General features: G+C 36.8%; 8 protein-coding genes and 1 non-coding gene across 12 annotated transcripts; 3 read left to right on the top strand and 6 right to left on the bottom strand.

Moving 5' to 3' along the window:
- Nucleotides 1-1,214: 1,214 nt before the first annotated feature.
- Nucleotides 1,215-15,053, bottom strand: LOC131436720 (plasma membrane ascorbate-dependent reductase CYBRD1). 2 transcript variants are annotated; one of them, XM_058605594.1, is made up of 5 exons: nt 14,847-15,053; nt 2,281-2,507; nt 2,007-2,215; nt 1,785-1,939; nt 1,215-1,718 (listed from the first exon to the last, which is right to left on the bottom strand). In XM_058605594.1, the coding sequence occupies exons 2-5, from the start codon at nt 2,489-2,491 to the stop codon at nt 1,550-1,552; spliced, it is 744 nt and encodes a 247-aa protein (XP_058461577.1). In that variant the 5' UTR covers nt 2,492-2,507; nt 14,847-15,053; the 3' UTR covers nt 1,215-1,549. The 2 variants fall into 2 exon arrangements, with proteins under 2 accessions (XP_058461577.1, XP_058461578.1); XM_058605595.1 differs by lacking the exon at nt 14,847-15,053 and adding an exon at nt 14,592-14,827.
- Nucleotides 15,054-20,335: 5,282 nt separating this feature from the next.
- LOC131436349 (uncharacterized) lies at nt 20,336-22,416 on the bottom strand. The gene is made up of 4 exons (XM_058605021.1): nt 22,329-22,416; nt 21,938-22,261; nt 21,745-21,880; nt 20,336-21,678 (listed from the first exon to the last, which is right to left on the bottom strand). The coding sequence occupies exons 2-4, from the start codon at nt 22,035-22,037 to the stop codon at nt 20,349-20,351; spliced, it is 1,566 nt and encodes a 521-aa protein (XP_058461004.1). The 5' UTR covers nt 22,038-22,261; nt 22,329-22,416; the 3' UTR covers nt 20,336-20,348.
- A 4,356-nt stretch (nt 22,417-26,772) lies between these two features.
- On the top strand, nt 26,773-33,389 carry LOC131436638 (histone chaperone asf1). Of its 2 annotated transcripts, XM_058605471.1 has the most exons (4): nt 26,773-27,041; nt 29,130-29,200; nt 32,788-32,953; nt 33,010-33,389. In XM_058605471.1, the coding sequence occupies exons 2-4, from the start codon at nt 29,170-29,172 to the stop codon at nt 33,377-33,379; spliced, it is 567 nt and encodes a 188-aa protein (XP_058461454.1). In that variant the 5' UTR covers nt 26,773-27,041; nt 29,130-29,169; the 3' UTR covers nt 33,380-33,389. The 2 variants fall into 2 exon arrangements, with proteins under 2 accessions (XP_058461454.1, XP_058461453.1); XM_058605470.1 differs by lacking the exons at nt 29,130-29,200; nt 32,788-32,953; nt 33,010-33,389 and adding an exon at nt 27,292-28,112.
- Nucleotides 33,376-35,253, bottom strand: LOC131436637 (DNA-directed RNA polymerase III subunit RPC5). The gene is made up of 4 exons (XM_058605469.1): nt 35,070-35,253; nt 34,879-35,007; nt 34,126-34,816; nt 33,376-34,001 (listed from the first exon to the last, which is right to left on the bottom strand). The coding sequence occupies exons 1-4, from the start codon at nt 35,100-35,102 to the stop codon at nt 33,487-33,489; spliced, it is 1,368 nt and encodes a 455-aa protein (XP_058461452.1). The 5' UTR covers nt 35,103-35,253; the 3' UTR covers nt 33,376-33,486.
- A 4,062-nt stretch (nt 35,254-39,315) lies between these two features.
- LOC131439458 (phosphatidylinositol N-acetylglucosaminyltransferase subunit C) lies at nt 39,316-40,350 on the top strand. Its single transcript, XM_058610482.1, has one exon. The coding sequence runs from the start codon at nt 39,453-39,455 to the stop codon at nt 40,284-40,286; it is 834 nt and encodes a 277-aa protein (XP_058466465.1). The 5' UTR covers nt 39,316-39,452; the 3' UTR covers nt 40,287-40,350.
- A 3,944-nt stretch (nt 40,351-44,294) lies between these two features.
- LOC131439457 (proton-coupled zinc antiporter SLC30A1) lies at nt 44,295-88,842 on the bottom strand. Of its 2 annotated transcripts, XM_058610481.1 has the most exons (11): nt 88,644-88,842; nt 87,808-88,557; nt 66,171-66,480; nt 65,963-66,087; nt 65,608-65,705; nt 65,414-65,541; nt 58,230-58,361; nt 57,779-58,166; nt 57,587-57,714; nt 45,299-45,377; nt 44,295-45,234 (listed from the first exon to the last, which is right to left on the bottom strand). In XM_058610481.1, exons 3-11 carry the CDS (start codon nt 66,345-66,347, stop codon nt 45,155-45,157), a joined length of 1,335 nt encoding a protein of 444 aa, XP_058466464.1. In that variant the 5' UTR covers nt 66,348-66,480; nt 87,808-88,557; nt 88,644-88,842; the 3' UTR covers nt 44,295-45,154. The 2 variants fall into 2 exon arrangements, with proteins under 2 accessions (XP_058466464.1, XP_058466463.1); XM_058610480.1 differs by having other exon boundaries at nt 87,808-88,842.
- On the bottom strand, nt 82,724-82,836 carry LOC131439720 (U5 spliceosomal RNA). Its single transcript, XR_009231180.1, has one exon. It is a non-coding gene; the product is annotated as a U5 spliceosomal RNA (small nuclear RNA).
- An 8,759-nt stretch (nt 88,843-97,601) lies between the features above and the next one.
- LOC131437242 (ATP-dependent DNA helicase Q4) lies at nt 97,602-111,516 on the bottom strand. Its single transcript, XM_058606457.1, has 9 exons — nt 111,259-111,516; nt 110,020-111,198; nt 100,166-101,706; nt 99,896-100,106; nt 99,764-99,831; nt 98,978-99,637; nt 98,377-98,858; nt 97,988-98,307; nt 97,602-97,924 (listed from the first exon to the last, which is right to left on the bottom strand). Exons 1-9 carry the CDS (start codon nt 111,358-111,360, stop codon nt 97,691-97,693), a joined length of 4,797 nt encoding a protein of 1,598 aa, XP_058462440.1. The 5' UTR covers nt 111,361-111,516; the 3' UTR covers nt 97,602-97,690.
- Nucleotides 111,517-116,439: 4,923 nt separating this feature from the next.
- On the top strand, nt 116,440-120,026 carry LOC131436641 (NEDD8-conjugating enzyme Ubc12). The gene is made up of 5 exons (XM_058605476.1): nt 116,440-116,737; nt 116,800-116,938; nt 117,000-117,133; nt 118,942-119,109; nt 119,175-120,026. Exons 2-5 carry the CDS (start codon nt 116,830-116,832, stop codon nt 119,313-119,315), a joined length of 552 nt encoding a protein of 183 aa, XP_058461459.1. The 5' UTR covers nt 116,440-116,737; nt 116,800-116,829; the 3' UTR covers nt 119,316-120,026.
- The last annotated feature ends 925 nt before the right edge of the window (nt 120,027-120,951 follow it).

Raw genomic sequence — 120,951 nt, forward strand, 5'->3', positions numbered from 1 at the left:
AATCAATTTGGAAAAAATCGTTCCACGAAATTTATGATCCTCAAAAAACTCTTCACTTCGGCTATTCTAACATTCTTAATGGTTTTGATTTTATCCTTTTCTATTTTACAATCGTCAGATGATACCGCAAATCCTAATCCTTGTTGTTTGCCAAACATTCCCGGACTTTTGTCAAATTTGTATCATGCTCATTCTCCGTTTTTCCTGGTACCAGAATATCATCTAGGTGAAAAACAGTTCCCTCCCAATCAGCCAGAATCACGCTTTGTATAATTTCCTGGCATCTATCCGGCGCATTACTGAGCCCAAAATGGTAGTAGACAATACCGGAAAATCCTCCTGAGAAAACAACATGGTAAACCTATTCTTAATTTACCTAGTGGTGTGATAATGCCTTTCTCTTTCATCGAGACAGTATCATTAAAAAAATTTTTGTTAAGATAATTTCTGATACTAATTTAGGCTCATTTTTGTCACAAAGCTTGTTAAAATCAGTTCAGCAATCTCCGAGAAAATTGCGCGGTAAAAAACAACACGTTTTGTCGGTTACGTCACTTATTCCATCATATCTCTGGAACCAGAAGTCACAACCATCTTCGAAATTGATCAATGTCCCAATAGTAGCTTTCAAAAGAGCTTTTGTTAAAATCGGTTCAGCCACCTCTGAGAAAATTGCGCGGTGAAAAAACTCGTTGAAAGGTGCACGCACACACAGACATTTTCCGATCTCGCCGAGCTGAGTCGTTTAGTATATAACATTATGGGTCTCTCAGGCTTCGTTTGAAAAACAATTTTCCAGCAATTCTAACCTTTCTAAATACAGAAAGGCACAATGTACTGGAAAGGTCAATTGTGGAAAATCACTGTCAACCATGAAGCACCACAAAACTTTGCCAATAGAAAGAACATGTTGAGGCATTGAGACGCGAAACCTTGGGAAGTGGAAAGGACAGAAAGAATTTGTTAAATAATGGGAAAAATCTTTTGGACAGGTGACTGAGGGAATCTCATGGGGATAAATCAAACATAAATTACGCATACGGATATAACGAGCTCGAATTATAATATTTTGATGTAAATGAGTAGTTTATTAATTCTTGACTACGAGCCTTTTTTTATTTCGAAAGAAATAGAAGTCATGTTATACTGCGAGTTTTTTCGATTTTGCTGTGTAAAGATCTTAGATAATTGCGAAAAAAATAACATTACAGCTATTGTCATATTTCCCGAACATATTCGGAGAAGTTTTATTGTTTTGATTTCGGTTCCTTAGCATCATATATTTTTTTGGTAGTAGTTTACATCACATCATTTATAAATATTTATACGTATGTTAAATTTCACTAGATACTTACTTAGATAGTTACTGAAGTGTTCGAGTTATCAGCAATCAGTGGACAAATGTTTGAGCTATTCATAATAAGGAATATCTAGATAACTATCCGGAATATTTGAAAGGCTAATAAGTACATTTTGCAAGCAAAAAATAGACACCATGTTTAGTAAGTATTTATACGGTAAGACGTGGATATTCTTCAGACAACAGGATTCACTGCGATGACGCACTATGTGTCAATAGCATCACATCTTCAGGTAATGGTTTCCGCTTGTACATTGGTTCAGTAACGAGAAACACGACCAGGCCACCATAGACAATCATCAAGAGTCCGATTGTGTTAACCAGCACCGCTTGTGCCGGCAGCTCGCGATAATTGCTTCTGTAGAAGATAATGACATAAGATTCAAATAAGAGACAAACATCGATGATAAAACAATAAACTTACATCGAAAAGATAGCTTTTTCCAAGAGCCCGAGCAGTGACGCAGCGATAGCGAGCACAAATCCGAGCACACCGAAAAACACATGCACAGGCATGTAACTCGCGCGAAGTGTGTCACGAACGCCAGGAAATAGATACGAAACAAATCCAAAAACATACTGGGAAATAAATTTCATTAAATTGTAAATATAGTTCATTACAAATATTGGCGTTTGGTAAACTTACCTGAAGACTGAATAGAACTACAGCCGCCATCCCAACCCAAGAATGCAGTGTGTACATGTTCGGAATGGGAGTACTGGCCAAGTTGTGCGAGTCGAAGGCTGCTATCAGTGCAATCACGGTGAAAAGGAATGCCAATCCGTGAACTATAGCATGCGTAATTTTCAACGGTTTCTTGCGCGCATAACGGAATCCACGGTAGACTAGAATTGCTAAGGGAAACCAAGTGTAATTGATTAATTGATGTAATTGCTTGAAATTAACCGTAACAACATACAATTTCCGTAAAGGAAAATCATCCCCAACGTCATCATTAGAGGGTGCCAGTTGAATTGAACTGATGGCCGCGATGTCCATGCGAGGCCATTCAGATGTACACCGATCCAGCATCCGACTAGAATAACGATGGTTGCTCCCACCATCTGCGTAATAAGGTACAGTATACGGAAGTTGTTATATGATCCTGCGGAAGGTCCGTTGTTGTCCATTTTGAAGAAATGATATCTGAAATTGACGGTGAAAATGTGAAAAGCTTTTGCTTCATAACAATTTAGGAGCATGTAAAACATTCGAACGTAGTGAGCATTTGCTAAAATTAAGTATAAAGTATCTCCCTACGGTACACTGTCAAAAATCAACATTCTCATATGTCGTTCTCTAAATATATCTCCAGGTACAATGAATATCTTGCTTACCACCAGGAAATTATTAAGAGTTATAAAGAAATGAGTGTTTTTCGTACAATTTACTTTAGGTCAAGTTCAGTTTTTCCATTTTTACTTCCAAAAAAATCAATTTGACAGATATGATTCTTACCGAAGTAGTCAGTAATGTTCACTGAAGTTCTTTATCATTATTAAATGATTCACCAAAATTTGGTTAAATTTTTACTGAATTAGGAAAATGGAATGACATTTCGAAGTTAACAGATCATGTCAGTAAGATAAAACCGAATATTCCGCAATGTTTTTTGAATTTACCGAAATCCAGTAATTCATTGACAGATGACTGTAAATTGGATCAGTTTTACAGACCCTCCAGTGAAAATTATGTTTTACAATTCATAATCGTAAAAATAATTACTGAACATCGAAAAAGGAATTTGGTGTGTACGCTCGATTACTGATGACTCGGAAATTCATGATTTAATTCTGAACGCTTTTGTTAATTGAACAGTAAAAATGCTGCTAAATAAAAAAAAGAATTGTAACAACCTCGATGTGAATCTCAATGAATGTGAAAAAATTTAGACGTACTGAACATCAAATGCAATAATTTTCTGTTTTCGAGAAGTATTGGAAAAAAATCACACGTTATTACATCGAAACAACGTATTGAGTAAATTACATCGCCTTAACTGAATACTTCATATGATTATGATATGAAATTATGCATTTCTCGTGAAACATTACAAACTTTAGAGCTACACCGAGATTGTTGTGATATTATATCGAAATAGCTGTACATCAGTGGTGAGTAGCGATGTGCAGCAATTTTGATGTAATATCTCGGTTAGTTTTTCAAAAGGGCGTATAAGCAAGTGACAGTTTCTCTTTGTTTACTTTCTCTTCTATTAATTACCAAGCGGTTTCCACGTTTATCACTCAACTCTTTGCATGGAATGATACCCGAAACTTTCGACTTTCAAACAGAATAGTGATATCAAAGAAAATTTTTTTAATCACATCACAATAATCGAAAGAGAAAGTAAACAAAGAGAAACTGTCACTTGCTTATACGCCCTTTTGAAAAATTAACCGAGATATGACAAAACAGTTGGTGTCGTGCTAAAGGTTGTAATATTACACGATTATTATTTTCCTATATAAAACTTCCAGCTGCTGAATTTGCTCTAATATCTACATGAAAACAATTTAATGACAAATTCTCATATATTTACTATGAAAATGTATTCTGCATGAGAATTAAATGTAAAATCAGTTAAAATCAATGTTTTTTCATCAGTTTGCATTTTCTGGCAATTCGACTATAAGTGGGATACTAATTGAATACTAAGTTCCAAATATTTGAATTTAATCTGCTGTTTACTAAAAATGTAATAGCGCGATTGTGATTTGGATTTTATTTTTACTCTACACGCAGAAAAATGAAGCCTGTTTAAAATTACAAAACAGTGATAGATTTTTAAATTTTAATTATGTTCATCTCAAGCTAGAATATGATTGTTTCAAATCAATTTTCTCTTTCAACATCAACATTGATCTTTATATGATGTGAATAAAAATTTTGGTCTAACCAAACGAAAAAAAAATGTTACAGCTGATTTTGTTGTTAAAATAAATTGCCTATCTATTGCATATCAACAAAAGTTGAGTTGATTTTTTCGACAATATCTATATGGATTCAATTCTGCTTTACCTTTATGTTAAGAAAAAGTTTGATTCATATCATCTATGATCTTATTTGTATAACGATACAACAAAGATTGTTGTTGAAATGAACCGTATAAGTTTTATAAGAAATGAACCCGGCAAATTTTTTCTACCGTGAATGAACAGAAAAGTTTATACACGTTCCAGGGAGCGAAATTACATCTGCTTATTTATTCTTCTTGAGGCATTTCAACAATCCAAGCGTAAGTATTAATAATTAAAATTAAAAAAATGCATAACATAACAAGTTTTCTTTACAAAAAAAAATTATGATGATTTCTCTATCTTGACCGGAATACAAGAGCACCGAATGATAGGACACTATAAAAAGTCATATACCAGGACTTAATTGTGATATGTAATTAATTGGAATTTTATAAATGTGAGTAATAGGAATTATTAAAAAATATATAAATCGAAGAAAATTAATTATTAAATATTATTAATAGAAATCGAAAAAAATAATTATTTTGAAAGAAATCATTTTACTCTTACAAGCAACAGCAAGATTTTAACAAACAAAAGCGTAAATAGAAATCCTCATCATTTAAGGTTTTTTTATCTTACCATTTATTTCAACTGCCAAGTTTGTAAACTCAAAGCCCTACAAATATTATCTTTATTTAAAGTTAGCTCTTTTTAAACTGCTTTCGCATGTTAAATTTACTATGATATTGTTTATCAAGAAATTTACAGCAATGTAAAAGTAAAATATTTGTTAGTTTTATCAAAATATTATTATGTTAGTTTTATCAAAATATTATCAAACAAACTGATCCACTGAGATAAATCGAATATCTAGTTTTGTTATTTCAAGCAACAATATTTGCTAAGTTTTCTTTTGTCACTATTTCAATAAAATGAATCGTTGCGTAAAAACCAAACTTAGTTACATTTACAATATTTTTCTCTGCGTGTACACAGTTTTTGGGAGCATTTTTTCTAGCCTGGATGTCTGTGCTCTGTGGTATCAGGCAACAGGTTGCTTGGAATAAGAAAGATCACGCCTTGCCCATAAATGTGTCTGGTCGAGTCTAGTTCAAATTTCATGTCCATTCATTTTTATCGTAATGTGTACACAAATCAGGGAAATACCTAATCGAATCAATCACTTAGCATTATATGCGTAAGAAGCATGATGATAAGATTTTCGTCATTCTTCAATTGTATCCTATCGCCTATCTATCGGATTGTCATGCATCAAACTTCATAATGTAAGGTGCGATTATTTGGAAAATGAAAACTCGTGCTGTCGCCAATGAGCTGAGCAAATACACAATACTAGGAAATACATTTTGACAAGCTACTTTATTAATTTAAATATGTCTTTTTGGTCAAATGTTTCTCCACACAATGTTTACTCTCCGTTACAGCACGACGTTTGGAAGGAATATCATTTCATCGAATTTCTCGCACGAAAGTACGGAACGAAGCGCGACTAGTAAGAATATTTCGGACTAATACATTGTGTACGACAAAAAAAAAATCTACAATTTATCCATAACATTTTGATACAAAGTATCGAGTTATCACTATACACAGCTGACCAAGACGAAGTGCTATCTTAAACCAACGACATCACATTAACAAGATATTCAGCTCTAATATTTCTAAAACAAATCATTGGCAACATCCTTTTTGCGAACATTGCGCCCTCAGGCAAGTCCGCATCTCATCTCCTACATAGAAGTTGGGAAGAGAAATGTCAAATTCGTGCGCACTAAAATAGTAGCACAGCGCACCCATACAATCAACATGATATGTTAAATGTGATGCCGTGCGATGGCGTTGCTGAACTGAAGATGGATTTCGCTCCCAGCTGACTGACTGGGTCTGGTCAAGCTTAACTACTTCACATAGTTAAAGTCTATCCGAATTAGGCCGATCCGACCGGCCCGATTTCTGAGATTCGTTGAGCAGTTTCACTGATTTTTCGGCAAATTGCATCTTTTTGCCGAGATTTGGCATAATCTTGTTCTGAACTCATCGGTAATTAACAAATGCCTTTGCCGAAATTTCGAAATATGTGTTAGTGTTTACCGAAATTAGGCAAGACGACTGTCATTTACGTTTTATATACTCGCTTGGCACTACGCAATTTTTTTTCTGATGAAATTTTCCAGTTTCTCTAGCACATTTTACATATTTTCCCATCCCACGGAAAATGGCGACATGGTTCGATACCTAATCGACAATTGACATTAATTGGCAAATGTTTCGCCGAATTTCGGAAATATGTAGTTCACTGTTCGAAATTTCAAGACACTTTCGGTGAATCTCTCAACGAGCAAGCACTTTATGTCGTGTTGGTGCGGTGAAAATTCGAGTATTTCGCGAAAAAGAAAGAATTTTTATCCGTACTTTGACGACTCGACGTATCCATACAGTGAGATTTTCGCTTGTTGTCCAGTCAAAAGAAAGTCCATTGGACTATAAACGAAAATTAACTGACAATATAACCTAACTTGCAGTGCCATCAATCGGCGTCATGTCAAGTGAAGTGACGCCAACCAGACGAAAAAAGAAAAAATCTCGGTAAAAATTGTGTTGCCGATTTAATACGTCATTCATTATGCCGAGCTCGAAAATCGGTTTTGAGTGTGCAGTGTAACGGTACCTCCCATTCATCTCATATACAAAAACCTGTTTTAATCGACCTAGTGGTGTAATGATACCTTTCTCATATTACTTATAACATCATAAATATTACTGTGGAATTCGCTAAAACAACTGTTCATAGAATAAAAATAGTTTGTTCGGACTTCTACAAAATCTATTTAACCTGTAGTTCCGGAACCGGAAGTAGTATCCACAACAAATTTAGGAATTCCGTATGAAACTGTAAGACTTTTCCTTTGAACCTACAAGTTTGTGAAAATCGATGATCTTGAAGAAAAGCGAGATCTCGCTCGCTGTCTCGCATCACTTTTTGCAGTTTTAAATCACCATATCCAATTCTTCCGAAACCAGAATTGGAACGGTATTACTGCACTACTGGCTGTGAAAATTGCATATTTTTTCAAATAAATTTGAATTCAATGACATTCTCTTATCATAGAATATCTAAAAATTTTATCAACAGCAGCATCGTCTTTAACCAATATCACACACCAGTAGCAGACATCCGTAACCGTTTCTTCATAGCGTGTACGAAATAGAACAAAGCACGCATCCTTCGTTTTGTGTTTTCTTCTTCTTCTTCTTTCGGTGTTGTACATATTTTCACTCTGTATGGCGATTTGAAAACTTTGACACTCATCACCCTGTAACTGCGCAACCGGATGTCGGATCCGAATGAAATTTCACAGTAGCTTTGAAGATAACATGAGCATCAATTCAAATCAAGATTTGTAAAAATCGGTTCTAGCATGGCAGAGAAATCGAAGTGAGTAAAATTTTTGGAATTCCCCACCACTTTCGCCCCCCCCCTTTTTACGCCCGCAAACTAACAAGCTTTGCAAACTAGAATAATTTATCAGTCAGTTTTATGGGTTTGTACCTGTTATTGACCATCGTTCGTGAAAAATACACATGAAATTGGTAATTTTGCACTTATCACGCTTTAGTTCCGAACTATAAGAAACTATAAGACCTTTCATTTTTTCCTATGAGGATCGCTGTCGACTTATCCATCTTCCAACATTATAGAGCAGAAGGAAAACCTTGCAACGTCTTCTAATCTTCGACATTGTTGGTAATAATATCGACTGTGCTGAATAACTAAGAAAACTACAATTTCGTGCCCCGTTGAGACGGACCCGAAGTATGGAACTATTTCAGCTGCCTAATCATCGCACACAATATGGACAAAACAACCCTCTTAATGTATGTTGCCGATTGTTTAATGAAGTTTATGACAAATTTGATTTTAATGTGTCTAAAAATGTGTTTAAATTAAGAATTAGCATTTAAGTGTCTGTGCGATGTAAATTTTCGAAGTCCAAATAAATAAATAAATAAATAAATAAATTTAAATCTTAGTTTGTAAAAATCGGTTGGGTCATTTTAGAGACAATTGAGTGCTCACTTTTTTCTCTAGTTTTTACATATTACCATGTAACTCCGGAACCGGAAGTCGGATCTAAATGAAATTCAATAGCAGGTTATGGCATCATTAGGCCTTTTATGTGAATATAAGTTTGTGAAAATCGGCTCAGCCATTTCTGAAGTGAGTGCATATTTTTCCATTTTTTTGTGCATATCATCCTATGTCTGTTCCATGTCACTATTGATTTACATGTCGTGTAAATTTCATTACTTCTTTCTGTGTAGTTATCCGTTGCTATCAGGTGCGTACCCAGAAAAAAATCGGGGAGTGTTTTAATAATATAGAGGAGACCGGGGCTAGATCGGACACTTTTTAGAAATTGAAAAAAAACGACCATTAAAACTGGGTTTTTACCCAAGTCATCTCTAACACGTCGTCTTCAAGCGCGTTTACAAAGTCGGTTTAACCACGTGTCCGGTCTAGCCCCTGTCTCCCCTAGCAATTTATATATGCGCCTGGTTGCTATATTTAATTAGTACCTTATCAGTCCACGAATTTTGTTATTTCATGAAACTTTTTGCATCATTAATAGCCTTCTCGGTATATGCATTATCAATCTGAATTTTTTTTGAATCTCTTAAATTTGCACAGATGGTCAGTAAAAGACAAATTGAAAACGTTGTTATCTCTGTTTACATGTTTGTATTTGTACGAAACTCACCACCAGTGTGAACCATTGCTGATGATGACATAATGCACAATTGTCCTCAATTATAAATTCTTTACTAGAAACTGGCACAGTGTTAAATTTATGTAAAAATATCGACATCAGTCATTCCTTGCTGAAAACAGGACAAGCTATTTTGCAATTTTATTATACCTTCCGTTGACTTTTGAAGAAAAACGAAAAGAAGGGGAATCATACGTACTCTACACATCGCAACATTTTCCAATCTTCGCTTCGCTTTAAATGAAGGTTTGTAATCTCACACCTGCAGACTTAGCCTTCAATTTCCGGAACTGGAAGTTGGATCGGAACATAATTTGAGTTTATGTTTGAGCCTATATTGAGTTCCGTTTTGGAGTTTAGCTATTAATTCCGATACTTCCCGAACCAGAATCCGAGGGTCGAAGCAGCCGAAGTCGGATAATGTAGCTAGGCTATTGACATAACCAACATATTAGAATAGTTTTGATTCCAGTTTTAGAAATTTTTGAATGGTTTTCACATAGTCGTCTCGATTTAGAAGTCGGGTTTCACAGTGATTGCATATCATATTTCTATATGAAAAAAAAAAACAAAACGTAGAAAGGTGAACACACAGGAATACACACACTCGTACTCGCAAATACGGACATTTTCCAAACTCGTCGAGTAAAAAATTAGAAGTTATTTCGAAAAATAAGCATGACTTTCTAATCGAAACCTTATTCAAAAACCTTGTAAAGTGAGCACTTCGAAATCAAATGTTCTTCGTGCTAAAGAACTTTTGAATCTTCGAACTTTTAAGAAGCAGAAACAACCAAAACGTAGTCCGAAACAAAAAGCATCGATCAGGCCGAGGGTTCGAAAGCTGTACAATACGATTCTTGCTGGAAATTTGATCTGCATAATCATGGACGACGAAACCTACGTGAAACTCGATTACAAATCCTTGCCGGGACCACAATATTATACGGTGCGAGAAGGGCAAGTGTTAAACTAGTCCGAGACATTCGAGTCGATTGAAGTCGAAAAATTTGGTAAGAAAGCTATGGTCTGGCAAGCAATTTGTAGCTGCGGTAAGAAATCGAAACCCTTCATCATTTCTGCTTCAATGAACAGCGAACTATACATCAAGGAATGTTTAAAAAAACGACTTCTACCCATGATTCGAAGCCACAAGGATCCTGTTGTCTTCTGGCCAGATCTTGTTTCTTGACACTACTCCAAATCAACGGTATAATGGTATACTACCAAAAATGTCACTTTCGTCCCAAAAGCCATGAATCCACCAAATTGCCCACAACTTCGACCAATTGAGGAATTTTGGGCACTAACGAAGGCACATCTTAGGAAACATGTCTCGGCAGCCGAAACCATTCAACAGTTCGGAAAAGATTGGGAAAAAGTATCAAAACTTGTCGCCAAGAAGTCTGTATGGAATTTAATGAGGAACGTTCGCAAGAAGGTGCGCCAGTTAGACTACAATGGCTAAGTAGCAAAGTAGCAAATGTTACAGATTTACCGATGTTTCGATAAAGCGCTTCTTTTTATCAAAGCTCAGCATAATATGCATAAATTTGCGCAAATGTCAATGGTCACCAATAACATCACTGTTAGACCGACAAAACACCCAGAAATGAATAGTCAATTGCCGAGCCATCGGTAACTTAGCGTGAAAAAGATTTTGCTTCATTGTTGCATGAAATAAAGAATACAAAAGAAGATGTAAGTATTAATAATCTTCATTTTAATTCAAAATTTGAAAAACAGAAAAACAAACACTAATTACACTGCTATAAGCATTCGTGATGCGATGAAAAATCAACAAATGGCATTATATGACACATCTCTCATCAAAATTCGGTAAAATTCAACAATGATCGAAATCTCGGCAACAAACAAATTATTATACAAGGCTTCGGAAACGTGATACGCTTTTTATATCAGAGTATTGTTTCAATAAATCTCGGAAAAGAGCGTTATGCCGAGCTCAAGAATCGAATTTAAAAGAAAAGACAATTAAAATCGTTGAGAAGATCGTCAAGAGGTGAGATTACTAAAACTCACAAGTTCTTATCTCATGCCTGCTCGTGTGTCTATGATGACATTCGGTCGATAGAACGGCGTCAACTGGGTGCTATCGCGATCTGTGTAAGTAGCAGAATGAGAGGATGCGAATTGGTTTTCAACTCATTTGGAATGCGAAATGAATAATATCTTTCAAATAGATCAACTTTTTCTGCTTGACGTTCTGTTGCTGAAGTGTATTTAGGTTGTGAACCATTTCGCGGTCAATTTTAACTTTTGGTTAAATTCTGACACTTGAGTGGTTATTTTGTGTCGAGTAGTTAAATTTAACTAAAACTGTGGCCCATTTCAGAATTTGACGGACGGAAAGTTATTCGGGTTTATTTTCCACTGGAAATAATTTCAACTAAAGAATTAATATTAGAATTTTCATTGCAAGATTTTTTTCAGTGTCGGAAAATAACTATCGATCTGTCAACCATGCTCTCGAGCAGGGTTATTTTTGACAACATCGAATTAACCGCTCGAGTGTCAGATTTAAACCAAAAGTTAAAATTAACCGCGAGATTGTTCACAGCCTTAAAACTCTTCCATTTAAAGAGTTCAACGTATGACACTACAAAATACTTATGAGTGGTTGTTTAGGTATACATATTTTTTCTATTCTGATTATTAGTATTTTATGTAGGATCATCTGTATTCTGTATAACTATTTTGAATCCATTTGATGCAAGCATTGCACTATGGTCCGAAACGGGATTTTTTTCACTATTAAATATAAGTTTTTTTTAGTTGATGTTTTCACAAAAGTTGTTTGTAATCAAATGGCGCTCCTTTTGATGAAAAATGTTACTAGGGTGGTCCTCATTTAGATTGAAATCTGAAATCTAATTTTCTTAATTGAACTCAAAAATGATTTTGTTGTACAATAAAGTTGTAGGAAATGTTATTTTGAGCAATTTTGCTGAAAAAAGCACCTCTCCAGCTTTTCATTTGATCGAGTTACATCAATTTTCCCGAATAAAAGTAGGGTGGCTCCTGAAAATTCACTTTTTTTGTTCTAACTTTTTTGTGAAACATTCTATGGAAAAGTTGTCTTCAGAATAGTTGTTGTACTAATCATTGCGAACAATTTTGCTCAACTAAGCTTTTTCATGTGAGCTACCAGTAAAAAGTTATGATTATGTTTTCATCAAAAACTAGTCAAGCTTCAAATAACAATATTCATTAGATGCCAGATCGATGAAAATGTGTCCTATACGGTTCCTGAAAGGTCATAATATAAGTAAAAATTTAAGAGAAAATTGGAAGGGTGTTATTTTTTTAACCTATTTAAATTAGTTTTAAAAATACCCTCAAAAAACTCAAAAACATTGCATAACTTTTAAACGCCTTAACGTATCAACATACTTCCTTCGGCAAAATGATAGTATCAAATTAGTGCTACAAGTGTTCTATGCATTGCCTATTCGAGAAATGAGACACAAAAACTACAGCCGAAAATAGATTTGTTGTAAGTCAAAGCACTTCCTGAAACCCAAAAAAATCATTGAATCAAAGTGGATGAAAAAGAAGGGCCAGTGTCATAGGCGTCTCGGAACGATGTGGATAAAAATATTTGCATTTTACTAACTTGCACCAACTTGTTGGAATGGTTGTCGAGATTATGAAAATTTCTGTTCATAGATTTATCATGGCTAACTAGTTCTAAATGTTCATATTACACAGTATCTCTAATCCTCAGTTGCTCAAACTCAATTGAAGAGTTATTTTGGTAATAAATAATTAAAATTGTTCTGCAATCTACTTTCGGCTGTAGTTTTTGTGTGTCTCATTTCTCGAAAGGACAATGTATGGAACACTTGGTGAACTAATTTTAAACTATCATTTGGCCGAAATAAGTATGTTCATACGTTATGGCGTTTAAGAGTTATGAAATGCTTTTGAGTTTTTTGAAGAAATTTTTAAAACTAGTTTAAATAAGTTAAAAAAATAACACCCTTCCAATTTTCTCTTAAACTTTTACTTATATTATGACCTTTCATGAACCGCATAGGATACATTTTCATCGATCTGGCATCTAATGAATATTGATATTTGAAGCTTGACTAGTTTTTGATGAAAAAATAATCATAACTTTTTACTGGTAGCTATTATGAAAAAGCTTAGTTGAGCAAAATTGTGCGCAATGATTAGTACAACTTTCCTGAAGACAACTTTTCCGTAGAACGCTTCACAAAAAAAGTTTTCAGGAACCACAGTACTTTTATTCGGGAAAATTTATGTAACTCGATTAATGAAAAGCTGGAGAGGTGCTTTTTCCAGCAAAGTTGCTCAAAATAAAATTTCCTACAACTTTATTGTACAAAAAATCATTTTTGAATTCAATTAATAAAGTTAGATTTCAGATTTCAATCTAAATGAGGACCACCCTAGTAACATTTTTCATCAAAAGGAGCGCCATTTGATTACAAAAATCTTTTGTGAAGACACCAACTACAAAAAACTAATATTTATTAGTGGAAATATTTTTGTCACGCTAATTTCTTGTTTCGAACCGCTGTTCATTGGATTGAGGGTCGGGGCTGGTCGATGGTACGGTAACCTCGGGACATGATTTGCTCTGCATAAGAAATGCTTTATCGGAATTCGATTGAGTTAACACTTTTCTGAGTCCTGAACTAACGTTATAAGCATGTTTAAGCGGAACACATGGAAACATCTTCTCCTGTAAACCGCTGCCAGACAATTGAAACCTTAGGAAAAGTTCGTAACAGCGCATATTATAATAAATATTATAGTCAAAGAGTTATTGGCATTTCCACTCCGATACTAATTAGAACTATCATGACAAAGTTCCGATTGAAAGAATTATTTTAATACCACTAGATTTTCAGAACACTGGTTATTGTATTATTCATCATTTTATATTACGATCAATTTCACTAATAGATCTTCAATCAATTAACGCTTTTAGCAATCACAGTCACACAATTCACCGACAATATGCATCCTACATGTGCTTAATACATAATAATTGAAGAAAACATAACACTCGAAATATTATAAATCAATTACAGAATACAATAGTATATCACTTTCCATTGTCAGATGATTCATTTATTTACATTTATTCATTCAAATGTTTTATAATCGATTTGTATACATTTTTTATGAGTACAAACACAAATTGCAGCGGTGATATCATTATTCGCGCCGCTTTCATTTAAGCGTTGAAATGCCATTGCTCGGCATAGCAATAAATGAATTCGCTGCACTGCCACCCCCATCCAACCAATGCTACCCCGCAGACGCATCAGCATTTTCCATATGGTACGTGTGGATATTGTCTGATTTAAGGTCGTACCAAAGTTTGTTCTTCGCATAGCATTTAATGAAAATAAAACTCAGCAACTTGTTGCTCAAGTGATTGTTTCCGAGTTCTAACCACTGCTTTATAGCACTGTCATTACCTGCCACCATTCACTGTTGATATTTTGCAGGGAAATTCCCAGCCTTGATTTTGTTCCAACTACTAGAGTCCCACCTTCCGTCACTGATTTCTCTCAATTTTCGATGGTATCTTACGTTGCTTTACCAAGCAGCTGAGACACTTTCTCATGTTACTTCAATTAAATTCATGTATATTGAAAATCACAATTCTGAAAACAAAACCACCCACGCGTTGCGGTGACCGTGAAAGCTGTTGGAGGAAGCACTTTCCTTACCAAATTCGATGTGTCGCTGAGAAAAATGGCTGCTGGAGCGCAATGGAAAACGTGATAGTGGATAAGAAAAATATCCGGAGCACCTTGTTTTCGTTTTTTTCCACAAACAGCTAACTGTTGCTGCCACAATCGCGATTACCGCTAAACTGAGGGACCGAATTTTGCCATCACACCACGGTAAGGCTTATCTTACGAATGAAATAATGACGGTACCCAACACAGTCTCAGTTAGATGAACTGCATGAATGGTGAGCGAATCGAGTACTTTTTGAGCGAAAACAGCACTTGTTGCAAATAGTTGTTCCGGAAAAGCTCTCACGGAGCAATATGATTCTGATATTAACAGCACATGGTGTGTGATAATCGCCCTCTCAACATTGACGTCATCAAGCGGCTCCGTACAGCTTCCAGCAACATTGGGTATCATGTTAGGTGGTTTGACATGGGCAAGGGTTGTGGATTACTAAATGAGTATGTTTACGATAATCGTTCACTCATTCATCGCCTAGCGTAGACACTAGTGCTCTTGTACCGTTTCTCTATTCATTTAAAGTAAACCACGTATCACGTTCTCCTGGGTAGGAGATATTGGAGAGTTGTGAAACATTGAGAGCTGTGAGATAACTCCGTCAGTTTGACGCTCGGTATGTTCATAGTCCCCGGTCTATCGTTCCAAGATGGGACCTCCAGCTTTCGAATGATGCCTAACACCCTTGCCTGGGAAGAAGAAGAATTTATATATTTTGATTACCATATGTCAAACTCGAATTGAAGCAGCTGCCTGGACAAAAGTTTTAAATCGCTACTGGACCTGAGTAGGTACCGGAAAGTTTCAAGTTCATGTTTACCAACAAGTTTGTGAAGAAAGCCACGATTTGGCAAACGATTTGCAATTGTGGTCTGAAAATTATGACGAATCCATTCGTCACAATCTTGCCGAGCACAACTCAAATTTACATCGAAAAAATGCCTGTTAAGAGCGAGTATTGCCGTTCATCTGCAAGCTTAGAACAAAGCCACATAGTTGGCTCTATTTGGCCAGCTGCCACTACTCCAAGGTTGTTGCTGTCAACAAAATCGATTTTGAACCTTCCGAATTGTCCGTAATTTCGATCAATCGAAAAATACTGGGCAATTCGAAAGAAGTGACTTCGGTAAAGTGGTGAGCAGTCAAGGACAGACCTAATAAAAGTCATTTTCATTGACTTGAAATAGACGAAAATGACGAGAAATTACTGTCACTCTCAGCTTCGCTTGCAAACTATGAGAACGAAAACCATGCCCCGTCAATGACATAAGCGGGAGAGTAGTTTCAAAATTGTGTATTTTCTTTCATTTGTCCTTTCAGTCATTTGCAGTTTCCAGTGAAAATGCAGTGTCGATATTCAACCGAAGCTGTGAGAATCGAAAATGACAGAAAAACGGTTTCACAATAACTTTTACCTGTTGGTGCTCGAATTTGTAGTAGTTTTGGTTTAAAAAGAGGTTCTGAGATGTAATTACTTCGATTTGTCATATTTTAGTCACTATTTATAACCAAGCGTCACAGATTTTCAATACATCGATGAAAGAATGAGAATTGAAATTCTGCTGATGCTCCCTGAAGACGTTAGTTTGTTTTCGTCTTGTCATAGAGGAAAGAGTGGCGTTGGCAATTATTCTCTCTCATTTTTTCAATGAGAAACGAAAATGCTTCGTCGTTTGTTCTGGTGTTGGTCATTTACGAATGAGACAGTAAAATATTGAGAATAAGACTGTTGGATTGGATTCTTTCATTGAGAATGCGTGGCAATTTTAAGCTCTGGACAAAGACAGGACCAAATGCGCTGATTCTGTGTCCCTTTTTACTGTGTGGGGGCTAATGGGCTCCATCAAGAAATAGCTTTAATATTGCCTTCGGACGGGAGAAATGTATGTTTCTGATATTGTAACATTAAAGTTTTAGTTGGAAAACTGTAGGGTAACTATTAAAAGAGTTTTTAAACATATTTAATCGCGAATTACAGGTCTTTTCGTGCGTAACAATTTATTTTTAATTAACTTTCAATAGAAGTTATTATTCTTAGAAGACACATGGTAAAATTATAATTACGAGGCACCCTTTTCTAAATTCGGTAGGATAGGTAGAACTAAATCGTGATTTCTCTTGTTGTACTCAACTTAAATCAATTCGTGGTCATGTCATTGGAAATATGTCAAGCATTTTATGTTGAAATCATCGCTCGACCAACAGCTGGAAGTTATTCGATTTCCCTTACATGGGACGAGAAACCAACGCTGGCAGCGTTAGTTAAGGTCTATTCGCACTTGGCCGATCAGAACGATAAGATCGAATTTTTGCACCGTATCGACAGTCGCTCAATGAGAGCATATCCATACGGTACAAAAAGTCGGAGAGGATTTCATTTGTTGATCGTTTCCGACTTACCAGTCCATGCACGGGTCGGCAGATCATGTACTGGTACGCGTCGGCAGCTCGGGCAAAGCCGAAAAGAAAAAAAGGGATGTTTATTTTCTTTATCTTGCTCCGCTTGCGTTTTAAGCACTAAGAAAAAAACGTTCAGCGGAAGTCCTCCGTTGGTCGAATACGTTAAACCGTTGGTCCGATGAACGTCGAATAAATCCTCCAGCGGGAAGCCTTCGTTTGCGATTGTGCAACAGACCCCTCTTAAAGAAAGACGTTCAACGGTGGTCCTTCGTTGGTCCAATACGTTGGATCATTGGTCCAATGAAAGTCCAATCAATCGTTCAACGGGAAGCCAACACGGGACCTTCGTTTGCCGATTTTGAAACAGACCGTTGAACCGAATGCCATTTTTTTCGTTCAACAAACCCGGCAGACAGAGGTCCATTGTTGAGCCATTTTTAACATGAGGAGTTGGAGCCCCGTTGGACTAGTTTTACTGGAGAATTTTTGAAATTTGTTCCACTTATTTTTTTTAACTTACACTACATACCTGCACAGTACTTCTACTTAACGTAGAATAACAACAAATCTTTTTTCTATATGAAGGTAATACCTAATTTTAACAATTTTTTTTTGCAAGAGAAAAAACAACAACAAACCGTTCCAGCAAGTTGAACGAATATTTCGTGCAGTATGTCGTTCAACAAGCGCTCAAGGGCCAACAAAATAGAACGGCCTGCTGAGAGGGGCCATTGAACCGGGCGTTAAGGAGCAAGACTCTTTGCAAGCGTATGAGTAATGTCGACAATGTGTGCGTAAAAACAAATTCCGGCGCTTCTTTTCCTGATCAATAAATCTTCCACGTGGTTGAAAAATAAACCAATCGAATCATTCTGCTTAAAATTGCAATTCAAGAAAAGCGAAAATCTTAGTCTAAAACTCTTTCGCTCTCCTCAAAACTGCTCGAGAAAAAATATTTCAGTTTCTGCTTACATCCACTAACACATTTGATTAGCAACAAACACATTCATATATGGATTTCCTCTTGCAGAAATTATTGCGATATAAAGATTTACGTACATTCTATTAGTAATCCGGCAAAAAAGGAACCTTGAATTTAACACGCGAAAGGCAATGGATATGGAATGTTGTCGTAAAACTATTTATTTTTCCGGCAAACTGCTATTGTAACAGAAAATATTTAGTTTTGTTTATTTTGTGTAGCGCAATGTAATACAATGGCATTGAAGCAGAATTGCTAACTTTTTTATTAGGGTATTAAAATCTACATTCATAAAGTGTAAGCAATTTTCCATCAAACGTTGGAGAAAAAATGATCAGATTGTTTGAAACTCAATCGTTCAAGCCACTTTGATAAACTGGTTGCACTGCAAATATGAATACATAGATTGAAAATGTTGTATACAATCTAGAGAAATATCGAGCAGCTTCTGTCAAATGATCAGCAATCACCAGCACTGATTGATTTTTCCTTTCACTATAGAAGGGTAATAGAATTGCTGGAAAACCTGACTCTTGATCGGAACTCCGGAGACCCATAGTGTTATATACCATTTTATTCAGCTTGATGAGATGGAAAAATGTCTGTATGTGCATGTACGTATGTGCGTACACCTTGTGTACGCACATACGTACATGCACATGTACGTATGTGTACGTACACCTTTCAACGATTTTTTAACACTCGATTATATCGGAGATGGCTTCACCTATTTCAACAAGCTTAGGTTAGTTTAAAAGCTGCTATTTGATCATTGATCATATTCAAAGATTAAATGGCTGTCACATCTGGTTCCGGAGATAGAAAGGTATAAGTGACGTAACCGAAAAAACGAGTGCCACTTCCGATTCTAAAGAAATGCACCCCTATTCTGTAGTTCGATCGAATCGAAATATTTCGACCGGATGTACAAATTTGCATTCTGTAATTCGATCGAGTGATGCTTTTGTATGGAAAACTCGAACTCGATCGAAATACAAAATGCAAAATTTCACATTCGATTGAAATAATCCGATTCGAACGAAATACATAATCGGAGTAATAAAGTATAAGTGACGTAACCGACTAACCGCACATTTTTTATCGACTTAAATTTCTCTAAGATGACTCAACGAATTTCGATAAGCTTAAGCTTATTTGAAAGCTAATAATGTCTATGAATTTTGGAAGGGTTATGGAGCACATATCTGGCTCGAGAGATGTAATCTTATATGTGACATAACCGCCAAATCCCAGTGTTTTTCAACGGCCGAGGATATAATCTTACACATGTTTTAATGGGACTATTTAAATGGTTAGATAAAGGCTTTATCACACGGATTAAATTTTTTTTTAAATTTCAACCACTTTAGGTGCACAGAACATTTTCAGAAAGATTCAGTTTTTGTTCATCTGCGAATTTATTCATCATGTATTCTGTAAAGAGTTGAGATATAACGGATATGAAAGTTCATTTCCCAAAAATCTTCTTTTCGAGAATCATATCAGATATATTCAATATGCAAACTTTTTCTCAATTACCGGTGTCACTACACAGTGAAAACCAAGTGAAGTGAATGTGACCCTTATTATGGGTATCACTTCACGGTGGAAATCAAGTGAAGTGAATGTAGGTCCTTATTACGAAAGTCGCTTCAGAGACAAAAGTAATTACTTGAATTTCTTTTTTTTCTTCTACCACAGTGATCACTTCACTATGCGTGATACCGGTAATAGGGAAAATCAAGTGAAGTGACATGTAAGTGAAGTGAATGTGAAAATGGAAGTGAGAACGGTAATAAGGGCCGTCATCGAGGAGAATGTTCGCTAGTGAACTGTTCACAACTGATTGTTTGCCATATGAGATCAGTTTCAGGGAAAATCGCTATTTCAAAAAGATCAGTAGTGAACTTTTCTTTAATGAGTTTTCGGGTCGATAATTTTTTTTTGTCTGAATATCATTAGCGAAGAATAACATTCACGATTTTTTCCCAAAACTCTTATTGCAATATAGTCAAGCTCATCAACCAGGTGGAAGAGATTTGTTATATACATATTTATTTCACAAAATTGCAAAGCGTATCATATGTCATGCTTAGTTACAGTCTTTTTCCGCTTCTTGCAAGATTTCCCGCATCATAATCCGGCAAAGTTTTGCTTCCGAAATAGTCATTGCAGGTAAGTTTTCATCCGAAATAAACATTTTTTTCCGTTCACACTCGGTTATGCGAATTTCTAGCTCGCTCCTATTTAACGAGTCAGTGCTATCGATTAACGGTATTCGAGGATGCTTTCCAAATGGTTCAGTATCTACGGTAAACAAACGGATCGAGTGACGCGGTAGAAGTCCTAATTCAGTAAAGTAGTCGAACAAAACGCGAGATAAGCGAGCCAAAGAGCTGAATGCGTACAAAAAACATGCTTTGTCTTCAAGATCGGCAGGATCTAGCTTCAACGCATCGTAACGAAATGGGCAAAACCAGTAAAGTATATTCTGACTACTCCAAATGGCTACGTAGGCTTCTTCGATTTTTAATATCAATGCAACACGAATCGCCAAAAGACGGTTTAGCAACAGTTCGAACTCTCCTCGCTCCGCATATGAGAAGCTCACTTCCAATCGAATTAATCTTGATTTCTCCAGAAGGAATGTTTCTTCAGAACCTTCTTCACAAAGAAATACCCCAAGCTTATTTATTGACTTATCCGTCAGTTCACCTTCAAATAATTTGCTCAAATCAGATGCATCCCATGATCTAGCTTCTAGATGCTGAGCAAAATCGATAGCATTAAGCGATATTCTCAACGATTCTAATTTGTGAGAAATTTCCTTTAGATATTTATTGCCCATTAGCAAAGCTTCCTGATTATTCAAGATTTCAAATTTCTTTGCCATGCGCGACTTACGTTTGACAGTTACAACGTGTCCATCATCAACAGTACTCAGAGATACCTTGGACATGAAGAATTTTGATCGATCTGTCAGTTGCTTTGTTTCGATTAAAAATTGTATCATCAGTTTGAGACTGTTGAAAAACATCAATTGCGAAGTGTCTCCTAAACAGGGATCGTACAAATAATATCCCTCTGCAATCTTCCACGTAATTAAATATTGTTCCTCACATTTCAACACCAAGCCCGTGTATGCGGAAATTTGTTCTATCAAAGCATTCTTGAAAGTGGGTGGTGGCGCCTGAGGCGAATTTATACGTCCTTTGACCACCGTGCTCGTCAACTTCATATGATACGTTTTTGATTTGTAGTTTATGCCGAACTTAGTCATAACCAAATTAGATTGAATATTGTCACCCAAAGAGTGAATTTCTTCGAAAGTAGTAGCATTCCATTTCATCGGATTTTTGAGACGGGAAAACAGAAATACCAGAGAGAGATGCTTAACCATGTCCAAGTGTTGATTGGCATCACTGTTGAATGACATGCGAAGAAAAAGGAATGGAATCAATCAAACCTAATTTTTTGAATGCAATTACCTTAAAACACTAGAATTCTTTCGGCGACTTGGGATTCCTATTAGTATACCGATTTTTTGAGGTGCCGGATCATGTAATTTCTTTTTTGGAGTATTTTTGGAAAAGGGTTCGATGCTTGAAATACCAGTGGTAATATCTAGCCCAACAAAATATATTTTTTTTACAAAAAGTCAAAACTAAATTCTAGTCTAACCTTTAGAGGGGACTTGCACTCGTCGATTTTTCTTAGGCGGTTCTTCAGAATTAATGATGGTTAGATTTTCTTGTCTCTCGTTGCCATCAGGGCTGCCCATGTTTTGATCTGATGACCTAGTACCGATTTCAGCAAACGAAGGTCGAACTTCAAACAAATGACCTTCCACTACGATCACTTGCTGTGATTTTGATTGCTCTGGTAACAGCGGTTCTCTTCCAGTCACGGAGACATTCGATTCTGCCACAGTTGATGTTTTATTTCGAACAGATAATTTTGGCGAAAATTGTTTTACTTCGCTCTCCAATTTTTGCTCATTAATTGCTGGGAGATTTTTTAAAGACATGCCAAGTTTATTTTTTATTTTTAGATAAGCAAATAAATTTATTACAACTTGATTTGATTCTTCTCAACAAATTTTTGTTATTCTGACAATGAATACCGCCTCCTTCGATAAATTGATTCCATGCTAGGAAGTTTCGTATTCTCGATAGTCTCAACACAAAATAGAAGACAAGCAACTTCCGGTGAGCCACTCATTCTACTTCGAGTTCAACAAAAGCACATAAGTTCAAATTCTAGATAAATTTTATTTTCATTAATACGTTTATTTCATAAACCTAATATATTTCGAAGTCACAGTTACTATGGTTAGTATTCAATGAAACATATGACTACTATTTTTCTTAAATCTCGTATTAGTATTTCGATATTCATTAATTAATCTAAACACTGTTTTTATCAAACAATTTGCTATTATAAATTACATTAAAGAATAAAAACATTTATTCAGTATATACTGTACATGATCTCATAACTATCTCAGCTTTGTTTGTATCAGTAAATCATTTTTATTCAAAGTAAGATAGCTGACTATTGGTTGAACTCCAAAAGATAACCTTCACCACAAGCACAATGATTAGTCTCGGAAAGTCCAATTCGAAGGAGATGTGCATCTAACGTGTAGTGATTGGACATGAGTCTGGACATCACACGAATGAAATCTCTACTCACATCCAGCCCCCTGAAGTATGCCTTTGTAGTTTGAATAAAAATTGAGTGCTTCCACCAACCCAGATCATCGTTATCGCAAGAAGCTTGCCAGTTGGCAAGTGTCGTTTGGCGAGACGCGCTATAGTATTCGTTGAAAGCAATCGGTCGCTCATAAATTTAACCCTCAAGAACACCACATTTGGTTAAATTATCGGCTCTTTCATTGCCTGGAATGGAGCAATGAGCTGAATCCCAGACTATAGTGATTTAATAATTATTATTCAATATCTCGTTCAAATACTGCCTAATTTTGCCCAAGAGAAACGGTTCATTCTTGGCAGCCATGTTTGAGTGAACAGCTTTAACTGCGCTCAGACTATCTGTGAAGAGGAAATTATGATTTGGAGATAATGTGGAACACTCAAGCTATAATTAATTGCTGCTAGCTCTGCTATATAAACAGATTCAGGTTCTTGAAGCATAAATGAGGCCGGAATATTATTGTTGAATATACCAAACCCAGTAAAACATTTACTCAGAGTTAATATTTACTTAAAAATATTTTTGAAATTTCCATCGAGCGTAGGTCACCGGGGCTCGCGCTGCATGGATGTGTCGAAAAATAAAGATAAGTCAGTGACACTTGGGGTGCTAACACGGATAGGAATATATCTTGAAGGGTTGATTTACTGTGACATATGGTTAAGATATAATCTTGTTTGAATCATGAATCTTGTTTCAGATTGAAGCTTGACTAGCCGTTTGAAGTTCACTATTTTTTACGCTTCGTCTTTGTTCTTCAGGTATGGAAAGTGTGCTTTTATTCAAGAAAGTCTCAGCCGGATACAAAAACAAAAATTATATTGTTGGTAGCACTCGCGTTTGCAGTGGTGTCGTTCTCTCGTCGTCGAGGGGGCACACTTCGGTAGTACCCAACAGTCTTCGACTCATCAGATCAGAGCAGTTCAAATTGAACTGCTTACTGCAAAACAGTTCAATTTGAATCGCTAAGTAGACGTAAAGTTAACGAAACATTTTTGCCTTTCTCAATCACTGTGAAAACCGACTTTTGAACCGAGGCTCGGAGGACCGAGTGTCATATACCATTCGACTCAGTTCGTCGAGTACGCCAAATGTGTGTGTGTGTGTGTGTGTGTGTGTGTGTGTGTGTGTGTATGTGCGTATGTGTTTCTCGGAGATGACTGAACCGATTTTCACAAACTTAGATTCAAACGAAAGGTCTTGTGGTCCCATACAAAATTCCTGAAATGTGCAAAAAATTGATAAGATTTGTGCTAACTTTTCTCATAGATGACGCGACCGATTTTCACAAACTTACGCTCAAATGAAAGGTCCTATGGTCCCATACGTAATTCCTGAATTTCATCCAGATCCGGAAATATAGGGTAAAGTGTGTTAAACATTTTATACCATCACTGAAAAGGGCGAAAACCCGTAAAAAGTTTTCTAAATCGACTTCTTCTCAAATTGATAGTTTTTATCAGCACAAACCGATTTCGGTTATTCTTTTAAGAATCGAAAAAAATATTTTGAAGAATACCACAGTATTATATATGATAGTATGATTGATATGAGAAAAGCATCATTACACAACTAAGTGGATTAAAGCAGGTTTTTTATATCGCGCCGAACTGCTCTGCACTGACGAGTCGAAGACTAAACATAATGAATAGTGAAATCGGTTATGTGCCCAAAGTACAAAAACGGCTTTCAACCAAACCCTTAAATAACGTTCGAAGTTATTAATAACAAGAGGATTCAGTAACTCATGTCTTATTAGCAGTCGTGATGAAAGCCTCCAAAAGTGATCTTTCAGTGGAAGAACTCCCGCCAGAACTTCAATAAACAAGGTAAACCATAAAACGATTGCATTACTGATTGTTTATTTACGTTGCAATCAGCTGATTTTGAAGTTCCGATTTAGATCTCATCAAAATGACGTCGTGACAGGGAGCCACACAAAACACTATCTGCTGTATTTTAGGTAAACCTAGAGTGCCTATAACCAGAGTGACGACAGCGGTTCGTTTGAAATAACAGCTTTGTTCCAAACAAGCAAACGATCTGTCAAACACAATGTAAAGCTAACGAAACTCTCAACCATACGAATTAAGATTATGTTTTGAATTGTAGCCAACATTACGGATGAGATGTCGTCACTCTAGGTAAACCGACAAGTTACCCTCTCAGCAGGCCGTTCAATTTTGTTGGTTTTTGAGCGCTTGTTGAACGACATATTGCACGAAATATTCGTTCAATTTGCTCAATTTGCTGGAACGGTTTGTTGTTTTTTCTCTTGCAAAAATAGTGTGAAAATTAGGTGTTGCCTTTACATAGAAAGAAAATTTGTTGTTATTCTACGTGTAGTAGAAGTATTGTGCAGGTATGTATTGTTAGTTTAAACAAATAAGTGGAAAAAACTTCAGAAATTCTGCAGTAAAACTAGTCCAACGGGGCTCCAACTCCTCATGTTAAAAATGGCTCAATAATGGACCTCTGTCTGCCGGGTTTGTTGAACGAAAAAATGGCATTCGGTTCAACGGTCTGTTTCAAAATCGGCAAACGAAGGCCCCGTATTGGCCATCCGTTGAACGATTGATTGGACTTTCATTGGACCAATGATCCAACGTATTGGACCAATGAAGGACAACCGTTGAACGTTTTTTTCTAAGTGGGTATTGTTAAATAACCCTCTCAGCAGGCCGTTCAATTTTGTTGATTTTTGAGCGCTTGTTGAACGATATATTGCACGAAATATTCGTTCAATTTTCTGGAACGGTTTGTTGTTGTTTTTTCTCTTGCAAAAATAGTGTGAAAATTAAGTGTTACCTTTCCATAGAAAGAAAATTTGTTGTTATTCTACGTGAAGTAGAAATATTGTGCAGGTATGTATTGTTAGTTTGAACAAATAAGTGGAAAAATCTTCAGAAATTCTACAGTAAAACTAGTCCAACGGGGCTCCAACTCCTCATGTTAGAAATGGCTCAAAAATAGACCTCTGTCTGCTGGGTTTGTTGAACGAAAAAAATGGCATTCGGTTCAACGGTCTGTTTCAAAATCGGCAAACGAAGGTCCCGTGTTGGCCTCCCGTTGAACGATTGATTGGACTTTCATTGGACCAATGATCCAACGTATTGGACCAATGAAGGACCACCGTTGAACGTTGATTTCTAAGTGGGAATCGATCCAAACACCTCTAATTTTCGTGCAATAAACAAGGTAAACCATTAGCGGCCCTTACACGAGCATTAAAAATGTCATTTTAAATGATGACTAAGTAATGATGTATTTCAAATTTGTTAGAAATCTCGTCATTAGTGTACCATTACACGTTCATTAAAATAATATTATTTTTTAGTAATGACATTTTTAATGACTCGTGTAAGGGCCGCTATTGAACGATTGTTTTACTGATTGTTCATTTACGTTGCAATCAGCTGATTTTGAAGTGCCGATTTAGATCTCAACAAGATGGCGTCGTGACAGGAAGCCGGTACATTGCAATAGAAGTATGGAAAAATCTGGAAACCTCAATGCCATTTGTTTCATTACGTATTGTCTTCGATACAACATGACATTAACAGCTTGTGCTTAGCCAAACTTGAAGCCCTTCTCAGGAGTAAACTTTAAATCTTTTTGAGCAAAACAAAAGCAAAAGATCAGTGAAATCTGCAAAAGATCTGATTTGTTAAAGTTTCTTTTGCAATGAGAAAAAATGCCAAATTATTCTGGATCATTGGCAACTCTGGATGGAACGTGCATGTTTAGATTTCATTCTGTTCCTTTCTGAAATTGCTCTAAATCTTCAGCTGCCATTCAGACAGGGCCGAAGCGGGAAAAGGGAGCATTTTGCAGTTTTGTTTTCATGAAAGTTGTGTGAATTTGATGCTGACGACGTTTGTTGTCTAGAAATTTCAATAGTGACTTGGCTTGTGGAGGAATTTGGACTGATTTGGTGGCGATCCTTTACTCTATTCTGAACGAATTCAGAACATTTTACAAATATTTAGTGTTTCATAGGTTTTGACATAAAAAGTAGAATTGAATCGGAAAGGGATTGGTGAAAATCTGAAGAAATTATCCTGACTAGGTAAGTTTCATATGTAGTTTTTCCACGGTTCAATTATTCCGGAAGAATGAATTGTATTAACATTTTTGTTAACTACTCACATAGTAAATAAATTGTATAATTTATAACGGAATATGTACAGTTTTGAAGGAATGGCATGTCATTAGCACAGTCTGACGTATTTATTTAGATACTCTATTAGAATACATTCTGAATGAAATACAAAAAGCATTGAACGCTCTACGTTCTATTGTCTCGATTCATCATTTAGACGAGCAGAGGTCAATATGGCTAAGGTGCACATCACGAACGTCGTAGTATTGGATAATCCTAGCAGCTTCCTGAACCCGTTTCAATTTGAGTTGACGTTCGAATGCATCGAAGAACTGAAGGAAGATCTGGAGTGGAAAATGATCTACGTCGGTTCAGCAGAATCAGAGGAATTTGATCAGGTACTAGACACAATCTACGTTGGACCGGTTCCTGAAGGACGACACATTTTCGTCTTCCAAGCTGATCCCCCAAATGTTGCTAGAATTCCTGAACAAGATGCCGTTGGAGTAACAGTAGTACTATTGACCTGTTCCTACCGGGGACAGGAATTTGTACGAGTAGGATATTTTATCAATAACGAATATTCGACGCCTGAACTACGGGAAAACCCTCCAGCCAAACCACTATTCCAGCAAATGACCAGAAATATCCTAGCTTCAAAACCACGAGTAACGCGATTCAAGATAAACTGGGACGATACACCAGCAAACGGAGCAGGCGGATCGAGTGGAATCGAGGAAGAAGGTGGTATGGCCATCGAAAACAATGGTACCGAAGATGCGCAGATGGACGCTGGTCCAAGCAACATCGGTATGATATCCGAAGTTACTCAAGATGACAACAGTATGGCCTTACCGAGGGAGTTCAACGAAAACTCCAACTCGCTAGCAATGGAATGCTGAAAAGTGGCCTGTGGAACAGTCTTTAGTTTTTTTTAGATAAGGGTTCATCGTACGTGTTCTGTTGAGTTTTCTTTTCGGTGTGTCCTTTCATCGGTTGTTCAATGATAAATAAAAAGCTGATGATTATTCATATGAATCTTATCCACTTTATTTGCGCATTTCCAATGAACCGGGGTCACTAAGAAGATAGTTTTATAAGAAGTAGTATTAGAATCTTTGTAATTGCTTTTCGAATGTCTTATTTGTTGTAATAGTCAGATTTTGTAAATAAACTTAAAAAGTACTGTAACAATGCAATAACGAGAATGAAGTATGTCGAAATTGTGTTGTGATTATCACCGTCGACCATAGAGCTTAGTCATCTCGAAATAAGGACTGTACTCGAAAAAAATGCAACAAACAAAAATGATCACCGAAATTTTTTTTTAAGTTGGATATTTCTGAAACTCGGTAAATATATGAACACCACACATGTTTTTAAGAAGTTCGTTTGTTTCCTGATATCTTTCTTACACACTTTCGTCCACTCTTCAAGTCCTTTCAATTTTTGAAGACCTTCCCTGTTTTCTGAAGCTTTCTTTTACAATCGCCAAGAATTGTCTTATTGAACCAAGTTCAACAACAACGTTAACTTCATACCACTTGATCACCGGTTTCGTGTAACGAGACGATGCAAGATCCCACCAAAACAGAGCGTCGCCTTCGCGGGCCAGAGGAAGGGCAACAGGCGCTTCTGGAGGAAATCTTTACATATTTGGCCGTGGATGTTATCGGTCGTTATGCACGGCTTTTGGGTATGTCGCACACACAGATCGCCTGTCAGTTCGCCGAGGAGTCGTCTGGGTCTCTTTGTGCGATTTTACCACACGGAACACGGTCGAGTGCTCGAGTCTCAACTGTTTCACGATCCACCTATGAGACTGGCATGGATTTTCCACAACTGTGCATACATTTTGTTATTCTTGCTTGAACGCCATCTCGATAACCACTTGACAGATTGCATATGTAAACATTACACTGTAAATTAGTTTTTTTTTTCAAACTTTCTTCAGTTTTATACATTCATTTTTTCCGAGTGCTGTCCTTATATCCATTAAATATGTGATTAGTTGCATGTACTGTGGAATAGTGAAATTTTTTTCGTAACTTTCAGGCATAAAAATCTGCCCAAACTCGCATACAGAGTAAACGAAATGCATCTGATACTCATCACCGGAATGCCAAGTAAGTAATGATGAAGTTTGATTGAATAGAAACGTTTTTGTTTATTCGATCGTTATAGTATTTTTATTCATGAAAAATTTATCATATAATCCCATTTTTTTCATACGAAAGATATGTGCCATGCCGATAAAAACCAGTCAAAAAGTTTTTGTTTAAAAAAACACGTAAAGAAAAAAATGCTCTTTCGAACAAACTTTCGAGATACTTTTTTTTTGAAAGATTTCTTAAAATTGCCAGGATTTACTTAGCTATATATGCGCTGTAAACCATTCTGTGTTTCAATCGAATCGGATTATTTCGATCGATTGTGAAAATTTGCATTCTGTAATTCGATCGAGTGATGTTTTTGTACAGAAAACTCGAACTCGATCTAGATTTAGAATGCAACATTTGCAATCGATCGAAATAATCCGATTCGATCAAAATACAGAATAGAGGTGATTGTCTCTTTTTTAAAGATAGCTAGTTGCTGTAGTAAACTATAAGTTTTGGTTTTCATAAGGTCACTCTCAATATGCAGTCGTCATTTAATAACACTTTCCACCAGATGAAATTTCAATATTGGAATCTGCATGATTGCCATATTTTCAAACACCTTGAGACCACAGTGTTGAGACGTAACTGCAACAGCAGTAAAGTGAAACCACAGAGAACAGACATCCAAGCACAGAGTACAGACATCCTAGCTAGTACAAACTTTTTCAAAAAAGCTATGTAAAGCCACAGATAACAGATATACAGGCTCACATATGAACTGTGTGTAAAATTTGCTCAATCAGCGTGGCGAACACTTACAGATGTCACCACGATCGACACAAGTTGCCACCATGATTTGGGTACCGCATTCACATGAGCCACAATTTTGGGCGCAACATTCACTTCACGCTAGATTTTTGTTTTGCTGGTGGTTAAAATGGCAAGTTTATTTTCATTTTATTCCGGTCAAATTCTCATTTATGCGACATAAATAAATAAAGTTCATTATTTTTACGTTTCGTCTTTGACTCATCAGTGCAGAGCAGTTCAAATTGAACTGCTTAGTGCTAAGCTCGGCAGTTCAATTTGAACCGCTAAGCAGACGTAAAGTTTCTGCTACTTACAGAACACTTTTTGTTTTGCAACGAAGTACAATGTCTTTTCTGACGTGTCGAACGAAAACGTGTTTTCGACTATTTCTGGCCGATGCAGGTATGGTCATTTAGGGGTTAGCCAAATTTTGTGCTAGGGCACATAACCGTTTTCATTATTTTTACGTTTCGTCTTTGACTCATCAGTGCAGAGCAGTTCAAATTGAACTGCTTAGTGCTAAACTCGGCAGTTCAATTTGAACTGCTAAGCAGAAGCTAATGAAAACGGTTATGTGCCCTACACACTTAAAACCATTTCTTGAGCTCGGCATAATAAAATGCCGAAACTGATCAGCAACACGTAAATTTGCTGATTGCTCAGTAATCAATACGCATGTTTCTGAGCTTCGTTAAATGCATTCACTGATATTTCGGTAAAATGCTTCACTTTGCCGAAATTTGGCATAATTGCTTGCTGAATTTATCAGTAAACAACAGATATGCCGACATCAGCAGAGACGTTTGCCGAGATTTCGGAATATGCGCTAGCTGTTGCCGAGATTCAGCACGACAGCTGTCATTTATTGCCGCGTTACATTTTCGCTTCGCATTTTGCGATTATTTTCTAATGAAATTCTCGAGTGAAAAAATGGATAATCTTCGAAGAAGAGTGGAACCACTTGCAAGTAAAAATATTGAATAAATATAGTGACATGTTTCGCTTGTTAAAAAGCGACTTTATCAGAGCACTCGCGATTATAAGGGAAAAACACCCAACACGGGGCTCAAAGCGTCCTCGAGACAAAACTTTGGGGGATATGCGAAAAAATAACCCAATGCATGGAATAATTCAATAGATCAAAGTAAGTTTATTTTTTGAACAATACCGTATATGCATCATTAAATATTGAACATTTTTGTAAGCCAAAAATCAATATATATTTTTATTTTCATATTTCCAGCTCGACTCAAGGTGGCCGCATCTGGAAACGCCGCTTTTTATTTATGCTACATGTTTACAGGTAGGCTTTAAGCACTACTGGCAACAAATTTGTAAGCCTCCTTTAAGTGATAATAAAATGAATTTTTTATCCTGAATGGCGTGTTTATAATGTTGGGAAAATACAAACAAAATTAATTGACTGAATTTTTAATTACTGATGATTCGGTAATTTATTTTTTTCATTTTTTCGTTTTATTGGATTGCCGAATATTCAGTGAACGTTTCACTGAGCAAACAGTAAATCATATGCTGACGATTTCGGCAATATTTGACGTTTGTCAAATTTTAGGATGCCGAGACGCTCAGTAATTTTATTTTTGCCGAGATGATAGCTGATTACTCGGCTGTGCGAATCTCGGCATTTTTTTGCCGAGACTCAGCTAAAAAATTTAAGTGTGTAGCACAAAATTTGGCTAACCCCTAAATGACCATACCTGCATCGGCCAGAAATAGTCGAAAACACGTTTTCGTTCGGCACGTCAGAAAAGACATTGTACTTCGTTGCAAAACAAAAAGTGTTCTGTAAGTAGCAGAAACTTTACGTCTGCTTAGCGGTTCAAATTGAACTGCCGAGTTTAGCACTAAGCAGTTCAATTTGAACTGCTCTGCGTTGATGAGTCAAAGACGAAACGTAAAAATAATGAAAACGGTTATGTGCCCTAGCACAAAATTTGGCTAACCCCTTAAATAAAGTTGTCTTCAACACTTACGGAAATCATGTGATAAGTGTTAAAATTGTTGTAGTTGGAATATTTCTATAATAGGCAGGAGGATTTTGTTATCGTTCCGGAACGTACTGGAACCTTTTGAACTATCGCGGCGAATAGCCGAGTAGGTGGCAGAAGAGTTTTCAAGGTATAGCAAATTCGAAATTTAAACAGGATTTTGAAAAATTTTGTTCGAGCCTGTATACCTGTTATCTGTGGTAAATCATACAAGTGAAAATCCGTTAAAAACCGTTGCGTATACGCTAGTATAAGGCTAGTTTTATGTAGTAGAATTAACAGAAATATTCTAGTTCTTTTAATTAGACAATGGATTTAGATTAAATGTAGACAATATAAAAACGACTATGCATATCTAAAGGTATTCATAGTATTTTCAAATATTGTTTTGTTTATTCGATGAAAAATTTTGTAAAACTTACTATTCATCAGAATAGTAACTTGGAGAACAGCTTTGTTAACGTATCTACCAGAAAATTATTTTCAGTGTACGACTTTGCACGCATTAATTACCGTTGTATAGAAGCTCGAACGTAAGAGCCCATAATCGAGTGCTGTACTGCTCGAAGCGCCTCTACAGGAGAATTTCTACTTGGTGATTGCTTTTTAAAACAATCGTTTTCTTACACACATTGAAATTTCCACTTGGATTTCTGTTCTCTGTGACCCAAGCTAGTACAAACTATTTCAAAAAGCTTTGTAAAGTGGTTCCGATTACATTTCTAGAAAGGAAGGCAAATAACGCATGTATTGACTAAGAGATAACATTCAGAAATTCATTCTCTCTCGCAGGTGTTGGAAAAACAACTATAGTGCGCAACCTGAGCTTAGAACTTCAGAAACGTTCCATCAAATACAATGGATTCTACACGGAAGAACTACGAGACTCTAAAGGTAAACGATCTGGTTTCGACATCGTAACATTTGATGGAAAACGAGCTACACTTTCGCGATTAAGGTATCATTCAAAAACTTTTACTGAAAGATTTTCGTCCTAAGTTTGGAGATTTCTAGTGAGACGATGAAAAATACTACCACCCGCAACCAGGTCGGTAAGTATGCGGTAAATGTACCAGAATTTGAAGCAGTGGCCCTGCCAGCCATCGAAACTCATGCTTGCAATCTTCTGCTGTTAGATGAAATCGGTAAAATGGAGTTAAAATCGAAAGCTTTTGAAGAAAGGTTGACTCAAATTACCAGCAGCGTTTCTCGCGGTGAACTATTCCTTGTGGCAACAATACCACTCAAAGTTACTTTCACTGTCATAGAACGCTTGAAGAAAGCAAAACATGCGCTTTTTCATGTGACGGTGTCCAATCGAGACCAGATCTTCCGAAACATACACGAAACCACCCTTCGGATTATAGACAAAAAATATGATTAATTTGTTTGACTTGATTTACTTAAATATATTTTGCCGGCAATAATATAAATAGTTATGCTTTCTGGTATAGAAACATAATGTCTATTAGAAAGCAAGTATTAGCATCGCTATCCGTTACTCATTTTCATGTCATATTTGCTGTCAGACCGCGACGACCGTTTCCGTACTCGCTTCGTACTTTTCTCCATCTCGTTGAATTTATCTGCACGAGCGGTCCAAAAAGCGGTCTGTCTATCACTGATCTCTTGCTCGTTTACTGAAAACTCCTCATTCGGTGGCAACAGCAAGCTCCAACTCCGGTCACTGTTAATCTTTGCAACCGAATCGAGTATCTCACGAATTTCCTCTGATGGCAGTTGTGTTATCATCGCCAACTGATGCCTTTCCAGTTTGTCACATTGAGTGAAACGGTACAGAATATAATCACGTGCTTTGCACATCTGTTCCGCTGGAACGCCGTTAGTACTGGAAACACTTCCGTCGGGGTAGATACTCTCAGATTGAACAACCCAGTTGCCACGGATCAATACACCAGCCATCGGGAGTGTACGAAGAACTTTGTCAACCGCAAGTGTCCGATCCGGAAGGAGATCCATTATTTGTTGGAACGTTAGTACCTTGGCTATAATAATAAAAAAAGCATTTTTAGTAATACAGCAATGCAAAGAAATCAAGTTTTACTTATTAAAGACAGTGTCAATAGTTTCAAATTATATAGGCAGTAAATAGTCAAAATGATTACCTACCATCTCTAAGAATAACCTTAATCTGATCAACGAGTGTCATTTGCTGCAGTTTGTGCATGCAAACAACTCGACTTGGCAGCATAGAATCAATATTCCTATCAGTTTTCTCTTTACTTATCAACATATCCAGATACTCCTTGGAATCGACGTTTAGAGCACTATCTGCTCCGTCCCGCAAAGAGTCACTACAGTATAATCTTTGCCTTTCCAGTTCTGCGGCAGTGGAATTCTTTCCATGCCACAAAGTTTCACACCACGGTTCATCCGATTCCATCTTAGATAGATAATTGAAAGATTTTTCCCTAGCTTTTCGCACCTTTTCGTTTTCTTGTCGAGCAAATTTCACCGTAACCTGCTTGGCTTCTTCTTCGTCGGCATCTGCATCGACTTCGGCTTTTTGCTCAGCCTTTGTACGCTTATCCTGCTTGTCAAAGTAAGAAAATGTTTGACGCATTGAAACGATACCCTTAAGTGGAGTAGCATGGATTTCCCGATCCTGCAGTACACAGATCATATATCGATTCACATCATCGATTGGTTTCGAACTGAGAAAGGACTGTTTGTCCATTGTGCCACTGCGAAACGTTGGCTTCTGGAGCTTGTCTTTACCGTCAGCGGCAATAGCAAACTGTTCCCCTTTGAACGAGTCATAGTTTTTTGAAGCTGTGTTCAAAGCATAATCCACCTTTATCTGCAATACACGTACTAATGATGTAAACATATTCCATGTGGCAGAGTTCAACCAAATCATACCTGCTGATTTATTGGCTTAACGCAACTGTTAACAACCTGGCCATCGTCGAACGTAGAATTCGAAGCTTTTACCGGATACTGCAACAGGTATAGGTTTTCCGAAAGCGTTTTCGATAGGTAGACTGGAACCTGGTCAAAGAACACGTTCAGTTACTGGTATGCAGTTCCTTAAAAAGCATTTAAAAACAAACCTCTTCTACGATGGGGTCATCCTCGTCATCCATATCTACTGAGGACTGACTGGAAGTTGAGTTTACTTCTAGAAAATGATTGTAAAATTTACTTCACATTCACAAAGAATAAACTAAAACGTGAGCAACAGCTAAAACGACTGCAAACCAATGCAAATCGGTATGATACATCCGAGTGGTAATGTTGACTTCAAACCTGTCATTCATGCATGTGACTAGGGATGTCGCAATATCGATCGATTAATCGAGTAATCGATTAATAACCCAGATAATCGAGTAATATTGAATCGATTAACTTAAAACTAATATTCGATTATTGAGCTAATCGAATAATAAAAAAAATCCCATAGTGATAATCGAATGAATAATCGAGTAATCGATTAATAACCCAGATAATCGAATAAATTTTAATCGAATAGTTTCAAAATTATACTCGATTATTAAATAATCGAGTAATTCGAAATTTCCGACATCCCTACATGTGACAATGACAATATCTGAAAAAGATCTAAACAGCCTGCTTTAAAATACGGAGTACGTTCTTCGATGTTTAGCTAAGTACGTACCCTGCTAAACTCTAATCGAAAAGTAACCAGAAAAAAGATTATTCCTACACGGGAAAAAAAATTTTATATTTTCAAATGATGAATATAATGTACGATTCAGACGGTCACCCTTAAAAAAATAAACCATTGATTTTACAACATAAACAATTGATTCACAATTAGATATATGGGTTACAGTAAATTTTATTGTATCTTGACAAGATTTTTTTCATTTCCAACGATTCAATATATTGTTCCTACGATTCTACAATTGAATTTATTGTACACGTGGTGTTTCAAACAATATGTAAACTGTACATTTTATTGTTTTCCAAGAAAACATGTATGAGAAAACTTTATGATTTGAATTGTTACGATACTTAACAACCTATACATTCTATTGTAGAAATCAATTTCACAATTGATTGAATAGTGTATAACAATACATTAAAATATTTTTCAATGGTCAAAGCAAAATTGTGGCACGTTTTGTAACAGCAAATCGTATTGTTTTTCAACAGTATTTTTTATTCGGGCAGCTTCCGTCAAAATTAGTTTAATACTTTCGTTACCGGAACGTTCACATGCTCCGTCCGTGAAGACGTTCCGTGACGGTGACGTTACGTGTGAATGTCTCCATGAGAATGCATGTAATTAATGTTGACGGTGACGGAAATTTCCTGTGACGGAAGAAGACGGATCGTCTGAATCGTACATAAAGGGCAAACCATACTAAACTATGGACTATCTATTCTGTAATTTACCAGTTTTACGAGGATACGATATATAGTAAAGGGTCTGATGCACCGAGAAATAAATACTTCTGAAACCCCCAGGAAGTTAGAAGAAAAATTATCTTGAATTTGGTGAAGTTTACAAGAAAATAAAAGCCAATAACCTTCTCATTAAATTATTCTACCCATATCAAGTTAAAAAGTAACTCACTGATTTCCCTCGATTCTGAATTGGTGCACTTTTGTTAGATTCTTAGTATAATGTACCCAAGATCGATTAAAAGTTTACAAACTCGGAACCTAGATAAATTATTGATAAAGATTGTTTTTGTACTAACTTTCACAATACCTCATTAGTAATTACTTCTATTGGTGCATCCAGTTTATCATGTACTACATAAATCAAACTCACTACACAAAAAAAAATAAATTGTGTTTCAAAAAGCATTAGACTTTGCAAAGAACGAAAAATTGTAAACTAAACGTTTGCTTACTTAAAAAAATATTTTAAAGTTTGGGTTTTTCCTTTCTTATATAGAAAGGTTATGCAATCACTGTGAAAACTGACTTTTCAACCGAGGCCCGGAGAGCCTAGTGTCATATACCATTCGACTCAGTTCGTCGAGTACGCAAAATATCCGTGTGTGTATGTGCGTATGTATGTATGTAACGTTTTTTTGCAGTAACTTTTCTCGGAGATGGCTGAACCGATTTTCGAAAACTTTGATTCAAATGAAAGGTCTTGTGGTCCCATACTAAATTCCTGAATTTCATCTAGATCTGATTTCCGGTTCCGAAGTTATGGGGTAACATGTGCAAAAAATTAAAATATGTTTTCTAACTTTTTTCATAGATGGCGCGACCGATTTTCACAAACTTAGGTTCAAATGAAAAGTCCTGCGGACTTTACAGTCTCACAGAATTCCAGAATTTCATCAAGATCCGACTTCCGGATCAGGAAATATAGGGTAAAATGTGTTTAAAATTTTTAAACCATCACTGAAAAGGGCGAAAACCCGTAAAAAAATCTAAATTGACCTCAAATCTTCTCCAATTGATAGTTTTCATCAGTAGACGGCAAACAAATCGATTTTAGTTAATGTTTCAAGAATCGAAGAAAAAGAATACCACAATACTATATATGATAGTATGAATGATATGAGAAAGGCATCATTACAACACTAGATGGATTAAAACAGGTTTTCTAAAGTCAAGTTATTTTAAACATATGCACTTTGGAACAAAACCCACAGAATAATCATACAATCAATATTGACAGAGTATCTGTCAATATTGATTGTATGTGAAAATCTTTTGTTTTCCTTTGACATGTGATCGTGTTGTCATTTTTTCTTCCCGTGAAATATGGGAACTATAAGGAATATTTTTTACGCGGAAACTATTTATATGAGAACAAAGCTTAAGTTTATTATTATTTTTTGACTGGAAGAGATATATTGTTATATTTTGCTTCCTGTTCCGGAATCGTTCTTAAGCAGAGATGCCAGATATTTTCATAGGAAATCTGTATTGCTCTCTATAAAAAATCTGTATTTATCTATATTCACTAATAAGATAAATTTCAACAATAAAATGATGTTAAAAGATGTTATTCCAACACATTATGGCTGTAGAATGGTAAATTCAATGAGACCAAGACTTTGCTTCTCGTCACTGCAATCAAATACTACTAGATTACTCATACGAAAAAGTTTTTAGGCTCACAAAATAAGAGTGTGTAGACTCTGCTAAAAAGAACCAACGAACACTCTTAAATGTACCAAATATCTTCTCAAAATAACCAGCGTAATTTTTGTGTGTCTACGTTTTATTCATACATCCGCTTACATCATGAGTTATCGTAACCGAGGAGAAAATCATTACAAACTCAGGAACTAACTCGGATAAATAAACTCATCTAATCCAAATTAATCTCACCTAATCCCGCACAATTCATTCTTAGCTAACAGCTCAGTCCCTGTTTGGTAAACTCTCCAGTTATGGCCAGTATTAAAACACAGACTAACAGACATGACAGTATGAGTAAATTGTTATAAAAATCATTTTTCGTGATGCACTAGTACCACCTATATTGTACTGCGCGAACTATTTACTATCGGTACACCCCTTGTGTTACGTAAAAGGTTTTTTACTAGTTGTTTTCCCCTCGTTTGTCAACACCGATCAGCTGCTTACAGGGTTGCCTGATTTCATCAAAATATTTGATAATGAATCGTCACAATAAATTATTGTAGTAGTTGTAGTTGATAATATATTTAACTTTTTTAGCGATGTTGGAAAGTAAACATTTATTTTACTCAACGTTGTTCATCTAGACTATTTTTGATTGTGTTGGTAATTTTCATCCGAAATTAAGACCAGAAGCAAGTAAATATTGTAACAAAACGGGTTCGATTTTGTATTGCGTTGTAGGATGAGAAGTAGGCACAATTCTGTATATAGTTTTGGCAATATGTAATTAATCTGTATCCTGCATGAAATTCGCATGGAGGTATAAAAATCAATACATTACAGGTAATTCTGTATGAATGGCAACTCGGTTGGTAAATGAAAAAAATAAACACAGTCTAGATGACAGACAGGATGTATTTGATAGGGTAACGTGGCGCCATCATGACACATGTGAGTACTGTCCCAAATAAAGGAATATTCGAAATGACCGTTAAAATGATTGAAGAATCTATTTTGAGTGTCCTGTCTGTTAGTCTGTGATTAAAAGTCAGTCCTAGTTAAAGGTTATCTCTATAGAAATAATTTCAACCACGTTGTCGGTTCAGTATACACGTACCTTGATTCATGTTACTTGATTATCAAAACAATAAATTAAAATGAATTTTGCATTTCATTCATTAAATTCCTTGATTTTTTTTTTGCTTTGAAAACAACACTCATCTTGAATTTTACCTAGTATTACGTGACAATTCGGCAGCGTGTAGTATTGAATTTTCGTAGCGTGTACTAATTTTATCAACAAACGATCCTTTCTATAAAAGTTTAATCTGGAAAGTATTTCTCGTAGTCTATTGAAAATATGTAATTGCTGCACGGTTTAAAAGTTTGAACAGATTATCTGATTATAATCAATGGATCGAAACAAGCGTAAACCATGGAAAAAGAATCTATACGAAAATTTAGACTATGAGGATAACTACACCGATCCGAGCTTCCTCCAGGATTTAAAAACTAATCACAATCTTGAAACTTATACATTCTACGAAGCATTTGCTGGTGCCTCACGCTTAAGCCAACAGATCACAATTGTTACCACATTCTTGATTGTGTTCCACTATCTTTATACTGAAGCAGTTAGTCCGCAAAACATTCTGGCTAAAGCGAGTATTATAACAATAATAGGTTATTTCATTTACACCGGGAAAAACTTTCGTCTGAACAATGCTGTGGAAGATTCAAAAACCGCAATGGCTGTGCTAGTGTTCGGATATATCTTCTCACCGCTATTGCATACCTTAACGGACAGCGTCAGTACTGATACGATTCTTTCGACGACCTTCGTTATGTTGGCCTTACATCTAATATTTTTCGATTACGGAATATCTGCTGCGATTGTATCGAAAGCGATATCGCTGAACACGGCTATCTTCGGATCAATATGCTTGGCCTCCCGATTATCGTCGTCGTTTCACGCGTTTGTACTGCTCGAGGTTGCCGCAGTTTACTTTGCTCTAGGACCAATCTTGATAGCCCGGATTTTTAGTATCCCGCTACTGTTGGCTACAATCACCGTCTGCTTCTATTTTCTGTTCAACATTTCGCTAACCATATTCTGGATATACATCTGTGTGCTTGGTTTTATCAATTTCTGTTGTCCGTTCCTGTTTGTACACTTGCAGAAACATAAAAACAACATTCATGGACCGTGGGATGAAGCAATCGTGAACGACATGTCATGTACATAATTGTTCTGTGAAGAATTGAGATGAAGTTCTAGTCGTTTTTTAAATACAGATTATAAAATTCTAAGTCAACCTATTGTACAAGGAAAGAATGTCCCAAAAATCCATGTGAATCCAGTATTTAGGTATGGGTTTTGAGAAACTTGAAACTGATTCCTGGTAGTTTTATGAAACAAACGATTTTCACGAAACTTCAGTTTACAGCAACGAGGGTGTGAGCCAGTGGCGTACCTAGGGAGGGAAAAGGGTATTCGCCCCGGGCGCAACGGTTTTAGGGGGACGGCAAACCAATCCTTTTTTTGCTCGCCCATGTCATCTTTACGGAGATGGAGTTCAGCTTTTTTTTTGCTTACTAAACCAACGATGGAGGTGGCAAATCTCTTATTTTGTCCCAGGCGCAAAATTTTCTCGGTACGCCACTGGTGTGAGCTCACCCGATATAAGAATCAAACACCGATTTATGAAGCCCGAAACAAACGGATTTTTGCACTTTTACGAAAAGTGGGATTCGACTTTGCATCATGCCACAATAGGTTCAAAACTGATCCGTATTTGAGTTCAATGGTGTTGAAACTAGGTTTAAACCTTAGGAGAAAAATAGGTTAGGTCCGACATCAAGCGAAACGACAGTTTGTTTGTTTATAAAATTAACCTTATTGGCAGCCCTTACAATGTCATGAGCATTATTAATTAATTTACTAAAGAAATGCCATCCAAATTTGTATGGAGTATTCATCATTACTGCCCTTACACGTTCATTTAAAATGACATTACTTTTTAGTAATGACACTTTTAATGGTCGTGTAAGGGCCGCTATTAAAATAACTTTCGGAACATTGAAAAAAACTTGAAACAAATTTCCTGTATGTATACTTTATTGACTGCTTATACAGCTAAAGATAAATATCAATACCAAAAAAGTTGTTCTATTACTGGTGACACTGAACGAATGATCGATTTGATAACTATCATATTGTACAACAATACCCAAAATTTGCCCACTGCTTATTTCAGAACATCGAACACTTCGTCATCGCCAGCTTGGTATCTTGAATACCTCGTTTTAATAAGAACAACCTACATGTAATAATGTCTAATTAAATGTCTGTGCATAAAAGAATATCCGACTAAGTGCGCCAGAGAATCTCAATTTTAATTCAATCTGTCCACTGTTTCACGTAAGGGTTATTAAACCGGTGTGATTCAGCGTTGTTTGGCTTTAATTGTGTTTGTTTGTTTGTTTTCATCTAAAATCCATTACAAATGCGAATGATTGTTAATTGTCTTCAGCTAAATTTAAACGTTTTATTTTGAGCAATGTTGTGGTTTATTTCTCTCAGTTGGTTGTTTGGACAAGCAGGTTTGGTTCCTATCGAAACATGCTGAAACAACATTCCTGTCTAGGTTTTATTCATAAAACGAAGGACACAAAGGAGATCAAATCTATCATATGCATTGTTTTCGCTTTTTTTTTGCTGTTACACATTAATGAGTTGTGGCAATACAATAGACATATATTGTCGACATATACGTTTTGTAGACGTTTCGAATTTCTCTAGGTATATAAGTAGCCGCAACATTTTATTCGATCTAATTTGCTGCTAAATGTTGAATTTTACATTTCTTCTACCGTTTCTTCGTACTCTCAATGGGAAATGAACTTGTATGCATATAAAAAACATGTTTATCTAGTTTATACCAAGCCAGAGCCATTATCGAACTTTTGTCAATGCTCAATAGATCTGTTTTTTGTTTCATCGTCTACAACGTACGATTTTTATGTTATAATCCTACCATTAAACTTTGGTCTACTTTCGAATCTTGCTGTGGTTCGAAATTAGAAAAATCCCGCTCTTTGCTCCCGGTCATGTATGCGTTTGTAACAATTCTGCAGAATATGCAGCGTATTTTCTATTTCATATTGAAAATCGTTCAGCTGTATGAAGAGACACAATCGTTCGTGATGAGCTGTAAAACTAAAACTAGTCTGTAAAAACCAGCGTGAAGAAACAAAAACAAAAATAGAACCATAAATCATGCCGGTCTTTTTCCCTATTGATACGTTCAACCCGATGGTAATGTAAATGATTCATGAAACAGAGAGGTGAGGTTATCTACTCGGATTGTGATAACCTGTGTATGAGCATGTCACAAGATTTTATTCTGCTCAGAACAATATGTTTGGTTTTACTTCACATATCTCAGAGTTTTCATCTATTGTGTATTAAACAAATCCCTAATAAGCCAAGCCACGTGTAAAATTTCGAATTCAGCAACATTAGCGGCCCTTACACGATCATTAAAAGTGTCATTACTAAAAAGTAATGACACTTTTAATGATCGTGTAAGGTCTGCGAGTTCAGTAATGACACGAGTAATGATGGAATTTCGGATTTTCCATCATTACCAACATTATTTCTTCTTCTTATTTTTTTTGTGGAAGTGCTGAATATCGTCATTTGTATTCAGAGATGCCAGATATTTTCATAGAAAATCTGTATTCTTTGTATAAAATATCTGTAATAATCTGTATTCAGTAATAAAATGAAATTCTTACAACAAAATGATGATAAAAGATGTTATTCCAATAGATTGTCAGTCAATTCAACGACGAAGTCTCATAGTTTTTTTTTATCCACAATTGAATTGCAATTCCATATATTTATCTAGTTTGAAATGGATGACTTTATAATTTGACATGGAATTTCAACGCCCAATATGCAACGTCAAGTCGGTTCAGTACAGAGTACAGATTGGTTGAGGAAAAAGGTACAGAGCGTGTTGGTAGTGAGACCTTTTTTTTTGTTCACCAAATTGATTTTGATCTGCTATTATGGTACGGGCAACTGGCACAGATTTTCACAGACATGTTTTTGGCTTGATCAAAGATTTTTGTAAAAATGATCTGGCATCCCTGCTCTTCAGAACTGCACGTGAAATAAAAAATCTGGAAATGACCAACCTTAACGTTTCAATGGCAAATAAAATTTATTTTCAGCTAAACGAAGATAAAGAATATTGCTAATATTCTTTAATTGCTGAGGGAAAGTTATTCTGGTTACAAGCCCCGTGCTGGAATAGTTACAAATACTCATCATTAATAATGAACGTGTAAGGCTAAAAAGTAATGATGTACAGTAATGCAGTAATGACGAGCGTTTGAGCAGAAGTGTCATTACTTAGTAATGACACTTTTAATGATCGTGTAATGTCCGCTATTGTCATAAATAAATATAGCGGCCCTTACACGATCATTAAAAGTGTCATTACTAAAAAGGAATGGCACTTTTAATGATCGTGTAAGGTCTACGAGCTCAGTAATGATGGAATTGTGGATTTTTCATCATTACCAACATTATTTCTTCTTCTTATTTTTTTTGTGGAAGTGATGAATATCTTTAGAACTATACGCGAAAAAATGACAAAGTGTAGATTTAAATTGTTAATAGTTCATTAACCTTAACGTTTCAATGGCAAATCAAATTTATTTTCAGCTAAACGAAAATAAAAATAATGCTATTGCTGGAGTAGTTACAAATACTCATCATTAATAATGAACGTGTAATGCTAAAAAGTAATGATGTACAGTAATGCAGTAATGACGAGCGTTTGAGCAGAAGTGTCGTTACTTAGTAATGACACTTTTAATGATCGTGTAAGGGCCACTTATAGTCCTAGGATTACCGATCATTTTTGGCATGATCAATGCATAGAATATAAAAGTAGATAGAGCTTCAATTTGATCCGTGTTGAAAATCGCAGTCTATATATTGCAACCAACGATTAAGCAAACCAAACGATTAAGCAATTAACCAAGCTAGTTGAGTTAATGTAATAGTATTTTGCTATCAGACTTAGATAGAATGAATGTTTCGTCACCGTATAGCGCCGAGTATAGCCACAAAACACTGGAATAAACAAAAAAAAATGTTTCAGATGTTTGGTTCAACCAAGTCTCAATTTCGAATCGTATATCAAATAGCACCACGAACGATTGAAAGCAAACAAAAATTATATAAGATATAGAATTTTAATTGTTCTACGACATAAAATACTTTGTGTTTCTCTGTCTTATATAAAATCTTCATTGATATCTATCAACAACCTAGTCCTAATCGCTTATTTTCCAGTAAAAGAACAAAATTCATCAACCAAATGATAAACATTTCATCTAACTACACCTACATTATAGTCCTCTTCCTTTGATCTCCCGTATGCGCACCCTTTCTAGACCCCTCCCCCCTTTTTTTCCTACATTCTCGCTACGTATGCATCTCTCACTCGACAACAACATGATGCTTGCACTGGCAGTACAGATTCCGCAGGGGCGAATCGAAACCATTCACGTAGCTCTCCAGCAAACTACTGGATGTCGCCTGTAAACCATAATGTCGCACCCGTGCCACACGATTGTTTGCCTTATTAGGAGTAAAATCCACCACATTAGCGCCATCTCCGCTACCACCCGTCGTAAGCGAACAAATTGATGCCAGGGAGGAAGTCAGCGAGGAGGTTCTTACCAACTGGGTGGTATTGTTTGGCGATTTTAGTAGTTTTTCGCCGTTAACTTTAGCGGTACCGCTGCTAGGAACGAAGCCAGCGTCACTGGCTGAACCCTGTCGGTCACAGTAACTATCATTAACATTATTACAGCTTAGATTAAATATTATACGACGACCATCACAGCCTGTAAGTGGGGAAATCGGTAGTTCACACGAATTCACGCTACCGCTACGATTGTTTTTCTTGAAAAAAGATGACGAGAGCGACGGGTGACGACGGGTTGAAAAGTACAAGGAAGAGGAAGAAGTACAAGTCTGTTGCTGCAGGGAAACATGAGGCTTGGTGTTGCTACTGCCCAACGTCAGCTGTCAGACGGTTATCTTTGGCATACCGTTACCGTCCGTGTCCGCTGCACCTGACGTCTGATTGGCTTGGTCCAAAAGGGAACCTGCAATAGAATATGAATTTGTTATTGATGATTTCTTAATTTGAATGATTTTTTTTAATTGTACCTGATTCGACGTCATTCCCAACTCTAGAGTTTCTTTGACGGCACAAATATGGAGAAGGAGTTGGTGATGATGGTTGGTTCTGATTGAAAAAAAACGTACAAAATATTAGTCTTTTGTAGTTTCATGAGAGTATAAATACATAGTTTCAATCATTCTAAATAAAAATTAGAGGCATCATAACTAATAATTTCACATTGTGTTAGCTTCAATTTAATAAAGACTGTACTCGGATAATATGCTACACTTTCTTGTTGTGTTGTACCTTTTTCTGCATAGGTAGAAACTGTTAAGTTCTGTTTAGAGTGTGATGTTAAGAAAGAAAAATTTCGTAAGATTCGTTAACATAGTTATCAAATTGTCTTCCAAGTAAGAAAAGCTTCACAGAGAACAATCTACGGTATAAAAAATTATACTTAAGGTTGCTTCAGTCGAATTTTTTGCGTTGAAATTTTTCTCATATATTTGATTTATTTTAACTGACCATGTACTTTCAAATAAACTGAACTATTAGGTTATAATTAGTTCTGGTTTGAAAGTACTTTCCACAGATGTTCGATGTTTCAGTTTTTTTTTTCATTTCTTCAAGGTAAGTAATGCGCCTGTCCATACTGATCTAACAGAATAGTTGACGCAACCGAATTATAATGAACGACGAGACGTACATTAAAGTGGACACCAAGTAGATTCTCTGTCTGGAGTATTTTGTTGGCAGGCCCTGTCTGGATGATCTGGAGAAATTCCGGAAGGAGAAGGTCGATAAATTTTCCAGAAAATGCTATGTGTAGCAGGCGATCTGCTGATGCAGTAAATTCAGCAACCCGTACATAACGATCGGTACTATCAACGGCCAAATATATAAAGAAAAGTGCCTCCAGAAGCGCCAGTTGACCTTCCTCCGGTTTCAAGAAGGTGACACTCTGTTTTGGTCGGTTTTGGATATGTAGTCTTTACGTCTCGTGCAAAGACTATCATCTTTGAAATTTTTAATAACAAATGAACGGCTGAATTCAAAAATCGGATACATACAACTTTGTTTGGAAACCCTTCAAGTATATTTGAAGACGAATGGTGTTTTAGTCTTTTTTTAAGACGTAGAGCCACCTTGAGCTAGTTTTAAATATATGATTTTCCAATCTGTTTTCCCCGTTAGATACTGATTATATTAATATTTGACGGTTTTTGCAAACCGGATAAAAACCGCGATCCTCCTCTTATTTCGATACCATTCTGACAACTGAAAAACAAGTGTTAATATCGAAACGACCAAATGTGATATTTCGTGTGGGAAAAAGTTTTCAGAGATTCACTCAGATTCAATGAGGGAGAACGAACGTTAGTATTTATTTCTATCATACTTTTATATGCATACAATTCAAGGATAGGAATAAGATTCTGTATGACTGTTATGCACAAAACAGTTGTAATAGAGCTACTCGGTATGTGTGTCTGTGGTTGGGTCTGTATTTGTGACTTAGCAGTCTAACTGACTATAGGTGTCCTAGTTGCATTGAGCGAAATAATTTCTATGCATGTCATCATGCATTTCTTGTCTCATGTTTAATGACACTCTTTCCTCTGTTACAGATCAAATCTAAGCTAAATATGTAGAATATAGGACTCTATTCGTAAAATATTTTCTATATATTGATTTTAGTCGCGTTTTGAATTACATGGGAGTTTAGACAGGAATAAATTCAATGTTTACTTTCATCGATCTGATAAATTATCATACTCTTCGTTATCAACAGGTTTTTAATAAACATCAGTAGGACGACATCTTGGTCACGACAGGACTTAGTTTCAGTAATTATATGTAATTGTGTGGTTAAATCTACGCTAGTATCACTACCATCCGCGGAAACGTAGTTGCTATATTAATCAATGTATTCATCTTTAAGACTGGCTCTGTTCTTAGGTATATGTTTTCTTCTACATGCTGTTACTACTAACATCGTGTCGGTATCTGCCATAATTCTTCTTATATTTATTTTCTTCCGGAATAAAGTTTTAGAATTTTACTCTACTCGTGTATAATTCTCAAATATCTGTATAACTCTTGTATAATGTTAGTCATTCGTTATCTTTTACCAATATATGTTATCTATTTCATCCTATTATGTTTCTTAATTATAATTTTGCCTCAAATATATTTTCCGCTTCTCTATTTTATAATAAATAAATTTAAAGTTTTTAGATGTTTTCATCAATCATCATTCCACATTCAATTACCTAACGAAATTTTTATTCGATATGATTTCACAGTTACTCACTCTTATTTTCTCAATCTTTATGGGTTCATATCTCTAAAATGGGTTTACTGTGCGAATATTTTCCTGTTATTTTTGACATTTTTGATTTTCTTTCGAAAATTTCGTGTTCTTCGTTACTATAAGAATTATTATTTAAGGAAGAGATCACAGGGAAGGTGATCGAAGAAGATCATGTATTGCTTGAAATAGTTAAAATATATATAATTCAACGTAATGATTAAAATGCTACTTGGAAATAGAGACGAACCCCGGAGAATATGTATCAGACAAGAATATTACCGAAACATTGCTACACTCATATGCACTAAGACGGATATTTTAAGTAAAAACGTTAACTATTCATGAGATGCAATGTTATAAATTTATTCATTTATTGAAGATGAATTGGTCGAAAGCAATCGGATACAAACAATGGTAATTGGTGAAACTCTGTACACGAACGAAATGCAAAATTCCAGCATGGAAAACAAACGGCATACTGCAACAATTATTGCCATAATCATGTAACATAAAATGCAAGTGATTATTGAACACAAATTGCAGTGAACAATGTTTGAGCTATTGATTCAGAGATCTAAGATTCATCGAATGTATAACCTCATATTAAATGTTTTATTGTACGAACAACGTAAATGAAGCTCGTATCAAACAGGGACGACGAAATCGAGCTTCTGAACAAAATATTAATTTTCATCATTCTGATGGATGGGGCATAACAATTAAGGAGATTCAGTTCCAAAAACAAATGCAATTAAAATCAATTTCATGACTGAGCCCAATATAGCAAAAAATAAAAAGTAATTTTTGCTCACCATATGATGCAATCAAACCCACCTTGTATTTCTAACACTAACGGAACGGGATATGAAACATCACCACACAGGGAATAAAGAAAATGACAAACATTTGGAAAAATCACCTAAAATTTTTTCAATTGTCTAGTATTTTTACTAAATTTGAATATTTGAATAAGTTAACTTTACTAATATAAAAGAGTTATATTAAAAAGCTCTGCAGGTGCAGACTATCGTTTGTATCCCGTAGAACCTAACCTTGTCAATATGAGAAACGAAATTTAGAAGAAAACTATTGCGTAAAGTGATCGAAATTCAAAAAAATTAAAGTGACATACACGCTCCTTGAACATAACTCATTGTTTGAGTTGCGATTACTCAAATTCATAAACTGGAACAATATGTCAAAATTTGAGTATGGATTTGAGTAAAATAAACTCGTTGCCATGAGTTCTCTCGCATTTATTCATACATTAGAGTAAGCGTTGAGTTTTTAAACATTTGAGTGAAAAAAATACTTCTTGCAGTTCAGTGCGTTTTCATTCTCGGAATATTCTTATCGAAATTAAGAATGCAAGAATACGTCGTTTTCCATTGCCGTTTCTAGATCCGGTTTTGAAAACATGAATCAACGTCAATCGTAGATGTTTTGTGGTTTCAATTGTGCTTAGTGAAAAGCGCAACATAAGGATATCAAAATAATTCAATTTTTACTAAAAACTGTTCAAAAGGAAACGGTTTTGAATAACTGTTTTGCGCATTCGAAAGAAAGAAGAATAACTTTGTATATGAAACATAACGAAGAAAAATTTCTTCATTTTGAGAGCAAGGAACTCAAATTTTGAGTTGAACTTACTCAAATTTCGAACAGAATTTTTTTTTATTTTGAGTGAAAATTTTGACAATTTCGTCCCTTAACGCAAAAATGAGTAGATAGGTGGTAACTCAAGTTTAGAGTACTTGCACTTTTTATGAATTTAAGTGATGTGTCACTCAATTTTGAGTTATGTTCAATGAGAGTGTAATACGGTACAGTACTATTTAAGGGGTCAGTACCATTTCATAGAAAATCAGTTTGCCGAAAAGGTACACAGAAAAAACAATGAAATTTACACGACATGTTATTCAATGATACTTTGAAATAAACATCAATTGAATCAAAAATTTGATTGAAAACCATCATCGATGAAAAAGTAAATTAGAATACTTTGATTTTTCAATTGTTTAAACAACATATTTTAATTTTCGCTTAGTTTTACTTTTAAAGGGTAGTAACTTTATATTCAACTTCCTGCTTCAAGTAAAATAGATGTAAATATTTCTATCGGTCTATTTCTTCGAATGTCATTTAGACGAAATGGTAATATCTCCGAAAGCTATTTTGCTGAAAGGGTCATTTCGCTGAATCATACAACTGTCCTAATAGCGCATTGAAATTGTTTTTAAATAATAAAAATAAGAAAAATGAAGTATTCCAGCTTTGACGCCCATTATGCAGACTCAATATCTTCCAGCTGAACTTTGATTATTTAAAATAGCGGATAACATTGTTTTTTTCAACGTTTTTCAAGATAAAGTACTCTCTTGATTGAGCTTTCAAGCATTTGTAATTCACATAATGAAATTTCCTGGAAAACTAGTTGACTTCATTAACTGCAAAGCATTCGAGCACTTGCTTTGGCGTTTATACCAGACAGATTTTTTCCGGTACTTTTTTGTTGGCTGAGTACCAAGTGCAAAAAAATAGTAATGTCTGTTCAACCTTACTGTCGCTAACTCAAACAAAAATAAAACCTAACTTAGAGAAGACCGGGTAAACGAGGTGCTTACATGTTTGTTAGCCGCTTCCGATGACGGGTCGGCGGTCAACTTAGCTAATGTCGTTCGTTGGATTTTAATAAGAACAATTAATGCATGTATACACCTACTTAACCACTGTGCGCTACCAATGGATACTTTCAAAGATAATCTTTTGAGGAATACGATTTTCAGACGAGGAGCATTACCATATTTCTTTTGTTAAAGACCAAAACCACCCTTTATAATTAAAGGGATTCAGAAACATTACATTATAACATTGTATTTTAGGTCATTTTATCATGTTTAAAAATAAGCGATATTTATGTTGTGTACGATATTTTCAATCAAAAAATAAATTCGGCGAAATTGCCCGTTCCACAAAATGATCCGTTCCCCGATTCAAGGAAAGACACTGCTCTAAATATATATACGATTAATCAAATTAAAAAAATGAGAAAATGAACACAAAACCCTTTCAATTAGATTATCGTTTTTCTGGTTCAGTTTGTTCAGCGTCCCAGTTTTTTTTAATCAAAGCATATTTTTTCTAGTAGAAACGCATCGGAGATCTAAACAGTTAACGAATTGATGTTTTTTATTGTTGCAACTGGCACTTTTTCGGATAAGCATTTTCAAACACTTTGTAATGAAACCGTTCGAACCGATTGCTTTTACCATAGACATGAGAATACTGAGTATAGCAATTGACAAATTATGCTTTATACTAGTTAATGTAAAAGCAAAGGAAAATTGGGTTTTGATTTTATATTGAACAGAATCGCTGATATGATTTATATAGCAAAGTAAATAAGCTATTTGTCAAACTCGATTGTAATGAAAATGTGCTTACTTTGTCAGAAATTATTTTGTAGACATATTCTAAAAATCAGAAAACCGTCGTCAACATTTTTCTCTAGAGCTCGAATCTATGCTTAACGAACTACACAACTGAGACAAGCGACTAATTCTTTGTCGGTAATAATCTGTAGAATAATCAACTGTTCTAGCGACTAGCATTGGCTTTGATAGGTATTTTGCTGAATTTTACACAATAACCACTTTGAATATATATAAACAAAAGTAAATTTACAAACCACATAAGTTTACACTTCATTTTCGTTTGCTGGCAGCTATTCCATCGAGGATCAAGCAACAGTTTAATGTGAAAGTGGCCGTCCTGGATTCGTAGCTGGTTTCTGTTGTCACTCAAGCTCGGCTATGCTGTTCACACGACGTCCTTTCTGACCGGGTTGCTGCTGCACGTGAACCGCTCCATCGATTGTGTAAACAGCATGCAGTAAACCTTCACGCTTTTTCTTCAATGCTGCACTCTTCAACTTCTGGTTCAGTTTCGTGAGCGACTCGTTGATGTAGATTCGACGATCCGTTGGCAGTCCCAGATCGGACATTCGAATGGTGCGTTTCCTCAGATAAGCCCGATAGAAGGCATCCCTTATAGTCTTGAAGATAAATTCGATTATTATAATTGGATGCTCTTGGCCATCTTCCGTCTCTTCCCGTCGTTTATGACTAGAGCCTAAGTTGTTATTACTGATGGTACTGGTGGCAGTGTTAAGGGTTGATTCAGTCTTATCATGTGTGCGGTCGGTACGTTTACGACGTACATCCACCAATGGAATGTCAGCCTCTTCGTAACCCAACACCAAGCATATTTGGCGAAAATACATCTTCAAGTTCTCCCCCTTCCGATATGGAACACCAGCTAACTCTAAAACATTGTTGCAAACTGCACGATCCGTCGCATCGATATTTAGCTGGACATCAAGTTTGATCTGATCAACTCGCCGACCGAGTCTATCGATTTTCTGATGCATATCCGCTTTGATCTTTACGACACTGTCCAGCAGTTTGTCCAACTTTTCCTCTAGCAACGGACCGCGTGGATTATTGCAGTATTTCATGACCAGTTCATCCTTCACGGTCGCCTCTCTGGGAGCATTGAGCGCCGCAGTAAGAGGGAGACAGACCGTTGTGATGGTGAGATCGTTGTTGTCAATAGAAACCTCCCTGTTTTCGTCTTTCACCTTGTTCCCATCATCACACCGGGCAGACGATGACTGCGGCAATGGGCTAGGCGTTTTACTATCATCTAATGTTATATCATCATTTTCCTTGTAAATACAGCTTTCAGTCTTTTCTTTTTCGTTAACAAAAGTGTTATTGCTGTTAGTGTGATCATCGTTTTGCTGGCTAGGCTCTGCTAGCGCTATCGTAATCAGTTTTTCGGCCATGGTGGAAAACTCCTGCGTCGCGGCATTGAGTGATGCAACCGCCTGGTGCATGCCGTCCGGGCTGCATTTTTCCAACAAATTGCGACTACTGCAAATGGCGCTGGGCGATGATTTGTCCTGACTTGGTTTCTGTTGTGCACCCGAAGAAACCAGTACCGCTACGAGATCCTTCAACAGACGGTCTTCTCGTTCCTCTAAATGACTGGGCTGCAATTTTGCATTGCCGGTCCGAATGCGGTCCCCCGTTTTTTGCACTGTAGCCGCACTAACTGATGGCGACGAGACTAAATTCACAGCCATGGAACCCCACTTCTGAAAGTTTTCCACATGCACGCTTCCTTCAAAGGTTACCGTCAAACTCGTCTTTATACTCCTTAATACTACAATATATTGCTCAAATTTTTAACTTCTGTCCTATGCTTAACCAGTCTTTAAAACTCTATCAGCTCTGGGAAAATAAAAATTTTCTTTTCCGAACGATGCAGGCAATGAGAAGCTATTGCACACAATGAGAAGCTATAGAAAAAGAAAGCTTTTCCGTGCCGGAATTTTCTACATACACCCACCCTCCCATGCGCCCAGAAACCGACCCTTATGGTGCATTCATGCGATACAGACGTCCCACCTGTAGTACTGAATCGAAATGTGCTTTGAACCAGATGAACAAATGTAACAATAACCTTTAACTTAATTTTTCACCATATTTCACTGAAAATTATTGTTTTTGTTACAGTTAGTTAGAAAACGCCATCCATCGCGATATCGCCTTGGGACGAATCATACGAGAGACGTCTGTGTTTTTAAGGAGCTGAGGACAACGAAAACAACAACAATTATATGTAAACAAAAAACGAACTCTCCTCTTTCCTGATTGTGATACGGACATGCGTATTTGATTCGGCCGGTATTTGGCGCATGTCCCTTTGGAGAGCCAACACACACCGTCGTATAGCGCACGTATTCGTGTTTCGCTATTCAAGCACAGTTTAACCACATCAATGCGATATCGCAATCGAACTAGCAGTCGACATCAGGATCTCGGCTCGAATAAGCAGGGATGTACAGTATGTATGAGTTGTATTTGTTTTTCCACAATGGGGTTGACATTTTCACTAGAAATTGCCGGTTTTTGTGAAATGCCACATAATAATGAAATGAAACTTTTTAAATTTGATCAGTATCTAACGAGAAAAACAGATTGGAAAAATGACATGCAAATATAACTATGTAATATCAACCGCGGTTACCGCAGAGACAGGACTCGAACCCTCCTTCCGAGAAAATTATTTTGCCAATTAAACTACCCTGCATGTGAAAACACATGAAGAAACAGCCTAATTAACTAGAAGAACCGAGCATGCTTCGCTGTACTCGGGCGCCACAGAATTCAATTGTCATAGAAATAGGACTATAATTGAATGCTCCGATAAAAAAAAAACTTTCTGGACGTACAGAGTTTGCATTAGATCTAGACTGTTTTTGAAAGGGCCAAGCTTTTTTTACCAATTTTCTTTAATAATTAGGGGAATTTTCCAACTATAACTTTCTTTTGTGCAGTTTAAAACTTTTTGCAGATATCGGGAAAATGGCTATAGATGATTCTATAGAGGATCTCCTCACAATTTAAGTTTCATTTGATTCTTGGATGATTATTACTTTCAACTAAGTTTAGTTTCCACAACACATACAGGATTTGTCTTTTTTCGATTAAAACTATTGAAAAAATGGTAAAGTTTGATCCTTTTCAAAAGACAGTATATATCATTTTTGTAAAACCTGTTTTAATCCCCCTAGTGGTGTAATGATGCCTTTCTCATATCAATCATACTATCATAAATAATACTGTGGTATTCTTCAAAATAATTTTCTTCGATTCTTAATAGAATAACCGAAATCGGTTTGTTTGGCCGTCTACTGATAAAAACTATCAATTGGAGAAGATTTGAGGTCGATTTAGACAACTTTTTAAGGTTTTTCCCCATTTTCAGTGATGGTATACAATTTTTAACCCACTTTACCCTATGTTTCCGGATCCGCATGAAATTCAGGAATTACGTATGGGACCGCAGGATTTTTCATTTGAACATTAGTTTGTGAAAATCGGTCGCGTCATCTATGAGAAAAGTTAGAACACATATTTTCTTTTTTTTTTGCGCATTTTACCCCATAACTCCGGAACCGGAAGTCGGATCCAAATAATATTCAGGAATTTTTATGGGATCTCAAGACCTTTCATTTGAATCTAAGTTTGTGAAAATCGGTTCAACCATCTCTGAGAAAAGTTAGTGCACTTATTTTTAACAATTTTTTGCACATTTTATCCCATAATTCCGGAACCGGAAGTCGGATCCAAATAATATTCAGGAATTTTGTATGAGATCACAAGACCTTTCATTTGAATCTAAGTTTGTGAAAATCGGTTCAGCCATATCCGAGAAAAATTTGAGCAAAAAACGTTACATACGCACATACACACACAGACATTTTGCGTACTCGACGAACTGAGTCGAATGGTATATGACACTCGGCCCTCCGGGCCTCGGTTCAAAAGTCGGTTCTCACAGTGATTGCATAACCTTTCTATATGAGAAAGGCAAAACAAATTAGGCAGAGCGTTTTTTGTAATAGTGGGTGTTGCCAACATTTGTTAGAGAACAGGTGGTACGAAAGGTGGTATTCTATCACACGTTTCAGTGTGTGTATTCACACTTGTCCGGTTCAGTACCGACGCGAAATGATACCGAACAAATGTGAAAAAACGCATTGAAAAGCATGAAAGGAGAAAGTTATTTCTAGGACAAAATTCAAAAACTATTTGTAAAATGATATAAAATTATTTGTTAACATTTGCGTGTATAGATTTTCAAACCGTATTTTTTCCATAGAAACCCGGTAGACGCGATAATTTCATTTCCTGCTAGATTTAAATGAAAAATCTTTCGAAAATCTCTTGTAATCGGAAAATCAAACCGATTGTATTATTATACCTTCGAATGGTGAGATGGAGAGTTACGTGTGTTAAGAAAATAGTGATACGGAGTATGGTCCTTCAGGATTTGGAATAGACATTGAAATAAGTTTCAAATTGGTTCGCGATACGAAAAACAATCTCTCTGTCGCTCCCGAAAAAATATAGTTTCGTTGGTTATTGATATTTCTTTAGGTGTTTGAAAACTTCTTTGATCGCATGAGCGATACTTCCAGTACAACAAAAAAGTTTTCTAAAAATACGAAGGAAAACTCTGATCTCAGATCCCAGCACTGGACAGTAGCGGAAATACAAACAAAAACTCGAAAATTCATGTTTGTTATTCTGTACTTTCTCTAGCTTTCTTGTAGAGTAACGGTACCTCCATTCACCTCAACTCCAGTTGTCATCTCATATACGAGAACCATAAGTTCGAGTAAGATCTGCTTTCTCTGTTTGACAGTAATGGGTGGTAATTGAGTTAGTTCCGGCATCTAGCGAAAAAAAAGTGTTTGTAAACCGCACCAAGCAGATTACTTTTCTGGTAGTTGCAATGTAATGATGTTTTGTCTTTCTCATCTAGAAAGGTTATACAGGCGATATGAATTTTCAACACTCAGTCCGGATCAAATCCAACAGGAACCTACGAGACCATAAGACCATGCATTTAGATCCATGATTGTGTAAAATAATTCAGCATTTGCCGAGTAAACATAGAAATTTTGAGGTTTTGAAGTTTGAATCGAAGTCCTGGAACCGGTATTGCCGAAGCAGGTTAGTTCGGTCATCAATCCATATAACCTACAAAATAGAGCAGTTTAGAATCGAATTTGGAATTTTGATGTGGAACACATCTTTATTTTCTATATAGGGGCACAAATCAGAAACTCAAGGAAAAATACACGTAAAAATGTGGTCAGGTTTTAAACACTTACAGCTCAGTCTATTTTGTATCAATTATTAATATTATATCATCATTTGATTGGAAATATTTCTGTTTCGATTTGAATGTATCTAGCCACGTATTTTCAATTATATATGATTGAAATTTTGATTAGTAGCGAGCAGTGTTCTATTTTGTCTGCTAAAAATCTCCGGCATACCGGATTTCCCTGCCACAGACGACGGTTTTGAAGGAGTAAGCGATATATCAAAGGGAAAGCATCGCTCTGATTGGTCAATCGATGCAAAAGCGAAGCTGTTGGAAGCACGCGAATCTATAAATAGAAGCGAAATTATAGCTAACGTTTCAGTCCTACGTGTAGCATGCCAGAGGTAGGCTGTGGCTAGACAGCAAGACAAAAAGTGCCACAAAACGATTTGAAGCTTTAATTGGTATGCTCTGCTTGTGTCATGCAAGCTCGGCTGAAATTCGATGTTTCACCTGATAAATTGACAACTACCCCAGGATAAATTTGGAGTGCTTAAGGTTAATTTCTAATTTATATAGATGCACTCGATTGATAATGAGAAAAGGTTTATCGCTTCAACCGAAATCGCAAAATGGTAGAGAAATTGAACACTATAAAAATAACTGCTTGCATACAAAACTTGAACACAAGCTTGGCAAAGACAAAGCTTAAATATCGGAATCCCTATCGCAAGATTCGCAGGTATGTACAAAAATATAATTGCATACATTTGGGATATTGATGTAATTTCGTCAGACAAACAATGTTCGGTGTTGGTTCCTAATCAAGATTAATCTAAGCAGACTCTCGTGCAATTGCGGATTCAAAAGTGTGACGATTCATTGAACTGTTTGATTGTAGATCATTAGAAATTTCGGTTGCCTTGTTACACATCAATGCAGTTTTTTCATAATATTTTTGCATCGTCGCTTCTAACAACTACTTAAATTTTTAAACATTTAGATCCTATAATTCCGGAACCGGCAGTCAAACCAGCCAAATTCAACTAATATCTGTAGTGTAGACGAATAATATTTAAGAAGCGTTTATTACAACATTGCTGAAATACAGCTTTCTACGTAAAGTAATACTGCACCGTGACAAAGCGAAAGCATCTAGGTCGCTGATTCTCGGTTTCAACAGACTTCGTAGTCGATTCATAAACAAACCGGACAACTGCATGGCTTGTAATATCAGCGCTTTGTGCATTGACTTACCACCCAAGCGGCAATGTATTAATCCACGAAAAATTCATTTAAATATATCAAGAACTTTACTTTAACCGCTACTCACCTTAATTGTATTATTATTTTGGCAGCATGTAGCTTTGATACAGCTAGTTTCGTCAGTAGTTGGACAGTCAAGTGCACAGCAATCTTGTGTTGCACTACCGTTCATACTGTTTGAAATTCCGTCCGAACCTACAAGAAAAGAATTTTGCTATTGTCTCATATAGTCCAGAATCAAAACGCTAAAGCCACTTACCCGAGTAGCTATTCAAGGCTTCAATTTCCACAAATTCTGGTTGAATCGTCGTCGAATGAATTCCTTCGTGATGGAAAAACTCTTTAACCTTCTCAGCAATTTTCATGTACTCTGACAGATTCCTGCAGCGGATGTGGGCCGAAGCGATAATCCGATCGCCGGCCAGTTGCCAAACATGGAACTCGTGAACCGCTAGCACACCGTCCACCTTCTCTAACAGACGACGCTGAATGGCATCAACCTGTATGTGGGTTGGTACTGTCTGCAGCAGAATCAGTGCCGAATCACGTAATAGTGGCCACACTGAATTCAGGATCAGTATTACCAGAAGAATCGATAGCGCCGGATCCATGTAAAGTTTGTATTCCCACTCAGTGAAACGGACAACCTGTTGAAGTATGAGTTTCGATTGGATTATGTTGTATAAAACAAAAAAATTGTTCCAATTTACCAAAGCACTGACTATCACAATTACACTACCGAGAGCATCACTCATCACATGTAGAAACGCACCACGCATATTCATCTGGGAATCGTGAGAGTGGCCGTGATGGTGTGACCTTTTCTCAATCGGATTGCCGTTCTATGGAATAGAAAAAAGTAAAGGATTATTAAATAATGAAATTCAGTTTAAATCAATGAAAGAGAAAATAATTTAACTGACGCGAGAATAAGGAAAAATAGATATAGCGCTATACACAATGTATTTTGTTGTTTCGGTTTGCCGGAATAACCTCGCGGTTTTATTTACTTTGTCACAATGCATCTATTTTTAGGATTTATACAATATTGATTGTTCCTATGTCAATCAAATGTGTTAAATTGTATTAAAGTTTAGTCAAGTAGTTATGACTTGTATATTGGTGGATTGTGATGAGCACTATCATCTGCTATTTATTCGTAATTTAATCAAATTGATAAAACTGTTTTCAAAGTCAACACTTATGAATGTTTATCAGAATAAAGAGCCATCAAGTCTCAGCATTAAAAATAAACAATTCAACTTTGTTAAACTGCTGACGATAACCACTGAAACTATTTTTAGTATTCCATTCTGATGAGATTTTTTCATGAATGAGATTGATTTTTGTTGTAAGAAAACTACTAATTATATAAACAGCGAAATAGATTCAATTGAAGATTGCATCAATTGCCTCATAAAAATATGCGACATTCCATCTAATCCCGACACTTACACGAGACTTGTGAATGTCATTTTTAATGATCACTAAGTAATAATATTCCAAATTTGTATGGAGAACTCGTCAATGACCGTGTTGGGCCGCTAATAATTTCATATTTCTCTGTTGACTTTCTTCTTCTTCTTTTCACTTCTGGTGACTTAGCTATATTGCCAGTTAATTTTCGTTTATAGTCCAATGGATTTTTTTCACTGGACTGCAAGTGAAAATCTCGCTATGTGACAACGTGGAGTCGCCAAAGTACGGATGAAGATCCTTTCTTTCTCGTGAAATACTCAAATTTTCACCGCACTTACACGATACAACGTGTTCACTCGTCGAGGGTTTCACCGGAAGTGTCTGTTGAGCAAGTGAAAGTTTCTCTTTAGCGGACCTTACACGATCATTAAAAGTGGCATTACTAAAAAATAATGCCATTTTAATGAACGTGTAAGGTGCAGTAATGACGAGTTCTCCATCCAAATTTGGAATATCATTACTTATGTCGTTTTCGCTTGATGCCAAACCTAACCCAGTTTCCACCCTAACTGCTGTCAAACCGTTTGTTTGAAGCTAGTTTCGAACCTAGTTTCAACGTTGTTGAAGTGAAAAAACTGAGTCAGTTTCGAACCTGGTTGTTATATCAGATTTGCTCAAACCCCCGTTGCTAAGTGCGAAATCAACGCAGTTTCATGAAAAGTGTTTGTTTGATGAAACTACCCTGGGTCAGTTAGGGGCTGGGGTCCACTAGGAGATTGATAGTACCTATTAGCTCTCTCCGGACAGTACCAGCCTAGATGCCGTGTGGAATCCGGCGGAAAAAAATGAACCAAGAATAGATCCACTGGGTTCCTGCTTCCATGTCGTAAAAGGCGACAATTGCAGGAGTTTCTTTTTCCTTTCAGTGATCAGATATTTTCAATGTTTCATTTCTGATTACTCTATTTTACTAAATTATCTCTTCATTCAACCTGTCAATTTCCGTCTAACTTCGAAAAAAAGTTTTATTTGGAATGTTTTCTTCTTCCATATTATTGATTGTCTGTCAGGATTATAAATTGAATGATAAAAAAATAAATAATCTAATTGCGCAAATCCGTTGATATTACAAAGTTAATAACAGAGATAACATATTACAAAGTTAATAACAGAGATAACATATATATTGATATTAATATTTCAAACAATAAATTAAGATTTTTCTCGGTAGCCAGCTCCCCAGATCAACCAATATAACCAATTAATAATTAATAAGTAATTAAAATAATAAAGAATAATAAATAATAAATAATGATTTTATAACAACTGTTTAGAATATGTCAATGCAATGAATCAACGATTTTGTCTAAATCCTATTCACTCGTTTATTTTGTAACACGTTATTTCATTTATAAAAAATAGGTAAGTTTTTATTCGTTACGCGATAGTATTGCAAATCTTTCTTCATTTTACTCGAATAAGAGCTGTGAATCAAGACTTTCCGGGACTTCAATATAGGATATTGTTGAAACGTTTACTCGGGAAATCAGTGAGTTTAGTGGTGCATCCGAGCATCTTGAAACCGGAACATACTGAGTCGCGCGCGAATACGACCAATAATGAATTTTTTATTAACAAATATCCTTCTCCCGTGACACTTGTGGAGTGCGCAGTAGTATATATGGCCTCTAGTAACAACAAGTGTTGGACTAACATCCCTTCCCATTCCTTAGACGATCTACGTTCGGGCCTGGCCGGCGCCGGTACTGATCAATGAATTCTGGGATTACCAGAAGATGTACATTGAAGGATGATTTACCAGTCCCAGGATGGATCATCTAAAAACTCCCTGTACAATTTCAGCTAATCCCGATCAGTAACGGAGTAGCAACCAGGGGTGGTCGCTCAAGCTCAAGCTCAAGCTGAAACTACCCTGGGTCAGTTTCAGTTTGCTCAAGTGAAAACGACATTAGTTATCATTAAAAATGACATTGATAATTTTCGTGTAAGGGCCGCTTTTGTTTACATTCCCTTCTATTAATTATTATGCGGTTTCCATGTTCACCACTCAATTCTAAATCTAAAAAGAAAAAAAACAAAGAGAAACTGTTCCTCACTTACGCCTACCGAGATTTCTGTTTCCCATTTGTATTAAACCAGGGAGGACGCTTCAAAATCATTGTAAGAGTTTTATTCTAATTCCTAAGCAGATAGAGCTTAGAATTTTTGTTCATAAGATGATACAAACGGTAAACATACATGGTTTAGGTTTGTGAATAAAAATTAGCGTAATATTTGGGAAATTATAGATTCTAGGCCTATTCCCAAAAACGATTTGCGGAGACAGTGATATAACAAAAATCAATGAATCGATTAATCCTGAAATTCAAGGTGAGGTTCGCATCGTCTTGGTGCAATATTTGTTTTGAAATATGTTCATATTCCCGTGAGAAACCGTGTTCAATAGGACTCAAAACGATTAAATTGAAACTCTCAAACAGAGCGAGTTTTTGAGTTTTGTCGTCGTTTATAAGATGTTTTTGATTTCCTTCTTTGAGAGCTGGAGCTGATTTCTGATATTTTCAGAAGCTTATGTTTGATTTTCTGTATCGATGACAGCAGAACTTATCTAAACAATTCCATGATGCACTTTGTTTTGAATGTGAGAACTCTCCTTTATTTGGTAGTTGAATGTCGAACTAATTGGATTAATTAATACTTTATTTGGAACTCTGAATGTTTTTTAGAGTCTTCAATTGTAATCAGTTCACTACAAATGTGACTCTGATCTGGTAAAACCGAATCGAGTTTGACTATTTAAAAATAAAACAAAATAGCAATTGGCAGAGAGTTGATAATCACGCAAGCGGCTATTTTGGTTACTTTGCCGATTATTCCATGAACTATTATGCTGGACATTTGGATCTCCAATTAAAAGAAAAGATCGATATTGTGCGAGTTTCTGCAAATCGCATTGAAATAAGTTAAATTGCTCACCAGCGCATTGAAATGGCTAATAAGCAGCAGCAACAACAATAATTCCATGAAGTATTTCCGGATAAACTAACGCGATTGGTCAAACAAAAACAATGGATAGAGAGATGTATTACGTCCGAGAATCCGAGACACTCTCGAAGTAAATCCTTGGTATTACATTCCTTTTGTGGAATTTGACCTTCTGTTTCAACAAACTTCGCAGCCGATTCTTAGTGTACAGAACCATTGCATGGCTGGTGGTGCTAGGGTCCTACTGACACTAAGAATCCTTCTAGATCGGGGCTCGAGCATACGATGACTGGCTTGTAAGACCAACGTCCTATGAATTGAACCGCCAACCCTCTCGAGTCCCTACAAATATCCCTTCAAGGTGATGGACTCTCTTGTCTCTTGTTTAATATTGCTGCTTTGGAAGGTTTGATACGAATAGCGAGGATCGAAACGAGTGGAACGATCTCCCGGAAGTCTGTACAACTTTTTGGTTTCGCTGACGACCTTTATATTGTGATACGTTCCTTTGCGAAAATGATGGAAGCATACATCGTACTGAAAGTTGAAATCCGCCATATCGGACTGGCTATAAATGCGTGAAAAAATAAACTACATGAGAAGAAAAGGTTCTAAATAAGAGACACTACTACTCCCACCACGAGTATTGATAGACGGTGACGATATCGAAGTGGTGCACGAGTTCGTGTATTTGGAATCACTGACCATCGACAATGGTACCAATAGAGAAACACAGAGTCATATTTTAGCAAGAAATCGTAGCCATCTATTTCGGCAAGATTGTCAAAATATTGATATATTTATTTATTTATTTATTTATTTATTTATTTATTTGATGATCCACATAAATTTCAATACGTCATTTCGTTCGGACATAATACAAAAGAAAGTTTTACAGGGTCCGGCACTCGAAGTGTAACCAATTAAAAAGGCCATAAATTCAGTTTGGAAAATTACTTTTACTTAATTCAAAGTACAAAATGTGTAAAAATAATACAAAATTCAGAATCAATTCACTTTTGCTCGATATGACCACCTTTTGCCTTGACTTGATGACTTGAGAGAGCGAAGGAGTTGCTTCGTTTGGCCGAAAGCGGTCAATTTCCGAACATTGTATTTACTGACGAGAAAATTTTTTCAATTGAGCAATTCGTAAACTCTCAAAAGGATTGGGTTTACTTGACCGACCGTTCATACGAGAATTTGAGTCATCGATTGGCCACCAGGAGGCAGCACCCGCAACAGATAATGGTTTGGGCCGCTGTAACCGCAGATGGGCGCTCTCCAATCGTTTTCATCGAGCCTGGCGTCAAGGTAAATGCGACATATTATCGGGAAAGTATTCTGGAGGTTGCTTTGAAGCCGTGGGCAGACAAACATTTCGGTGGCAGACCATGGACGTTTCAGCAGGACTCGGCACCGTCTTACAAAGCTCGAGTGAACCAAGAATGGCTGAAAAACAACGTTCCGAACTTCATCACGTCCACACAATGGCTCTCGAATTCACCAGATGTGAATCCAATGGATTATTCTCTTTGGGCCATTTTGGAGAGCAAAGTCCGAACTAAAAGATACACCAGTCTCGAGGCGCTGAAAAAAGTTATTGTCCGCGAGTGGGCCAAAATACCTGCAAGTCACATTCGGCCAAACGAAGCAACTCCTTCGCTCTCTCAAGTCATCAAGTCAAGGCAAAAGGTGGTCATATCGAGCAAAAGTGAATTGATTCTGAATTTTGTATTATTTTTACACATTTTGTTCTTTGAATTAAGTAAAAGTAATTTTCCAAACTGAATTTATGGCCTTTTTAATTGTAAGTAACTGTCATTTGCAGTTAGGCTCTTTTGTCGAGGGACGGTCGAACTATATCACATATTGGACAATCGTAACACTTTAGAATACGAATTACTACAATTCAAGCAGTGAACCCGTATGACATTTTTTAGGTCCATGGCCGATGCTCTGGCAATGACGACATTGTGTTAGGATCGCAATACCATAATGACGTTTATAAAGTACCCATCGAACTTGTACGTGGAACATAATACGTACTTTTTCTGATATTTTCAAATAATTTACTTCATTTCGATTGAAGTGTATTAGATAAAGTCCCTGAAAGATTCCAGAGTGTTGTATTTTTACAATAATATTGTCAATTCAATTCAATGGTAATTTTATCGGTAATCTGGTCATTTGATAAACCTTTCAGAGCAACCTTGTAAGGTCTATTGGATTTGCGTTATACGAATAAAATATGTGAAGTTTTACAAACAAATGTTGAAGAAGGTGTTTGTGATTTTTGTATCCATCCATCATGAGTCGAAATTGTTTTATTTGATACGAGACTTTCATTTCTGGACGAAACGAAAGACAGGCGTCGGTTTCAGGAATTTTAGTGGAATTTGGATCCATGTCAATTCTAAAAGAACGTCGTATATGTTGGTTTAGGGTCCAACCATATTTTAAATGAATAAAATAATTGCTCTAGATTAGTCTTGGAAGATACTCATAATTAGAATAAGTCATTAGGGGTTGATATTTCTGATAGCAGTGGAAAGGCTGATTTAGTGGCAACATCGAATAAGACTAATTAGCTCTACATTATGTATTTTGCAGAACATTCGAAATACTTTGAAATATTCTCGAAAAGATCTCGTAAAATGTTCTTTTTTCCAACAATGATATAATGATCTTTTCATATACGTGGTTCAAATATCAGTTAAGCTAACATAGAGTGTTTAACACAATATTCATTTTATTAAAGCTCATGATAAATAAACAGAACTATTTGAAGCTCTTCAGTTAATTTTCGACCACAGAAAACAGACATACAAATTCGCATAAGAACGGTGCGCAAAATTTTGCATGAACAGCGTGACGAATACCTGCAGATGTCACCGCAACCGACACTATTTTGTGTGCTGCATTCACATCACAACACTATTTTACATCCGCTAATTTTTTGTTTTGCTGTTGATTAAAATTACAAGTTTTGTTTGTTTTATTCCGATTGAATTCACATGTGATTCAAATGATACGGAAATAAAGTTTTCTTTTACACATATGGAAATCGTGTGAGAAGTGTTCAAATTGTTGTAGTTGGAATATTTCTATAATATGTAAAAGAACTCTTTTTTCGTTCCAGAACATAGGTGTAGGTGAGCTTCTTGTTTCCAACGTATAGTAATTCTTAAATTTACACATATTTCGGAAAAATTTAGTTTGAGCCTGTATATATGTTAACTGCGACTCAACATGTTCATCAAGAGTACAATAATCATTTTACCAGTACCTAAACACAGGTCAGAGCAAAAGATTCTAGTAACTTCAGCAGAATTTGATTTTATTTTCATTTAGAATCCTTCAAACAAGACTGTGACACTGAAACGTTAATAACAAAACATTCTGTTTTGGCATTTAACTATTCAATGAACAAAACAGCACACAATGTTTGAAAAACTGCTATACAAACCTGATACATGAACGATTTATTTTCATTGTCTTCCGAGTTGGTCACATGTGTGATATTCCCGTGAGAGCCTCCGAGTCCATGCTGATGAGTTAATCCACCATGTGAATGCATATGTCCACCTCCGTGCTCTGTAAGCGAACCAAACGAAAATTAATCTTCTGAATAATATCATGCGATACATGTATAATACTTACTATGCAGTAGACACATCCCAAGTAGATTGACTAGAAGTCCAATGACACCAACCCAAATCAGCAGTTCCGGCTCGTGTATGTGCTCCACTTCAATAAATCTGCAAGCATAAAAAGAATCCATTACCGTCCAATAACGGCGTCGACAACGTAGCTATTGTTCATATCCCTACGCCTACCTGAAATCCCACTTTAATTGTTCGGATAGCGAAAAATGTCACTGTGTAATTAACAGGTAAATTAATGAACATTATAAATGTAGGCATTTCTATCTAACATATAAACATTCTAACCCGTTTACACAGTGACATCTAATTCTGGTGTGGATTTCAGATTTGCGCGAATAGTCCCTACTCACCTTTTGCAGGCTTCTATCGTTATGCTAAAGCAGAGCGCAACAAGGAACACAGCATTCACCAGCGCACCGAGAACTTCAGCTCGGGCCCAACCGAACGTATTTTTGGACCATTTCTTTGGTGACATCTAGTCGAATAAATTAGAGAACAATGCGTTCCGTCAGTTGATTTATATGCCTCTTATTGAACCACTTCTTTCAGAACTCTTACCTTAATTGATAAAAACGAGATTACTAGTGCAGCAATGTCTCCCAGCATGTGAAAGCTGTCGGCCACTAGTGCCATCGAGTTGGTCAGATATCCAACAACAATTTCCACGAAGAAAAAGAACACCGTCAATGTCATCACCGTTAGTAGGCGGCATTTTTTTCCACTGAACTTGGCCATTCTATTGCCTTTGTGTAATACTAACTGTATATCGTCTACTTAGAAATTACGTCGAAATATTCTCTATCCTAACCGGGTATGAAATTATGTTGAAGTAACACTAAAAGTTGTACGTTGTAATCGCCATAAAATCCTGCAAAAAGAAAACGTTTTTTTTTAAATCACATGCTGATTATATAAAGAATAATTTATAAATGTTCGTACTCCAGTCAGAAAAACTTTTTTCTTTAAGAATTCTAAGCTTTCACTTCATCTTTTCAAAACTATCGCAATGCAACCTTGATCACAAGCAATAATAAAATTAGCTTCAAGCACACAGATCATGTGTCTTCCTTAACCTGTCATTGCAATATTTTCATATTTAAATCTGTTGCCATTGCGTTTCTGGAATTCACTGGCATGTGTGATTTACGTTCTCACAGTACTTCTATCATCATTCTCCCGGTCAAAGCCCGTTCGGTAGGTTCGGCTTTGTTCGGCAAAGGAGTAAATCATTCCTTTTTGCTTTTGCCATAAAGAAAGGCAATGCAATCACTGGGAAAACTGAATTTTTTTACCGAGGGCATAGTGTCATACAGCATTCGAATTAATTCGTCTAGATAGCAAAATGTCTGTCTAATTATGTGATTGTATGTTACAAAAATATATGCACTCCAAGTTGAATAAAACGATCTCTTCCATTGAACTACGACTTAACTCATCAATTCCAGGAACATTTGAGCCGGTCTAACATATGCACAGCCAGCAGGTATCACATATGCATACATTTAATAAGCACAACGCTATTGGGCACAGACGAGATAACCGACCATGACATACATAAAATTGTGTTTGCATTCAGCTCCGAGATTTCCAGACCGTTTCACGCGGCTATTGATTAATTGGGGTGATATTTGAGCGGGATATCAAGTATTGTATCTATAATTATTGAAGCTGGAACGTCAAGTTTTTGGGAACGCCCTGTTTCAGTAACAGTAAGTAATAAAATTATTATGCAATAAAAATAGAATAATTGGAATAAGTGAAATTACAAGAGAGAGGGCCATTTCTTAGTATTATAGTTTTAATCTCACGTTATACATTACCGTATGTTTGGAACCGGAGCTTCGATTCGAGTGGAATTTTATAGCAGCATATAAGCATAAATCAAATAAACATAGATTTCCCAGTGTAATACTGATGTAGTTGAGCAACCCGTGACAGCAAAAGCACCGTCTGGTGGAGAATGGGTGCGTAAATGCTCCTTAAATGCATGCATAAAGTTGCCTGCGCATTTAACAAAACCACAGTAGCTAATGGAAAAAAGTACACCCGTTTCACACTAGAGGTGCTGTTAGTGTCACCGTACAGTCGGAAATCTATGTTTATTTGATTTATGATATAAGCCTTTTGTTTATAGGAAACGGATATTCAGACACGCAATACATTTTTTGAAAACCAGGGCATATGTTGAATTTTATAACGAAAATAAAAGGTTCACTAGTATCATCTACTTGCACAGTATTGCAAAATATTATACTTCGTCGTTCAGGAATAAGAACTATATTACCTTGTATAATGCAAAAATTTTCCACGCACAAAGATGGGAAAACTTTTTTTCCCACTGAAACATTCATGATAAAGTAAGTTGAGATTCGGTCTCCGATTTTTCAGGTTTACTACAATCAAAATCCTCAGGAATCAGAACAAATTGGTTCTGGTGGCATGTTTCCCTAATTATCTAACGATCTGATGGAAGAAGAAGAATCCAAGAAATGTGGAAAGGAACTGTGTAGTAGGTGAGGTGGAAAAATAGCGCGAAACAGAAAGTAACAAATCGTTCTGCACCCTCGAAACGGAGCTGAACGATCTGCAGGTGCCAAATTGCGTTTAATAAAACCTGCAACCCCCGAAACGAGATTTTTTGAAAAGCACACCATTGTGCGTTTCCGGAAAAATGCAGAACGATTCGCAATATTTATCAGCAGATGTAAATTCGGTACTCCTTGAGAGATGCCAAACAATCTGCTAAAACCTTTTACGGTCAATACAGAATAGATTCGTTCACTCCAGGATGAATGATGAACCCTTCTGACTATAGCTCCTTACCACATTGGGTGAGAAACGATCGACTATCCTTCAATTTTAGCTCTCCGTACACAGATTCAACCGTGTATGGATTACCATAAACCCGGATACGACCGTTACAGATCAGATGATATGAAGAACCGTGGTTGCAGTTATCGTCATCATAACTATTGCAACTTGGTATTCTGAAGAACTATACTTGGCAACTTGGTATTCTGAAGAACTATACTTTTCCCACTTGAACGATTCCATTGGTCTGAGATAGATTGATTAAAAACCTATCCTAATTCACTTAGTGAGTTATTGATGCCTTTCTCATATTACTGTTGGGTTTTTCCAAATGTTTTTCATTGGTTCAGGAATAAACACAAGAAAGTTTGTTTGGCAAAGAACTGACGTAACGTACGAATTTGAACAATTCTGAGTCAAATCTAGAATTCATACGTTTTTGGCATCGTTGCTCAACTACGACTCCGACTCACCGTGCTTAAAGCAGTTCAAATTGAACTGCTACTCCTCCTAACAGTTCAATTTGAACCGTTAAGTAGACGCAAAGTTTACACTATTTATGTAACGACTTTTTGAATATTGCACCGATATACAATTTCCTTTCTTAAGGCTAAAACGTTACACTGTGAGTTCCGTTTTAGACATCAACTAAACAGACCTGCTCATTTTTGCAGTGACATGCTCTTGAATTAAATTTAAAATTCAACTGTGATTCTGGAATCGAATGATCGATCCGAACAGAATTTGTGAAGGTTTGTAAAAATTGGTCCAGCCACGACGAAGATTGGAGTGTCACTGGACTGCTGCCAACCAGGCTCTACCAACCATCATATATTGAGTGTCTGAGAGCCGATCTGTCATAACTTAAATTCTCTTGATATTACACTCACCAGGACGCTCATTGATTGCCGATGCGATTGATATTCATTTCTCCTGTCACTGCTTGATTACGATGTGACTAAATTTTAATCAAGCAGCATAAACATTGCATTAAATGCATTTATATCAATAAACTCCGAAATCCGATGACTTTTTGCAAAGAACAATGAACTTTATCAATTTATGTTTATGTTAGTACTCTCATGGAATTTTTTTACTTCAACAGGGAATAGGAGAATGAGAGAGAAAACAAAAAAGTCGTCTGTCTATGACTGAGTATACTTCTACTTGGTCATAGAACTATCGAGTATCTCATTTGACAGACACTTTGACCGTACCGATTACAGCTGACGATGATTTTAGTCAGTCTGTCAAGGTCTTTGACATGACTGACAATTTGCAGCTCTGAGTGCGAATTATTGTTAAACCCTCACATACACACAGGTTTTAAAACTAAACGTCGACTGACAAAAGGTCGAATGACAACATATCGAATGTCACACATCGTCGAATGTTTCAAAAGGTCGACTGAATCATAAGGTTGAATATAACAAAAGTTCGAAGCACCGAATAGTCGGGATACCAAAAATTCGACATGCAACATCCTTTTTGACGTCCGTTCGAGCGACAGTGATCTACCTGTTGGTCCGGATTACACTTTTACCAGCCGCTACCTTATTTTGGGTCGAAACTTACCCAACATAGCACATAGAACATCACTCTTTTAATCGTTACTTTGATCAATTACATGAATTTATCAATAAACTCGTATTCCTGCATAATCTGCCAAAGCTGATCTCGATCCGTGCCAAATGTCGCTTAAAAAGCCAATAAATAGGTCAAGCGTGGGTACGTTGTATTTGGGACACTTGAGAAGTACCAATCAAAAGACGCCAAAGGATTCGGGAGATTAGGCGGCGTTCAGCTGTGTGATTGCGCGGTTGTTGTAACAATTCAGTTTATCGTCCGTTCATACATTCTTTCGACATACCGCTCACTCCATGCATTCCTTCGGTCCTACTAAATCTTTGAAATCACTCAGTGACGCGCTTTAGTCTTTCCACCACTAGCGAGTTGCCAAACTCCTTACTTATCTCTGATAGATTAGGCACTGGAAACGTGTCGTCGACTGAAGGTACACCCAGATTCATCCCTTTGTCGTTTTTTGAAGAAAGAAGTCGCATGACTTCGGAAAACCGCATAGATAAACGCTTAACTTGGACAACTTACACAAAAGAAGGAGCATAAATAACCGCCGAAAATTGATTCAGAACATTTGCTTTATCAAAAAAAGAATATTTCAATTTTTTGTTGAGAAAGAAACGTGTGCTATGGACTGCTGAAACGGTTCAATCGAAGAGTAGCAGCCGATCAAGATAAGTGGTTTCCTGACAGATAAGCTCTACAAATTCACGTACCATCAAATATGAACGAACGTGCATATCTTTTCGTGCCATGTTCGAGAGGTTGTTGAGCCATAAATTTGATAGATTGTGAATTATGATTACGAACGTTGACAGCTTATCTATTGTTTGAATATTTGGAAGCTATTATCGTCGCCTTATTCCATTCACGTTTTTCTCACAACGATTCTAAATTTCTTAGGGAATAAATTGCATATAGTCAAAGCATTATATTACCAAGATATTACGCTTTCGCATTTTACGAACAAGTCACAACCGAATACTTTTTCGTTGCAAACGTGGCGCCCCCAGTCGAGTCCATATCGATACTCCTACATACAAATATGGGCTAGAAAAATGTCGAACTCGTATGTGGGAAAATAGCAGCACTGCGCACCCAAACATTGCGATGGCTTTTGGTTAACGAGGTTACCGTTATCATAGGTTCGTTTATAACGAAATATTTGATAATGATTGCTCGACATTTGACATTGACCTCAGATAATGTTTCAAGACCAGCAATGCCGCAATGAACTTGTTCCTGATTATTAATGACCTGATTAGAAACGACTAACGCGTTTATAAATAAAAACAATTTCCACAACAATTTCCAATATGAGTCAGGCACATTCAATAGGAAAAATAACTACAAAATTCAGCAATCTAAAGGATGAACTGAGATTTCTGTATGAAAAACCAGCTCATAGAAGAGCTCGACAATAAGCGATTTCTTCTCAAAAAATAAGTAAACTCGAATTTCAGTGTAGTTCGATTCAGACTCAAGACAGATTTTTTAAAAGGGCGGATGCATGCACTTTCTTCGAATCATCGTCACTCAAAAATTCAAACTGCAGTTTTCAAAAACCGCAAAACTAAGAAAACTTGAACGCTAGATAACTTGAAAACTAAAAAACTACAAGGATCAGTCCCGTGGGGTTATTCGAGCCATTAATGTGGAACAAGGCAACTAAAATTTCTAATGATCGACATTTTCAATTAATCGTCACACTTTTGAATCCGCAAATGCACGAGAGTCTGCTTAGATTGATCTTTATTAGGAACCAACACCGAACAAGCGAACCCAGAATATAGACTCTATTTGTCGTGATTTGTATTTGTTTTGTAGCCGACGAAATTACATCAATAGCTCAAATGTATGCAATTATATGTTTGTATATGCTTGCGATACGGATATCGATATTGAAACTTCTCTTCGCCAAGCTTGTGTTCAAGTTTTGTATGCAAGCAGTTATTTTTATAGCGTTTCTTTGCCATTATTACCAATCTGCGATTTCGGTTGCAGTGATAAACTTTTTTTCATTATCAATCCAGCTCATCTTATATAAATTAAAAATTATTGTTATGCACTCAAAATTTACCCTGAGGTAGTTGTCAATTTCTCAGGCGAAACGACATAATATAGAATTTCATCCGATCTTGCATGACACAATATCAGAGCATACCAATTAAAGCTTCAAATCGTTTTATGACACTTTTTGTCTTGCTGTCTAGCAACAACCTACCTCTAGCATGCTACACGTAGGACTGAAACGTTAGTTATAATTTTGCTTATATTTATAGCTTCGCTTGCTTCCAACGGCTTCGCTTTTGCATCGATTGACCAATCAGAGCGATGCTTTCCCTTTGATATATCACTTACCTCTTCAAAACCGTCGTCTATGGCAGGGAAATCCGGTATGCCGGAGATTTTTTGCTGACAAAATAGGACACTGGTAGCTATTAATCAATATTTCAATGATACATAATTAAAAATACATGACTATGAACATTCAAATCAATACGTAGAAATATTTCCAATAAAATGGTGACATAATATTGATAATTGATACAAAATTGACTGAGCTGTAATTGTTCAAAATCTGACCACATTTCTTCGTGTATTTTTCTTGAGTTTCTAATTTCTAATATAGAAAACAAAAATGTGTTCCACATTAAAAACGTCGAGATCTGGTATTATACTGAAAAATATTATGTTTTGAAAAAAATCGACTCTGGGATGTAAAAGTTTTGACATTTCCGAAATCAAATTTTTGTTAATCACATTAAGCCACAGAAAACAGATATACAGGCTCGCATATGAATTGTGTGTAAAACTTGTTCAATCAGCGTGGCGAATATTTGCAGATGTCACCGCGATCGACTATTTTTGGTGCAGTATTCACATCACGACAATATTTTGGGTGCTACATTCACTTCACGCCTGTCTGTTTTGCTGTTGGTAAAAATGTCAAGTTTATTTTTGTTTTATTTCGAATGAATTCTCGTGTGAAACGACATTTCCATGTCAGTTATCATTTACACAAAATACTATATTTGATTTACACTCATGTTACTCATGGAAATCATGTGAGAAGTTGCTCAGGGATTTGGTTAAAATAGTGAAGAATATGTGACACGTGTTCAAATTGTTGTTGTTGAAATATTTCTATAATAAACAGGAGAACTTTGCTAACGCTCTGGAACGTAGACGAACGTTTTGAAAGATCGTGGCGAATAGTCGAATGGGTAGCAGTAGGATAACCTTATTTCCAATGTATAATGTATTTGTGATGGTGTAATCTCGATCGAGAAATAATTCGATTCCGGGACTTGAACCTCGGCGATTCGTGTCTTTCTAAGACAATACTTCGTATTGAAAATCTGTTATAACTTAGTAAACCTCATAAAAAAGACTTAAAGGTACACAAAAAATAGTTTGAATCTTTTTCAAATTAAACCGAAAAAATAGAACAAATCTTTATCTTTTTTTCATTTTCAACGAAATTTTTATCGCATAACATTGAAAATTTGCATAAAAAACGCATAGCTTTGAAAAATCGAATTAAAAACATCGCAAAACTCAAAAATTCGCATAGAAAACACGTATAAAAACGTATAAGAAGAGACTTCAGTGTAGGAGTAGGAGAATGGTTTATTTATTGTTCTTTTTCACCAAGAACCAAGCCAAGCTAATGTTTTCTATTTGTAATAGCTACAACTTCTCTATTTGAAAAAAATCATCCAATTGATTTCAAATGTTGGTTTTAATGACAAGTTCAAGGTATCTTTTTTGTTTTTGTAAAAAAAAATTAGTTCGTGTTTTTACAGTGTTCGTTTGATATTCTACAAATTGGGCCTCATGAAAAAGCGTAGCAAGTTTGAGTTTCGATAGTAAATGCTACACTCGTACCCAATGTTGCAAATATTCTTCGTGTAACTAATTCATTCACGCATCCTTGCTGTGATTATACTGCCTTCGAATATGCCAGTCTCGAACAACGTTGAACTATTCACTGCTCGAAAGAGAGAAGGGTGCAAAAGGAATAAGCAATAATCGTAGAGAACCCGAATATACTAATTCATTCTTCGCTGCTGGTATACATCGTGCATGTTCATTTTATACATTCGTTTGTCATTCGTTCATTTATTTTATTCTTCGAATTCGTTCGAATAGCGTCACGGCGAAGATCGTTGATTTCCATTCTTCGCGAAGCATTTTTCATCTAATAAAATCATCATATCTCGTTCGCTAGCAGTAATGGGAGAATGCTGGAATATGGTTCATCACATACACATAAGACTATGGTAATAGTGCGGGGGGAAACATCTTAATTTGCATGTTTCAAAGACAGCACGAACGATCATCGCGAATTAGGTTTGGCGATGATCGCTGTATGAATATTCGTTCGATATTCGCGTTAAGTCATTCGGGGGTATGTCCAATGCGAATAACAACTGCAAGGAATAGATACTCGTGCAAGTAACGAAGCAGCGTCGGCTTCGTTCGCGCCCGAATATACGGACAAGTCCGAATACCAGAACGATTATCGAACAAAGGCGAAGGAAAGCGAGCGATGATCATAGACATTCGTTGTATTTTTGATATTCGAGCAACATTGCTCGTACCAGCCGCTACCTAATCTTGGGTAGAAATCTACCCAAAATCAACTGAAGTGCATCTCCACGTTTTTAGGTAATTGGAGTATTACATAAACCAGGCTAACGAGTGATGACCTCAAAATTTAGGTATATGAAAGATTGTCCAAAATGTTGTCATGGTAACTTTGGCAATCTCGCTATCTGTGATGATGATGTTGGCGTTTTCTTCTAAAAAAAAGTAAACTCGATTTTCAGTGTGCATGTGGATCACGTTCCTGTCAATAGTAGAGAACAACTTTCGAACATGCTACAAACTGTAGTATTTACAGATATTTACTAAATGTTTTCTGTAGGTAGCTCTAAAGTAAAAAAATTAAAAAGGGACATTTTTTGCAGCAGTAAGCATGTTTATTGCTTTGTGCGTGGTTACGAATGTTTTGCCTGCTATGTGTAGATACGGCATGCAGTATCCAAATCAAGCGTTCACTACAATTTGTTTTTATTCATACCAAATGGCATTTTACTCTGTGCACTTTGTTTTTGTAAAGCTACTACAAACATGAGACTTTACAACATTTTTTTCATACGTTCATAAACAAAGTCCACTGAGTATAACGTGGTTTGGTATAAATAAAAAAAACAAGTTCGGACATGTAGTTATGCTTCTTTCGAATTTGAGCATTTACTACATGTCGTATCGCCACGGAGCCGGAAAAGCATGCACAAAGCGAGAACCGTTCTTGCTGCTGCAAAAATGCCATTTTGTTTAGTTTTCCTACTTCACTTTATCAGTAAACACACGAGTAGCAACCTCTTCTTCTTCTTCTTCCTTTCTGGTTGGCGTCACCTCACTTGAGATGACGCCGAATTGATGGCACAGCAACTAAGGCTATATTGCCAGTTAATTTTCGTTTATAGTCCAGTGGACTTTCTTTTCACTTGACTACAAGCGAAAATCTCGCTGTGTGGCTGCGTCGAATCGTCAAAGTACGGCTGAAAATCCTTTCTTTCTTGCGAAACACTCGAATTTTCCCCGGACTAACACGATGCAACGTGCTCACCCGTTGAGAGTTTCACCGGAAGTGGAGTAGCAACCTCTAGAGCTACTTACCGAAAAAATGTAGTAAATAATACACTTTGTAGCATGTTCGAAAGTTGTGTAGTAAAGTCTGTGCTTTTGACAGGAACGTGATCCACATGTAGCATTTACTACCGAAATTCAAGCATGCTACGTTTTATTCATACGGCCCAATGGGACTTTACTACACAACAACGTTCGAACATGTAGTATTTACTACAATTTTTTGGTAGGTAGCTCCAGAGGTTGCTACTCGTGTGTTTGCTGATAAAGTGAAGTAGAAAAATTAAATAAAGTGGCATTTTTGCAGCAGTAAGTACTTTTCTTGCTTTGTGCATACTTATTCAAGCTTTTCCGGCTCCGAGTCGATACGGCATACAATAAATGCTCAAATTCGAAGGTAGCATTAACTACATGTTCGCACTTGTTTTTTTATTCATACCAAACGTGTTTTATTCTGTGGACTATGTTTTTGAGAAGATACTACAAACAACAGACTTTACTACATTTTATTCATACGGCCCATTGTTCTGGCTATAACATCTTTGTACACTGTAGAAAAAATTATTCTTGAAAAATCATTCACCTTGTTTTACAGAGTATTTTTTAGAGTGACCGATTGATGTCCTACAACTTCTTCTTGGACACCATTTCTGAACAAGTAACTATTTCCGAGTTACAGGTCGTTAAAAGGTGAGATAGCTAAGTGCTCACAAGTTCCTATCTCATGCAATATCATACTGTCTCAAGAGTGTAATTGGCTAGTTCCGAAGACTGATGATTTGGATACAATATGTGAGAAATAGGACATGTAAATTGGAGTATTGGTAAGATTAGAAAATGTTGATTGTTTTTTTTTAAACTTGAAAACACGAATTATGTACGCGTCGATTGCTTGCCATTTGCAAGGAATCGAAATTTTTTCTGTAATGTTTGTAATGTTTTCAAACACTCTTGAGTTTGAAACTTTTAACACTCGTCACTCAGTGATTCCGGATTGCATCACTTTGTAATCGTTAGATACACACAGAATTTTACAATCTCAACAAAATGAATCGATTTTCACAGTGATTGCACAGTCTTCCTATACGAGAAAGGCAAAAGAATAAATCCCCTTTTAATACAAATATTACATTGGGGTCTAAGTTACAGTTGACATAACGACAATTTTATTCCTCGGTATGCTTGTAGTAATTTTTGAAATTTTGCCCAGATAAACAAGCTTTCCGTGCTCAAGTACCAAGATAACTATCACTCGTAGAAACCGAGCCACAAGCGCCACTTGTCACGCGGTAGCGCCCAATGAAATCTCACTACGCTTTCAATTTGTCACAATAAAACAAAACGTAGCCTGGTAATATTCTGCTCGTGTTGCCTAACTACGGACTAGGGGGAAGCTCACCAGCAAGCGATAAACTCATAGCGGCAACAGTGATCAACAGTTTGGTTGTTAAGGCCACCCGTAGGTTTATACATTCATGATAAGCTCCGAGACTGCGATTCTAAACCATTCAACCAAACTGACAAAATATATTTGGTATTGGTGTCACTGTCTGGTCTGTGCTGCAAGTAGATGGTGTAACATACTTCCTCGTACAAACTGCTAAGGTTGAGGGTTTTCTTATATACTACGTAACGGAGTTTTGGACTATTAACAATCTTCTTGTAATTCGAGCATAATTGATAAAATATGAGAAAAAACAACATATCGAATAATGCTCCAACCATTTGATTTTTCTTGAAATAAATTATTCTTGAATGTCCCGAGATTTCAATTGTTTGAATCTATGTTTGTAAAATCAGTTCAATCATCTCTAAGAAAATGAAATAAGTTCCCTTTTGAGAGTTTTGTATCATTATTTCCGGTACTTCCAGAACCGAGAACGGAGATGCGGTTTGCTCAAAATCAATTTTTCGACCATCAACGAACCAGACAACTGAAGAATTATGACTAGTCGAAAGGGTTCAACGTCATGTATAAAAAAACGCTTTTGAAATTGAACTTATTTCACTTATCAGCCTGTAGCTCCGGAACCGGCAGTCGTATCTGTATACAATTCATGCGTGTATACAGAGAGCCCCTGCGAAACTCGGGAAAAAGTAATGGGAGCAGAGCACACGAGATTAACCCGAACAACTTAAATATCTTATAAATCAGCAACTATTTCGATCCATGGATTGACATTGTAAACGCGCTCTCTTGTGACAGACAGACGTTAGCTGGGGGTTGAGACGTCAGTCTCACTAAAGGTTGATACCAACAGACAATCGATACGAACATGGCTTCATTTTCTTCGCGCTCCATAAGGTTTTTTGAGATTTTACACCTCATTGTATTTGTTATTCATTTTTGTGTGAAGTTCTATAGTCCTGTTTTGCTCCGCGGTTCCAGAAATATTGGATTTTGGATTGGTTTCACTTGGTACAAAAACTAATGCATATTTTCAAATCACAAATCAGGAATTATAGCTGAAGGTTGAAGCTGCACAACGGTAGAGATAACTTAAATAATACCTAGTTAAAATGCATGTTTTTTTTTATTTTAAAAAAGGTGTCAGGTTTAGCCCCAGTCTCCCGTAAATTATGAAAATCCTTTTTTTTAGACATTTAAGTCAATTACAAAATGGATCATTTCCAACAAACGACTGTTTTTCAAGTAATTATATACATATTACCATACGTATGGAAATTGATCAACATGTTCTTAAACCCCCCGAAAAATAATTCTGATACAATTTAATAGATATGATATTGTAAGACCTTTCATTTGAACCTATGATTGTGGAAATCGGTCCTGCGGTTTTTAAGAAAATGCAGCTCATTTTTTGTTTCTTTTATTTCGGTATTCCGGAACCGGAAGTCGGCTCCCAAAAAATCAAAGGCAAGCTATGGGACAGTAGGGCTAAGCTTATGAAAATTGATTTGGCGCTCTTTGAGAACTTGATTGCACATTTTTCATTATTTTTGGCTCATTTTATCCAGTTACTCCGGAACCAGAAGATCGATCCGGATAATATCCAATCACGAGACCTTTTTTTAATTGAAGTTTGTACATAAACATAGACAGAGAGACATTTTTTGATCGAACTGAGTCAAATGATGTATGACATTCGGTCCTCCAGGTCTCGGTTGAGAAATCTGGTTTCAACATGATTGCATACTATTTTTTCGGGTAAAAGACAAAATAAGAATTTTACAGAACAGTGTACAACCTTTAAAGCACACTTATTCAAATGCGATAGAAACACTGCATATCAAAAGTTCATTGTGTTTTCGATTTTCTATTTAACCAATCAGTTGCACAATATTCCGAATGATCATTTATTCTCATGGAGGATATTTTGAATGATTCATTTTTGTGTGAAAAGCTGTTGATTGGAAGAACTGATGTGAAACTTTCCATTAGATAAGATCCAAGAGTTTGATAAAAATAATGCAGCTCATTTTTTGTTTCTTTTATTTCGGTATTCCGGAACCGGAAGTCGGCTCCCAAAAAATCAATGGCAAGCTATGGGACAGTAGGGCTAAGCTTATGAAAATTGATTTGGCGCTCTTTGAGAACTTGATTGCACATTTTTCATTATTTTTGGCTCATTTTATCCAGTTACTCCGGAACCAGAAGATCGATCCGGATAATATCCAATCACGAGACCTTTTTTTAATTGAAGTTTGTGCATAAACATAGACAGAGAGACATTTTTTGATCGAACTGAGTCAAATGATGTATGACATTCGGTCCTCCAGGCAGAGATGGCATTTCACCAGAGAGATACACGCTAGAGTCAGATTTTTGTCACACCGAGGATGAAAAAAACGAAGCACCGCACAAAGCGGAAAGCGCACTTCTTCTCAGTGTCGAATAGACAGCATTTGAGTGTGTGCTTGTGGTTAAAGCAGCTGGCGCGAGTGAAACACATTCTCTTCGCATGAATCGCTCACACGCGCTCTCGTCTAAATACACCCAAGTGACCACTGGCGCGTGATGATGAGCGAACACTTCTGTGAACTTCAATTAATAGAGAGTAGATCTGGCCTTGCTATGAAAAATTTGCAAGGAAAACCGAAAATTTTACGATAAATTGTTTTATTTTGCTGATTTTGCGTGTCCACGCTTCATCTACGCAAACCATACAGCAGAGTGCTCACCGGCGTGTACACCTCTGTGAAAGTATCTGCATCCACCTCAGAGAATTTATTAGCTAATGCTCTAGCACTTTGGTGCGATTCAGTGGAAGAGGTAAAAGGAAATAAACAAACGCACTCATGATGCGTGTACACTTTACACAACAGTGGTGTATAAATGTGAAAGAGAAGAGCTCTCGTTGAAGTTGTCAGTGCGAGGGGAGAAATTTTGCTTGCTCTTCGTCACACAGAGGAGATAGACATCTCTGCCTCCAGGTCTCGGTTGAGAAATCTGGTTTCAACATGATTGCATACTATTTTTTCGTGAAAAAGACAAAATAAGAATTTTACAGAACAGTGTACAACTTTTAAAGCACACTTATTCAAATGCGATAGAAACACTGCATATCAAAAGTTCATTGTGTTTTCGATTTTCTATTTAACCAATCAATTGCACAATATTCCGAATGATCATTTATTCTCATGGAGGATATTTTGAATGATTCATTTTTGTGTGAAAAGCTGTTGATTGGAAGAACTGATGTGAAACTTTCCATTAGATATTGTTTGATAAAGACAGTCCCAGGAATTATGGACGCAGTCGAAAACCAGTGCCAGTGTCCGTAATAATTGAGAATCTGTCAAATTTTATGGCGGCGTCCTCTTGTTTATATTTTTCTCCTACCGCTTGTGTAGCCTTTTATTTGTTTCTGTCAATTTGTTTGAGAATGCGTGAGCTTTTAACAGAACAATGTCGAAATATTGTGCACAAATGGTGCACATAACCCGGGCTGTCATGGAGAAAGATAACAAAAATGGAAGAAGTAACTGATATAACAGTGAGAATCAGGAAGTTCGTTGAAGATAACAAATTTGAGGATAAATCGAAAACGGGTCGAAAAATAGGTCCAGCAAACCATCGTTTATACAAACTTGTATCGTTCGAACAGAAGAAGGAGCCTAGAAAAGTTGTCACTTCGCAGTCAAATGTTCTTCGAATCTATAAGAAGCAGAAGCAACCAAAATGCAGTCCAAAACAAGAAGCATCTGTCAGGCCCAGAGTTCAAGAGTTGTACTAAAGACTGTCCCAGAAAGTATGGACGTAATCAAAAACCGCTACCATTTCGCAATGGTTCAGAATCTGTCAATTTTTATGGCCGCGTCCTGTTGTTTACACTCTTCTCTAACCACTTGTGCAGTTGTTTATTCGTTTTCATTAGTTTCTTTCAAAATGCGTGGACTTTTAGCAGAACAACGTCGAAAAATTGTGTACAAATGGTGCACAGAACGCGGATTGTCACTGAGAAAGATAGCAAAAATGGAAGAAGTAAGTGAAAAAGCCGTGCGAAATGCAATGAGGATGTTTGGTGAAGATAACACCTTTGAGGATAATCCGAAAACGGGTCGAAAAATAGGTCCTGCTAAACCTGAGTTGGATAAACGTATACTGAAGGCGTTCGAGCAAAAGAAGGAGGTTTCAGTTCGGGATGTGGCCAAAAAAGTCGGCACTTCGAAGTCAAATGTTCTTCGTGCTAAAGAACGTTTGAATCTTAGAACCTATAAGAAGCAGAAACAACCAAAACGTAGTCCGAAACAAGAAGCATCGATCAGGCCGAGGTTCGAAAGCTGTACAATACGATTCTTACTGGAAATTTGAACTGCATAATCATGGACGACGAAACCTACGTAAAACTCGATTACAAATACTTTCCGGGACCACAATATTATACGGTGCGAGAAGAGCAAGTGTTAAACCAGTCCGAGACATCGATTGAAGTCGAAAAATTTTGTAAGAAAGCTATGGTCTGGCAAACAATTTATAGCTGCGGTAAGATTTCGAAACCCTTAATCACCACTGCTTCAATGAACAGCGAAACATACATCAAGGAATGTCTACAAAAACGACTACTACCCATGATTTGAAGCCACAAGGATCCTGTTGTCTTCTGGCTAGATCTTGCTTCTTGCCACTACTCGAAATCAACGGTAGCATGGTATACTACCAAAAATGTCACTTTCGACCCAAAAGACATGAATCCACCAAATTACCCACAACTTCGACCAATTGAGGAATTTTATGCATTAACGAAGGCACATCTTAGGAAACATGTCTCGGCAGCCGAAACCATTCAACAGTTCGAAAATGATTGGAAAAAATGTCAAAACTTGTCGCTAAGAAGTCTGTACGGAATTTAATGAGGAACGTTCGCAAGAAGATGCGCCAGCTTGTCTACAATGGATAAGTAGCAAATGTTGAGAATAATATTCTGTTGTTGTAGTCTAATATTATCAGTATATCGAATAAAATTTGAACATCTAACACTTGTGAATTATTTACAGCGAAATCAAAGTGCGTCCATACTTTCTGTGACAGTCTTTATGCAATGTTCGGAAACCTATAAATTCTTACCACAACGCTATACGGTGGAAAAATACAAGTATTAAACCAGTCCGACACATCGATTTAAGATGGAAAGCTTGATAAAAAAAAGCTATGTTCAGGCGAGCTATTTGTGGCAGCGGCAAGATTTTGCACTCCTTCGTGACAACTACTTCGATTAACTGCGAAATATACATCGACGAATGTTCAAAAAACTACTTTTACCCATGATTCGAAGTTACAAGAATCATACTGTCTTTTGACCAGATTTTACGTATACTGCCGTTCTACGCATAATTGTCTTATATGTATAAAAAGCAAAGTCCTGGCATTACATTCCTTTTGTGGAAATTGGCCTTTCTGTTTCAACAGACTTCGCAGCCGATTCTTAGTGTACAGAATCATTGCATGGCTAGTACTATGGATCCTACTGACACTAAGAATCCTTCCAGGTCGGGGCTCGAAGGTCATATGTATAAGCAATCCCATATATAATATTAACTATTAACGATTTTTTACTATTACGAGGAATCAGAACTAGTTGGCTCAAGTTACACGTCCCCCTAGTTATTTGGAGAGTTGTGCCTTTTTTTCATTAGAGTATCCCTCTCCACGGAAATCTTTAGTAAAAGGCGAAAGATTTATTCGACAATTGAACAGAGATCAGAGTATTACCGATTTTTTACTATTAACTTTTAACTTAGCATGTTTTAGGTTATTGTTTTAGAAAGTTCAACGATTTTTTTTTAATTTTTACGTTCGTAAAACATAAATAATTATTCAATTCATCCCAAGCAATTATCACTGATATATAACATATACAAGATCAGTCAAAATATTAAACAAGAAGCAATGTTTCAACATAAACTGCTAATGCACTGATGAGTCTAAGACGAAACGGATATGTAAGTAATAATAATCATGTACACTTTGCACAAACCGGTTACTATGAGGTACCAAAACCCCCAAATGAGAAGTTGTACGGATATTATTTGTAGCAAATGAAGAATTTTAGGATTTGTTGAACATTATAGAAAAAGTATTCTTTTCCAATAACACAATGGAAGAAGAATTTCTAGTCCTAAGAAATGAATTCACAAGTTATCAACTTGAAAATACAGAACAGCAATGCGTCGTGCAGTTTATTCAACACTTAATGGGTTATAACATATTGACCAAACAAATTGCGGATACGAATTGAAACCAAGTCCAAAACAACTCTTTCGTTGATTTTCTCTACTCGCTGTCAATGTATGTTACATCCTTCCTTGAAACTAATTAGTGAACTTACGCATGATTTTCTACTTAATAGAAGCAGCAACAGAAGCGCCGCTTGTTATGCCCACTTTCGATTGAATGCGCAGGTAGATTGCGTACCAGATGCGTAAAAATTTCGATGCGTCCCTCTTCTCTAACTCGTTGTGAACAGTTTAGTTACATAAGCACGAAAGCTGATGGTGATCACCAACGATATCTTCCTCTCGGCACCAGGACGGGTTGATTATCAAATTTCATACACATGACAATTCATCAATTTTTGTTGGGTTTATCTCGTCTTTCCAGACTGGATAAGATCTTAGCAGATCCACACCGCAATCAATCGAGCTTGATTGCCATTCATATTTCGCTAAACATTTATAACCGTGTTCAATTTTTATCAAAATATGAGTGTTTATTGAAAAATTTTGATGACACACACATAGTACAAGAGATGCAGATCTCGTTGAACTAAACAATGCTAACAGTTCGGCTGAAAAGTTCGTATCGTTTAATAGAAACACACATTTTTTTGCCAAAATTCGTTTTTATTATTCAATATAATTGCCATCAGAGGCGATACAGCGATTATAGCGATCTTCCAACTTTTCGATACCATTTTTGTAGTACGATTTGTCCTTTGCCTCAAAATAGGCCTCAGTTTCAGCGATTACCTCTTCATTGCTTCTAAATTTTTTACCAGCGAGCATTCTCTTGAGGTCTGAGAACAGGAAAAAGTCACTGGGGGCCAAATCTGGAGAATACGGTGAATGAGGGAGCAATTCGAAGCCCAATTCGTTCAATTTCAGCATGGTTTTTCGATGTTGTTTTTGATCGATTGTGAGCTCACGCGGCACCCATTTTGCACAAAGCTTTCTCATATCCAAATATTCGTGAATAATATGTCCAACACGTTCCTTTGATATCTTTAGGGTGTCAGCTATCTCGATCAACTTCACTTTACGGTCATTGAAAATCATTTTGTGGATTTTTTTCACGTTTTCATCGGTAACAGCCTCTTTTGGACGTCCACTGCGTTCATCGTCTTCGGTGCTCATATGACCAGTACGAAATTTTGCAAACCACTTACGAATTGTTGCTTCGCCCGGTGCAGAGTCTGGATAACACTCATCAAGCCATTTTTTGGTAACGGCGGCACTTTTTTTCATCAAAAAGTAGTGTTTCATCAACACACGAAATTCCTTTTTTCCATTTTTTTCACAATAACAAAAGTAGCTTCTCTCAAAATGCAATATCTCACAAACTAATAATCAGACAGCTGTCAAATTTATACACGTATCTTTTCAAGGTTGGTACTAACTGATAATGGTATGGATATAATTCTAGTGGCGCCCTCTCATAGAAACGATACGAACTTTTCAGCCGATCTGTTAGTTACTAAACAATGTTGGTGTCTTCACAAAAGTTGTTTGTAATCAAATGGCGCTCCTTTTCATGAAAAAAGCTACTAGGGTGGTGCTCATTTAGATTGAAATCTGAAATCTAACTTTCATAATTGAACTCAAAAATGATGTTGTAGTACAACAAAGTTGTAGGAAATTATATTTTGGGCAACTTTATTGAAAAAAGTACCTCTCTAGCTCTTCGTTTGAACGAGTTGCATCAATTTTCCCGAGTAAAGGTAGGGTGGCCCTGAATACTCACTTTTTTGGTCAAACTTTTTTGTGAAACGTTCTATAGAAAAGTTGTCTTCAGAAGAGTTGTTAAACTAATCATTGCGCATAATTTTGCTCAACCAAGCTTTTTCATATGAGCTACCAGTAAAAAGTTATGATTGATTTTTCGTCCAAAACTAGTTAAGCTTCAAATATCAATATTCATTAGGTGCCAGATCCAGGTCATAATATAAGTAAAAATTTAAGAGAAAATTGGAAGGGTGTTATTTTTTTTAACTTATTTTAATTAGTTTAAAAAATACCTTAAAAAACTCAAAAACATTGCATAACTCTTAAACGCCTTAACGTATGAACATACTTCCTTCAGCAAAATAAGAGTGTCAAATTAGTTCCACAAGTGTTTATACATTGTCTTTTCGAGAAATGTGACACACAAAAACTTCAGCCGAAAATAGATTTTTTGTAAGTCAAACCACTTCCTGAAACCCAAGAAAATCATTAGTTTGTTAAAATGAGTACAATGTATTTATTCAAACCACAACTCATTGTGTGTCATTTTCCGGTTTTTACAGGCTATTCGGTAAACAAGTGGATGAGAAAGAAGGGCCAGTGTCATAGGCGTCTTGGCAAGATGTGGATAAAAATATTTGCATTTTACTAACTTGCACCAGCTTGTTGTAATGGTTGTCGAGATCATGAAAATTTCTGTCCAAAGATTTATCATGGCCAACTAGTACGGAATAATCATATTACAAAGTATCTCTAATCCTCAGTTTCTCAAACACAACTGAGGTAGTTATTTTGGTAATAAATGAATTAATATTGTTCTGCAATCTGTTTTCGGCTGTAGTTTCTGTGTGTCTCATTTCTCGAAAGGACAATGTATGGAACACTTGTAGAACTAATTTGATACTATTATGTTGCTGAAGGAAGTATGTGGATACGTTAAGGCGTTTAAGAGTTATACTATATTTTTGAGATTTTTGAAGGTATTTTTAAGACTAATTCAAATAAGTTTAAAAAAAAAACACCCTTCCAATTTTCTTTTAAATTTTTACTTATATTATGACCTTTCAGGAATCGCCTAGGATACATTTGTATCGATCTGGCATCTAATGAATATTGATATATGAAGCTTGACTAAATTTTGATGAAAAATCAATCATATCTTTTTACTGGTAGCTCATATGAAAAAGCTTGGTTGATCAAAATTGTGCGCAATGATTAGTTCAATAACTCTTCTGAAGACAACTTTTCCATAGAACGTTTCACAAAAAAGTTAGACCAAAAAAAGTGATTTTTCAGGGGCCACCCTACTTTTCCTCGGGAAAATTGATGTAACTCTATTTGATCGAGAGCTAAAAAGTGCTTTTTTCAAAAAAGTTGCTCAAAATAAAATTTCCTACAACTTTATTGTACAACAAAACCATTTTTGATTTCAATTTTTGATTTCAATCTAAATGAGGACCACCCTAGTAGCTTTTTTCATCAAAAGGAGCGCCATTTGATTACTAACAACTTTTGTGAAGACACCAACTACAAAAAACTAATATTTAATAGTGAAAATATTTTTGTCACGCTAATTTCCCGTTTCGGACCACACCAAAAAATAAAATATTTCGATCGAAATTTGAAAAAAAATTATTGGTCAAACCACAACAAATTCAACACGGACCAAAGTTGGATATCAGAATTAAATTGATTACATTTGAGTTGTCAATAAGCTTAACAGCACATTATTACGTGATATTTGATCAAACCCTCAATAGCGTCAGACGTGTTTAATCGACTCAAACAAAGAATTGAGCACATTTGATATCGGGGATTGAATTTTAAACTATAGTGTAATCGATTGTCTGCTTAATCGAAGGTTGTCATGGCTTGAACGACCTCAGATACATCACAGAATGTTTTGATATGAATTCGGCCATTGACTTACGAGTATTTATTGCATAAGTAATTATATCCAAAAATATGATCGTTTATACCAATAATTAAGGTATATTCTGTTTGTTTGCGCGAACATCAGTGAACACACTGCGCTTCGATGCGATCAAGCAGCTCAATTTGATCTGCTATGCAATGATGAATCGAAGACGAAACGCGATGCGTTAATTTACGGATAAGATCCCAACAAATTGATTGATTAAATGGTTCGTCCTACTTAAAATATCCACACGTGTCATTAAGTTATGCGAAGCATTCTGCAGTTTTACTTCGAAATACAACTGTTTAGTGTAGGTCTTAATGGGTTGACAATGCACTTCATCTGCTAGATTTTGCTAATCGAAATTATTTCGTTGCGTACTATTACGCCAAGTGAAACGTAGGATATTTTCAATGTTTTTCCTAATGAAGTTAGACGAATTGACATGCTTTCATTCCTAGATTAAACAAAAGCTGTTGTTTGCTGTAAACCCAACCTCAATTAAAGCAAGTTCCTCAATCTGTTATCAGCGAAAATTTTCACAGAGCGAGAATAATCGGTGTGATTAAACGAAAATACTATTATCGCACCGAATATACTAGCTGCTCGCGATTTTGTTTCATGAAGGCGCTGGACACTAGTGTATGCCATCCGACACAATTTGACGCGTTTTTACACCCATTTACCCTAATTCATCCAGCCCTCTCTCGCCCTTAGCGTATGGTATATGACATACTCCACTTTTTTGGGATGTATGAACATAATGACCTTTCCCTGGGCTACGAACAAGAAACATGGACAAAGCATTGTACGAATACTTACATTCAGCACAGCGTAGAGGCGATGAACATGTTTATACCACAAATCTTTTTTGGATGTGCAGAAATTTTCCTCGATAGACTCACACAAATATCTGCCTTTGTTCTCTACTGAAAATAATTCCAATATGTTCCGTACAATGTAATACGTTGAAAAATCCACTATCTGCTTTTTTTCCTTAGCAGGAGTTATCTGCAAAATCTAGTATATATTTCTACACACTGCTCCTGTGAACCATACTTCCATTTAATCTGACGCAGTTTTAAACCTATTCGATGGAACATTAGTATCGCGTGCAAAATCCACAGGGCACACAATCATGATTACCAGCACATTTACTTTATTTCTTCCACGATTTCCGGAGTTTTTCACTGATGAATATCTCGGTTATCGCTGCTCGCTGCGCCAACTCAGCTGCTTTCAAGGTAATCTTTGACAAAAATGTTAACCAAAATTTTGTAGATCACCAATAGACAATTAATTTTCTTCGAAAATTTGTTTTTTTTTGCAAATCAAACTAATTTCACTCAACTACTTGATCACATCGTCGGTACGAGCACGTACAAAGTACTCGTTATCGAATACTCATCCCGATGTTCACTTTTCGTCTGTCGTTGTCCTTGAAATAGATTAAATTCAGATACAAGCACTTTCTTCTAACACCTTCTTGGGAATGTATTAGGATTCAATCCTTGTCACTTTTCTCGAAGTTCACCAATGCGTCATCTCTTCATAAGCTAATCGCCCGATAGGCTAAGGATGCAAAATATTATTTCACGATAGAAAATTGAAAAACTTGAATGTTCTCCCGTTTCCGATTTTGGAAAACTAGGAACTACCTTGATCCTGAAGGAAAAATTGCTCGGTCACTATCCCAGGTAAGAAATTTTAGCATTGGACCAGCAAACCGAAACAACAAAAAAATAACTCGATGCGATAAGGTCAACGTTGAACACAGTACTGTAAAGATTGTAGCAATTTCTCTGCCTCGACAGCGAACTGTTTTATTGTTATTGCTGTTCTGAGTAGCTCGCTCTGTCTGGTGAGAATGAGTAAAAATATTATAGGTGCCGTGTGGATGACAGACCTTTGACGTACACGGTACCATCAAATGCAGTGTGTGTGTGTATGTACCGTATGTACACATCAGATGACGTTTACCATTTCTTTCTGCGCACGCCGTCAAAATTTTACCTGCGATGCCATCTACTAACATTGCAGCGTAACAAGATTCAACTTGAACGTTGTAATTATGTTTCTTTTTGCGTCTGATACCTTTATTACTCATGCTTGTTGGTTTGAATACAGAGCGCACTCCAGCTTTGAACTATTACTTGAAACATTTTGCTCGAACTTAGTTTCCTCATATTCAATTTTGGCGAGGAAAGGGCTCCAGCTTTGCAACACAATCCAAAATGCATTATCTTCCCATCAACACGTTGTATAAACCGTATACGGCAAACGCGCTATATTATTATCTCATTCAAGATGAGATATATTATTATATTATTTTATTACTTGCTTTTGGGTTTTATTTTACGTTTTATTTCAATATTGTCCGTAGCATATATTAGTTTTATCATAGAATTTAGGTGTATTATCAACTTGAGATTTTTTCAAAAATTCTTGGCATCTATAACTATTTTGGACTGTTCCACTCGTTGTTATTGCTTTTCATTTGTTTTTCTCTTCAATTTATTCATGTGTATTTCTCGATCGAAAAAGAAAAAAAGGTTTGAAATGGATTTGATAATTAGTAAACGTTTGTAGTGTACATATAGCTTACAACTAACAAATTATGTAGAAATAACACAAAAAAACCTGTTTTAATCCACCTAGTGGTGTAATGATGCGTTTCTCATATCAATCATACTATCATATATAATACTGTGGTATTTTTCAAAATTATTTTTCTTCGATTCTTAAAAGAATAACCGAAATAGATTTGTTTGACCGTCTATTGATAAAAACTATCAATTGGAAAAGATTTGATGTCGATTTAGAAAACTTTTTACGGTTTTTCGCTCTTTTCAATGATGGTATAACATTTTCAACACACTTTACCCCATTTTTCCGGATCCGGAAATCGGATCCTGATGAAATTCAGGAATTACGTACACCTTTCATTTGAACCTAAGTTTGTGAAAATCGGTCGCGCCATCTATGAGAAAAGTTAGAATACATATTTTCATTTTTTTTTGCACATTTTACCCCATAACTCCGGAACCGGAAGTCGGATCCGAATAATATGCAGGAATTTATATAGGGTAACGGCTCCCTATTTCATCTGAGCTCCTATTTCCATCTCATCCCTTCACCTCATTACTTTGAACATGAATAATATTTTAAAACCTACCTGAACCAAACTGTGAAATGTTTTAAAATGATTATAAAAGCTATTGTCACACTTTCCTATTGAAAGAAATGGTTTTAAGCTCTTCGGTTATTGTTTTTTTCATTTCAAATAAACTCACTTTTCAATTTAGGACACATTTTCGTCTCAAGATTTACAGTTCGTCATGTTTCTGATTATCTACTAATCGATTCGTCTCAAAACATGATCATTTTTTCGCACAATTACACTACCATTGAATGCTGGATGACTTCATAATTAGTAATGTTCACTTGCTACTTGTTTAATTAACGATTTAATACTTCAAAAACTACCCGACAAACAATAAAAGTCTTTAAAAATATGAGATGAAAGTTTTTCACTTAGTTCACTTTTTTTTTTATTCAATAATAATATATTTAAAGGCACACTGCTAAAGCTCTAAGATGCCAAGGGTATTTTCTAATCTTGATTAACGACTAACTTAAAACTAGGGTATTATCATTAGGGTAGTGACGTATTCCGGTCGCAATGGTCGATTCTGGCAGATTCAGTTGCAGTTGCAGTTGGCGATCGGCAATGGTCGATGGATTGAATATAATACGAGTGTCTTCCAGATGACGATTCTACGTGGGTCCGCGAGAAACACGCCCAGGCCACGGATACCCGGCGGGTGGTCCACTTAGTTCACTTGATTGCGCTTTGTTTTCATCTCATTTGGTTTCGCAAAGTTGCCAAGTTATCTCATAATGTTACAAAACAAAAATTGTTTTTCTTCTTCAAAATCTCATCAAAAAGTCTGTTTTTTGGTATCCGTGACATTAGTTTAATTATATTATTGATATTAATATTTCAATAAAACGGTTTTGGCTTCGAATATTACCAGGAAGAGCATGTTAAATACTAATAAATAACCATTGTGACAAATCTAGTAGCACTGGTTTCATTCCGATATACGTCAACATAACGCTGTGAAGTGTGTGTGTGGCTGAGCACAGAGATGCCAGATATTTTCATAGAAAATATGTATTACGTTGCATAGAAACTCTATATCTGGTCTATCTGTTTTCACTAATAAAATGATGTTAAATCTGTTTTCACTAATAAAATCTGTTAACATCATTTTATTAGTGAAAACAGATAGACCAGATATAGACTTTCTATGCAACGTAATACATATTCTATGAAAATATCTGGCTTCAAATAGTTCAAATTGGTTCCAAATTTTAATATAAACGTTTGTCAGTGTTCATAATCAATTATCTACATAAAAGATTTCCACTTTAACATGTGATTTGTCTGCTGATTAATAAACTTTTAAAGCATCACTGCAATCAAATACAGGGTGATTTTTTAAGAGCTTGAGAACTTTTTTAAACAATAAAACGCATAAAATTTGCAAAATCTCATTGGTTCTTTATTTTAAACGTTAGATTGGTACATGACATTTACTTTTTGAAGATAATTTCATTTAAATGTTGACCGCGGCTGCGTCTTAGGTGGTCCATTCGGAAAGTCCGCTTTTTTATCGACAAATTTTGTTCAGCGATGAGGCTCATTTCTGGTTGAATGGCTACGTAAATAAGCAAAATTGCCGCATTTGGAGTGAAGAGCAACCAGAAGCCGTTCAAGAACTGCCCATGCATCCCGAAAAATGCACTGTTTGGTGTGGTTTGTACGCTGGTGGAATCATTGGACCGTATTTTTTCAAAGATGCTGTTGGACGCAACGTTACAGTGAATGGCGATCGCTATCGTTCGATGCTAACAAACTTTTTGTTGCCAAAAATGGAAGAACTGAACTTGGTTGACATGTGGTTTCAACAAGATGGCGCTACATGCCACACAGCTCGCGATTCTATGGCCATTTTGAGGGAAAACTTCGGAGAACAATTCATCTCAAGAAATGGACCGGTAAGTTGGCCACCAAGATCATGCGATTTGACGCCTTTAGACTATTTTTTGTGGGGCTACGTCAAGTCTAAAGTCTACAGAAATAAGCCAGTAACTATTCCAGCTTTGGAAGACAACATTTCCGAAGAAATTCGGGCTATTCCGGCCGAAATGCTCGAAAAAGTTGCCCAAAATTGGACTTTCCGAATGGACCACCTAAGACGCAGCCGCGGTCAACATTTAAATGAAATTATCTTCAAAAAGTAAATGTCATGTACCAATCTAACGTTTAAAATAAAGAACCGATGAGATTTTGCAAATTTTATGCGTTTTATTGTTTAAAAAAGTTCTCAAGCTCTTAAAAAATCACCCTGTACTAATAGATACTCAGAGAGAAAAGTCTAATTTTTTACTTCTTTCTTTCTATGAACCTGTACAAATCTGTATTAAATTTAGGAAATCTTTACAAAATCGGTACTTTGATTTAAACCAGTATGCGAACGCAAAAATCTATACAATACATATAAATCTGTATAAATGGCATCTCTGGCTCTACACTTTGTTTTAAGAAGGGCTAATGAATAAATAGTAACAATCACAGTTTTGGTTTTATTTAAAGTTCACCAAATTAACTTTTCAGTAAAATTTTAAATTTAAAGCGAAAGGTAACAGAAACGACTGAAAAATTTTTAAACGTTGAAATGATTTCAAACTGGTTCTAAAAATATCATATATTGTCTCATAGTTGGCATTAGGCCGTTTTTAAGAAGAATTCTGACATTTTGAACCTGAGAGTGTAATAGTGGAATATTTCGTTTTGATTGCTGTCGCCACTGCTAATTTATAGGATGAATAAAGGATCAACGATATGATGGATAAAAATCCATTGAGATGAAATTAGGAGCATAGTAGTGAACATTTCATAAGTGTTTTTTGCTGTTTTATGAACATTATTTTAATTTCCAAGGAATGTGAATCAAATCTCAATGTGGAGCAAGGCGAATGAAGCAGTAATATGAAATAGTTATAGTGATTTTAGTGGCTAAATCGAGGTTTGAAGGCGACGTCCTTACAAATGAGATGAAATAGGGAGCCCTTACCCTATATATAAACCTCCGGGCCTCGGTTCAAAAGTCGGTTTTCACAGTGATTGCATAACCTTTCTATATGAGAAAGGCAAAACTGAGCATACTGTTTACTTGCAAAATAACTCCCCCTCCAAAGAAGAACTCATTATTATGGTAATGATTCGATTTCCCAACCAGAGTAAACACTACATAGACTATTTTTACGATTCGTCTTCGACTCATCAGTGCACAGCATGATTGTCTAACTGACAGGAATTAAAACACCTAAATGACTACCATTTGTTGACGGCCAGTATATCGCCAATTTGGTTTCTTTCGGCACTTGGGTGCTAATATAATATTGCAAAAAGCACATACTTTATATCTGCTTAGAAAATGTTGATTCGCAAGATGACTTTAGTAGTTACAACATAATCTGCTAATTCACTGATGAGCCGAAGGCGTAGCGGAGATAGTGGCCAAATATTCTAAAACGCAGCTCATTTAGATTTCTTAGAGATGATCTTCACAAACCTAGATTCATATGAAAGGTTTTACAGTATCATAGGTGGCTGCTGAATATTCACCTTTGTTCTTGTTTACGGCCGTATGCGATAGGTTCGAAAGTATATCAAATTCGTATTCCCGTTTACGTTCGATTCGATCACACTTTTAAACATCGTACATGCATAAAAACACCGCCCATCCAACTTTAAACCATCAGCTCTGGTACAGACATGAGTTGTCATTGAAAATGTTTGATATCATTTGTTATTTGATTGTTTTTCGCTGATTTTGTATCATCATGCTGGTTTACGTCCGTATCAACTATTCGGCGAACACATACTTTCGAACGAATGCGAACAAGCCATTCTTGTTTTCACTCGAATGTGTACGAACGCGATTTCTGGAATTTTCAGGAAGGTTCCAAGCATCAAGGAAGTGACGAATGCTACACAATAAATAAATATCGTACTCAGGACCAATTTTATGTCGTTTTCGCTTGAGAAAAATGAAACTGACCCTGGTTAGTTTCATCAAACAAACATTTTCCACGAAACTGTGTTGATTTCGCACTTAGCAACGGGGGTTTGGGCAAAGCAGGTATATAAAACTAGATTCGAAACTGACTCGATTTTCAGTTCATCAACGTTGAAACCAGGTTCGAAACTGGCTTCAAACGAACGGTTTGACAGCAGTTAAAGTGGAAACTTGGTTAGGTTTGGCATCAAGCAAAAACTACATTATTCAAGTCGGTAAATGAAATTTTTAAATTAAACTACGTGCAAAATAAAAAAGCATTTAAAATAGCAGTCCGATCAGTAGTATCTGCGAAAAATATTTTGCATTTTTCTTGCAATTTTGTCATGTTTTCGATAGTCTACATATTTATTACATTGGTAAAATCATGCATTTAAAATAAAATAAAGCATGTTTACCCATGGCGTATTTTCCATAAAGTACCTAATAGATATAAAATTTGATCCGCAAAAACTTGGAACCGCGCATATATTCGAAGGCTCGCCAGAAAAAACTGCATTTTACTATGACTGCTATGCTTTCTAAATATTCTATGCAAAACACAAATGTGATTGCAAATCACCTTTACATTCGAGAATAAATTTGTTGGAAATCGGTTAAACTTTTTTCAATGTGTTCGAATGGTTGATTCGCAACATTAAACTGACGAATCGAAACCACGGCATTTCGTCTATTCGTCCGTAAACGAGAATGGGACTTTTCGTTCGTACGAATGATGTTCGAATACACGTATCGTTTGAAGCTAAACTGGCATACATTCTAGCGTTTCGCAATCACAAGAATTGGATTGATTTCATCAAGGCTTAGCATTTATTTGAAGAAGTTTACTGATATTTGAATATTTTGTGGCAAACGAGTCGCGTTCGAATTCATTCGAGTGAAAACAATAATGGCTTATTCGTATTCATTCGAGAGTACCCATTCGTCGTATGGTCGATACGGACGTAAACAAGAATGAGAGTGAATATCCCGATCTGACTTCCTGGGAAAAACCTACTCGTCGTTCCGGAAATACCGGAAATTGGGATCAAAACTGAACATACTCCGATCTCTTAGAGATGGTTGAGCTAATTTTCACAAACTTTGATTCAAATGAAAAGTGCTATGGTCCCATAGGTCGTTGATAGCTTTTATCGGGATTTATAAGGGAAAAATGAAGAAACTTTGGCTTTTTTCAAAAGTAGTCTTTTGAAAAAAGCCAAACTTTTTTTACCATTTAGGAAAAACAAAGTATGCAAGTGGCTTTTTGTGACAAAGTTTTCATGTACAGGAAGTCTCATGAAAATCTGAGAGGTTTCTGGATTGAGTTGTCGGAAAAAATAGAACGTATTGTCGATTCCACGCAATCTTGCTTCGGAGTTTTCCTAGAAATTTAGGATAGTGTCTTCTATAAAAAGTGTCTTTCAATTAAATTCTGGAAGCCACCAGCGGTCATGGAATACCTTCAAGTATCACAAATTTGAGACACGCTATGCAATGCTCGTTCTCAAGGTGGTGTACTATCACCTTTTTATGGAACCTATTCGCTGATGGTTTGGTAAGGAAAATTAATGACGTTGAATTTCCGACTTATGTTTTTTTTTCAAATTGATGATCGGTATTAGCATTAACTCTCTCATTGATTTTATGCAGTAAACCCTGATACCTGATTCACGAAAACTCCTACCACAGTTAAAGAGGTCAAAGCAAAGTCAAGCAAAGTCTTGGCATTACATTCCTTTTGTGGAATTTTACCTTTCTGTTTCAACAGACTTTGCAGCCGATTTTTAGTGTACAGAATCATATGGATCCTACTGACACTAAGAACCTTTTCAGGTCGGGGCTAGAACATACGACAACTGGTTAGACTGGTAAGACTGGTAAGACCAGCGTCCTATGCATTGAACTGCCAACCCGGGTCGAGGTTCAAGAGTTCAAGAGGTGTTTCCTTATATCATATTAAACTACTGCATGTGTTCTTAAAACAGGAAGCATTATTTAGTGCATATCGTCTTATTTGGAATAGTAACTATATTGACTGTATTGTTGTATACAAGCAACACTCGCTTGTGGTCTCAAATAAAAAAGTATTTACTCCTGGTGACCTAAATCTCAACACAAAGTTTGTTCTGTGGACAGTTTTCTGTTGTGTGGTTGTGCTGGCGTCTATTGTCGTGAAATGAGACTAGATCAGTCTCATTCGCTAGATGAATACTGCACTATGTTCTAAACAAATGTCTACGGTGCACAATCAGTAGAGAACCTGTGGTAAACGATTTTTTATTTGTTCTGACAATTTTGTTACTTTTAAAGCACTACAAAGCTCTGACTAAACACTATAAACTCAACTATCACATGGCGAGTGTGTGCACATGAGTTGCTGCACAGATTAAAGAAGAGAAAGAATTACTCAGCTCAGCTCCGAGATTTGTTTGTTAAATAAAAAATCCTATCTGAAAGTATAACGTTTTCTCATTGTATTGAAAAACACAAGCGAATCTCCATTCCTCAATCTTTAGTTTTCACTTACAACGGACTGTTACATCTGCTATTATACCACATAAGCAGTGCACAACTAGTCAATTTTGTTACGAGCCGCCCTTCACTAACGCAACTAACGTATCCAGGGTTTTTGGTCTTCATACACAGTTTAATCGGTGTATGGTGAGCTAAAATAGAAGGATATTCTATCGTTTCTTATAAAATGTATTAAGAAGCTATAGTTGAAGGTGGTCATCATTCTTCCATCAATCAGTAAATGAATCTGTGCTGAATCAACTTTGATAGCTTTCCGGGAAGACTGAAGGCAGGCATTTTGAAAATTTCTAAATCCTTTTGAAGGTTGGAGGTTTTATTAAATATGCATTTAATGCATACCAGAAAAACTTCAGCATTTATTCAAGGGTACAGAACGATTTGTTTATATTTTGTGTTTCCCACCTTACTTACTACAAAATTTCTTTCGTATATTACTAGTTGCTTAAAGTTGCTAATAATATAAACAAACAAACAACTTGTTTCCATATTCCTTTTATCTTGCCTTTGTATCAGAAGCCAAGGCAAGGCACCAATCTACAAATAACCAGGGGAAGGTGCAACGTGAGCCATTTTTTTATTACCTTTAAATTGTCGCAAGATTGTGCTAATTCCGAGAAAAATCAGAATAATTAGAGCAAAAATCTCTTTTGAAGGACACAAAAAATCATGATTTATTTGTGCCATAAATTTAATACGACATGAAATTCGCAATTATGGCACTGTCAGAACAACAAAAGTATGAAAAAATAATTGATGTTGTATTACCATTGTCTTGATCATGGGAAATGGAAGTTTTAAAAGACTATAGCAAGGTTATCAAAAGATAATTTCCAAATAAAACTTTCTGAATCATCTAATATTATACTATTATACTGATAGGATGTGATATTCGAACAAGATACTAGCACTGCATAGAAACAAAAACATTATATTACAACCAAATCGAACTTTTGCCTTAACTATTGCAGTGTTCGCAGTCGAACTTTTGTGCAATGTACTTACATTTTCATGATCGCTGTTCGTGCACTTACTTTTCTTTATGTTCGCATACGCACTATTTCGGCATTGGCAAGGCGAACTATGCGATTAAAATCGGCACTGGTGTGTGCTCGCCAAAAGTTGCATCTACCCCAAATGACTGCTGGATAATTTGGACTTTGGACACCATGAAATATTCTGGCTACTGACCTACCACTGAAATTATTTTCCGGATAACGCTGAATGAGTGTTCTGATGTCACTAAGTAACTGAGAATCGGGTGTATCATCGGGCTATAAAATATAAAAAAAGCAAAATAATTTTATCTCCATTTCTTGTCTACCTAAAAATCCTACCTCCGGTATTAACTCCACATCTTCGTTTGCGATATCCATTTGGAAATACTCCCGAATAATCTTCTTTAGCTTATCTGAAGGGCCCTGTGGACAATCAGCTGCACTGAACGGCAAATATGTTTTTGAGGCCACTGAAGACAGTGCAGAGAAAACACTCTGAAGTTGTATGAGTTGAGTTTTTTCCTGGTTTGAGACACGTGCGTATAACGAGTCTAGATTAGAATCCAGTTCCTCATTTGTCAAATCTCCTGGAGCACGGATACGAAAGCCCAAATCGGAGAAACTAACACTTATGGCGGATCGTTTTCGAATATTGTTTTCTGGAAGGTATGAAAATACAAAATATCAGTTTTTCTTATGTCAATCCAAAGGATACAAACTAAACTCACCAACGGTCCACTCTAGATTTTTCAACTGGAACTTCACAACGCCGCTATCCCAACCGATAGAAGCGGCAACATCTATTACGGGAAATTCGATGAAGGTTGCCGCATCATGTGAAATTCCTTTTTTCAGATCTAGAGCTATCGCCATCGCTAAAGGAGGACATTGCTTCGCGGCAGATTTTAAAGCCTTTGGCCCAGCATAAGACATTACTTTGCACATGATGTATGCCCGGCTTAACACCTGAATAAAACGTTCTTCGTGCAATTCCAGATAGCACAGGAGTGTGGAAATGTTTTCTTCTGGAATATCTAACTGTCGAATGGTTGACTCTATCGAAAAACATACTTCATGTCCGGGGCAGATACGTTTCTTAGCCATAGGTTTCAAGAAATTTGGTTTGTCCCCAAGTTGCTCCGGAAAATCATCCGACCAATCGATACCGTTCAGTGATTCTACATGTTTTCGATGTTCTTCGGAGAAGTTTCTGTAAAGTTTACAACAAACTATGATAACATCCAAAAAGCCCTCAAAATGAAATATAGCTTCAAATCTACAAGCATTCTTTCATTCTGAGGAACAAGCGAATTTGTTTTCAATTCGTACTTATCCTCGAAATTTTTCACGCAAGCACATGGAACAAAAATTTTCTGCAACAATTTCCTAATAACGTGTCGGTCGATAGAGTTTGCATAGACATGTCTTTTCAATTCATTCCTATCGTTTCCTTTGCTATCTAAAAACACATGACAATGAGAAATGCATCCGTCGCGACCAGCGCGACCAACTTCCTGCACATAACTTTCAAAATTCTTTGGCATATTGTAATGGATGATTGCGCGTATATCCGACTTGTTGATGCCCATTCCGAAAGCGATCGTAGCGACAACGATCCGTAAATCACCGCTCATAAATGCGTTCTGAATAGTTTTCCTCCTCGATGACGGCAACCCGGCATGGTACGGTTCAGCTGTAATATTTACCCTTTTACGTTTTTTCCCGGCATTGGTCTCCTGTTCCGTTCTATGAGGATCTTGAAAACATGTACGCAGGAAAGCTGCTATACGTTCGCACTCGTCTCGCCGGGTGCAATAAACGATGATTGAACGTAACTCACTAAACCGGTCCGACTGTAACAACCGCAACAAAGCTGCATCACGGTTAGCGTCCTTAGAAACCGTTAGAATTAAATTGTCCGGCAATGGTATATCACTAATGATGCCGTTTGTACCGTCCGGGATACCCAAGTGGTCAACGATACTATGCCTGTAAGTATTGAAATAATTCAGAGCTATCTCTGGAGCATGAACCGTTCTCATATGAGATTGCGGACAAGTCTTAAGTCGTATCGATTGAACGAGCTAAAATGAGTGTAAATTATTTTTTACTTGCCTTGTCTGATATGTGGCTGTCGCCGTTAACCCAAGAATCGTTCGAACACCCAGCTTTTCCTTCAGTACCTAGAGGAATATGAAGACCAATATCATATTTGTAGAGTGTGTTGTTTCTACAGTAGCCACTTACTCTGCATATCATCAGATAACTCGGTCGGAAATTGTGACTCCACTGAGACACGCAATGGGCTTCATCTATACACGCAAATGCAATCGGAGGCAGTTGTCGTAGAAGGGAGCCGAATCCGGTAGATTTCTCACCCGATACTACAGCTTCCGGGGATACAAGAATCACATCTAATTCGCCTGATGAGATAGCAGCCATTGTTTTGTCTCGAACTCTAGAAACATTCCCGAAACAATATTACAACATCTCTAGAAAGAACCTTTTTAATCTTACTTCGGTGTTTGATTGGTATGCAAACATTGGGCATTTATAAAGTCCGGAACGCCATGTACCTGATCTTCCATGAGGGAAACAAGAGGAGAAATGACTAACGTGACACATTTCCTGTGCTTACGATAGAGATAGGCGGGTAATTGATAGCAAAGTGATTTTCCAGATCCTGTGCTCAGTGTAACTAGTGTCGAAACACCGCAGAGGACTCGCATAATAGCTCGCTCCTGTCCGGCACGAAATTCGGCATGACCGAACATTCGTAGTGCATTGCGAACCTCGGTTGGTGTCGGCGGTAAAGAACCATCCGCCAGGAGTTGAAAAATTGGTTCAATTTTGTCCTTATTTCCAACAGTGTAATCCAGTATTCCGGATTTTTTAAGGAAATCATCTGGTATGACGTGTCTGATTTGGGTAAGATGCTGAGTTTTAGGCGGAAGATCTTCGTACTCTTCGTCGGCATCACCCACTCTAGAACCTTGGCCTGTGCTAGTGCTAGTGGATTCTTCTTTCCATAGTGGGTTATCTACTACCGGAAGATTCTGAATTTTGTTTGCGTGGACAACCAGGGACTTTGCCTTCGCCATTGAATCGGCTTCTTCTAAGGTAGGAAATTCGGATTCTTCCTGGCCAACGGCATCAAGTGGAAGCAAATTTTCACTTTTTACCTTGCAACTTCGGGCCATATGCCCCACTCCGCCACACTGAAAACAGGTGAGCACCCCTCCATCACATCCTCCCATATCCATATCTGGTCCAGCGAGGGCAGCAATTTTCTTCTTTTTCCACAACGACTTTTTGTACCTACTGTAATTGATAGTTTTTTTACCCTTCACAAAAACTTTCTTCTTGAGATCTACTCTGACAAAATTCTCGTTCAATTTTCCGGCGGCAACCTTCTTTTTCAAAGCTGCCTCCTTGGCAGTCGTTACATCATTACTTTTGAGTCTGCTGCTAGTGGCTGTTTTAGTCGGCACACCCTGAATAAATTCCTCAATGGTCTCGGTACTTTTCTTCAACTCGCCTATGTCGATTCGGGGAACATTATTCAAACTTTCAATGCCGAATTCTAAAACATATTCATTAAAATCTTCTTCCCTCTTGGGTGAAACATCTCGGTGTGCAGATTTGCCTTTGATTGCCTTGGTCTTGGTAACTTTCTTTTTGCCTTTTCCGGTGTTTCCACCGATTCGCGGAGAAGCTGGACTTTTCTTAGCACTCCCTGAACGACGCTTTCGGCCACTCACTGGAGACACCGATGCAGCTTTAGATTTACTCCGAGCTTTACGGGTTGTTTTTGATTCCTTTTTCTTCGATTTAGCTGCGGTTGCTTCAACAATAGGCGCATCCGCCGATATGTCGCCGTTACATTCATCCGGATCGTGATCGTTCATCGAATGGTCGTTTTTGTCCGTTACAAAATCTGGATCCTTGTCCTCGTCGTCAAAGTTTTCATCAAGATCATCAACTACTTCATCTTCGCTAACTGTGGACGTATAACTAACCAATTTCCGAGCACGCGTTAAAACTCTACGCGTGGTATTCTGGAAGAAGAATAAGAATATACGCATATCAGCTAAATAAAAATACGAATAATGAACTAGGTTGAGGCCATCGTCCAAGTACCATGCGCGCGGGTGGTTTTAGAAAATTTTCGATGGAAAATTTGAAAAATTTGCCAAAACCAAAAACATACAGAACTTTGAAAAACTTTTGTCTATCTGCAGGGTGAAAATGGCTGAAAAATTCGGAAGATTTTCCGAGTGTTATCAAAAATAGCTCTGAAAAAGTAGTGTTTTTGTGATCTTTCACAATTATTTGGAAAACATAATGCGATGAAATGATATTTTATTTCAAATAAACCTTACAAGGATTACATTCCGACACATTTTTGGAAAAGCTTTTCACGCTTTCAAGCTTTGTCATGGAAAATCAATGTATTTCATATAACCGATGTCGTTGTATTTTGACGATTTGGAAGTACTAAATGATGTACAAATTATTTTGAAACAATGGTAATTCAATTAAGGGCTGAAGTAGGTCGCGTATAACCACGTGACTCGCTCTGCATATTACAGTTCCCTCCATGCTCTCTCGCAAATGTGCAAAATGACTCTCGATGTGGCCGGGTGGCCAAGAAAGTTTTGATATTTTCGTACTACATCATATAAAATCCAATAAAGCTACCGCTTGTTTGGCAGCCTTGCTGAGCCGATTTTATTTCTCTCTCATGTTTCGTTACGTTACTAGGAAACAAGAGCAGAAAACAATGACGCCGTCATAGAAATCGACTTACCTTTACAAAAATAACATTCACTTCATTTTTATCGCGACAACATATATGTTTTTATGAGGTGTACGTTATTTGGCCGAATTTTGTTTGGCATAAATTTATTTGGCATAAATTTGACTGGCATAACTTTTGATTGGCATAAATTTGTTTGGCGTAATGTCTTTTGACATAAAACAAAAAGACATACTGTTTCATTTGGCATAACTGTTGTTTGGCATAATTTTCATCTGGCATAATTTCAATTGTGCATATTTTCTTTAGATATTCTATTTATTCTGGGAGTATTTCCGATTAGTGCTCGATTCTTACTCTCGATTCTTCAGTGAATGGCTTTGTTATGTGTCTGTCAATGTGGCGCAGCCACATAAACGAAGCCAAGGAGGCTCGGTGGCACTCAGCCACCGAGACGACGCCGGCTGAGTCGGCTGCCGACCCGCCGTCGGAAGCGGCGGCCCCCGCACACAAACCTGTAATCCACTCGTTTGCCCGGTCTATTCAAAGCTAGGAGCTATCACTTGGCCTCGCATTAAAAAAACCGCAAGGCGGCAAAGCCGCCTTTAGAATTTATTTTCTAGTTTTAGACCACAACGAGGAAGCCGCCAAGCCGCCGAGGTAACGCAGTCCGAGTCGTCCAATCACTAATCGGAAAACCTATAATCCAAGTGTTTCAGGCCGTTATGTATTTGAACCTTTTTAATTACTCCCAGAATGAAACGAATCAAAAGAAAATATGCACAATTGAAATCATGCCAAATGAAAATTATGCCAAACAACAATTATGCCAAATGAAACAGAATATATTTTTTATTTTATGCCCAACGACATTATGCCAAATAGATTTATGCCAAACAAATTTATGCCAAACAAAGTTATGCCAAGCAAAATTCGGCCAAATAACGTACACCCGTTTTTATGCACTAGTCGCATCTAAATTAAATTATCTAGACATTGTCAGGATAGAATGTTGATCCATGCTTTTTTTTTTTTTTTTTTCAAATAAAATTTTTATTAGGCTCATTTGCTTTAGCTTAACGTGGCCGATTGTCTTGTTGTTAGGGAGAGAGAAAGGGATGCCGTATTACTGGGCGGCATACTCCCCAGTTAGTAAGGGGACATAGGGAGGGTGGGACCTACACAGTATTGAATTGAAATTTGAATACATCATTGGTTTGTGGCATACATCTTTTAGACACATTTTGCGTTCGATGAATCTTCATGTTTTTCAGCTTGTAGCAGTGAAGAGATTATTCTGGATTGGGATGCTTCGTTGGTGTGTTCTGACGTTGATGTGACGTTTTTGGGTAGCTTCCAGCAACTCAGTCAGTTCAAGGCAGGTGCATGCTCCGAAGCATCGTTTATACAGGCCATACTTCCAGCAACGTAAAGAAGAGTGCGGTAGAGCTGTAGACGAGAAAGAGATAGGGAGAGCACTAAATTTGAGCATTGATAGTTTTCAATAAGTTATAGATGAGAGTCATATAAGGAAGATTTCGAGTTGCCAAGACGTCGCGGACTGGTACGAAGGGTGGTATACCTCGGGCCCGAAGGGAACCTATGAGTTGGGACCTGGCATCACAATACTCGACACATGTCCAAACAACATGTTCGATGTCATGATAACCCTCACCGCAAACGCAGACACCACTCTCAGCGAGCCCCACACGACGGAGATGCGCGCTGAACATATAATGATTAGACATGAGCCTTGACATTACACGAATAAAGTCTCGGCTCACGTCTAACCCCCGGAACCAAGCTTTCGTCGATACCTGTGGGATTATTGAGTGTAACCATCGTCCCAGAGTTCCACTATTCCATGTATTCTGCCAGCTAGCTAGAGTTTTCTGACGACAGCAACTGAAAAATTCATTGAAGCAGATTGGTCTTTCATAGATATCACCTTCTAGTGCGCCCACCTTGGCTAACGAGTCCGCCCTCTCATTGCCCCGTATGGAACAATGTGAGGGGACCCAAACCAAGGTAATCTGGTATGATTTTGCAGATAAAGCACTCAATTGTTCCCGTATTTTCCCCAGGAAATACGGTGAGTGCTTTCCAGGCTTCACTGAACGGAGAGCCTCAATGGAACTGAGACTGTCCGATACAATGAAGTAGTGATCTGTGGGCAGAGTGTCAATGATCTCAAGGGTATACTGAATTGCAGCTAGTTCTGCGACGTAAACTGAAGCTGGATCACTGAGTTTATAGGAAGCGGTGAAATTTACATTGAATATACCGAAGCCAGTGGACCCGTCTAGATATGATCCGTCAGTGTAAAACATTTTATTACAGTCGACTTCTTTAAATTTATTATTAAAAATTTTTGGGATCTCTTGAGGGCGTACAGGATCCGGGATTCCACAAATTTCTTCTTTCATGGATGTGTCGAAAAGCACAGTAGAATTAGAAGTATCCACAAAATGAACACGATTGGGAACAAACGAAGAAGGATTTATATTCTGAGCCATGTAGTCAAAATACAAGGACATAAAACGGGTTTGTGAATTAAGCTCGACGAGCTTTTCAAAGTTTTCTATCACCATCGGATTCAAAATGTCGCATCGGATTAGCAGTCGATATGAGAGATCCCAGAACCTGTTTTTCAACGGTAAGACGTCCGCCAGCACTTCAAGACTCATCGTATGGGTTGATTGCATGCAACCCAAGGCAATACGTAAACAACGATACTGAATTCTTTCCAGTTTAATGAAATGAATATTCGTAGCGGAGCGGAAACAGAAACATCCATATTCCATTACTGACAATATCGTCGTTTTGTACAACCTGATCAGGTCTCCTGGGTAAGAGCCCCACCAAGTTCCGGTTATTGTACGAAGGAAATTGATTCTCTGTAGGCATTTTCGTTTCAAATACCTAATGTGACATCCCCAGGTACCTTTGGAATCGAACCAGACCCCGAGATATTTAAATGTGAAAACCTGAGCTATGGTTTCACCCCCTAGTTGAAGCTGTAATTGCGCAGGTTCTCGCTTCCTTGAAAATACAACCAGCTCAGTTTTCTCCGTAGAGAACTCGATACCCATTTGAAAAGCCCATGTCGACAAGTTGTCGAGGGTATCTTGCAATGGTCCTTGGAGATCGGCAGCTTTGGGTCCTATAATAGACATAACACTGTCGTCGGCAAGTTGTCTTAGCGTGCAAGATGTGTTGATACATTCATCAATGTTATTTACGTAAAAGTTGTATAAAAGGGGGCTTAAGCATGAGCCCTGAGGAAGACCCATGTAACTGAATCGCTTTGTCGTCAAATCACCATGCTCAAAATGCATGTGTTTCTCGGACAATAGATTATATAAAAAGTTGTTCAAAACTGGTGAAAGACCATGCTGATGCAACTTCTCAGATAGAACGTTAATGGAAACTGAATCGAATGCCCCCTTGATGTCGAGGAAAACTGATGCCATTTGTTCTTTACGAGCAAATGCCATTTGAATTTCTGTTGAGAGCAACGCTAGACAATCGTTCGTTCCTTTGCCCCTGCGGAACCCAAATTGTGTACATGAAAGCAATCCATTTGTTTCAACCCAATTGTCTAGACGGAAGAGAATCATTTTCTCCAACAATTTCCGAATACAGGAAAGCATAGCAATCGGCCGATACGAATTGTGATCGGAGGCTGGTTTTCCAGGTTTTTGAATAGTAATAACTCTCACTTCTCTCCATTCGTGTGGGACAATATTACCCTCGAGGAACTTGTTGAATAAATTCAACAAGCGCCTTTTGGCAGAGTCGGGCAGATTTTTCAACAAGTTGAATTTAATTCTGTCTAACCCCGGGGCTCTATTGTTACACGACAAGAGCGCAAGTGAGAACTCTACCATCGAAAACGGTGTTTCGTTTGTATTCAATGTCGCGACGCGGGATATCTTCTGTTCCGGAACAGAATCAGGACATACTTTCTTAGCGAAATCAAATATCCAGCGGTTAGAATATTCCTCGCTTTCGTTCGCGTGATTTCGATTGCGCATGCGACGGGCCGTATTCCAAAGAGTGCTCATTGCTGTTTCTCTCGTTAATCCGTCAACAAACCTTCGCCAGTAACCGCGTTTCTTAGCTTTAATCAGACTTTTCATTTGAAATTCTAACGCCGCGTATTTCCGATAATTATCTGGAGTTCCGTTCCTTCTAAACGAGATGAAGGCTGAAGCTTTTTTCGTTTTCAGCTCTGAGCACTCTTTGTCCCACCATGGGTTGGGAGAACGCATACTAGTTTGCGCGCTAGGTACTCGTTTCGTCTGAGCTTGAATTGCGGTGTCAAGAATCAAGCCAGCCAAAAATGTATACTCTTCCTCCGGAGGAAGCTCCTGTGATGTTTCTAGTTTCTCAGACATCGAGCTCGCGTAACGTTTCCAATCAATGTTTCGTGTGAAATCGTACGAAACATTGATTGTTTCCGATGGTCTTCCACGGTTGGTTATAGAAACTATGATCGGCAAGTGATCGCTACCGTGAGGATCACAGATTACCTTCCACTTGCAATCTAACTGTAGCGATGTCGAGCAAAGGGATAAATCCAGCGCACTTGGTTGTGCTGGCGGTCTAGGGTTCCGTGTCATTTCTCCCGTGTTTAGAATTGTCAAATTGAAGTTGTCACACAGATCTTGGATTAACGAAGAACGATTATCATCATATAAGCAGCCCCATCCTGTACCATGCGAGTTAAAGTCCCCTAAAACCAGCCGCGGTGAAGGAAGAAGTTCTATGATGTCTGCAAGCCGACGATGCCCTATCGAGACTCTGGGAGGAATGTAGATAGAAGCTATACATAGATCTTTGCCTTTAATATTAATTTGGCAAGCAACAACTTCAATTCCCGGTGTCGAGGGGAGGTTAATACGATAAAATGAATAGCACTTTTTAATCCCTAAAAGTACCCCTCCATAAGAGTCTTCTCGGTCCAGGCGGATTATGTTAAAATTATGGAAGTCGAGGTTGATGTTAGAAGTAAGCCAAGTTTCACTCAAGGAGAATACATCGCAATTATGAGTATGTATTAAGTGTTTGAAAGAATCAAGTTTTGGGATGATACTTCTGCAATTCCACTGAAGCACAATGATCATATCTTCGATTCTCAGTGGTAAATTATCCATCAAAAGATACGATCGCTGCAAGGAGGGGCCATTGTTCAGTCAACTGTTTTAAAAATGTCCTTACTGTTGGCAGTAGAGCAGTTAGGAAGCTTTTCAGAGGATCAGTAATATTGAAGGCTGTTAATATCCAGTCCACGATATCAGAAAATTTCAATAATTCAGCGTTTGTTGGATTTTCTGGTTGTGCTTTGGGGTCATTCGGGTTTTTTGATGCCCCAGGAAGTGCTGGGTACTCCTTATCATCCCTAAGTTTTTGAACCCAGGAGGTGTTTGCTTCGGTTTTGAGTCAGCACTTTTTGTTTCCGTTTGGTTCTTTTATGACGAAGAGGACAGTCTGAGGCCTTTACGAGGAAGCTTGGGAGAAGCCAGATTTTGTCTTTTCCTGCTTCCTTCAACCTGTGTGTAGGAAGGTCCTTCGCCTGGGTCGTCAGAGGTATCCTCTTCAACTGGCAAGATTGCAAACGGGTTCTCAGGGGTTGATGGAGTGGTTCTTTTTAAGATTTCCGCATAAGAACGTTTGGAACGTTCTTTCACGGATCGCTTCAATTTCTCCGCACGCTGTATGTACGTAGGGCACACCGAAAGATCATGAGGATTCTCCCCGCAGTAGCAACACTTTTCCACTGCTCTTCTGCAGAGATCGTCCTCATGGGCCTCTCCGCATTTGCCGCATCGCAGTTTGTTGCAACAATAGGTTGCCGTATGACCTAGCTGTTTGCAGCTTGTACAATGCATTACCCGCGGTACATACAGCCGAACAGGTAGACGAACTCCACTCACTACCAAATAATTTGGAAGTGCAGATCCGGCAAAAGTCACGCGAAATGAGTCCGATTGGTAAAATTTACCATCTATCGATTTGGAGTGCAATTGCTTGCAATTGCTTGGAGTGCAATCGGACAGGCCTCAGACTGTCCTCTTCGTCACAAAAGAACCAAACGGAAACAAAAAGTGCTGACTCAAAACCGAAGCAAACACCTCCTGGGTTCAAAAACTTAGGGATGATAAGGAGTACCCAGCACTTCCTGGGGCATCAAAAAACCCGAATGACCCCAAAGCACAACCAGAAAATCCAACAAACGCTGAATTATTGAAATTTTTTTGAAACGGCCTACCCCGTCCTTCATCAGATCTTCGATTGTCAGACTTTCGTCACGGACCACACCGTCGATCTACACCACATGAGACGGGACGTACACGCGGTACTCCTTCGTGAACAACTCGCTGGTAGCAATCTCGTTTGCTTGCTTCAAGTCGGACACAACAACGCGTAACTTGTTTGGCGAAACCTTATCTATTGTTTTTATTGCCGAGAAATGATTTTCCAGGTCCCGAGCAATATTTAAAACTCTGAGAGACTTTAATTTGGGCCGGAAGTATACCACCCACGGACCCCCCGAGCCATCGTCTTGGTAAACTTTTTGGCGAGCAGGCAATATCTTAGAGGGAGATGGAGGCATCGGAGAGGGAGATGGCATTGGCCTATACTACAGCCTCTGCTGTGATAGGCACCTTCGTCTTACCGATGTCGATTGTTAAAAAAACGCGTGTGCTCACTTCGAACATTCGGTTACGAATGATCCATGCTTTTGAAGGCGAGATATTCAATGAACAAGTTGAAAGACGATGTTTTCAGTTATGCAATTCTTCCTTCAGGAGAAAGACTTTCCTGACCGCTAAAATCAAGGAATCATTCTGAAATTTTTACAGAATAATCTAAACTAATTTTCTAAGAGACTGTTAGTTGGGCTTTTTTATATTCGTAACCGTTTCTGAGAAAATCAGATTTGAGGCGTAAAAATAGCCCTCTAAAACGCTCTAAAAAACACTGGCCTCAGCCCTTAATAAACGGAATAATGTTAGTTTTGTAAAGTTTTCTACGTTTCCCACAGGACAAGATCAATTTTTCAATGAAGCACAAAAACACTCATTTTCCAAGGCTATTTTTGATATCACTCGGAAAATTCTCCGAATTGTCCAGCTATTTTCACGCTGCAGATAGATACAAGTTTTTCAAAGGTCTGTATAATTTTGGTTTTGGCAATTTTTTCATATTTTCCATCGAAAATTTTCTAGAATCACCCGCGCGCATGGTACTTGAACGATGGCCTTATTAACGTTCGGGCCACATTATTTTCTGATAATATACCATGCATTCTCTGCACTTCTTGAAAATTTTCTTGTTGGCATCACCTCACTTGAGATGACGCCGATTAATGGTCCAGAAACTTAGACCATAATACCAATTGCATTTTCGTTCAAGTCCAATGGACTTTTTTTCACTGGACTATTAGTGAAAACCTCGCTGTGTTGCAACATCGAGTCGCTAAAGTACGACTAAAAATTCATTCTTCTTCAGGAAATAATTGAATGTTCAAGTGTTAATTTTAAGTATTCTCAAAAATTTACTTATTGTTGAAATATTCTTACAAAACTGTCCTTTTCTGAATTACCTTCGACTGTGGCATCTTCTTCTTTATTCTTGTTTTAGTTGCTGTAACCTTTTTCTCGACTCGAGGCTCTCTTTCTTTCTGTTCGTTTATGTTTTCCGGGTCCTGATTTTCCACTTCAATATTTATCTTTCCTTTGTGCAAATCCTTTTCCATTGCTAGAGTTTCTTGGTTAGTAACTTTGTCATCCTTGGTTAGTTTCACATTCGTATTAGTGAACACTTTCCTTTTTTTGGTAATATGACGTACATTGCCTGCTATGGACGTATCGTTTCGTCCGGCCTCATCTTCACTGTTTTCAACTACCCCATCCGAGTCCGAATTCAAATTTCTATCATAAGCCGTATTTTGAGCAACAATATTACTTTCACAGAACGAACTCATGCTCAAGGACGAGATGCCGAAGCTGCTCGAAGTGTCCACTGTCGTCGCAGTCGAGCTATCCAGTAAGGGTAAACTGATGTTACTCAATCCATATTTTTTAGGCCGAGAATCACTGTCCATTGTTGTAACCATACCAAGCTCGGACGATTGACGATTAAGCCATCCCTGGTCCAATTGATTCAGTGGTTCTTTGGCTGGAAGATTCAGCTTTATATTCTGAATGGGAGATATTTCTTGTGTTTGTTTCGATTTTTCGTTCAACAGTGTCTCCAGATCAGGAAGAGCCTCCTTCCAGTTGGATGCTACAGGTGTATTTAAATTTGCAGTGGACATTGCAAAAGAATTAGTAGGAAACGATTTCCGAGGGTTTCTCTTTGGAAGCATTCCCGAAGCACTCATCAATAGCATTGTTGGCGGCTTCGATCTAGGCTTGACATGTTCTTTTTTTGTCGATTGTACTGTCGTTGCTTTCGGTTTGTTCAATTCTTTGCCCCATGCTTTACTATTCAGTTCCAATTCTTGTTCCGCTTCGAAGTCGGTCACTTTGTCTGCAATCTTATCGGTTAGTAAACTACTGATAGATAAATTTGACTCTTTTAGTTCACTCAAATTGGAAAAGTTAGTTTCTATAAAACTTTCTTGCGAAAGGTTCGATTCCATCTGAGACACTAGCGAACAGTCAAAATCATCGTCATCATCCAGCGCATCTTGTAAAGTGTTCTCAAGTAGTGACGTTTTTAGTTTGTAGTACATTTTATACGCGTCCCGTACGTCCGCCGAAGAATCACGAATATCGTGCTGCAATAAAAGTTCAAATACTAAACTATAAGCCATTTAATTACTTTGAAAATGCAATACCTTCGATGGAATTCGTCCATGTTTTTTACGAAATTCTTTTTCCCACAATTTCACTTTGCACTTATATTTATGGTACCTGGTACGGAACACCGCATCTTCCATTATGTAATTCAGTAAAAAAAATCACTTTTTTATATCATTTTTTTTACCCCGGCTTAAAAATCATAAAAATCTGCATTCCGCAGTGAAATTACAAGAATATTAAAATAAAACCGTAGAAGTTCAACGAAATCTTACGCGCGCGAAATACTATCATAATAAACCACGAGGGGTATGTCAATGGTTATGTTTTGAACATTTAGTAAGCACACTGAGAAAAAAAAACTTCTCGCGGCTAGTTCAAATTACACACAAAAAATAATCAATTCTTTAAAGTTTCCAATATAAATCGAATGCTTGTGGTTTCAACTTGAAAGTTTTGCGAAGAGAAAGCATCAAATTTAAAATCGATACGGTAGTTCGCGAAAGAAAAAGTAAACAGAAAGAAATTGTCATTTGCTCTTTTGTCGTGGGACTACCGAATTCATAGTTATTACAGACTCTCATAGTAACAGACCGGCGAGTACTTCTTAGAGAGCCAAACGAACCGTCAAAATCCTATACTAGAGCTTGGGAATTTGACGGTTCATTTGGCTCCCTAAGAAGTATTCGTCAGTCTGTTACTATGAGAGTCTGTAATAATTGTAGTCAGAGTTGCAATTTGTCATTCACGTCCAATGACATTAACAGACTGAATAAAATCATCGTCAACTGTAATCTATAATGTGTACTTCAAAATATAGCATTGAATGTCGATATATAGCACGACGGAACGTTGTTGTAAAACAATGCTCAGTTACGCTTTGAATGCAAGTGTAATGCACATTACTTTGAAATATGTAGGATTAGTGTAATTATACATTAACAATGTAAAAATAGAGTTGTAAATGTGCAGTGATATAATGCATATGGTTAGTTGGGAGGTTTACTTCCTTCCAAACTTGTATTGTTGCTATGGTATTTTACCGCAATTTTCTAGATGTATTCTAGAAGCAGCTTAGAAGCAAAGATAAACTCAAGATGGAAATGTCTACGATTTCTCAAGTACCATTCAAATAGGACCCCTCGATGATTTCGGTTCACCGTCAGTTGTACTTCAATTATTATTTGAAACAAAACAACAAGCGTCGAATCGCTACATGCGTCGTAACTATGACAGTGTTTGTTTATATAGAATTAACCTTAAGTTGCAATACGATAGAAATTGCAGTTTTCCGCTGCATATCGAGTGGATGTTGCAACAGGAAAACAAAAATCAATTAGAATTATTGCTAAGAATCTATTCAATTTGCAATATTCTTATCTTAAGAAGCATTAAAGCGAATGGATGTTGCAACATATTTTGTGCGGTATGTTTACTTCCTTCCAAACTTGTATTGTTGCTATGGAATGTTACCGTCATTTTCAAATGTTTATCGACGCTTTTTAACGAAGGGTCAACAAAATTACACCATTACTAAGTTCACTGGTTCACGATTACTGGTTCGATAATTTTCGATGAATCGTATGGGACATAGTAATCTTGAGTTTATCTTTGTTAGAAGTTCGTTCGGTTGCGTCGCGCGAACCTTCAAGTGTGGATGATTACTTTAAAATGGGCTGCTTAGAATGCTATTGACGAGCTTTGAGAGCTACCTAAGTCAAATCAGTCCCTTTTATCCGAACTTTTGGTTAGTTGGCTATTTTTCGATGGATCCTATGGGACATTGTAATCTTGATTTTCTCTTTGGTTTATCGACGCTTATTGACGAAGGGCCAATAAAATGCTTCATAACTAAGCTCACTGGTTTACAATCTCTGATCCAACATTTTTGGAGGACTGTATGGAACATTGTAATCTTGAGTTTATCTTTGGTTCCATCACCAAGTAGAAGTATACTCAGCCAAAGACAGGCGACTCTTTTTATTTTCTCTCGCATTGCCTGTTGAATTAAAAAACAAAGAAAGTGCTAACATAAACATAAATCGATGAAGTTCATTATTCTTTGCAAAAAGTCATCGGACTTGAAGTTTATTGGAGTAAATGAAAATATTTCAATATTTATGCTTTTCGATCATTATTTAGTCGCATCGTAATCAAACAGTCAGAGAAGAAATAAATATAATACCAATTGCATCATCAATCAAAGAGCGTCCTGACGAGTGAAATATCGAGAGAATTTTAGGTTTGACATACCGGCTCACAGACACTCAATACATGGTGATTTTGGTTGGCTGCTGTTTAGTAACATAAGCTATCCAATCAACGAACTACTGAATTTCGGGATATTCTCGAATATTACAGAATATTTTTTTTCATTGTGCTGCCTTTTATGTAAATATACACTGCACCGATTCAGTGTTGCTTGATTGTTAAAAAGTTCTATAACTGTTATTTCGACAAAAAATACAATTGTAGCGAAATCAAAAAAATCTTTCAACTGCAACTTTTGCCAAATATTTTAAAAGTTTTTCTGGTTAAATTTATGATATTTTGGAGACTTTCAAAAGCAAAGTTGGTGATTTTTTAAGCACAATATTATTTTCTCGTGTGCAGATACACGACCGAAGCCACAGAGTTAATGGATTATCTTATATCCTGTATAGCCTATCAGCTCGGGCATAGTTCATTAATGGCTAGTGTAAAACAAAGCTCCAGCATAACTACACACAATATTGGCATGACATAAAACGACGAGAAATTTACAGTGCTACTTCAAGTAGAAAGGTAGACGAAAACAAACATGTACGAGAAAATCTTCTTACAGTATTTCTATCGTTCGGTCTTGATTGACGGTTAAGCAAAATTAACGATAACTTTACACCATGACGTCAACCCATTGTAGAGTACACAGGAGAGATTATTATTTCAGACCTATTTCTCAAATTAAACTATCGCAAAACGCAGAACTAATTTGATGCAAACTTGTATACAACTGTGACGTTCGTGAGGTAAAGATAAATTATACTAAACTAGAGTGCCTATAACCAGAGTGACGAGTTCTCATTCGTAATGTTGGCAACAATTCGAAACATTTAATCCGAAATGTTGGCAGTGTCGTTTGCTTTACATTGTAATTGATAGGTCGTTTGCTCGTTTGGAATTGAAAGCTGTCATTCCAAATGAACAGCTGTCGTCACTCTGGTTATAGGCCATCTAGCCTCCCAAAATCGAACTCAGGTGGGAACGGATTGAAATCTCAATGAAGATAAATGTAATTCGATTGGTTTTTGCTGACTTCTTGAGTTCTGATTGAAATAATTTTGTTCTGTCGTTTCTCTCGCATAAACCCTATGATAAAAAGTAATCAAATAACTTTACTTTACCGGCGAACGACCGCAACTTGTTTAAAGCCGGGTATAAATAAACGATATAAAAAGAAAAAAAAAACTTTACTTTTTATTTTTTGTGCAAGCAGCCAAAAAGCCGTGCCCATTCGAATCATTTTCAATTTTAAATACATTCCACCCAATTTGGGGGCTCCGTTCAATAACCTAAATTAATGTAAAGTGGCTCTAAGTAGTTTCCGTAAGGCACGTGCAAAAAATACTTTTAGATAAGTTATATCTACTCAATGGTAAGTTGAATTTACTTTACAGTTGAGTCGTCTTGACTCAATTTCAGGTTGATACGGTTTATTTATTTTTAACCTATTGTACGAAACCCTCGTTGTTGGGTGATTTTGCTCTTTGTATTTTGACAACAATGAAAAGAGCGAATGAAAAACAATATTCAAAGAACTCAAAATTAAGTAAAAAAAGTCAAATAACAGTAAGTTTTTTTCCGTGTACAGTTAACAATCGTGCTGAATTGAACTGTCAAAACATTTTTATTAAGAATGGTGTCATAGATGTCGTCCACAATGCGAAATGAACTGGTGGTCAAATTTTTCTGTGTATGACTGCGGTTGTCGTTTCATTTTGTGAAAAACAGAAAGATGTGAGAAAGAATAACGTAAGGGACAAATCCAGCCCGGTATCAACAATAGGCGCTCTAGCCAGTGCTATCGTAACCAGAGTTGCCAGGTTATTTTTCCAAAAATCTGTCAAAACTCAAAAAAATATCTGGATTTGTCTGGGTCTACTATATACAAAGAAATTTTTGCCGGGCTTCACTTTCAGTTTCCCCATTTATCCTATAGATGCCAAAACCCGTAAAGATCTAGCGAAATCTGACAATATCTAGAAAAATTAGGAAAATCTGGGAAAATTTGGAAAATCTGGCAAAAGATCTGGTTAGTTCGAGTGTCTGGCGAAGCGAGAAAAATCTGTCATTTACCAGACAAATCTGGCAACCTGGCAACGCTGATCGTAACCAACATCTCGGTCCTTCGGGGCCTTCAAAGCTAGCAAGTCAGTGAGAGCAAAGTAAATAAAATGAAGTAAAATATAACACTTCATCGATTGTGAAAGTCAGTATTACAATTGGGCACCGCACGTTTCATAACGATATCACATTTATAATCAAACATATAAAAATCTGTATAACTTTACGTCTGCTCAGCGGATTATGCTGATCCGGGGGTTTGCGTCAGTATAATCTGCTGACGCACTGATGAGTCGAAGACGAAACGTAAACTTAATTTAAAATGGTTATGTGCACCTAGCATAAATTTGGGGGTACAAGCAAGCTTTTTCCCCTTCAAATTATCATATAAAAATCAACAAATCACAGATATTTAGCATCAACAAACTTTTATTTATGTTTACATACTTCTTCGTTGTTTTCGTATTTGCGGAAAAGATGATGGTCACAAAAACATGGCGGCCTAGCAGGAACTTGGACAAATCCGACAAATCACTTTAAAACAGCGATGACAGATCTACGGAAATCTCTGTAGATCTACGGATCCGAAGACTTTCCGTAGACAAAATCTAAGGAAATTGGATATTTTTCTGCTGAAATCTACGGAAATTAGAATTTATCAACGGAGAACTACGGGAACTAGATATGTCTAACAAGCAAAAAAAAAGCTTTCCATTACTACTATCTGGCATCGTTGCTTTAAACTCTGAACTAAGTTAGGCGAATGAATTTAGCAATAAAATTCAGAGTTTACATGCAATTAAATATTGGGAGAAACTTGCTAACGTTTGTTCGGCCACCAGTTCATTTTACCTCGGTGGCGCCAGCCAGTGTTTTGCTGACTTGTGTTTTGCTGATATGTATGAGTAAGTTTGTGATTAAGTGATGTGATGGTGAGCAGGAAAAAAATTGAGTAGACGAAAAATAGAAGTTACCACCAGAATTGCCAACAAAAACTGCTTTCTTTCTGAGAAGTTACAGGGCAGTAATATTTCAGTCCTATTTGCATCCACAAAACTCCAGTGTAACTTTTCAATCGTCGGACTTATTGCATATAAAAGATCGTATCCGAGACCTTCTGTTTGACATAACAGCAGCTGTAGAGATTGAGCAAAAGTTTCTGATAGCTTGAGAAGAAAAGAGTCGCTTGAAGAAGTATCTACGGATATACTTTTATTTGTCTCGAGTATCATAACAAGCGAACAATATTTTTTTAGCAAACTGAAATCCACTTTGTGAGAGTTGAAATGATAAAATTATTTTCGCTAAAACAGCAGAAAAAAGATGGTGAGGCAACGCCAAAAACTGGTCCCCAGAAGAAAGCTTTCACTGCTGCCCAACTAAGGATTACGAAAGGTAAACAATGGCAGCCAAATTTTGCTTAGCCTTACAGTGATATATATTCTTGTTTTTTCAGATATAAACGAGTTAAACCTGCCCAAAACCTGTGCCACTGAGTTTCCCGATCCAGACGATCTACTTAATTTCAAACTAATCATTTGTCCAGATGAGGGATTTTATAAAGGTGGTCGATTTGTGTTCAATTTCAAGGTGAGTATGGTGAAAATCTCATACAACAGTCCAAGGTCAGATAATTTTTGAAAAAAAACAAATGGGAAACAGGAATTTTTTGTTTGCCTAATATTTTAAAATTTTCTTTTGGAACTAAGAATATCGACTAGTCCATCCCATCTACTAGTTACACTTTTTGAGAGTCATGGTGCGTATGTTCCCATGTATCAAGTGGATTAAAAATGTAATTGTTACCTTTCTTATATACAATCACTGTGAAAATATCATATACCATTCGAATTAGTTCGTCGAAATCGCAAAATAACTGTGCTGCCGCTTCAAGTATAACTGTCCTGTATGCAAGGTGTGACAATTAAGTAATGAGACTGATTCCATAAAAATAACTACTCTCGTCACAGAGGCCTGCATGTCTGTAATCGACTCAAGATGGGTTCTCTTGACCACCGATTTTGTTCTAGGAAAGAAAAAGGCACTATCACCATGCACTGTTACAATTTTACCACAAGCGCGACAATAAAAGCAGATTCATTAGTTAATGGTCACATATCGTATATAGGAAATCCTTTAGAATATAGGACGATTATGCGTAGAAGGGTAGTGTGTGAGTGTTTGTAATATTTGCGTGCGCTCATTTTCCTTAGATATGGTTTGACCGATTTCATCGAACTTAAACTCAAATGAAAGGTTTTGTCTTATACAAAGTTCTTGCTATTTCCGAATCCAATTACCGGGTCCGAATTTACAGGGTTATTATAATATTAGTGCCAAAAATTAATATTGACACAATAACTTTTCTCGAAGATGGCTGAACCGATTTTCACTTACTTAGTTTCTAATGAAAGAGCTAAGCATTACAAAGGAATATCTTGAATTTTATTTAGATCCAAGCTCCGGTTCCGGAGCAAAGTGATGCAAGTAAACAAAAATATATTTCAAGTTTTTCATGTGGCCACGAAAACTTTTAATATTGGTTAGAGAAATCTTTTAATTTGTAGACTGCTAAACAATCGATTTCAGCTATACCGGTTCCCAGTTCCGGAAAAACCGAAAACAGTGATCAAAAACTCAAAAACGGATATCTTTTTGTTTTTGTTTTCGGAGATAGCTGAATTTATTTTTATAAGCTTAGAAAAGTGCCTTAGTAATATTCATGAAAACATGAGTTTAATTAGAAAGGCATCATCACTCTACTATGTGGATTAAAAGAGGCTTTCGAAGTTTCGTTCGACTGATTTTCACAAAATTTAATTCAACTGGGAGATCTATGATCCCAAAGATTGCTATGAAGTTTTATTCGAGTGCGACATCCGCTTTTGTAATTACAAGGTTGAAAATATTTGAAAACTTTCAACAATCATTCGAGTAACTCTGCTGAGAACGTAAAAAGACCTTGTTTGCTGATAGTCAAATATCACCTCGATTTATCAGGAACAGGAACATTCCATGGTGGCAAGTGACCGAGAAAACCGGTATAATGTAGGGAATACGATTTCATCGGAAAAGGCCAAGAATTTTATGCAATTATGGTATTAAGACATCTGAACCAAAGTGAATTCCTACTCGGTCTTTCGATGGACCAGACATCCACTCATACAATTCGAATTTTCTCCGCATGTGCATGTGTTCTCTATTGGTCAGATCTCTAGTTTCTTACATACGACATAAAATATGCTTTTGGAGAAGTACTGACTGATGTTATGCTGCTTCACATTTGATGTATAACAAAATTGATCCAAATTCCATTTGGTTATGAAAGTTCTTTGACCTTACTAGCTCCTGAAGGTATGAAAAATTTCAATAAGCACTTTCTTGAATCCTCTCCAAAGGTCGGTCCCAACTATCCACACGAGCCACCTAAGGTAAAATGCGAAACGCAGGTGTATCACCCCAACATTGACCTGGAGGGTAACGTATGTCTCAACATTCTACGGGAAGATTGGAAACCAGTGCTCACCATCAACTCGATCGTCTACGGACTGCAGTACTTGTTCTTGGTAAGAGACCCTTTCTGCATGCGGTCCGAGTTTTTTCAGATAACAAATGTTACTCTCATCAACAGGAACCCAATCCAGAAGATCCGTTGAATCGGGAGGCCGCTGAAGTACTGCAAACAAACCGACGTCTTTTCGAGCATAACGTTTTCAAAGCAATGCGTGGTAGCTATATTGGAGAGACCTACTTCGAGCGTTGTCTCAAGTGATATATAAATTCTACACCTCTAAAATGTTGCGTTTATTTAATTATTCTTACGATTGGCGGACGCTATTATATAGACTTTAAGTATAACTAAATGGTCGAAACGGGAAGAATAATATATGCCAACTGTGGAGTAGGCTGTAGAACACACGATCTGATGAAAATCCACAAACAGGAAAAGGAGTGTAATAAATAAAGCAGCGCAAACATGATTATGAAACGGTAGAAACTGTAGAGGAAAGAAGTGCAAAAGCTGAGCCGCAAAATATAGATTCACATTTAGTTATAAAATTACATCAAGTAAAATATATTTGTACCGAACACTAAAAAACAGCTTCGAGTCAAAAATAGTATATAAAACCTTGTACACATACTGAAACAGATTGCAGCTTGAAGGTATGAAATACACAAAACCTTTAAAATCACAAAACAAAATTAATATGAATGTCAACATTCAGTTCAAACAGTGCACGGTTGCATGAAAAAAAAAACAGAACACCCAAAACCAAGTTTGTAGCGAAAAGAGAGAAAATAAATAAATAGAAATATATCACACAAATGCTGATTTCTCTACACTTTATAAACTCTACTGTATTCACTTTTGCAGACTCGTTAAACACAAGGTAGTAACAAAAATGTTCTACGATTAATGATTGTACTGACATTAGCGACAAGAGATATGGCAGATTTAAATATAGAAATTTTAACCAACAAAGTTTAGTTTTCTGTACTGATATTTCATTGAATTTATTAAACGAATCATAAGCCAAAATATTGGTTTCGAATAATGAAACGTGTTCATGATTAAGAACAAACTTTTCGTTCGCAAAATGTATTTGCAGTCCCGAGATGGTATTAGATGCCCGAGATGGCTTCTCTGTTGGGTAGAGCATTATGCATAGCGCTGGAGTAAGACGGTATAAGTTCTCGTTATGACAGATGGCGTCACTAATTAAAAAAAAGTTTTAAGCGTTCAGTAGTCAAAATTTCGTTACACTCGGTTCATTATTTCGTTAGTTATTGTGCCTTCAGTAACACTACTTCTAAGCATTATACGTTATCTGCCCCAAGCAAATAAATCATTATTGAGTAGTATGCTGAATTTAAATGTGGTCGTGCACAACACCAATGATGCTCTGGTCGTCCAAATGAGACAGTTGCTTCGGCAATCGTCTCATAACCTCATTCCATCATTTCGGAAATGTGAAAAATGAAATTGCAGGAGATAGCTGACATCGTGAAGATATCAAAAGGAAGTGTGTTCCCAATTTTGCAAAAACTGTTTTAAAAGTGAGTTATCAAATGCACTATGTCACAAGTCGATCGTTACGATGAAATTCGAATTTCTACCATGTCCACCATGTTCGCCATATTTAGCCTCCGGTGACCATTGCTCAAATTTAAAAAAGAAACTTGCTTGAAAGCGTTTTGCATGTAATGATTAGGTAACTGAAAACTGAAGTGTTTTTGAGGCTATGGAGAATTCGTATTGTCAGACCGGGAACTTTTTGACCGTCGTATTATGTACCCACTAATCAGATATCCGATGGCCTTAGGTTAATCAATCTCCCCTATGTCAAAAATATCTATATCTGTACACTCAGAAAAATATTATGGTAACAGTTACTATATAGAGGGCC

The sequence above is a fragment of the Malaya genurostris genome, chromosome 3, assembly GCF_030247185.1.
Source record: "Malaya genurostris strain Urasoe2022 chromosome 3, Malgen_1.1, whole genome shotgun sequence".
NCBI classification, from domain to species: domain Eukaryota; kingdom Metazoa; phylum Arthropoda; class Insecta; order Diptera; family Culicidae; genus Malaya; species Malaya genurostris.

What these genes read in the sequence shown, in the direction of transcription:
- LOC131436720 (XM_058605594.1), bottom strand. Translation starts at nt 2,491, where the DNA reads ATGGACAACAACGGACCTTCCGCAGGATCATATAACAACTTCCGTATA. An exon ending in GATTTTCCTTTACGGAAATT is followed by an intron (nt 2,216 to 2,280) that starts GTATGTTGTTAC and finishes GGTTTCCCTTAG; the next exon opens with CAATTCTAGTCTACCGTGGA. An exon ending in GAAAAAGCTATCTTTTCGAT is followed by an intron (nt 1,719 to 1,784) that starts GTAAGTTTATTG and finishes TATCTTCTACAG; the next exon opens with AAGCAATTATCGCGAGCTGC.
- LOC131436641 (XM_058605476.1), top strand. Translation starts at nt 116,830, where the DNA reads ATGATAAAATTATTTTCGCTAAAACAGCAGAAAAAAGATGGTGAGGCA. An exon ending in GATTTGTGTTCAATTTCAAG is followed by an intron (nt 117,134 to 118,941) that starts GTGAGTATGGTG and finishes TCCTCTCCAAAG; the next exon opens with GTCGGTCCCAACTATCCACA. An exon ending in GACTGCAGTACTTGTTCTTG is followed by an intron (nt 119,110 to 119,174) that starts GTAAGAGACCCT and finishes TCTCATCAACAG; the next exon opens with GAACCCAATCCAGAAGATCC.
- LOC131436638 (XM_058605470.1), top strand. Translation starts at nt 27,308, where the DNA reads ATGGCTAAGGTGCACATCACGAACGTCGTAGTATTGGATAATCCTAGC.
- LOC131439458 (XM_058610482.1), top strand. Translation starts at nt 39,453, where the DNA reads ATGGATCGAAACAAGCGTAAACCATGGAAAAAGAATCTATACGAAAAT.
- LOC131439457 (XM_058610481.1), bottom strand. Translation starts at nt 66,347, where the DNA reads ATGGCCAAGTTCAGTGGAAAAAAATGCCGCCTACTAACGGTGATGACA. An exon ending in ATAAATCGTTCATGTATCAG is followed by an intron (nt 58,362 to 65,413) that starts GTTTGTATAGCA and finishes TCTATTCCATAG; the next exon opens with AACGGCAATCCGATTGAGAA. An exon ending in TGGGAATGACGTCGAATCAG is followed by an intron (nt 45,235 to 45,298) that starts GTACAATTAAAA and finishes ATTCTATTGCAG; the next exon opens with GTTCCCTTTTGGACCAAGCC.
- LOC131436637 (XM_058605469.1), bottom strand. Translation starts at nt 35,102, where the DNA reads ATGGATGACGAGGATGACCCCATCGTAGAAGAG. An exon ending in ATGACCCCATCGTAGAAGAG is followed by an intron (nt 35,008 to 35,069) that starts GTTTGTTTTTAA and finishes TTCTTTGACCAG; the next exon opens with GTTCCAGTCTACCTATCGAA. An exon ending in TAAGGTTATTCTTAGAGATG is followed by an intron (nt 34,002 to 34,125) that starts GTAGGTAATCAT and finishes TTATTATTATAG; the next exon opens with CCAAGGTACTAACGTTCCAA.
- LOC131437242 (XM_058606457.1), bottom strand. Translation starts at nt 111,360, where the DNA reads ATGGAAGATGCGGTGTTCCGTACCAGGTACCATAAATATAAGTGCAAA. An exon ending in ATGGACGAATTCCATCGAAG is followed by an intron (nt 111,199 to 111,258) that starts GTATTGCATTTT and finishes CTTTTATTGCAG; the next exon opens with CACGATATTCGTGATTCTTC. An exon ending in ATGTGGAGTTAATACCGGAG is followed by an intron (nt 97,925 to 97,987) that starts GTAGGATTTTTA and finishes TATATTTTATAG; the next exon opens with CCCGATGATACACCCGATTC.
- LOC131436349 (XM_058605021.1), bottom strand. Translation starts at nt 22,037, where the DNA reads ATGGGCAGCCCTGATGGCAACGAGAGACAAGAAAATCTAACCATCATT. An exon ending in AGTGCAAGTCCCCTCTAAAG is followed by an intron (nt 21,881 to 21,937) that starts GTTAGACTAGAA and finishes TTGTTGGGCTAG; the next exon opens with ATATTACCACTGGTATTTCA. An exon ending in AAGAATTCTAGTGTTTTAAG is followed by an intron (nt 21,679 to 21,744) that starts GTAATTGCATTC and finishes GTCATTCAACAG; the next exon opens with TGATGCCAATCAACACTTGG.